This window comes from Heloderma suspectum, chromosome 5 (genome assembly GCF_057233095.1).
Source record: "Heloderma suspectum isolate Gila_16-S chromosome 5, 16-S_ref, whole genome shotgun sequence".
NCBI lineage: Eukaryota > Metazoa > Chordata > Lepidosauria > Squamata > Helodermatidae > Heloderma > Heloderma suspectum.
The window spans coordinates 9,910,299-10,054,477 of NC_139462.1; the positions used below are offsets into that span (position 1 = coordinate 9,910,299).

A 144,179-nucleotide genomic window follows, 5' to 3' on the forward strand; every position below is an offset into this window, starting at 1 on the left:
TTCTGTTCACACAGTGGCCAACCAGCTGTTGACCAGGAACCTACAAGCAGGACACGAGTGCAAAAGAACCCTCCTGCCCATGTTCCCCAGCTCCTGGTGTACATAAGCTTACTGCCTCTGGTGCTGGAGGGAGCACATGGTCATCAGGACTAGTGGCCATTGATGACCTTCTCCTCCAGGTATCTAACCCTCTTTTAAAGCCATCCAAAGTGGTGGCCATCACTACATCTTCAGGTAGCGAATTCCATAATTTAACTATGCACTGTGTGAAGAAGTCCTTCCGTTTATCTGTCCTGAATCTCCCACCATCAGCTTCATGGGATGACCCCTTTGGCTTCTAGTATTTTCAGCGATCCACATTCTCCACACCATGCATAATTTTGAATATCTCTATCATGTCTCCCTTTACCCTCCTTTTTCCCCAAGCTAAACAAGTCAAGCTGTTGTAACATTCCCTCATAGGGGAGATGTTCCAGCACCTTGATCATTTTAGTTGCCCTTTTCTGCACTTTTTTTTTCAGGTGCCAAGGCCCTGGGAAACTTAGTTTTCCCAGGGAACCCAAGTCCTTAGAATGGCAGTCAGGTGCCCTGGAAACTACATGTCCCAGGGCTCCTTGGGTTGGGATGCTAGCATGAGCATGCTCAGGAGTATCCTAGGCATAAGGAGCCATGTGTTAACACATGTACTGGCTAGCCTACTTGAAAGTGGACTCCCAGGTATTAGAGTAATTAGGAAAGGCTTCAAAAAGAAGATGCCATGTATTAAGAATTCAGACACAGGGAGGCATTCAAATAAGAGCCAGTACTTATAGGCTGAACAATAGCTCAAGACTACTATAGATGTTAGCAGTCCTAGAAAACCGTACAGGCAAACTGTTAACTAGCAAAAGAAGTATGTGTGCTGTGTGTTTTACCTAGTGTGAGAGAGATTGAAAGAGAGTCCAAATATGGGAAAGAGGAGGGGGAGAAAGGAAGATAGAGAAGGTTATGATCCAGCCAAGGGGTTTTACAATGGCAGTTTTGACAGTGAGGTAGTTCAAAGGCAGCCTTCCCCAACCTGTTGCCCTCCAGATGTGTTGGACTACAGCTCTCATTATGCTGGCTGGCAATGATGGGAGTTGTAGTCCAACACATCTGGAGGACAACAGGTTTGGGAAGGCTGTTCCAAGGCAATCTATGTAGTGGAGTGAACCATGGGGTTTGGAGTGTAAAAATGGGACAGATTGAAGGGAGAAGTGGAGAGTTTCTAGGGCAAAGAGAAGGATTGACCTAATTTGCAAGATCACCATGAGTTAAACAAGCCGAGCACCATTTGCCTACTCACCTGCCTGGGTGTTGTGTTGCCTGAACCCAGTCCGCGTGGCTTGTTAGAGGGGGAAACAACCCTCAACCCAACAACAGCCCATGGGTTATTTGAGGGTTGTTTTCCCCCTCCAACAAGCCATACCACATGCCCAGGATCAGAAGACGTGACAAGCCACACCTGGGCGGATGATTAGGCAAAGGGCGCCTGGCATGCACCGCGGCTTGTTTAACCCATGGTGACCCTGTGAACCAGCCCACTTTGTAGGTATGGGAGAGAAGATGTCACACAATAAGGTGGGAAATCAGGGAGAAAAGACCCATCAGTGGGTTTCCTAGGCAGATAAGTACGCGTGTGCTTATGTTTTGGCGAGTGCATTCTCGAGATACTGAGAAGAGGGATGTTGCCTCGCAAACTGTTTTCAAACATCCAAAAGTCAGGTTGTCATTCCCCTTTGTCACAATGTTTTTAAAGAGCCAGACAAATCCTCTCTCGGACCTTGAGAATGTACGTGCTTTCCAAATGGCAAGGATTGTGGTGGGGGGAGGCAGTGTAGGCTCACAGTAGCCAAATCTCTCTGCAGCCAACAAAAACTTGGTAAACGAAAGAAAAACCTGGCAGGATCTTGGGAAAAAGCAGAGAAATGGAGTTCAGGCTGGTTAATTGGCCAGCTGGGGAGACAATTGGCAGAAGAGAGATACCTGCCCTAATAGCCTGTACAATTAGTGTTCAATGTGTGGGAGTCAGGGGGGCTCTTCAGGAATGAAAGAAGGGGGTGAGTACGAAGAGAGAGAGCCTACAAGGTTTCCTTTCCAGCATGCAATGACCCTTCTTTTTGGAGTAAAGGATTCCTGCTCACGCCCCACCTTTTATCCCTGAGTTCTGAGTTTAATAATTAAAATGAAGACAATGAAGAGGTCCCCACTCCAAGTGCTGGGATTAGAATGCTAAAAGGTTTTAAGATATACTGGGCAGGAATAACACTGTCTCTCTGTCACTCTGATAAATTGAGTTTTGGTGGGAAAGAAGAATGGACTTCATTAACACCGGCCTGAATGTCTCCCTGCTTAAACTCTTCCTAGGTGGGCACATGAAGCAATTGCAATTTTTAACAGGTGATATGGAGGGAGGAAGATGGGATTAATCAAACGATGGAGCCAGAGGTGATGCAAAGATTATCCTGCCACAGACCATGGAGAGAGCTGGTTGCTTCTTAGCCCTCTTTCTTGGTGGCTAAAATGAAGCCTTTTCTTCCTAGTCCAGTTCTTCTGATACTATATTAGGGTTTGAGAACTTGGCAATACGTGGGATGTGTAGTATGTACTCGGGCACCCTGGATAATTATGTTTCCCAGGGTCTCTGGTCCCTGGGATACTGCCATTGCAGTGTCCAAGGTGCTGGGGTGGGAGGAAAGAGAGAGGCTTCGAGAGAGGTTTTCTTGCTGCTGTCAGGTCAGTTAAGTGGGAAAAGTGTGGTTCATGGAGGGGTATGATGGGAGGGGGGCACCGGAGGCATACAGACCTCGTTGTGCTCCTAAGGATATCATGGGGAGCAGCACTTGCTCAGAATTTTAGAATTGGGCTTGGAATAAGCCAAGCTACTTTCAGATTTATTTCTTTTTTTAAGCATGCAAAGGCTTCTGAGTTCTTTTTCTGAGGAAATGGAGAGAGTATTCTCGATTATAATTAGTGATGGGCAAACTCCCCTAAGCCTGATTCAGAACTGGGCTCGGCAAACTGAGTGTTTTTAGTCCTGGGAAAACCCCTTTAGCATCCAGTGACACCACTTCCCCTACGTGCTGTTGACTTGCTTTATTCCTCTTCCATCTTGGAGACAAACGGACACTGTTTATGCCTGTGCCAGCACCCTGTGCCCTTGAAATGGATGCCTGAGGCCTGTATTTGGGTATAATGTATTTAATATATTTGCGCCTGGAGGATACCTCTTAACAAGGCTTAATCGTTGTAGCCAGACTCGGAAGGGCGGGGGGTGAATGGCAGCTTCTCGAGAAGCTGGATAGCCCCTTTTGGGACGTAGTCCTGTTTTGACTAGCTCAGATCCTGCAGCCAAAACACTGTTCCTTGGGACTCTGCTGTATGATCTCCCTTTCTTGGACTACCCTGCTCCATTTTCTGCAAGGAGACTAAACAGTCCAAGTAGACCTTGGCCAAGGTTGATGGCAATGCTCTTCCTTTTGTTTTCTTTGTTTAGGAAGCAGTAGCTTGAGAACTGCCCACGTGGCTTTCATCAGGGATGTTGGTCACTGGGAAATCCAATTCTTTTTTGGCTCGACGGAGTTCCGTGGCATGTGCAACTCGCTTTGTGAATGCGAGCTGAGCTGTGGCGGTTCCCTGAACTCTGGGAACCCTTTAGCACATTTTTTTTAAAGGTTTCACAATTTGCACAACTTTGGCCATAATTTGCCTGATTTGCACAAATTCGAATGTAATTTGTAGGGCTCTGCAGGACCTCCCAATTTGCCTCAGAGAGGCCACTGCAGGGGTGCCGAGGTGGCCCGGATTCGCTTCAGGCTGCTTCGGGGGGCTCCCAACCCACTTGGGCCTCCGGAGCCGAAGTGGGATTTGGATGGTGGAATCCTGCTTCAGCGCTGCCCCTGCAGCACTGCACAAACCCCCCAGCTCCTTACCCAGGCCTTCAGGATGCGCACTGGCAGTTGTCCTCCTGTTCCAGGTAGCTGCTGCTGCTGCCAGCAGTTCCTGGGACCTCGGGACATGTGCCAGCAGCCTTCTTCTGGTTCCAGGGAGTCGCCATTTTAAAAATGGTGACCCCCTGGAACAGGAAGAAGACTGCTGGCGTGTGTCCTGAGGACCCAGGTAAGGAGCTGGGAGCTGGACGGAGGCGTCGGCGTGGCTGGGATTCTGGATCACTCTGAAGCGCTGCCAAAGCCCTTTGGAGCAACCTGACCCACTTCATGCCCCCTCTGCCTCACCTTGGAAGTGCCCCAAAGTGCCGTGCTTCGACTCAGAACTCAGGCTTCGGGCTGAAGGGGTGCATACCCTAGTAATTTGCACAAATTTGGCCATAATTTGTGCAAATTTGGCCATAATTTGTGCCAATTGCTTGGAAATTTGTGCAAGCTGCAGAACCTCCCCCCCACCCCAAATGCACAAATTTCCCAGAAAATCCATGAACTTGCCCGACCCGGGCACCGCAGCAGGAACCAAAATCCTGTTGAACTTCATCCCCTTCCTCCAAACAGATTTCTCCAACATCCTTAGCCTGGTCAGAGGCAGCCCTGCTTCAGGGCAAGCTGAGGTAATCTCTTCAAGAATAGAGCAGTGCATGCCATACAGCCTGTCCTGCAGCCTCTAAACTAACCTGCTGCCCTCAGCCGTGGTGGAGGGCCCATAGCTCAGTGGTAGAGCACCTGCTTGCATGCAGAAGATCCCAGGTTTGACCCCCAACATCTCCAGGCAGGGCTAGGAAGGAATCCTGCTGGAAACCCTGGCGAGCCATTGCTGCCAGTCAGTGTCGACAATGCCAGGATAGATAGACCACGGGGCTGACTCCCAATAAGGTGGTTTTCTATGTTCCTAATCCCATTGCATTGCATCCCATTGCCAGCATTAAAGTAAGATTCAACTGCCAGCCTGGTTGGCTTCTGTACATGGAATGGAGAGTGGCACCATCTTGTCCTTTTTCTCAGGCGCTGTCAGGGTTGGATTGGGGCCCACAGAGCGCCAAAGCAGTTCTGATTCTGAGGAAGAGACAGAAACCGTGGGAGAGGAACCTGTGCGCTGTTCAGAGGTGCCGCCGGAGGCAGGTGAGCGCCCTGCTCACATTCATGACAGTGGTAGCGACCCTGGCAGGCAGGGGGAGGGACAATTGGAGCTTCGGGACACTAGGCGCTGGCAAAGGGACAAGCGGGAGATGGAGGGCACCAAGAGTAGGCCCTCAGCCTGCTTGGCGCGACATCAACAGCTGTGCCCCGATGCCCCACGGGAAAGGGGCGGACTTTTGCATCCTAGCCCTTAAGTCCAGAGGTTTCCCGCCTCTGCCTTCCAAACGGAGATCAACTGATTCCCTAAGGCTAGAAACCCCAGGTAGGCAGCTCTCTTAAGTTTCCCTCATTAGGCTCATGCAATGAGCATCTGAAAGTGTCATTAGGTTGAATGAAAATAAAGCCTTGGAAAAGAGCCCTATCGTCTGTGTGTTGATTCTGGCTACTTGAGGATTTCAGAAGGCAGCAAGGGCACACCTGGCAGGGACCAAATGTCTTGGGATGGCCTGCTGAACTCTTTGGATAGAGGATAGGGTTCAACTGCAATACATCAGGTACACAATCCATGACCCCGGGGGTGGGTGGGGTGCAAGTGGCCCACCACGACGCTCTGGCCGTATGCCCCCGCTCTCAGTGAGTCTTGCTCCTCGCCACCATTGTCACCAGCTGCTATTGCTCCACATCCTCTCTCCCATCATTGCCACCACTTGCTTGCTTGACCGGCGGGCAGCAAGTCGGCCGTGGCATGTACTCCTCCTCCTCCTCACCACCACCGTTGTCTGGGCCAGAGGGAGAGGCAGGGGAACACACAGATTGCAACGGTGAACAGGAAGTGCAACTCCAGGGCGGATGCCCAACCATGCCTATTATTATTATTATTATTATTATTATTATTATTATTATTAAATTTATTAATCGCCCATCTGGCTGGTCACCCAGCCATTCTGGGCGATGTACAACATACAATAAAAACAGTTTAAAACAATAAAATTCTACAATAAAAACATTTCCTAAAATACCCTAACCCACCCCAAATGCCTGCCTGAACAACAACGTTTTTAATGCACGACGGAAGCTCATTAAAGAGGGGGCATGACGGAGTTCCCTAGGGAGGGAGTTTCACAGAGTGGGGGCCACCACAGAAAAGGCCCTCTCCCTCGTCCCCACCAGTCTAGCTGTCCTGGCTGATGGGACAGAGAGAAGGCCATCCGAGGCTGATCTTGTTAAGCGGCCTGTCTGGTGCTGCTGGAGGCGCTCCTTAAGATAGGCTGGGCCGGAACCATATAGGGTTTTAAAGGTCAAAACCAACACCTTGAATTTGGCCTGAAAACAACTGGTAACCAGTGCAACTCCTTCAGCACTGGAGTGATGTGATCTCACCGGCGGCTGCCTTTAATCAGGCGAGCCGCCGCGTTCTGTACCAGCTGCAGTTTCCGAACCGTCTTCAAGGGTAACCCCACATAGAGCGCATTACAGTAGTCTAAACGAGAGGAGACCAGGGCATGTACTACCGATGGGAGCAGATGGCCGGGAAGGAAGGGGCGCAGCCGCCGTATCAGATGGAGTTGATACAGCGCTGTCCGGCTCACAGCTGACACCTGAGCCTCCATGGACAGCTGGGAGTCCAAAATGACCCCCAGGCTGCGGACCTGGTCTTTCAAGGGTAGCCGTACCCCATTCAACACCAGGTCAACATCCCCCAGCCTCCTCTTGTCTCCCACCAAAAGTACCTCGGTCTTGTCAGGGTTCAGCTTCAGCCTATTCCTCCCCATCCAGCCACTCACCGTCTCCAGACATTTGGACAGGGATTCTACGGCCAACCTTGGTGAAGATTTAAACGAGAGGTAGAGCTGCGTGTCATCCGCATATTGATGACACTGCACCCCAAACCTCCTGATGATAGCCCCCAGCGGCTTCACATAGATGTTAAATAGCATCGGGGAGAGGATGGAACCCTGTGGCACCCCACAAGTAAGTGGCCATGGGTCCGAAACCTCCTCTCCCAGTGCTACCCTCTGGTACCTGCCGGAGAGGAAGGACCGGAACCACCGCAATACGGTGTCCCCAGTGCCCAACCCCTCCAGGCGGTCCAGGAGGATACCGTGGTCAACGGTATCAAAGGTCGCTGAGAGGTCGAGGAGAACAAGGAAGGAGCATTCACCCCTATCCAGAGCCCTCCTCATATCATCTACCAAGGCGACCAAGGCCGTTTCTGTCCCATGCCCAGGCCTGAAGCCCGACTGAAATGGGTCTAGATAATCAGTTTCTTCCAAGTGTGCCTTCAACTGCACCACCACCACCCGCTCAATCACCTTGCCCCAAAATGGCAGATTTGAGACTGGGCGAAAGTTGTTCAAAACTTGAGGATCCAAGGAGGGCTTCTTTAAGAGCGGTCTTATCACTGCCTCCTTGAGGGCTGATGGCATCACTCCCTCCTCAAGGGAGGTGTTCACCACCGCCTTGATCCCCTCACCCAGTCTCTCTCTGCAGCTCATAATGAGCCAAGATGGGCAAGGATCAAGTAAGCAGGTGGCCGGCCGTACAGATGAAAGCACCTTGTCCACTTCATCAGGAGGAAGAAGCTGGAACCGATCCCACAAAACCGGTTTGCCACAGGCCGCCTCTTGCTCACTAACTGTATCCACAACGTGCAGAGTAACACACCTAATCTGATCAATTTTATCTGCAAAGTGCCTTGCCAAGGCCTCACAGGAGGCCTTAGAATGCTCCAGTGGTTCCGGAGCCACAGGACCGACCAGGCTCCGGACCACTTGGAACAGCCTCCTGGGACAGCACTCTGCAGACGCGATGGAGGCAGCATAATATTCCTTTTTTGCTGCCTTCACCGCCACGTGATAGGCTGAAGATACAGCTCTAGCCCGTGTCTGATAGTCTTTGGAGCGAGACTTCAGCCACCGGCGCTCTAGCTGTCTCACCTCCTGTTTCAGAGCTCGTAACTGCGGATTGAACCATGGTGCAGTCCGAGCCCTGTTCAGGGGGAGAGGGCATTTCGGAGCCACCTGATCTAATGCCCCAGTGATTGTGGCATTCCAGCCACCCACCAGGGTCTCGACCGAGTGGCTGTTGGCATGCCCCAGAGAATCCCCAGGCGCGTTCAGGAATCCATTCGGATCCATAAGACGCCTGGGGCGGACCATTTTAATGGGTCCTCCACCCCTGCGGAGGGGTTGTGGAACCGAGAAGTCCAACGTCACCAGATAGTGATCTGACCATGACAAGGGGGTGGTGGATATACCCCCGACTTCCAGATCACTCCCCGCTTCTCCAGAAACAAACACAAGGTCTAGTGCATGACCGGCTACATGGGTGGGCCCAGTTAGAATATGGTGCAGCTCCCAGGAGGCCATGGTCTCCATGAAGTCCCGAGGTGCTCCTGTGAGGATGGCCTCCGAATGTACGTTGAAGTCCCCCAACACCAGTAAGTTAGGGGACTGTACACGCACATCAGAGACCACCTCAAGCATCTTGGCCAGGGAGTCAGTCGTGCAGCGGGGTGGACGGTACACAAGCAGAATCCCCAGACTGCCCCTCGGGCCAAACCTCCAGTACATGCACTCAGCAACCTTGGTCTCCCGGAGAGGGGGTCTGGTGAAGACCAAGGACTCTCGGTAGATAACAGCCACTCCCCCTCCCCGATCCCCAGCCCTCGGCTGCTGTGCATACGAAAATCCAGCTGGACACATGGCTGCAAGGGTTGGAGCAGCAGCCTCGGCCAGCCAGGTCTCCGTAATACATGCCAGGTCTGCACCCTCATCCAGGATCATGTCATGGATGAGGGAGGTTTTCTGGGTAACAGACCTGGCATTGCAGAGCAGCAAACGAAGGCCAGAAGATGGGGTCACGCCTCCCCCAGCCATCCTTTGGCTCTGGACAGGCCCGGAGCAGGGGACAGATACTACACATCTCTCCCTTGTTCCCCTTACCTGGCATGGCCTGCCCCTAGCGCTCCGCCAGCGCCTGCTGCCCAGCCTCGGTCAATACTCAATGCTGGCGCTGTGAGTATGTATGTGTGTCATTGGCCCCTGACTCCAAGCCAGCATCACATGTGGACCTCTGGGCCAAAAGAATTGTGCACCTCTGCGATAGATAGAACATATCAATAGTCAGCCCCCCCCATCTTAAGCTTGTCCTGCAAACCACTGGGCCATGCTGCCCTCCCCCAAGTAGTTGAGTTTGTTTATAGCATCCCTGTCCACAGTGCAGTTAACTGCACCGTCGCATTCCGAAAGCAGAGCCGTCTGCCCTTCGGCTCCGGGTTTGTATTTCTTCCACTGCACTAAATTTAGCAATTGTTTACAGGCAAGTGTGTGAAATTAGATGTGTTTACAGTCTGAGGAGGAGGGTGTGTGTGCCTGAAATACATAGATGACCTCAGGAGGCAGCCTCTCAGCCTCACTTCTTTTACTCCATCTGTCTGGGAGGTTATGATGATAATACTTAGTATTTATAGACCGCTTCTTGAAATGCTGTGAGCACTCTGCACGATCTCAGTCATCCTCACAACAATCCACAGAGGTAGGTCAGTATTATTACACTGCTCTGGAAGATGTGGCTAGTCAAGATGAGGCTGTGAGAGAACTCCTGGCCTTAAGGCCACCTGGTGAGTTCATGGTCGCAATGGCATTTCAGCCTGAAACTTACTGGATCACAGTTCACACTCTTAGCAATTACAATACACAGGCTTGCTTGCTTTATTTATTTACAACTTTTATATCCTCTCCTATATCATTAAGATCTCAAGGCAGTGTACAGATAAAATCAGTTTAAACAGTATAAAACAATACATTGTATAAACAGCTAAAAACATATTACACATTAAACAAGCTAATGCCAATTAAAATCTAAAACAATAGAACAGTTAAAACAGTGTGCTACTTTAGGGAATGCATTTAGCCCTCAGAGGCTTTGGTAAAATACTAAAAAGCCATGTTTTTACTTGGTGTCAAAATGAAACCAACCTCTGTGCCAATCGGGCTTCCAAGGGGAGGGCATTCCACAACTGGGGTGCCACAGCAGAGAAGGCCCTCTCCCACGTCCCACCATAGTGTATATCTCCTGCTGGTAGGAGGCAGAGAAGGGCCCCGCCAACAGACAATGTTCTCATCTTAAGGAAAAGCTCTATATAATTACTCTTAGCATTACTCAACAAAATTCCTTAATAATAACAATGGATTTTTATTTTTATTATATCAGTTTTACTGAAATCTTAGGGAGGGACTGTGGCTCAGTGGTAGAACTTTGCAGGTAGAAAGTTCCAGGTTCAAGTTCTGGTATTGCTAGTAAACAAGGAAGGGATTTCAGGGTTAGGCAACCTGGCACTCTCTGTATGTTTTGGACTCCAGCCCATAAACTCTAGCCAGCAGGGCCAATGGTCAGGGATGATGTAGTCTTCCCTGGAGGGCGTCAGGTTACCTACCCCTGGATCCTTCTTTAAGCAAGGCAGATGCTCTACCACTGAGCAACGGCCCCTCCTGACAACTCCCAATTGCCAGTTATACACACACATGTATAGAGAAATTCCAAAATCCATATAGCATCATACCTTTATTAGGCAAAGTCAAGGATCACCAAAAGCTTTTGAGATCTCCAGTTCTCTGCATCAGGCAAGATGTTACAAAAAGCAGGATGCTGTGGTGAGGGAGATGGGCAGTGGGGGAAACAGTTGACTGGGTCTTGTGGTCAGGATATCTGCATAGTAAGAATCTTAAGGGGATACCGGGGAGGAGGGTTTGCAGACATTCAAACTGGGCTCAGCTAGGTGATGTGATGGTTTTAGTTTCAGTCCCCCTAGGACCACTAGGAGAAGAAAGTCTCAGACAATTGTTGATCCTCCATTTTTGAAAATATAAAATCCAGCTGTTAACTCAGAAGTGTCTCCGTCTTCAGTGCACCAGACAGGTTCCTTGGCTGGTGGAAAACAGCAGTAGAGATCACCTAGGCAGTCTTTAGATTAACAAAGCTGGAGGTCAAATCAGATGCTGTGCAAGGCACGAAAGAGTCAACAGAAACCAAATGGGGTAGTTTTACCTAGTAGTTGGACGGGATGAACCTGCAGAGAATAAAGTCCCAGCTTCAGGTGGTGTAAAATCCTCTTCCTCCAGTGTTGGGTCCCACAGCTGAATGGGTAAATCTGGCATTCTTCTACTCATGCAAAAAACAAAGGCAGCTGTCTTGGCCAAAAGAAAAATTCCAAAATCCGCATAGTGTAATGCCTTTATTAGGCCAACTCAAAGATTGCCCCCAAATGTGCAATTTGAGATCTTCAGACAGGAGGTTTTGGCCCCACAAAGAAAACCGTGGGGGCCAAAATGGACCTAAAATGCAAGCGGTACAAGCCCCATTCAGGCATTTCTCCAAACTGGGTAGAAATAATGCAAGAAGGGCCCCCTGGTTACGTTTCTGCATTCAGTGCAAAGGCCTTGAGGTGTTCAGTGGAATGTGCTCAGATGCTTCCCTGCAATTGGGGAAACCTTAAAACAGGGCCAGCATCAAGGGCAGGGACACTCGGGATCCTGCCCAGGGCCCACACCCAGCAGCGGCCCACCGGCAAGAGCCCCTTGGACTTGCTCCTCTCTTCACCACGGCAACCTGCCTGTTCACCTGCCTCTCGCTCTGGCCCAGGCAACGGCAGCGGCGAGAAGGGGGAGCAGGAGATGCTCCAACAGACTTGCTCTCTGCCGGTCAAGCAAGCAGGTGGTTCAGTGCCAAGAAAGAGGCGGAGCAGCACGAGCAGCTGGTGACCATGGCGGTGAGAAGGTGGACTCGGGGAGGGACGGAGAGGGCCCGTGGGGGGTGTCTTCCCAAGGGCCCTCAAAAACTTGGAGCTGCCTGGCACTGCCTTAAAATGCAAAGGCCGGAGGTGCTGATGGCAGGTCTTGTGTTGGAGGCGCCACATGTGATTTCCACATGGATTGGACCCATGCCTCAGTACCTTCCTGTCTCTGACACTTCTGTGCCTGCCACACACTGCACTTCTTGTCCCTTACAGTTTCCCTCCTTCTGCACACATGCATCTATTTATCTATCTGCCAATTCAGGGTAAACATTTCAGGCATCCGAAGTAGCGTGCTCTTGTTCATGACCGTTTCTGCCCTAATACATCCACGAGTCTTTACAGTTTTCAGCAAGACCCTTTGCAAAGAGCTGTTTCTATGCTCTCCTTTCAGCAGCTGCTGGAGGAGGCTGAGCTTCAAAAGTGGTTCGAGCCTGCCCTCTTGTGTGTGTGCGTGTAAGAATGAAACGACGGCGCATCGGAGCTCATGTCACTGATATACGGACTTGTGAATGGCTTTTTGTGATTATCAGTCCATCCTAAAGGAAATCAACCCTGAGTGCTCATTGGAAGGACAGATACTGAAGCTGAAGCTCAAATATTTTGGCCACCTAATGCGAAGAGAAAACTCACTGGAAAAGACCCTGATGCTGGGAAAGACTGAAGGCAAAAGGAGAAGGGGACGGCAGAGGATGCGATGGCTAGATAGCATCACCGATGCAATGAATATGGACTTGAGCACGCTCCGGGAGAGAGCGCAGGACAGGAAGGCCTGGCGTGCTATGGTCCATGGGGTCACGAAGAGTCGGACACGACTGAACGACTGAACAACAACCTCATCCCAAGGTTACAGAGCCTATTAACAATCACTTCATGTCAAATAAGACAGTCCCAAAATAAGGTTGCCACTTTTATAACTCCAGCCTCATGGCCGAGCAAAGGATGGTTTAACTTGATGGTTTGGCCTTCAGTGTGGGTTGTAACACAATATCTCCCTTGAACACTGAGCTACTGGATTTATTCTCAGTGTGCATGGTCAATCAGGACTCAATTCTATACATCATGTTTCAGCACCAGCTTAATACACACATTCAAGAGGAGGAAGAGGAATAGCAAAATATATTGTAATGCAATCGATCTGCCTTAGCTTGAGCTTCTGGAGTAATCAAATACCGCCTCAGTCCCTGCGCCTATTTCCAAGGGACCCAGGAAAGATATGAAAACACTGTGATTGATCAATCAATCGATCGATCCATCTATCCATTGCTTTTCCCCTCCTGCAGAAATTATTTTTAGAGCCGGTCTAACTGCTATTTAACTATTATTTAATTGATCATTATAGGGTGGGGTTTTTTTTTTGCTTTTTAAAATGATTTGTTATAAACCTCCCTGGACATTTTAAATTGAAGAGAAGTATTAAACAATGTTTGAAATAAATAAATACTGTGGAATTTCCCTTGAGCATGCACTGAGATACCATGATGAAACTTGGCTCACAGGTTTGCAACAAGTCTTTGAGCTTCTCCACATGAGACTGTTAATCGGCTGTACCTAATTTCGGTTTTGTTGCAGACCTGAGATCCGAGCACATGAACAGTGTTTCCTTTCCTGCTTTTCTGCTATATAACCTCTAGGTGGCACTGTGGCTTAGCAGAATAATGCAAATACACACCACGAAAGTGGGTTCTTTTGCCTTAACAATTAAATGCCACATATTCCCTGTTCTAAAAAACTCACTGAAAGTGCTCTTTAGATATAGAAACAAAACTGGAGAGTCTTGATGTCATCTAAAGAACCTGCAAAACAACCATGAGTAGGGAACAATAAATGCACGATAAATCCCTTGTGTAAAAAAGCTCTTTGCTTTAAGCTAGAACAACTGCCTGACCCACACTGCCATTTTCAAGGGGTGGAGAAGAGGAAAAATACATTGTAATGAGGTATCATAAAGCAAGACCTTGACTTCTGTGATTTACTAGTTTTTATTAAAGGAACATTTCCTCCCATATGTACCTGCTTGGATGCTTAGGTCATCTTTGGAGGCCCTCCTCTGGGAGCCCCACTGAAGGAAGCTAGGCAGGTGGCTGCAAGAGAGACGGCCTTCTCAGTTGTGGCACCCTGCTTATGGAATGCCCTCCACAAAGAGGTTCACCTGATGTCTCCATTGTTATCTTTTCACACCGTGAAAAGAGCTTTCCTTTCTCCCAGGTATTTTAGAGACCTGGTTCTAGATTTTCATGGCTGTTCTATCTATTCCTGTGCTGTTTGTTGTCTTTGAATTGTGTTTTATTCTTTAAAATATTTGTACTATATTTTATATTTTTTAACAGTTTGCATGGTATTTGAGTCTTTTAGCTGTCCATTATCTCCCCAGAGGATGTTGGTTACTGGGTGGCTTAAAGATACAACAAATAAACTGGTGTGTGTCTGCTCAATCTGCTGCCAGGTGCTATCTGCTGATGGGCAACTTCAAGGCACCTAGTCTCGCCCTTCTTATGGTTCTTTATCTTTGAACCTGGACTGGACAGCCATTCGAATAGAGGATGGTCCTCTGTAGAATAGGACACATTGCCACCTTGTTGCTGCATCAGGTGCCTTCAGGGTTACCTGAAAAGGGCCACTTGCTCGGATTAGAAAGTTGACGTGGCAGAGCAGATGGGGTGCCCTAGGGGAAAGGCTGTAGCTTCATGGTAGAGCACATCCCCTGTAAGCAGAAGGTCCCAGACTCATTCTCTGGTATCTCCAGGTACGATTGGGGAAAGGCTCCTGCCTGAAACGCTGGAGACCTGCAACCAGTCAATGTAGGCTGAGGGTGCACAACCATTTTGGCTCTGAAGGCCACATCTGTCATACCCCCACTGGAGGAAAAGCTTGCAAAAACTGAGGGCACCCCAGACTAGTCACTGTCACCAGACCAGGAGGACCCTGGGCCCTCAGGGGAGATGACTGCAGGTCCACCACTGTCAGGGGGAGGGGACTCTGCCTCCGAGGCAGAGACTGAGCAACCCCCTGGCCCCCAGGGGCATTGTCACCTCAAGCACCAGGCCAGTAGGGCACCTGTGAGAAGGAGTGCTCGCTTGTAAGGAAGGATTCCTCAGGAGAAAGCAATGCCTCATGAGCAGGGCTCTGACCAGAGAGCTCTAATGTACTGCAGCTGAGCCCTGGGTGGGGCTCAGCAGGCTTTAGTATTAAAAGCCTTCAGTGTCTACCTAGGCAGTACTGGAAGTAATGTCTTTATGGACTTCTACTGCCTTGTATGATTTTTTTGTGATGCTGCCTTATGACTGAACCTTAGAACCTTGGACTCATGTTTGGCTCTGGCTTTTTGACTGTGTACTGTCTCTGACTGTTTATGTGTGTTTCGATCTTGGCTGCTCTTCAGCCCTCTCTTTTAGATGGCTCCCTCTTGCCTGATAAAACTGTGCTTTTGACCATTGCCTGCGGATTGGCTTGCTTTTGGGGTGCCCCTTAGTTTAACCTGCGCCTGATCCAAACATAGCAGGACAGTATCAAGGGCCGTGGGGGTGCGTATGCATGCAGGAACACACAGACACTGGGGTGGGGGAAAGCTCAAGAGTGCTGGGGCGATGGGGAGGATGCTTAGGGGTTAGTGAGGGAGGAGGCGAAAGCCTGCATCATGCCCCAGCAACTTCAACTGGGATCTCTGCTTCCTCGCTGCTGTTAGTGGTGCAGAAGCAGCAAATCTGAGTGGGGGTGGGCTTTGGATCTGGCAGCAGTGAGGCGGAATTATGGGGGCTGCACAGAAGGCCTCAGGGAGCTGCATGTGGCTATGCCTGGTGCAGACAATACTGAGCGAGATGGCTTCATGGTCTCACTTGGTATAAGACAGCTTTCTTCTTTATATCTGTTCTCAGTATGAGACAGCTTTCTTACTATTTGGTAAGAAATATTGGTTATTTGGTTAGGCGTGGCTAGGGAAATCAGCAGATTTGGTGGTGGAAGTAAATATGGGCTTAGATTGAGTGCTTAACTCCTTGTGCAGATGTGGTGAGGGGAGCCCGTTTAAAAGCAGGATGAAAGGGGTAAAAATACTTCACAGGTGTTGCTGTACCGTAGGGCAGGGGAAGGAGTTGGGGAGGGGGTGCTATTGGCAGCAGGTGTGTGTTTCCTATAACAGGCAGTTTTGCTCTTAATTGGAGAGAAGCCCCAGCATATTTGCTTCTAAGCGTGAGAGCTGGTGCGGTGTAGTGGTTAGAGTGTTGGACTGGGGCTTGGAAGATCTGGGTTCTAGTCCCCAGTTGGCCAAGAAACCCACTGGATGACTTTGGGCCAGTCACTGACTCTCAGCCTAACCGACCTCACAAGGTTGTTGTGAGGATAAAATGGAGAGGAGGAGGAGGACCACGTGAGCCATCTTGGGTTCCTTGGGAGAGGAAAAAAGGCGGGATATAAGTGTAACAATAAAAAATAAGTGGGTGTTTCTGATTCATTCTTAAAAAGCGCATCAGAAGCGCTGCCCTAGGTCAGATCAAAGGCCTACCTAGTCCAGCATCCTGTTCCCACAGTGGCCCAACCAGATGCCCCCAATGGAAAGCCCCAGAGCAGGACAGAAGTGCAAAAGCGCCCTGCTGCTCAGCTTCCCAGCAACTGGCATACAAAGACATGCTGCTTCTGATGCTGGAAGTAATATATAGCCATCGATAGCCTACTCCTCCATGAATTTGTCCAATCCCCCTTTAAAGCCATCCGAGCTGGTGACCATCTTGTGGTAACAAATTCCATAGTTTATGCAAACTATGTGGACTGAAAGGCTCTGCTCATGGAAGGTCCCCCTGCCTGGTTTTGGGGGATCTCACCCCATTCAGCAAAGTCTCTTGTCCATCTGTGTAGCATTTTGGGCGGCGTTGCGGGGAGGCTTCCATGGGAAGGAGGGGTGGGCGAATTCGTGTCTGCCAGCCCAGTTTTACCCACCTAAAGTGGGATCTGACCCCATATGTCCCTCAGCAACTAATATTCTCTAGTATCTGCCTCTAATTCCATATAGCCATCATGACCTTGGAGATCTGGGCTTCCATCGTAAAGGTCAACTGTTTTAGAATCTGTGGAATGTTCTTTTGAGGCTATAGAACAGGCTGGGGTTGGGGGGGGGGGACAAAAATGATGCAAGCCGCCATCCATGAAGAAAATTCCTCACGTAATGCTCTGTTTCAAACAACACCCCCAAATTAATTTGCTGCCTTAAAGACAATGACATTGACGAAATACCAGTGTTGGAGGGGAAACAAGCCCGACTTTCCCTGGCATCCCGCTGTCACGGTTCCAGTAGCAGCAAAGCAGAAACGGGGCTTTTGGCATTCCACTCAGGAGGTGCTCTCACTTAATTTAACACTGTCCAAACGATTTTGTTAGGTTCATCTCATTTCGCGCTAACAATCTTTTGCTCACTGTTACTATTGGCCATGGCAGCTATGGATCTATGACTCTTGGCCTGGCAGTGGTGAAGGCAAAGGACAGGCGGTGATTTTCATGCCATAATGAATAGCCTCATCTCAGGCAGACTGTAGTTCCCTCTTGACTTCAGTGAGCCTGGCAGGTCAGCATCTCCGCTCAGTTTTTTTCTACAAAGAGTGTGGGATCGGTAGGGCCACTGGAGACAGCGAGGCCACCAGAGAAGGACTTTGGGGTTAGGGTTACGTAGCAGGGCTAGCTGACCCCATTTTGAAGTAAGTGAAGTAATACACATTGGGTTGGATCCAGGTTCTGCTTTCTGCTCGTGGAAGGTCCTCCCTCTACCTGATTTTTGGGGATCCCCCTGACACACCACAGCTCACCCGTTCAGCGGGTTCTCTCTGTGTAGCATTTTCAAGGTCCTGGAAAGCCTGACATGGGAAGGAGAGGAAAGGGGAAGTCAACTTCTTTCAGCACAGATGCATGGGTAAATGTTTTGCTGAAGAACCACCACACTGAAATCTGGCTCAAATGACATAAAATGAGGTGTTAGACTGAGGTGCTTGACTGTAGTACTAGATTACTTGTGTGCATAGTGGGTGGAAGTTCTCATTTTCAGTGTTCACCCATGTAAAATAGAACCTCCTTGCATGTAATGAATTAGCACATCAGGGGTAAAGATTGAGCACAGTCCTCTTCCTGATGTGCTAGTTTTCTAGATGCAAAGAGATTTTTTAATGCGGGGGAGCATTCCAAAATGACCCCACCCCACTTGAATATGGTGGGACTGTCCAGAGCTATGCAGAACATCCCCCCTCATGACATTTCACTAGTATTATCAAAATGCTTTTGGTTTTCTTTGATAGTCCTTTAGGATGCAACCCTATGCATGTTTAGACAGAAAAAAGGCCTACAACTCCCAGCATGCCCCAGCCATGCTGGGAGATGTAGGCCTTTTTTCCTGTCTAAACATGCATAGGATTGTGCCCTTAATGTCTTGCCTGAGGAGGAAGTTTGCTTTGGATCTCACAGGCAACTCTAAGTGAAGGAGCCACTAGAGATGTTAGGCCCTTCTGAAGGTTGAATGAATAAAGGAAAGGCACCACACGTCTTAAACAATGCACTTTCTTAGGCAGATTTGTGCGTGTATTTGGTACAAATAAACAAAAGATAGTGTGCATTCTGGTTTTGCAAAGGTATACATAAATCAATCCAGCAGAACCATGTGACAGGAAATAGAACCCCACTCCAGCTAATAAATACACTTGCAGATTTTAAAAAGGAAGTGGACAAAAAAGAAACTAGACATGAAATCTCCAAAGATTTGTTAAAGGAAATGTACACCTATGTACACATCTGTAAACAATACAATAGAAAGTTTATAAAACGTCAGTCTGGTATAACTGCAGATGAAGTCTTCTTTCTTCTTTTGTGTCAGCAGTGAGATTTGGCTGATTCGTGGAATTCAATCAACGAATTGATTGAATTGAGCATAGAGGTTCATGTAACAGAGAAGGTCCAAAGTGGGCCCTTCACTTGGTCTTTTTTGTAATTCCCACTGTCAAAGAGGCAAGTCTTTTGAATGATGGAACAGTGACTTGTCTCAGCAGCAGTGGAAATGGCTGCAGCAAAAGGACCGAGAGAAGCTCTTACTATGTGCAATGTTCTCTCCTACATGTGCATGCCCCTCCCTTGGATCAGGGCCATAGTCACACATCCTTATGCATACCCACCATACATGATTCTGTATGAATCTAGATTCAGTTCTAGAATCTAGATTCAGAATCATGTATGAATCTATGACTCTAGATTCAGAGCTGATTGACACCACTCTTTCTTGTAAACCTGCTGTGGTTGTTGACTAGAGTGGATTTTCTCAGTAGGTTTGGGCGGTCTTATGTGGAGTGGACCCTTTGATGGTCCACCCAGATTGCAGTTCAATACAGCCTGGTACCACCAACCACTTTGCAATGATTTCTCTGTATGTTGGCCACTGGAACCATTTTGGGGGCATTTACAAGGCTGGCTAAACACACTGGCATTTCAGCAGAAGCTGACCCTTCTCATTTTTAACTATTAAAAACAAACCACAATTCTATTTATTAGTTCTAATCTTGGAGGCCCTTGTGATCTCCCAGTCATGGGTTCTCCAGGTAATCCTTTGGGGGCTGTGATAACTGCACCTGAGTTTGGCCACCCAAGGCAATGGAGGCATCTGGTTACCAAAGCTTCTTGACAAAATCCAAAGGATGCGCTTGTGAGGGATCATTGAGAAAACCTGATCCAGAATTTGCAGCCTGTCCATCTGAATGCATGAAGATACTTTGCTCCTGCTTTTCATGGGAATGCAAGCTGTCATTTCAACTGCTCCATAGGCACAGGACATGGATAGGCCATGGGGCATTTGGAATGGATGAATCTCCTAGTAGGGATCCACAGAGAAACCAGTGGGGGTGCAATTTGACCTCTCTGGATACTCTCTCTTTTCCTTTTCTCTCAATAAAAGGAGAACAGCAATGGGAGACAGCAGAACAGGATTTCATTAACACAGGGCTGGGGAACCTCTTTCAGCCAAAAGGCAAAAGGGGTGGGCCAAAACACCAATTCGATTTCTTCTGCCAATAATCCTTACAAGAGAAATGTCAACCTTTTAGATGGAGGAAAAACCTGTGCAAAAACTGGGAAACTACCAAATAATCAGCAGCCAGGTGAATGGGGTAGAGCCAGGGAAAAGGGGTGTGGCCACCTGGGGAACCTCAGAGGAGGCTGGATTTGGCCCGCAGACCCAGGGTTCCCCACCCCTCATGAACAAATTAAAAAGTGTTTCTTGGAGGCTGGACAAAGCTACAGATGGTTCTTCATTACCACAAAATGGTAATGAAGTGTACATTTGTGTACGTCTTGGAATCACAGTACACTCAGTGCTCCAGGATCATGGGTATGTTTTGACAGCTTCCCACGATGCTCTGGTAGTGGAGGAACCATGGGAGCAATCCAGGACGCACGGCCCTTGGGAACGTAATCACATAGCCGAATCTGATTGGCTGCATAGCGTTATGACATCATCCTGCCTGCAGCACGATCCCTTTGGCTGCATTTGATTAAATGACTGGAGATTTGTGCAGTGTTTTAAAAGAAATATTTCCAACCCACCCAAATGGGTCGTTTTAGCCTGCAAATCAAAATGAGAGAATATTCATTGCATTCCTAGCTCCTACTATGATGTCAGTGCCTACGAAGCACCAGGCCAGTGCATTGCATGGGCTCCATCCACTTTGCCCCTCAGTTTACAGAATTCCACTGATTTTAGTAGTCCCTTAAATTAACCATGAAAGAAAAAGGTATTCTCCACATTCAGACCTTCGCAATGGCTTCAAGTGGAATTTTGACCGTGCGCCAGTTGGATTTCGATGGCCAGTCAAAAATTTGCCTATGAAAACATCTACAGGCGATGTTCAGTGACTATGTTGCTATTTTCAGCTCTTGGGTTCGATTCACAGTTGTTGGAGAACTTGATTTGCTGGCTTCTGCCCATGTCCAAATAAACAAGTGGAGGGGAAAAATACATTTCCCACCAAGATGTCCCATTGGGAATGTTGCCATTGACTTAACAAATTTGGGGTTCAGAGGGTTTACTCACCCACTGGTTGTTTCCAAGTATTATTTGGCAAACCTGCCTGTTATCTCTAAAACACATGCAGGAACAGCAGACCAGATGGGGTTGTGTCAGTTCAATCAGGGCCAGTTTTGCTTGATACTATTGGCTGCCTGTGGCGGGGGAAATATTTTGACAAACACCAGAATGGCTGCCTGTAATTCATCCCATGCTTTGACAGCAAAGAGAAAACGGAACAGAAAATAGACTTGCAACCCTTCCTAAATGTCCCATCTTGTTAGTCCCTTTCTTCCCTCCTTCCCACCTATGTCTGTTTGCCTTTCTAAAAGATCACATTTATGCCTGGCACCAGCACTTGGCATGGTAGGGCAAATGCCAGGGCCCACCAGTCCCAGAGGGCTCACAGAAGTGGTCACCAGCATCCCCCTCCCTCCCTCCCTCCCTCCCTCCCTCCCTTCTTCTCTCTTTCACTTTCTTTCTCTTTTTTTTTTTACTAGGGTCGCTGGTATGTTGCAAAACAAAGAAGCAGCCGAGTCTGCAGCTACTTGCCATTGTCATTTTCCAATAATGCTTCTGGGCCTGACTATGTCATGGCAGCCCAGAAGCATTCTGGGAAAAAGAAGTTGGCAGGAAGCTGCACCCTTGGCCAGTGCATCACTCTGCAGTGTGCAGCCAGCCTAGACAGAAAGTCAGAGAGCGAGAGAGACTGAGAGAGAAAGAGGATGGGAGAAAGAAAAAGAGACCACCTGGACCGCCTGGTAACCTCACTGGAAGGGCCACCCAGGAGGTGCAAGGTGGTGGTGCTGGAGCCCACCTTATCCAGGACCCCCTCCAAGCTGGCCCTGGCCCTGATCACTTTAATTAGATCTGAAATGCATTTTTCAAATGTGTGAACCCAGTTTAGAGGCTGATTCAAACTGGAAAACTTTGAAATTTCCCCCAGTGTTTTTTCTTGGTTCAGCGTGAAGGGCTGTGTGTATTCTGCTGTTTTGGGCAAACACAGAATTTGAAAATGGGGTAATCTCCTGAGAGAGTCTTCAAACCTCAGGAAGCTCTGCTGGTATTCTAGGCAGATGTGCCTTCTTTTCTGGTTGTTTCCTCAAAACAATAATTGAAATCAAATAGCTGTCTTGTACTAGACCATCTTTCCCCAATCTAGTGCCCTCTACTTGCCATTTTCATTTTCCAATTTCCAGTAATGCTTCTGGGCCTGACTATGTAATGGTAGCCATGTTTTGGACATGTTTTGGACTTCAACTCCCATCAGCCCCAGACAGCATGGCAAATCATCAGGAATGCTGGGAGTTGTAGTCCAAGACATCTGAAGGGCACCAGACTGGGGAAGGCTATGTTTGACTCTATTTCTCCTCACAAGCACAACAACTTGATCAAGGGAGTGGAGCCCCTGTATTCTGATTGGCTACCTGCTCCTACCCCATACTCAAACTCTCCTACTCAAACTCTCCCAATCTGCTACCACCTGGCCCATAATATCCAGAATTCTGCAAAGAACTGAGCTCAGAATAAAGATTGCTGTTGGGCGAGTTTATGCAACACCCCCCTCTATTTACTTGCATAATTTATTTCTGAACCTCTTGGCCCGTCGTTGGAGTTTCTTTGGTGCCAAATATTTTTTGGCACAGCCTATACGAAGAGTTTGGCCAGTAATAGCATGACACCGCCCCTTCCTATTGGAGAAACAGATATTTCTCAGTGCCTCTTGGAAAACACTGGCCAACATCTCTTCTAGAATTCATGGTCCATTTAGCTCAGTATGGCCTACAGTGACTGGCAATGGCTCTCCAAGGCCACAGGCCAAGAAAGGTTCATATCCAGGCTTGCTACTAGAGATCCTTCTATGACTGGAGATGTTGTAGATTGAACGTGGGGCCGTCTGCATGCCAAGCGTGAGCTCTACCACTGAGCAATGGCTTCTCAATGGACTTCCATCAGTTTACCCATCTCACACAGGGATTGCATCCACCGTTGACAGCCAACTGCACACAAGACAGAAACAAAACAAAATGGAAACCCCTCCCCCAAAGGGTTGTTGTTGTTGTTATCCCTATTAGCATCAAATATCTGTTTCTTTAAGCCCACAGGATTCAGAATCTGTTAGATCCTCATACATGTGATAGTCGATACACTCCATGAATTCATTGGGGATCCCTATGGAGACCGATTCCACCTCTGTCTTGTACGAGGCCGCCATGGCGCCTTTGACGGACCCTGCCCGTATCTTGTTTGAGAGGCTGTTCATTTTCTCTTTGAACTGCATCGTCGGTTTTTGGAAAGGGGAGAACATTCTCCACCTCTTGAAGTTCACAGTTCTCCTCTTGCTGGGTCTTTCCAAGCTGCCAGAGTTCAATATGAAGGAGCCGTTGAGGGTAGACATCTGGGGCCTTGGCTCCTTCTCGGAATCCTGGCCAGAACCATTTATGGAGGCTCCCCGCCAATGGTTGTCATACACCCTCCAGATGGGCCTTCTCCTCCGGCGACACTGACACTTCAGGAGCCGGATGAAGGCTCTTTTGAACTCTTTGCTCGAGCAAGGGTAGATGATTGGGTTCACGCAACTGTTGAAGTATCCCAGCCAGAAGATGATCTTGAAGGGCATTCCCTCGGGCTTCACAGAAGGAAAGAAGGAACCTGAAAGGAAGATGCAAAAAGACACGTGAATATATGAACAGCCTTGCTGGTCTATCATTCCATTAGTGATGTATGGGCGTGAGTGCCGATCCTTCAGTTGCCAGACCAGCACCATTTAGTTGCAAGAGGGAGGCTCGGGGAACCCCAAGGTTTGTAGAAGTACAAAAACATCTTTAGGAGAAAAAAAACTAAGTGGGGGGGCAACCCCCAGAAACAGCCCAACGTGGACTGAGCATGTTCGCAGCCCCAGAATGCTAACGGACTGTTGCTGGGGAGAGGCTGAAAACCAGGTGGGTGGGAGAATGGAATGGAGTTTCCTGGGAGGGCATGGCTGACTGGCTGGCATCCTGAACATGAGCACTCCATGCTGGAACATTTTGTTGCAGCTCCCTCTTAATATTGTGTGAGAGCCTCTTCGTCTAGTCTTCTGGGTGCCCAAGGCCACCCAGTGAGATTCATGGTGAAACAGACATGAGCCCAAGGTTCTCCCAGCCCATGGCAAATGCAGAATCCACCTATATCTATAGAGGTGCTGCTACCAGTTTCTTCTACTAGTCAAATGTTGCTGGAATGAAAGGTGGTGGCAAATACCAGATTTTAAACCTGGAATTGGGGAGCTCTGTTTTATATTGAAGCTCAGACCATCAGGGTCCAGTCCAAAATGGATCTGGACTGGACCCCTTGAGGTCTCCCGATCCTAGCACAGCAGGGGTGTGGAACCTCAGCCACCATTAATGTATCACATTTGTTTTAGGAAACTGAGAGCCGCCCCGTGGAGGTATGTAAGTGCAGCTGGTCTGCTGTGGACTCCAAAGGTCAGATTCTTTGGAATCTGGCCTCATTCGAGTCCGCCGCAGATTTCCCGAGCATCCCTAGTCCGGTCCAAGCCCAGTTTAAAGATAAAGAACCATAAGAACCATTGCCCGTCCACAGTGGGCACCTGAACAAGCAGACGGAACAGGCAGGCACACAGGTCACCTGGTCACAGTCTTCCACAGCACGTTGAGATGCACGGTATTTCTGTTTACATTGCAGTAATTATTTCTAAACTTGCATCTACACATATCAATCAGCATATGCAAATTTTATGCAAAGCGACACCCTCTTTTATCCTCTTTTTGGTGATGCATTTCCTCTTTGGGGGCGATTCAGAAATGGCCAGCCTACCCAGACATCTGGCGAGCATCAGCCTGGGGAAGGGTGCGCTGGATTATTTCCAGAGTGGACTCTCTATGGGTGCTGAAGTGTGCCAGCCCATCCTTAACTGAGAGCCCATGGAGAGATTTGTCGGTGAAATCATTCTGAACCTGAAGGCTCAACCCTAATTCCGTTATCCTTCTGGATCATCAGAGATAGGAAAGGGAAAGTCTGAAAACAACCCGGGACAAATCTGTTGATTGTGGCATGGTGTTCACGCATCACTGGAAATGCCTTTCTTTGCAAAGATTAATCCCCCATTAATCCCGGATTTCTTTCCCTCTCCAGGTCTACCGCATAACAGTTCCTCGCTCTTGTCAGCAGATGGCCTCATCGTCCTCTCCTGGGCTGGATGGGCCATTGCCCAGGGAACTCTAAGAATAACTTTCTGACTCAGCCTCGGTGTCTTTTAATTTCAGATGAATCACGGCACGGCGTGACTGCGGTGTTAATTTGTATTATGGGTAAATAACATGGGCTTCCAAGCTATTGGCGCTAAAGGCCGGTGTCAAAACAGCTCGGAGGGGAGCATTAGGCATTGTGGGCATGAAAACCTTAACGTCCTGAAAGTGAGAATGAAAACGCACAGACACACGCCTATTGTTTGCCCGCCGATCAAGTTGCTTCCGAAACCTGTTAATAGAAAATGGCATCATGGTTTCCGGCACCCCACGTCAGCAGGGCCTGTAATTTACGAGCCGCACTTTCAAAGAGATTCCAGGGCAAGTGTGTCAGAGCCGTCAGGAATGGCGGATCCTCGGGGAAGCAGCCGGCCGCTAAGATCCATTTCCCCTCCCATTGCAGCCCATGTGGCTGAAGCTGGGAGTATAATGAAGTCCCAAGTAGCTGGGAATCTAAACTAGAGCAGTCTTCCCCAACGTTGTGCTCCCTGGATGGGTTGGACTGCAACACCCATCATTCCCAGCAGTGCCAGTTGCAGATTTTGAAGGGCCTTTGGGCAAGACACCTCGATGGGCCTGTCACTCTGTGAATCCACCTTCTCACCGCCATGGTCACCGGCTGCTCTTCCTCCTTCTCCTCTTTCTCATCATTGCTGCCACTCCTTCGCTTGACAGGCACAGGGCCAGGCAGCAAGCAGGCCATGGCATCTCCTGCTCCTACTCACTACATTGCCTGGGCAGGAGCAAGAGGCAGGTGATCGAGCAGACTGCAGTGGTGAAGAGGAGGGGCCAGTCCGGGGGGCTCTTGTCAGAGAATCCCTGGTTGGGTGTGGGCCTTTGGCAGATGCCCAACCATGCCTACCTTTGATGCTGGCCTTGAGTCCCAGCCATGCTGTCTTGGAAGGATGGGAGATGCAGCCAAATACATCAGGGGGCACCAGGTTGGGGAAGGCTGAACTAGCTATAGGACCAGCTATAGGACTGGGTGGTGAGGGCTAGGCAGGAAGCAAGACCAGTTCAAGTCCCAATGGACCCTCATGGGGTGGGTGTCCTTTCTCCCCCACCCCATTTGTTCAACTTTTGAATATCTTCCTTTCTGTATTTCATTCAGCCCATTTCACAACTTTGATGCATGATTAGCAGGTGTGATTTTATCCCTGTTCTGTAAGAGGAAGAATCCGCATGCACCTATATTCATTCTTGCTATATGCACTGTTTGTGCTCTGTGTTTCAGCTCTGGAGTGAGTCGGAACCTATGAAGCTTGTCTGAAGCTGATCTAGATCTCTGGTCCATCGACTGCAGTATCATTTCTGCTTTGATTGGCAGCAGCTCTCTGGGATTTCAGATGGGAGAATTTCCCAGCCCTACAGGGCATGGCTGGTAGCAAGAATCTCCTGCTGCTGAGGCCAGCTGTCTATCAAGGGAATAGACTATTTTGGAAAGTGGTGGGCTCTCCTTCATTAAAGGTATTGAAACAGGGGCTGGATGACCGCCTCTCAGGGAGGCTGTGGCAGTAGATTTCCTGGATCAGCCGCGGGTTGGACTAGATGATCTCTGGGCTTCCTTGCAGCTCTATGATTCTATGAAGCTGGGACCTTCTGCATGCAGAGCATGGGTTTCACCAGAAAGCTGCAGTCCTTCCCTACTCTAGGCTGGTGCCCCAGCCCTTGCTTGGGCAGCCTACCCCTGCATCCAGCCCTGATCAAGAGCCACTGTTCACCAGCAAAAGGTACAGCATGCAGAGTGCCCAGAGTTCTTTGCAGGTGCCTCATGCTGGCAAGCCATGGCACTGGGCCATCTCCAAAGGGTGGCGAGTTTGCATACTGGCTGAGGTTGCCAGTTTGGTGGAAGACCTCCCCAATGAGGCTTGCATGGGAGAAGTTCCTGACGGTTTGTGCTTGCAGGCTGCAAGCTTTGTTCAGTTTAATTGGCAAATCATTCAATCAACTAAAACTCTCATTGATTAATTGGGGTATGTGTGTGTGCACATAGGCACGCATGCGTATGGGAAAAAACTGGACAGCAAAGTCAAATTTAACTGGTAAGGATGTGAGCGAAGGGCACCCTTGTGTAAATTTTGAAGCTATTTTGCTCCTGGTACGTTACTGTAGTAGGGAATGAAAAAAGAAAACATTAAAGAGGGCTTTTCCTGCTAACAAAAGAGTGCTCTTTTTTGCTTATTAAATTTTTTTGTTCTAGAGGAGAGGGCATCAGCCCCGGCACCTTGTTGGGTTCTGGGTTCAGCTCCATGTGTCCTTCAGCCATCCATGGCAGCCAGCGCTTGGCCACACTTGCGATGGTCCAAGGTTTATTTAGGGGGAAGAAACCATGACAGCGGAACTGGTTCAAGCTGGTAGGGATGGCCACCAATGTGGATGGATTTAAAAGGGGGTTAGACAAATTCCTGGTGGAGAAGGCTATCAATGGCTGCTAGTCCTGATGGCTATATGCTACCTCCAGTACCAGAGCAGGATACCTATGTACGTCAGTTGCTGGGGAACATGGTGCTGTTGCACTCATGTCCTGCTTGTGGGCTTCCTGTGGGCAGCTGGTTGGCCACTGCGTGAACAGAATGCTGGACTAGATGGGCCCTTGGTCTGATCCAGCAGGGCTCTTCTTATGTTCTGGTTTATGCTGGCAAGTGTAGGTGTGGCTTCAGTTAATTGTAAGGGAAGGGATACCTCTTGGATGGGCAGTGAAACTGATAATTCCCCAACTGCAGGAGATTCATTCATTTAGCCATCAAAGCCTTGTGTGATCCCAAAGCACCCATCATCAGAGGAATCCCCCTGTTGCACCTCTGCATGAGTTACTGATCCAGCCTCATCTTTTTCCAATCAAACTCCACTGGAGAGGGTGAATCTGCCACATTCTATCTCAGCCATGCTTGGATCATTCTAGCTTTCCAAAGGCCAAGAGGCAGCAGAACTTCCTATCCGCTGATGAGGCTGCCCATCGCATTTTGGTACGACTCCCTGCTCTGATCTTCATAGATGGCCTTCTCTGAAGAAGGATCAGTCATTCCTCTTATATACTCTACAGCTAAACCTGTTGGACATAAGAATGATGTGTGCCTACAATTTTAATTCAGGAGAAAAGAAAAGGAAATAAAAGTGTGAGTCAGCAATCAGAACTTTGGAAAACACTGCATGAGGTGGCTTGGGGAGATGTCAGATGCACATTAATAATAATAATGAAAGAAAAATGCTTTCTCTCTCTCTCCCTCCCTCCCTCCCTCCCCCACCCCTCTCTCTCGCACACACAATAGCCTGACTTTAATTTTGGAAACTGATGCAAAGATGCGGCCAGAATCTTTATGATACTTTTGCTGAAATTGGCAAGAGGCAAATCCTTTTGGAAGGGTATTTGTTTCTCACTGAACTTGAATTCTGCAGTGGCCTAGAACTCAGCCCCAGAACACCTTTGTGACACTGCCTGCCTGCCTTCTCTCTCTCTCCTTCAAATATCACTTTTTCTCTGAAATTAGTCCATGAGCTGCCCTTTAAAACTTCTCATGATGCCTCCGAAGCAGTGTAATTCTAGACCATTATGGGAGATTTAAAATGGTGGCTCCCAGCTGCCCAGCTAAACTCGCCAGATACTCATTCCGGCTGAAGGGCTTGATTGAGTCTGCTCTTGAGTTAGGGATTTTTGCACCCCTGATTCTTCTGGCTGTTCCTCTCTGCTTTGCAGAGGGGCTGTGGCTCAGTGGTTGAGCACCTGCTTTGCATGCAAAAGGTCCCAAGTTCAATCCCCGGCATGGCTAGGTAAGGCTGGGACGGACCCCCTGTCTGAAACCCTGGAGAGCTGCTGCCAGTCAGCGTAGAGACAGCTAAATGGACCAATGATCTGACTCAGTCTAAAACAGTTTCCTACGCTCCAATGTCTCACGGTCAACATGCGGGTAGGAGGGCAGAAAAAAAGAAGAATTTGCATCTGGCTCCTCTGCGCGGAAGACAGGAGGGATGTCCGAGAAATCTGCAACGGAATCAAATGAGTTTGGACTTCCATGAATCTGACCCATGGATTCTGCAGCGGACAGTCTTTTCCCCGGTCAGGAAGATCCCGTGGACTTTTCTAATTTGCCCGGATTTTGTGCAAATTTCGTTGTAGAAAAATACGCAAAATTAAAAAACCCTGGCCAAAAATGCACATTTCCCCATAAGCTTAAGTGTGAAAATGCACATTTTGGGTGGAATTCGAGCATCTTCACACGTGCACATTTGCGCACATTTGGAAACAAAAACATTCCGATTCCGTCCATAAACAGATGACGAAAGGAAAGGCGCCTGACAATCCATGAAACACAGACGTAACAGGTTTTATACAGTCCATACATCCCTAGATTCCCAAAGCCTGGACACTGAGGCAGTTATTTCTTACCTTGACACAGTGCTGGCTCCAGGCTTTTGAGGGCCCTTTGGCAAGTCACCTCCATGGGCCCCCTCCGTCCCTCCCTGAGTCCTCCTTCTCACCGCCATTGTCACCAGCTGCTCGTGCTCTTCATCCGCTTTCTCATCATGTCTGCCCCTTGCTTGCTTGACAGGCAGAGAGCCAGCAAGGCAAGTTGGCAGGGGCATCTACTATTCCTCATTCTCACCGCCACTGTTGTCTGGGCCAGAGCCAGGGGAACAAGCAGGCTGTAAGGGTGAAGAGGAGGCACATCTCTGAGGGAATCTTGTTGTTGGGCCCCTCCTGAGGTGTGGGCCCTTGGCAGCTGCCCAACCATGCCAACTTCTTACACCAGGCCTGCCTTGAGATGCCTGCAGTGGAGTAAGTTTGGTAGCAGATAATGGGCTTCCCAGCCTGGCTGGTGCTGTCAACATACAAAGCAGTGGCAGGGTTGCATTTTCAGGAGAAAAGAGGATGGCAGGGGTGGCTGGAGGGGTGGGAAGTGCTTAACCCCTCCCCTATCCACCACTTTTTCTCTGCAGCCAGTCCTATCAGCTACTCCTCCTCCCACCCGCCCAGCTAGGGAGGAAGGAGCCGCAGAGGAAAAGCAGTAGGCCCAGGAAAGGGTTGACCTCCCCTCTCTAACCCTCTGCTTCTCTCCGGCAAAATGCTCCCTGGCCACTCCGGGAGCTGAGAATCCCATGTTTGATCTTGAATGCGTCATTCAGCTGACAACAGCAGCACATTTGGAGGCAAGTTCTAAGCAGCCCAGGTGCGATGCTGAATGCAGGAACTTAGCCCGGAAGATAGAGCCCCTGCTGCTGCCAAGACAAGGCCCAAACTGGACGTGCTGTGGGACATCCGTGAACAGAATCTCCCCCACTTTTGAGCCAGTGTTGATGGCAGTCGCACCTTCTCCTCGCCACTTGCCCATTCTCTTGTCCCCCTCTCTCGCTTTCTGGGCCCAATCCACACCACTGCCCAGAGACAGGGAGGACAAGGTGTGAGAAAGGTAGTGCTTTGTCTTCTCTCCCTGCTTGCTTGCTCGCCCGGAGCAGTGATTGCAAAGATGCTGAGCAGCTGAGCCAGGAGGCTCTGGGGACTAGCTGAGGGTCCCTTACAGAGATGTGGGCCTTTTCAGATTCCTGGTGAAGAAGGACGTACAGACCTTCCTAGTTAGTAGCGCAGTTGGGTGATTTTAGGGTCTGGACTTCATGATTTTGCACCCTCCCTCTACTGCTTTAGATGGTCACGAATGTTACTTCATTTACACCAAAATGTGGTTAGCCAGCCCTGTTGTGTTTGGGGCCCTTCTACTCATTTTTTTTTTTCTGACTGAGGACCTAGACATCTTCCCCAAAGTCCTACCCCGAATGCGCCACCGTTCCCAGACGGTGCTAATATGCAAATATGGAGAGCAAAGTTTACAAACAACGAACCGGGCTGTGCGTCAGGCCGGGATGTCCTTCTCCCTCTGCGCCATTGCCGCTGAACATATTTATGATGATGCGACTTCTCAGTGACCTGCTAAATGTCCTGTTACACAACCAAATGGAGATTTATTCCTTCTCCACCTCCCAATTCTGCCAGAGAACGGAGCTGTGCCGGTGTCTCTGTGTTCCTGCCTCGTGGCTTGCGAATCAGAGCGCTCGTTGATGAATTACTTGCGCGCTACAGAGCACAATGACGGCCCGGCTGTGTGAGCTGCTATTCTCGGCTCCATTCATCTTCGGGGCCGCATCCATCCTGAAAGCAACCCCTCTGCGGTAAATGAATTTGCACCTGGGGAGGAATTGGCCCCTGCCCTCCGTGGGCCTGAGAGAGCCATTAAGCGCTTCCGTAGATTAAAATGTCTTAACGGCGGGACGTGGCCAGAGATATTTATTATCTGCTAAAGTGGGATCAACTTAGCTGCCTGATCGTATAAATACAGTTGCACTGTGGGCCATCAGGTGCTTGCAGGAAGGATGAGAAGCGGCTCCTTGGGGCTTCCTTTTGTCCCCCATGCCCCAGGACACAAGGGATGCTTCCTCCCCTCCGAGCCCAAACAAGAGCCCAGAGCCAAGCAAATGGCAGGTTTATTACCGCTCTCACATACTGTTACCCAGTGGAGGCTGGTGGATCCAATGTCAGCGGGGCAGTGCATCCGATCCGGGTTTCCATCAGAACCAGTCTTTGCACCTGGGGTAGCTCCTTCAGAGTTCTGACTGGTTTGGACTTAAACCCGGAGCGGATTCACCGCCCACTGACATCGGAGCCACCAGCTTCCACTGCTGTAACCGGCTTTCGTCTTACAACCTTCCCCGAGTTTTCCACAGCATCTTTATTATAAATGGTATTAAAAGAGGCAAGAATGGAAGACAATCCAAGGCTTACCTCAAGGACTTTGTTGCCCTGCTCACCTAGGGTCTTTCCTAGATACCTTTCCTGGCTGGCTAGAGATTTACCAAAGTCTGGGCTTGATTTTTTTCTCAGAAGTGCTGTAAGATCGGGGGCGGGGGGGAGGGCAGGGGGGCAGTGTGCTCTATAATGGTCACGCATAAGTTGGTTGATGGTTACTAGAGCTGAAACAGGTATCTACAAGTATGTGAAGCTGACCAAAATTTCCAGTTAAAGCCAACACATGATATGTGTTTAGACAGAAAAATGTCCTACAACTCCCAGCATTCCCCAGCCAGCCACTCTGGTTGGCATCTCTTCCTTGTTTTGGAAGACTGTCAGTTTCAGCTGTCAGCCATCCATTTCAAAGCCTGTCAGAGGTCAAAATCACATTGTATTTCAACAAGGGATGCTCTGATCTCCTAACTCCCATTGCATGTCTCCTATCGGATGTAATAAAATACCAAATACCATCCTGTCAGATATTCAAGTACTGCCAAATAGCAACTGGCTGGTATCAAATATGATGGCATATTGAGGATGGATATCAAATATGAGGCTGACGTTCGGCAAATATTTCAACAGACTAGAGAGTCTCTGGAGAATATTCAACACTAAATCCATCAAGGGGAATTTTGGGGTGCAAATCAATTTCAATCTCTAGTGACTGATTTTGTATCACTCTGCACCCTATTCTACTATGGGAACATAGTACTGCTGGATCAGAGCAAGGTCACTCTAGTTCAGTATTCTGTTTCTGATGCTGGATAGCCAGGTGCTACAGAATAGTCTGCAAGCAGGATAATCTATGCAGGAAAAGTAGAAATAGACTTCAGTCTGAGCATGAATCACCTTCTGGACTGGACGAGGTAATCGAGGGTAAGATTTCACCTACAAAAGCTATACGGAGTAAAAAAACAACAGTCCTGTGCTCAGTGCTTAGATGAAGTAATGTATGCTGGATTAGGTCTGCTCTCACATCCCCTAACACAGTGGTTTTCAAACTTTCTGTCCTCAGGGATTCTTTCCCACATTGATTTGTGTGCCAAGGAACTCTATCCTCTCTGTCACGGTACTCTGCACCTTAGAGGGGATTCTGGGGAATATTTTAAGCCTGTTGGGGACTTTGTTCTGCATGGACCACTTGGCACCATCAACTGCCCACCTCAGCGAGTGATTGGTGCTCTCTCTCAGTGCACTAAACATTTGTAAGGGTGGTGGGTTTCAAAGCTGAATGGATTATTTTCCTCTGCCTTTACTGCAAAAGACATAGGACAGATATCAGTGCCTGAACTGATGTTTTCAGGAAGGGAATCTGAGGAACTGAGGCAAACAGTGGTGACAAAAGATGAAGTTCTCAACCTTAATGAGAAAATGAAAGTTAATAAATCACTGGACCCAGATGGTATCCATCCTAGAGTCCTTAAAAAACCCAAATGTGAAATTGCTGATTTTCTAACAAAAGTATGCAAGATGTCCTTAAGATCAGCTTCTGTACAGGAGGACTGGAAGATGGCCAATGTAGCATCCATTTTTAAAAAGGGATTCCGGGGGATATGGGAAATCACAGGCCAGTTAGCACAACGTCTGTTCTGGGTAAATTGGTTGAAAGCATTATTCAAGATAAAATTAGCAAGCATCTAGAAAGAGCCCTTACTATGAGAAGGGAGGGAAGAGCTGACTGCCCTGTTGCTAAACTGCACGGGTGCTCAACTCGCTTGTGTGCTGATGCTTTGTCACTGGAGCTGAGATGCTTCGTCACTAGGGCTCCTTGCGCTCAGAGAGCCGGCTCCCTCACAAGCCTGCCTCCTTATATAACTCTAGCTATATGTGCACGCACCTCTCTTGATGGCTATGGCATCAAGTGGCAGCTTCTGTGCAAAATTATCCAGTACAGCTCAGAACATCACTGGCATGAACTTTCATGGTGCACATGCCTCACGGTGCACATGCATGCACGGGCCTCGACAATGCATATAGGGGTATTCCCATCGGGATCCCCCAACCTCTGACCCTCCCTTTCCCCTCAAAGCTGGCTGAAGTCTGAACTTTGGCCCCATCTTGGAGGTCACAAAACTTGGGCTTGTTTTGTTTAGGCTGCCTTTAAGCAGCCTGTGATGGATGTCTCTCCTTTTAGTTAATTGCATTGCTGCTCTTTTTTATTGTGACTTTTTATGGCTGGCTTTTAAAAACATGACGACATTCCACTTGTTTTGCCCATTGCCTTGAGTCTTCAGAATGGCAAGATAAAAACACACACGCACACAAGTAAAATATATATTTTTTAAAATTATGAGTAGGTTTTTAATCAAGTCCTGGATTTTCTTTGGTTGACTGTTTAAAATTGCTTAGATGTGTGTATGTGTGTGTATGCGCAGTGTCTGTCTACATATACATGGTTTTTATACTACTTACAATATTGTATTTTTAAGGTTTTTAATCTTTGTAAAGTGCCCAGAGAGCTTCAGCTATTGGGCAGTAAATAAATTTAATAAATGAAATGAACAGATGTCTTGCCTCCCTCCCTTTCTTGAAGTGTGTGTGTGTGTGTGTGTGTGTGCTGCCTATTTCTAGCAGGGAGAGAAGACAGAACTTCAGCTGGTAACTGCTGAACCAGGTGGCATTTGTCAAAGGCCTGGGGACTGCCAGCTGTTACCCCCTAGCAGGGAGCATGTCCAGACTTGATCTTGATGCCCTGCCTTGTTGTGAAGTGATCCATATGTCTTGCATTTTCAGTCAGGAAGGTTGGGCAGGCGAGGAAAGATGTTGTTGTGGAGCAACTAAGAGACCGGGTCCTGGGTTTGCATTTCACCTCTGCCACGAACTCTTCAAGTGGTCTTAGGCAAGGCATTCTTTCTGGACCTCATTTTCCTCTCCCCAACAAATCTGATTTACCTTACAGGGTTGTTGTAAGGATGGTGTACATTAAGGGATTTGAAAATTCAAAAGTGCTATGGCAATGCTAAATGTTATCATATTGGAAAGGGGATTGTATTTTGTCAGCCTTCCCCAACCTGGTGCCCAGCCAGCATGATGGGAGTTGCCATCCACACATCTGGAGGAAACCAGGTTGCGGAAGGCTGTTTTGCACAGCAGCAGCAGCACTTTGGAAAGCCCCTTCCTCCCTCAGCATTCCATCCGGACCTTGTTTTCTTGCTGTGCATCCTCCTGGTTAAACCAAACCATCACGTTGACTCAGAGTGTTTGTCTTCACCCTTCTCCGGGGAAGCGCTTCCTGCTAAAGAGTTAAGATGCGACCCTGGGAAATGGCAGAGATGGGGTGAGGCAGGGTCAAGAGGTCCACGCAGATGAAGAAAAAGGCAAAAACAGCAGATGCTGAAGCTCTTTGCTTGGAGACTTGGAGAAAACGAGAGGAAGGCTGCATCTCTCCCAAGCCTATTTTTTGTTTGTTTTTCCAGCTTCCAAGTTCTCTCTCCCTTGTTTTTCTAAGAATGTGAACTTGGAAGCTAAACCAAACCCTGCTTCAAGTCTTATGCGTATGCAGATAGGACCTGACCACGGACGTCTCTCCCCCCACCCCCGCTGCCAAATGACAGGAATACTTGGAATACTCAGCTGAAGTCCCATGTTATTCATTGTTATTTATACCACACCATCAGAGTCTTAGAATTACATAGGCAACAGAGAAAGCTCTCCGTTCCCAAGGAGCTTACAATCTAAACCTAAATGTAAATCTAGTTGAGATAAGGTTTGTTAAATCTGAGCTGCTACATAGTGCAGAACTACAGCCTTCCAGTAATGCACCCTTAAATATTTTTTGTAGCTTAGCATTCATTGTGCATCAGGCAAAAGGAAAGGTTTTGCAAGTCAGAGGGCAGACATTTAAATCTTCCTGTTTTGAATTTCTGAATGTTGGCAGGTATGGAGGGGCATCTCTGCTCTACAAACCTAAATAGATTAAACTGTCATGGCACATACGTGTGTGTGTGCGTGTGTGTGTGTAGCAGAAACTTTTCCATAACTTTACAAACCTCGAGTTCCTAGGACTACTTTAGGGAAGTTATGCTAAGTTGAATTAATTTCAATTTCCAGTATAAAGGAATCTTGTGACCTCTGATCCAGCAGGCTCTCTCCTGTGGACTCTGCTGGGAATATTTCAGTGGATTATTTTTTAAATCTCATTATTACATTTATATCCCACCTTTTTTCCTCTTGCAAGGAGCCAAGGCAGCTTACATGGTCCTCCTCTCCATTTTATCCCCACAACAACCCTGTGAGGTAGGTTAGGCTGAGAGTCAGTGACTGGCCCAAAGTCACGCAGTGACCTTCATGGCCTGAGTGGGGACTCGAACCCAGATCTCCTAAGCCCCAGACCAATACTCTAATCACAACACCACACTGTTGAAAAAACCTCTCTGGGTCCCAGTCCATTTCCAAACACAATTCAAAAAGTCCTGGGTTCAAACCTTTTAAATCTTCAGTGGCCTGTTTGCACATGAACTGGTCCATCTGCACAGATCTCCTTTTCTGGCCCTTCTACCATTTCCTCCGCTTTTGCCCCATGCTGACTCTTACGTCTTTTTGGCAGCAGGTGGAGACCTTTTTTATTTGCCTGGGCTTTTTAGATCTTTTTAAGCTGATATTTCTGACTGCTCAGCCAGCTTAATAGATGGCGTTGCGTTATGGTTTTATCATAGTTTTGAGCTGGCAAATGCTGCTCTGGAGGCAGAGTATGGAGTGACTGCAATCCATCGATCAATCAAGCTAGAGAGTGGAATTTAGATAGCTTTATCCTTCCAGATCCAGCAGGAAGAGAGAACAGAAGCCCCCCAAAGGAAAGGCAAGCGGGGAAAGCAAAGTCCCCTGGGCATTTAACAGCTGCTGGCTGAGTAGGATCCCAAGTTGTTCCTTTTCAGGCTCAGCTGTGGTCACTTGCCAAAAGGAACAGGGGTGACTAGCCAAGTCCCGGCCTTTCCCCAACCGATTCCATGCGAAAAAATGCACATAATTTCCCATAAATGTTTGACAGCAACGAGGGACAGCTCCTTATCCTGTGCTTCCCACCCCCCAATGTCCTTGCTGGATCTCCCTTCCCACTTTGACTACCTTGAGTGACCCAGAGACCAGCTAGATTCCCTGGATGCTTTCAGACGAGGAGACTGGTGTTCCCCACTTCTGGCAGTTACAGCTTGAGAAGAGTCACCCCATTTTTGTTTCAGAAGAGGGAATGGGAGGGGGGTAAAACCAAGATGCTGGGAATGGGATCTGGCTTGCTACATATTGCCCATTTGCTTCCTCCCCCAAACGTCTATGCAATGGATCTACACTTTCATATACAATGACTGATTTCCTCTGGGATTCTTCAGCTTTGTCCATACCAGATCGCCCTTTGTCTCTTTTTTCCAGCTGCCGCCTCCTTTTTGGGGGCTATCTGTGTGCTGCTCTTGATGCATTTTTATCTCACTCAGCACAGCTGACCTGCAAGATGGCCAATTAACCGAGTGGGGTGGGGTAGGGTGGGGCAGTGGAGGCTGGCGGCTCCGATGTCCGTGGGGCAGTGAATCCGCTCCAGGTTTCAGACAGAACCAGCCAGGACTCTGGTGCACACCTTGGATAGCTCCTTTAGAGTTCTGACTGGTTCTGACTGAAACCTGAGGCAGATTCACTGCCCCATTGACATAGGAGCCACCAACCTCCACTGGACAGGACCTCAAATACAAAAATATTGTATACTGAATATTGTAGCTTCTTCCTGCCAAGAACTCAGCCTTAGGAGAGGCATTTCAGTCCTTTAGAATTGAGAAAAGCTGGGAAACCACCAAACGATTAGTAGTTGGGGGAGGGAGGAGAGGGGGTGGCATAGGAAGTGGGTGTTGTCATCTGGGGAGCCCCGGAGGGCCAAACGGAGACTCCAGGAGGGCTGCATTTGGCCCATGTGCCTGAGGTTCCCCACCCCTGGCATATCTACACTACAGACTTCAGCTGTGTAAACACTTATTCCCGTTCCCCAAGGACCTCGAGGAACTTTGTAAAGGCAGCCAGGGGTCTCTCACAGAGCGGAACAGTACTGTCATCAGCCAGTACTGGAAAAAGTGCAGAAAAGGGCAACTAACATGATCAAGGGGCTGGAGCATTTCCCCTATGAGAGAAGGTTAGAACGGCTGGGATTGTTTAGCTTGGAAAAAAGGAGGGTAAGGGGAGACATGATACAGGTCTACAAAATTGTGCATGGTGTGGAAAATGTGGATAAGGAGACATTTTTCTCCCTCTGTCAAAATACTAGAACCCAGGGCCATCCTATGAAGCTGATTGGTGGGAGATTCAGGACAAATAAAAGGAAGGACTTCTTCATACAGCACAGAGTTAAACTTTTGCTACGACAAGATGTAATGATGGCTGCCAATTTGGATGGCTTTAAAAGGGGGTTGGACAAATTCCTGGAGGAAAAGGCTATCAATGGTTACTAGTCTGGATGGCTATGTGCTACCTCCAGTACCAGAGCCAGTGAGCCTATGTACACCAGTTGCTGGGGAACATGGGTAGGAGGGTGATGTTGCATTCATGCCCTGCTTGTGGGTTCCTGGTCGACAGCTGGCTGGCCACTGTGTGAACAGAATGCTGGACTAGATGGGGCCTTGGTCTGATCCAGCATGGCTCATCTTATGTTCTTATCAAACTACAATTCCCAGGATCCTTTCGGAGGAAAGAGATGAGAGTTAAACTGAGAGAGGTTTGTAGCACACATCTGCCATAAAGGCAATGACAACCACCACACAACCCTGTTGTTCATCTGTCTCCATCCTTTAGTTCAGGCTTTAGGAGGGAGGAGCAGCAGATGGTAAATGTCTGGCTTAGAAAAAACACCCTTGAATTGTGTCTCCACTTAAGTACCCTGGACACACACACTGGTCCCGATCACCCTGACTTGACTTTAAAGATCAATGCCATGACACAGCCACAAAACATCATCTAAAAGCACTGTCCTGTTGGCCTTGGGGACTCTTAACGGCCTTTTTGGAAGGATCTGTTGCTGAAAGAGCTGCGATTGCTCAGGCCGATGGAATCCGGGCCGAAGCCCTGTGCAGGAAGGGACACTGCGTTCCTTGCGGGGCTGAGGAAGCTGTGCATCTGCCCTGAGGTACCTCTTTGAATGACCCCATTTGCCGCCCCTGTCGCCGCCACTATCAGCTCGTTCCTGGCTGGCTCCCCATTATGTGCTGCAGTGCATGAATATGGGAAAAGACCCAAAAGACACATGTTGTGCCTGAGACGGTGCCCAGATGAGAGAGAGCGATCCTGGGGCAGACTGCGGCTGCCATTGGCTGTTGACTGTTCCTTAGCAGGAGAGACGACAAAGAGCCTTGTGCCACCTTAAAGCGGGGTCGGGAACTTCAGCCCCCCAATTTACCCCCCTGGAGCTCCACACATGGACACCCCCCTTCTCCTAGCCTCATTCCCTTTCCCCCAACCACCAATCCAGCCAATTTGATGGCTTCCCCAGCTTTGGCACAGTTCTATATACAGCTGTGTGCAAAAAGCCTCTCAAAATTCTCCAGCCTATTTGTGGGCAGAGGAATTGGGGGGATAATTTCACCGAATTTCTCCTAGGACAGGAGAAATTCTCCAACAGTTTTTCATCGATACGGCTCACTATCGGCAGGGGTTGTAGCACAGCTTCTTTCTTTTTTCCTCGGGGTTTTTGGTTTATTGCACTGCTCCTGCAGCTAGCAATGGCATCAGCTGTGTTGAGGCTTCCACTTTTCTGAGGCAGAATTTTCAATTTCTTTCGGTGGTATTTTTGAGCTTGCCTCATCCTTGCGAGGTGGCCGAGGTGCTGTGTGTGTTTTCTCTCTCTGTTCCCCATCTTCTCATTGCTCTGCAGCCTCCCAGGCCGCCTGCATTTCCTGACCTGAAAAAGCCCCTTGGGAGGAATGACCTCACGATGTCTTCCTCAGGATGGCTTCAACTGAAGTGCAGGAAGCCGAGGAGACTACAGGCTGCCACAGGGATTATTCACTGTACAATGACAGGCAGGGCACTCACGTGCACGCCTCAGCCACCTCACGAGTAAGGTAAGCCCAAGAACCCCACATCCAGCCCATGAGAATTTCTCCCAGATTTCTCCTCCTTTGAATTTCTGTTCAAAAGCAATTTCTTTTCTATCACATTGAATAAGAATGGTCGAAAAACATGTGGGAGAAATTGTTGGCACAGCACTGCTTCTCTTTCCACCCCGGCCGCCTAATTCTAGAAAGGTGAAATGCTCCTTCTGAAGCTTTAACCACAATATGCTGGCGTTGTTGTTGTTGTTGTTGCTGTTTTTGCATTTTTGGCCCACCCCTTCTGCCCCACCCACCACTGGAATGCAGCCCCTGAGAGCATCTCCCTCAGGCGGAAAGAAGTTCCCCACTCCTGCCTTAAAGACGAACAAACTTGTTCCAGCACAAGCTTTCATGTACTAGAGCCATGCTTCATCAGATCCACAGAGTGGTTGCAAGTACAGGGACCAGCTGTGGTGTGTATGCGTGTGGAGAGGCGGCATGTCCCCAAATTGGGTGGAGGTGTCCTTCTGCAAGTGCAGCCCTCCCTCTCATGGAAAGTTCTGTCCTCTCATGGGAGGCAGGTCCTGGATCCAAATCCAGGTGGATATATATACCTGCAGCTGAGGATAAGGACTTCATGCATCTGATGAAGTGGGCTGCAGTCCATGAAAGCTTATGCCAGAATAAATGAGCTAGTCCTTAGGCTGCCACAAGACCCTTAGTTGTTTTTGCCGCTGCAGCTACCCCTCTGTTAGCAGGACAGAGTCAAGTGAACTGGCCTTCTTTCCCATGTTGGGTGATAGACGTTAAATGGAGCCACCTTCTGCCACTTTGCAGCAGCTTCATCACTAGGGCTACCTGGACAAACGTATGGACCGTTAAGGCAACCTTGGAAAGAGTTCAGCTTGTTAGAACATAGAAAAAACTTATCACAAGGCCTCCACCCTTCTGCAAGCCCATTCCAAAAAATCTTGTGATGGTACGTGAGGTGCTGGGTAAAAATGGAGCAAGACTTTCTGCTCCTCGGCAATCAAGTTACAACCAGTGTTGCCGAACTTGAACTGCTGACTTGGGAGAAAAAAAGACCTTCTGGAAGAGTGTAGCTCCTTTGCTAAGAAACTAACCAAGATATGCCTTGAAGATGGTCAACTGCAAATCCAGGACTATTAGACTTTACTTACAAAGCCACATAGACAGGCTTCAATCTGCTGTTCAGCCATAACATGGGAGGTCTTAACATTTTACTTTTGTGCTCATTTGGGAATATTTGTTCTGAATGTACAGATAATACTTGTAACAGGGGCCCAAACAGGGCGTTTGTTTGCCTCCTTCCCCTCACTTTGGGGAGCAAAGAGATAGCTGCTACTATACTCCCACCAGGACAGCCATCTATGAGCTTTTCTACATGAGGCTCTTAATCTGCTGTATCTACTTTTGGTTTTGTCACAGAATTGAGATCCGAGGACTACAGAGGAGCATTTCCTCTCCTGCTTTTTTGCTACATAACCTCTACATGGCACTGTGGCATTGTGGAATAGCACACGTACATACACAAGAGGAAATTATGCTTTCTTTCACTTTCATAATTAAATGCTGAATTTTCCCTGCTCTAAAAAAACTCAAGTGCTGGTTAGACACAGAAGCGAAACTGGAGGGTTACAACATTATCTAAAAAACCCCTAACGCCGGGTTGGATGAATCACAGGTCGGAATTAAGATTGCCGGGAGAATTATCAACAACCTCAGATACGCAGACGATACCACCCTAATGGCAGAAAGCGAAGAGGATCTCAAGAGACTCTTGTTGTGGGTGAAAGAGGAGAGTGCAAAAGCTGGTTTGAAACTCAACATTAAAAAAATGAAGATCATGGCATCTGGCCCCATCACTTCCTGGCATATGGAAGGGGAAGAAATGGAAGCAGTGACAGATTTTACTTTCTTGGGCTCCAAGATCACCGCAGATGGTGACTGTAGCCATGAAATTAAAAGACACTTGCTCTTTGGGAGGAAAGCTATGGCAAACCTAGACAGCATAGTAAGAAGCAGAGACATCACCTTGCAGACAAAGGTCTGCATAATCAAAGCTATGGTTTTCCCAGTAGTAACGTATGGCTGTGAGAGCTGGACTATAAGGAAGGCTGAGCACCGAAGAATTGATGCTTTCGAACTATGGTGCTGGAGAAGACTCTTACGAGTCCCCTGGACTGCAAGGAGGTCAAATCAGTCCATCCTAAAGGAAATCAACCCTGAGTGCTCATTGGAAGGACAGACACTGAAGCTGAAGCTGAAATATTTTGGCCACCTAATGCGAAGAGAAAACTCTCTGGAAAAGACCCTGATGCTGGGAAAGACTGAAGGCAAAAGGAGAAGGGGACGGCAGAGGATGAGATGCAATGAATATGGACTTGAGCACGCTCCGGGAGAGAGCGCAGGACAGGAAGGCCTGGCGTGCTATGGTCCATGGGGTCACGAAGAGTCGGACATGACTGAACGACTGAACAACAAATGGAATGATCAGTGCATCCTAAATGCCTCATGTAGAAAACCCCTATATGGTGGATTGAGGGGATGTTGCCTATTAAATACTAGATGAGGCCCTATGAATGGGCTAATTAGTCAGTACTATGTTGCTGAGGCTAATCAAGTTCAGATCTGGTTAGTATTTTTGGATGGGTGGCCACTGGAACCCATATGTATCACGCATGCACACACGCACTCAAGGTACAGGGCTTCTCAATCACTAATGGATATCAGGAGCAAACCCTTTTCCCACCATGGAATGGAAGGGGCGTCTCCACCTTTTGGAGTAGTGGTATCTTGGACACTGTGCCACCTGTTTAATGCACAGATCAGCCAATAATGTTACTGATTAAGACTTCCTGACTTTGCAACAGGTTTTTTTGTTTTTTTGTTCAGCAGGACATTTCTTCAAAATGAGGTAGCAAGCTTCTCCCCAATCCAAGAAGTGATAACCTGGTGTGGAGGGAAATGGATTCTGCACATTCTCAGAGAAATAATAGTAATATTACTAATACGAATACTAATAATATAAGCATCTATGTAGTGCTTTCAAGTGTTCCAGACACTTTGCAGGCATTATCTAGTTGTCATCCTTACAACAGCCCTGTAAGGTAAGTCAGTATTATTATCTTCCATACTGCAGATGTGGAGATGGAGGCTGAGAAAGAGAGGCTCACCTGCGGCCACTTAGTATGTAGCAGATGCAAGATCTGAATAAGGCACTTTCTGATTCATAGTTCAGTTTCTTAGTCACTACGCTACACCAGCTCAGGGCCAAAGTAGACATTATTTTAAATCTGTATCTAGCAGCAACGGCTTTTAGTTATTATTATTTAACTTTAGAATAGGTGCAGAAGCCCCGAATCAGATCTTAAAAGCCCTGATTGAGATCTTAAAAGTCTCCTACCCCCTGATGCTAGGGTCCCAATCCAGATTGGGTCTCCTGTGCTTATTCTAGTGTTAAACTGGAAAAAAGGCATTGCTGTTAGGGATTTAAAGTAAAGTCTGTTTTGGCACTTTGTACCACCGGGCATGATAAAGGACAAAGAAGGCAGGGACCTAACAGAAGCAGATGAGATTAAGAAGAGGTGGCAAGAATACACAGAAGAACTATACAGGAAAGATCTGAATGTCCCTGATAGCCATGATAGTGCGGTCACTGAACTTGAGCCGGACATCCTCGAGAGTGAAGTCAAGTGGGCCTTAGGAAGCATTAGTAACAACAAAGCTAGCGGAGATGACAGTATTCCAGCCGAGCTATTTAAAATCCTAAAAGATGATGCTGTTAAAGTGCTGCATTCAATATGCCAACAAATCTGGAACACTCAACAGTGGCCACAAGACTGGAAAAGGTCAGTTTACATTCCAATTCCAAAGAAGGGCAACGCCAAAGAGTGTTCAAACTACCGCACAATTGCGCTCATTTCACATGCCAGCAAGGTGATGCTCAAAATCCTACAAGCTAGGCTTCAGCAGTATGCGAACCGAGAACTACCAGAAGTACAAGCTGGGTTTAGAAGAGGCAGAGGAACTAGAGATCAAATCGCCAACATTCGCTGCATCATGGAGAAAGCAAGAGAATTCCAGAAAAACGTCTATTTCTGCTTCATTGACTACGCTAAAGCCTTTGATTGTGTGGATCACAACAAACTGTGGCAAATTCTGAAAGAGGTGGGAGTACCAGACCACCTTACCTGTCTCCTGAGAAACCTGTACGAGGGTCAAGAAGCAACAGTAAGAACCAGACATGGAACAACCGATTGGTTCCAAATTGGGAAAGGAGTACGACAAGGCTGCATATTGTCACCCTGCTTATTTAACTTATATGCAGAGTACATCATGAGAAATGCCGGGTTGGATGAATCAGAGGTCGGAATTAAGATTGCTGGGAGAATTATCAACAACCTCCGATATGCAGACGATACCACCCTAATGGCAGAAAGCGAAGAGGATCTCAAGAGCCTCTTGTTGAGGGTGAAAGAGGAGAGTGCAAAAGCTGGTTTGAAACTCAACATTAAAAAAACTAAGATCATGGCATCTGGCCCCATCACTTCCTGGCATATAGAAGGGGAAGAAATGGAAGCAGTGACAGATTTTACTTTCTTGGGCTCCAAGATCACCGCAGACGGTGACTGTAGCCATGAAATTAAAAGACGCTTGCTCCTTGGGAGGAAAGCTATGGCCAACCTAGACAGCATAGTAAGAAGCAGAGACATCACCTTGCCGACAAAGGTCCGTCTAATCAAAGCTATGGTTTTCCCAGTAGTAATGTATGGCTGTGAGAGCTGGACTATAAGGAAGGCTGAGCGCCGAAGAATTGATGCTTTCGAACTGTGGTGTTGGAGAAGACTCTTACGAGTCCCCTGGACTGCAAGGAGGTCAAATCAGTCCATCCTAAAGGAAATCAACCCTGAGTGCTCATTGGAAGGACAGATAATGAAGCTGAAGCTCCAATATTTTGGCCACCTAATGCGAAGAGAAAACTCCCTGGAAAAGACCCTGATGCTGGGAAAGACTGAAGGCAAAAGGAGAAGGGGACGGCAGAGGATGAGATGGCTAGATAGCATCACCAATGCAATGAATATGAACTTGAGCATGCTCCGGGAGAGAGCGCAGGACAGGAAGGCCTGGCGTGCTATGGTCCATGGGGTCACGAAGAGTCGGACACGACTGAACGACTGAACAACAACAACAACCACCTATTATTTATGCCAAAGTTCCAAGTGTCAGGTGTGGCATTAAGAAAAAATTCCATGGCTCAAATTAAGCGAAGTGTTTGCCCTTTTCCTGGACAAGGTGGCTGCCATGTTTGGGCTCAGGAAGGTATGATTAGCTTGCAGTGCTAAGCATGCCTTGATCATTTATAAATGGCTCTCTCTCTCTCCCCCCTGCCGTTTATACAGAAATAGTTTTTCAGCAGCCGGCCTGTTCTCTGCTCTCATCATGCAGGAGCTAGATCGGGGTTGCTGAACTAAATTGTTGGGAAGGTCAGACCATCTGCCAGGCTACTGTCCTGGAGAGATCACCTGGCTGATGCAGCTGCTGCTTATGGGGGCTTTGGACGATCACCTTCAACGGTCCGTTGTGCTTCCTTCCGTGGCTGCAAAAAACTATGTTTTCCTCTGCAGAGTCATCCTAATGGGGTCAATGGGGCCGGCTCATAAGATTCACTGCCAGTGGCAAAGAAAGAGAGGTGCTGGAGCAAAGACAATGGGATGGAAAGAGCCAGAGGGCTTATTTGAGAGGTTTGGGGGCTTGAGATGGCCTGCAGGTGTCTGCTGAGGGAATGTGGGTCTCAGCTAGGGCTGAGACCCCCAAAAGGGGTGCTTCGTGCAAACATTTCAAGCAGTATCAAAAATCCCCCCCAAATTTAAAAATTTTCCTTGCTGCAAAAGCTTCAGCACCAATGGAGGCTGGTGGCTCCTATGTCAGTGGGGCAGTGAATCCACTCTGGGTTTCAGACAGAACTCTAAAGGAGCTCTCCACCTTGGACAGCTTCTTTAAAGTTCTGACTGCTTCTGGCTGAAACCCAAGGTGGATTCACTGCCCCACTGACATCGGAGCCATGAGCCTCCACTGGCTGGCACTCAACCACTGAGAGGGAGGAAAAGGCAAATAAAGAAGAAAAAAAGTATGTGTGAGGAATGTGCCACTTTCCCCCTGGGTGAAGGCTTCAAAATGTCTATTCTCCCTAGAAACTGCAGGAATGCCCCTTTTTGTGTGTGTGACACGATGCCTTTGTGACACCATCAGCCATTGCATCTGTCTCCACATTTTTCTCAGATCTTTTTGCATGCCCAGCAACTGAGAGATGAAAATGTCCATGCTTCAGAAGCCTGGAAGCAAAAGGTCATGAAGTAACAACCACTCATCTACTGGCAATCTGGATGGTCCTGTTTCCATACAAATTCTGCTCATTTAGTGAGGATTTCGTTAGTCCTACATCTAAGAAGAAGTTGCTGCTTTTAACCTTTAATGTCCTAAATGGCCTGGGGTCAGGGGTTCTGGAAGGAACTCTCATCCCATCCACGCACCCGGTTCTGTGAGCATCAGAGAAGGCTCTGCTTTGAGACACCCCCCCTGCCCCTGCTGGCAAAACGTTAAATGGGTGGCTCCAAGGAGCAGGGCTTTAAAAAAACACTGTAGCTCCCTTTTCATAGAATTCACTGCCTAAACAGGCCTATCAGGCAATCTCACTTGCACATTTTTGGGAGCTGTTTAAGACCTTTCTGAATAGTCAGGCCGTTGTGATACATCAAGAACATAAGAAGAGCCATGCTGGATCAGACCAAGGCCCCATCTAGTCCAGCATTCTGTCCATACAGTGGCCAACCAGCTGTCGACCAGGAACCCACAAGCAGGGCATGAATGCAACAGCACCCTCCTACCCATGTTCCCCAGCAACTGGTGTACATAGGCTCACTGGCTCTAGCACTGGAGGTAGCACATAGCCATCCAGACTAGTAACCATTGATAGCCTTTTCCTCCAGGAATTTATCCAACCCCCTTTTAAAGCCATCCAAAGGGGTGGCCATCACTACAGTTTGTGGCATCAAATTCCATAGTTTAACTATGCTCTGTGTGAAGAAGCCCTTCCTTTTACCTGTCCTGAATCTCCCACCAATCAGCTTCATGGGATGACCCCACTGTGTTCTAGTATTTTGAGAGAGGGAGAAAAATGTCTCCCTATCCACATTCTTCACACCATGCATCATTTTGTAGACCTCTCTCATGTCTCCCCTTATCCTCCTTTTCCCCAAGCAATAACAACAACAACAACAACAACAATAGTGATGGTAATAATAATAATAGCTGGACTGCTGCTGCTTTAGATGGATGCATTTTGATGACCACTTTGATTTTTAGTTTTATTTTCTTAATGCCAATTGTATTGTGTATCTTGAGTCAGCTGCTTTCACAGGTTAAAAGGCAGGGTGCCAGTTAAAAAGCATCCATACGTCTGAATGGCATTTACATCCCATCCCACAGAAAAATAGAAAGACTTGCCAATTCTCCAAACATAACTATGATGACGCATTTGCTCAAAGGTCTGTCTCCCGATGGCAAAGAGAAACGGTTGCAGTGGGAGATAGCTGTGCTCTTTCAATATTTGCAATTCTCTTACAGAGTTCGCGACCTGAGTAAGTAGCAATCTTTGCTAGTTATGTACTATGCTGTGTATAGATGAATGGCCTTCTTTGAAGCACCCATATTACCTGGAAGCAATTCTTATTTCATCTCAGAGAGGTTTTTCTACCTGAACCAAATCATTCCCCTTTTGACTTCCCTCGCCAGGCCTCTGTGCCGATATGTGAGTTTCTTCAATTATCTGCCTTTTAACTAATCAATTTTGAAATACATTTGCCTATTACCAATATAACCTCAATATTCCCGATATTGTTCGAGATACTGAATGAAATGAAAGAGAACTTAAGGGCACAACTGAGCCAAAATTAAGCATCATCAAGTCTAAATTGACTTCACTTGGAGATAATTAAGCACATGTTCTCCCATAGAACTCAGCTGGATTGGGTTGTGTCTGTTCAATTTAAGAAGCAAAAGCAAACTACACAGTGGAAGAAGGAATATTCTCTTTTTCATTTCCTATTACAGTAACACACCAGAGCCAAAGCAGTGTGTTTTGCAATCCCTTTGATTAAAATTTGCATGCATCAATTAATCCACCAAAGGTTTATTAACAGTTTATTCCTCCCCCTCTATTTTTCCTTCTGCTCTTCCTAAACACCAAGCCAAAGCTTAGGGGTGCAGGGAGAAGGTTCAGCCAAATCCCAGGGTTTACACTTTGCATCTGCTGACCAGACAGGAGTTTGCACCTGTGTTGTCTGTGAATTCTGATCACTGATTCAGGTTTTGCACAGGGCTTGATAACTAAATAAGTTTAATAACATGGGTTATATACAGTCCCTGGGAGGCTCTAAAATACAGGCCTGCAGCATGGTTTCTCCTAGTCCAAGGGACGGGGATGGGAGTCGGGGGTAGAGGTGGGGGTACTTAAGGGGCTCTCTAACCTGTGCCTGAACAACACAGCACCTTGAGAGCCAAAAACACACCTTATATACTTAGCAAATGTGGCACAGGCATCTTGCTGTGTTCCTTTGAAAGATCCCTCAAGACTATGGGGTTAAGGTTGCATCCCTCTTTTTGGCAGCAAATCCAGTTTCCCAGGGGGCATAGAGTAAAATGGCCATAAATAGGTCTAGTGTCTTCTTTTTTTAAAAAAGAAAATCCTCTGTCAAGATAATCCCCAAATCCTGTGACATAACATTCCACTAGCTGCATTAATCATTGCAGAGTACATACATTTGCACGGCAACTCTTATTTTGCTTAGTCGCCAAGGCAGAGTTGATTATTATTTGGCATAGTTTGTTCCCTGTTTGCTTCTGTTAGTCATAGGGAGGGGCTAGGGCGTGAAGCCTCCCCCACTGTCCAACGGAAATAGTATTCAGCAATTTTGCCCGGCCCTGCTTGCACCCTTTCAAGCCTAACTTTGGAAGCATAAGGGCTAGAAACTTATTTAAAAAGAAAAGAAAAAGGAAGTAAAATTCTACGGCTAATACCACATTCCGCTTTTCTGCACTTCCTTGGCTGCAAGGAAGGGATTCCTATGTTGGCTTCCTTCGCCTTGTAGTTCAGTACAGCACCCTTCAAGTCCCCGTTACTTCTCCTCCAAAAAACCTTAGCATCTTATTAGCACAGCACCCACAAGCAGCTGCTTTGGCTTAAGTGCATTCATGTTAATTGAATGACACTGAAGTGCATTGTGCAGCTGTTTTATTTTCAACAGGTGGCACTATTGCATCACTGAACCACTGCATGAATAATTGGAATAATGCTCTGGAACAGCTCTGAGGCCTGGTTCAGACGTTACTGGAGACTTGGAGGGGGTGGAGGACTGCAAGTCACTTTAATAATGGTTGAACAATGGAACTATGTGGGGATCGGCTGCACTAATGTTGAAATTTCCCACATGGTCTGTGCATCCTAAGTAGTGTTATCTGAGCCACAGATGACCCAGTCATGGGGAAGCACTTTCCATGCCATACTGGTAACATATGACTTGGGTCCAAATTAGGGGTGTTGAACCGCAGGCCAAATCTGGCCTGTTTGGGGGCCAAATCTGGCCTTCTGCAGTTACTCAGATGGCCCCTTTCCCCAAGCACTGATTGTTTGGTGGTTTCCCAGCTGTTGTGCAGTTTTCCCCAACCCCATTCTCAAAGATTGAAATGCCTCTTCTAGGGCTTAGCTACTGGCAGGAGGAGCTTTTAGCTAAAATATGCTGGTATTTTTGGTACTTTGCCAATGGCCCTTTTGGCTTGCCTTGCCCATTACTAGAATACAGGCCCCAAGAACCTCTCCAGAAACTGAATTTGGCTCTCAGGCTAAAAGAGGCTCGATACCTAAAGGCGCAATTCTGTGCATGTTTAGCCAGAAAAAAGGCCCACAACTCCCAGCATGCCCCAGCCAGCCACAGCTGGCTGAGGCATGCTGGGAGTTGTAGGCCTTCTTTCTGGCTAAACATGGAAAGGCTTGTGCTTTAAATCTAGGTCTTTACCACCATCACCACTCTGCTCTCCTGAACGAACATCCCGTCTGAGATGTGGTAATGCTTTGCATGTTTCTGTTACAAAATACAGCGTGTAGGCTGAGGGAGAGAACTGCACATTGCAACATGGGATATGCCAAGCTTAACAATAATAGAATCATAGAATAGTAGGGTTGGAAGGGGCCTACAAGACCATTGAGTCCAACCCCCTGCTCAATGCAGGAATCCAAGTCAAAGCATCGCTGACAGATGGCTGTCCAGCTTCATCTTGAAGGCCTCCACTGTGGGAGAGCCCACCACCTCCCTAGGGAATGGGTTCCATGGTTGTATTGCTCTAACAGCCAGGACGTTTTCCCTGATGTTCAGCCACAATCTGGCTTCCTGTCACTTGAGCCCATTATTCTGTGTCCTGCACTCTAGGATGATCGAGAAGAGATCCTGGCCTTCCTCTCTGTGACGACCTTTCAAGTCCTTGAAGAGCGCTATCCTATCTCCCCTCAGCCTTCTGTTCTCAAGGCTAAACATGCCCAGTTCTTTCAGTCTCTCTTCATAGGGCTTTGTTTCCAGCCCCTTGATCATCTTTGTTGCCTTCCTCTGAACCCTCTCCAGTTTGTCTGCATCCTTCTTAAAGTGTGACGCCCAGAACTGGACACAGTACTCAGGATGAGGCTTTTGTCATCGAGAGAACAGGACAGCAGCAAATGTCCACGAGCTAACGCTAAAAGCTGGGGTCTACTGACACAAAATTTGGCTGCAGCCAAGGGCTGATACGTCACTTACTCAAAACAAAGTTCAACGCCTGAATCTCATACTCTGTGGATGCGGTTGCCACCTTTTAACCTGGATGCTCTTGTTCAACCTTCCCCAGCCTGGTGCTCTTCAGGTGGGTTGGACCACAACATGCATCATCTCCAGCCAGCACAACCCATGGCTAGGCTGTCTGGGGATGATGGGAGTTGTACTCCAACATGAATGGAGGACACCTCGTTGGGAAAGGCTGGGGCTGGCATCAAGGGTAGGCATGGTTGGGCACTTGCTGAGGGCCCACACCCCAGCAGGGGCCCACTGACCAGAGCTCCCTGGCGTTCTTCCTCCTCTTCCCCCTTGCAAGCTGCTTGTTCACCTGCCTCTTGATCTGGCCGAGACAATGATGGTGGTGAGAAGGAGCAGCAGCAGATGCTACTCTGCCTGTCAAGCAAGCAAGTGGCAGCAGTGATGAGAAAGAGGAGAAGCAGCAGCAAGAGGAGCTGGTGACAATGGTGGTGAGAAGGCCGACTCACTGAGGGAGGTGGGCCACGGAGGGTGTCTTGCCCAGGGGCCCTTCAAAGCCTGGAGCTGACACTGGAGAAAGAGGACAAGAAAGAGGACACTGAGGGCTTATTGGGACAAGAATATCTTTAGTTGTATGGTGTGTGTGTGTGTGTGTGTGTGTGTGTATGAACTACAGAGATGGACAAATGGTCTGTTATGGCCAATGTTCATTAGAGAGCCTTAATTTGGAACAGGACTATTTCCATTTTCAGCATCAGTACAACAAGGAAAAAAATACTAAACATTATGTTCCACAGAATAACTTAACACTTATTAGACTGGGATTTTAAACTGCTTATTTGATGCTGCTCCTTGGTGTCTCCAAAATACCTCCCCTCTCCCATCCCAGGCACACAATTCTGCCCTCACAACAAATATGGGAAAACTCTGTCTGCTATGCATTTTCCTTTTATTATAGACACAGCTCCAGAAATATGAATGAGTAATAACTGCAGCCATGAATGCCTCCATCTTGAATTAGTTGAACATGCTGTGCTCATGAGTGGACAAAACCCAAAATGGTGGCCAAATTCTGTGCCAAGAGAAGCAAAATGCTCAGACCTGTATCTGTTGTGCACAATGAGCACATCTGCATGATTTCTCATCTTTTGCCTAACAGATCCTGTATTTTGTGCAGTGCTGCTGACTGTATAGGGCTGCAATCTTTACAAGGTAATCCTCTATGTGTCTACTGAAAAGTAAGTCCTATTCAGTTCAATGGGACTTACGCCCAGTAAGTGTGTATATGATTGCGGCTGTAACCAATTAAGCAATTAGAACAAGTGACTAAAAAGCCTTTAAAAGCACAGTCAAATGCATGTTTAGACAGTAAAGAAAAGTCCTACATCTCCCAGCATTCCCCAGCCAGCAAGGGAAAGCTGGGAATTGTAGGACTTTTTTCTGTCTAAACATTCATAGGATTGCACTCTTAATTGACTAAAAAGGCATCCCCGATGAACTGCAAAAGACATTAAAAAACAAACAAACATATAAAACATTTCTTACACACACACACACACACACACACGTGTGTATGTGTGTGTATACATACATAAGTTATATATATTCATTGGCCTTCCTTTATTTTATTACACCAGTAATTAACTACGCTAGAAATATTGCTGCTGGTTTGTGGATGTGTGTATCAGGGGAAGGGGGGGGGGCTTTGGATCCACATCTTTCGTGGCATGCCCCCTTTTTGCTATCTCTGAGGTTGGAGTATCAGTGTCAGAAAGGCAACGGCTGTGGAGATAACCGAGTTCACAACAGTGAGGCTTGCAAGGGAGGATTCCTTCTCCAAGGGCAGATTTCTGGTCACACAGAGTACTGTAACTGCATTCAGCAAAACACAGCTACCCTCCAGGTTGGGGGAGGTTGGGGGTGGAGGGGGCAGGGGTGGAACGTGCATCCCTCTTCTCCGTGCTTGGATACCCCATGCCTAAATAGGAGCTTGTCTACACGAGGCTGTTAATCGCTGTATCTACTTTTGGTTTTGTCACACGATTGAGATCTGGGCTCTACTCGTAGAGCTTTTCCATTCCTGCTTTTCTACTACATATCTATCTATCTATCTATCTATCTATCTATCTATCTATCTATCTATCTATCTATTTCATTTCTATACCGCCCAATAGCCGAAGCTCTCTGGGCGGTTCACAAAAATTAAAACCAAACAACACACAATAAAACAATTTAAAATATATAGAACATTAAAACCACAATATAACAATACAACCACAATAAAACCTAGCAGCAGTGCAGGAGTTTAAAATACAGATTTAAAACAGCAAAGATAAAAATTTAGAAAGCTAAAATGCTAAAATGCCTGGGAAAATAAAAAGGTCTTCACCTGGCGCCGAAAGGAATACAATGTAGGCGCCAGGCGAACCTCACTAGGGAGCTCATTCCAGAGCCGGGGTGCCACAACAGAAAAAGCCCTCCTCCTAGTAGCCACCCGCCTCACTTCCTTTGGCAGGGGCTCACGGAGAAGGGCCACTGACGATGATCTTAAGGTCCAGGCAGGCACATATGGGCGGAGGCGATCCTTCAGGTAACCTGGCCCCAAGCCGTTAAGGGCTTTGAATGTTAACACCAGCACTTTGAATCGGGCCCGGAAATGGACTGGCAGCCAGTGCAGCTGGAAAAGTACTGGCGTATTATGAGCTCGCAGGCCAGTCCCTGTTAACAATCTTGCTGCCCTATTTTGGACCAGCTGAAGTTTCCGGACCGTTTTCAAAGGCAGCCCCACGTATAACGCATTGCAGTAATCCAGACGAGAAGTTATCAGAGCATGGATAACTGTAGCTAGGCTATCTGTGTCCAGATAAGGGCGTAGTTGGTATACCAGCCGAAGCTGATAAAAAGTGCTCCGTGCCACTGAGTTCACCTGTGCCTCAAGTGACAGTTCTGGATCCAAGAGCACCCCCAAACTATGAACCTGATCCTTTAGGGGGAGTGCAACCCCCTCCAGAACAGGTTGAATATCACCTCTACTAGGTGAAGCTGTGCTATAGTGGAATGGTGCAAATACACAAGTCGTTCTTTCACTTTCAGAAATAATACCCTATTTTCCCTGCTCTACCCCCCCCTCCCCAGAAAGTGGTCTTAAAAAACAGAAGTTAAACAGGAGGATCATGACGTTCTCAAAAGAAATTGTAAACAACCGTGAGTAAGGAATCACAAGTACACAATAAATGCCTTGTGTAAAAAAGCTCTAGGGATTCAGGTAGCAGGTATCTTTGGCACCGGCTCTGAAAAGGAGTCAGAGAGCTGACTTTGCTGTCTGCGGGAAATGCCACAGCAGCACTATGGGTTCCACCGCTGGAGCGTTAATGCTGTATGCTCAGCCTGCATATATAGAAAAATAAACCTGCTGTCATAGAAACAGTATAAGCCTCCTGTGACATCCTTTCCACAGAAACTGAACCCAGGTGAGTGCTGGAACCCTTGCATCTTCTCACACTCAGGGTGCATGCGCTATACAGGATGAAGGGCGCCTTGTCCTGCCCTTCCATGCAATGGAAGCTAAGGAAATCGGATACTCTTTGACATAGCGTCCGCTGCTTGAGTAAGTCTTGAGTGTCTAATTATGTGTCTGCTGTGGTGTCTGTAATTAAGATGGAGCACAACTTTGCAAATGCAGACTTGTTTCCGATGCCCCGTAGCCTCGGTGAACTGCCACGCAGGTTGCCCATGCGACGTTAAATATTTCCCCCTTAAAATGGAGAACCTGCAATTATTTCTCTCTCTCAATCACTCTTTATTTTTTTGAATGGAAACAAATTCAAGGATTGGATGAATAACCTTCATGCGAACAGAAGCAGCTGAGGGGGTAGAACAATGGCTGTACTTTAAAAAAGAAAAGAAAAAAAATCATTTAAAAGACAGGGAAGATAAAGCTTCCTCATCGGGCATTTTCAGGTTAACATGAAGGGGAATCAGAGCCTGGAATATCTGGAGGAACTTCAAAGAACAATGAGGCAAACTGATGCAGAGGTTTAAGTTGGACTGCCTGTCAAGATTATTTCCTGAAAACAGTGTAGTTTTCTTGAAGCTGCCTTTACGTTTCTTGCAAACTCTGATCATTCACCGATGCATTGGAATTAACTGCCACATTCAATGTAAGCGGGTGTGGTTCTGCAGGGGTTCTAGTGGCTGTCTCCTGGTTGTCTGAAGCTGAAGCATTTGCAGCCGGCCCGGTTGCCAAGCCAGTTCTGCTTTGAGTTGGTCTCACTCATGCTGGATCAAAACATGCGGCAAAATGAAGTGGAAACAAAGTAGTACAGTCTTGACATGGCACAGTGGGTGTACCAGTTCAAAATGCAGGTGAAGTACCATTGTTGAATGTTCCTCAAAACAAGTAAAAAACAATAAGGGCACAATCCCATGCATGTTTAGTCAGAAAAAAGTCCTACAACAACTGCCAGCATTCCCTAGCTAGCATGGCTGGCTGGGGAAAGCTGGGAGTCATAGGACTTTTTTAGACAAACTTTTTTTTCTGTCTAAACATACATAAGATTGCCCCTCTAGCCCCCCTTGTAAGTAGGAAATTAGCACACCAGGAAGAAGGCTGGGCTAGAACCTTTCCCCTTGAGATGCTCATTCTTAACTTGTAGGTTTCAAAAACACACACAACAAAACAAAAGCAACCCCCGCCATGGGTTTGTTAAAAATAGCACCTGCCACTTGCAATCCAAAGTTGAACTGTCCACTCTGCTATTCAGAATCCTACCATCCCATTCTGTTCCATGTCTAGAGCTGACTTATGAGTTGCGAAGTCACCTGCATGCTCGTAATAGGCTGAGTTTCTGTGAGGTCACAGAGGGTTCCCAAACATTCTAACTGCTGAGGGAGAGGCAAGAAAACGAAGATGTGCCTGCTTGGGAGGGCCCAAGACACTCTGCAGCCACTGTGCACCACATCTCTACCTAATACCATGTCAGCATGCAACGCAAGATAAATAAGAACAACAAAAAAATCTTGTGGTAGCTTAAAGACTAACAAATGAATTATGGTAGAATCTTTCACTGTTTTTTTGATCAATACTAATTCAGAAGTTTTGTTGGCCTCTGCTCCCACATAATGAGCCTGCCTCCCTCCTCAGATTGCATCAGCAGCCCTTCTATTTTCCCTGTCATTACAGTGGATGAGAGGCAGGGCCCTTTTGGTGCTGGCATAATATACTGGAATACCCTTCCTGTGGAGAACTGCTGGACTCCTTCTCTTGCTGCTTGGAAATGTTTTTATTCCAACTTGCCTTAAATAAGTAATCTGACTTTTTAAAAACCCTTTGTTAGGTTGTTCTGCTCTACATTGTATTATTTTTAAAAACTTGTTATTCCAGTGCTGCTTTTAAATATTTTATTGTTTTGTACCATTTCATTTTTTTTAGGACACAAGCCTATGCATGTTTAGACAGAAAAAAGTCCTACAACTCCCAGCATTCCTCAGCCAGTGATGCTGCCTGAAGAATGCTGGGAGTTGTGGAAGTTTCTCCTGTCTAAACATGCATAGGATTGCACCTTTAGGATGCAATCCTATTGGGATAAGCAGCCGCCTCCGAACTCGGAGGCGACCACCTATCCAATGCAGGCCAGGAAAAGCGAGGAGGGGATTGTCCCCTTCGCACTTCAGTCACCCTGCATTCGTGTCTAGCCGCGAGAAGTCGGAGCAGGGGGGCAGACGCTGGACGATGCATAGGAAGCGTTGGAACGGCACTTCTGCCCTCCGCGCCCTGGCACACCCCTAGGAACGCCCTGTTTTCACCGCTTATGAGGCAGCGTGGGAGAGGGTGGAGGTCAGGTTCTCAGGGAACCAACCTTGGAGTGCAGGCTCCGAGGTTAGTTCCCAGGAACCTATCCTACCGCCGTCTAGCTGCTGACTAGCGGCCATAGAATTGCGCCCTTAATTGATGTATTTTATCTTAGATTGTTGTTTTGTTTTGTAAGCTCCTTTGGTTATTTATTTATTTATTTAAATAGAAAAGTGGGGTAAAAATCATAAATAATTATAACAGTATAAGATAGTAGACTTTGTGCTTGGATCTGGCCAACCCATACTCTCTCAGGAAAATGTTTCCCCAGAACAAATATTCTTGAGCTACCTGGGCCCTGTGTGAAAATTTCTCCCCACAACTTGTTCCTCATTGACTTCTTTCTTCAGCTTCCTGTACCCCACAGTTGCCTATGCTTTCTGCCTCAGCTTTTCCAGCTGTCTTTTCCCTGATTCCTGCCTCTCAGCCCATCACCGATCTCTGCTTCCTGCTTCCTTTAGCCAGCCACCTTGGCGCTGGGTCTTTCTTCTCACTCAGCTTCCTACTCCTCCTGCTTTCTGCCTCCCTTGAATCCCTGCAGCTGTCTTCTTTTTCGGCCAGCAGAATGCAGGCAAAACATTTAGTTTTTCTCCAATCACAGAAACTGCAGCGTTGACATTCTGTTGCTCCCATCGTTACTCTCGGCAGTTGGAATGTTTGTGAATATTCAGTGATAACACAGCGAGTCAGCCAATAGCTGCAGGATCCAATAGTAAGAACAACCAATTTTGAACTATATGCACTTGAAGGGTGGAGGTAAAACAACAGGTCTCCACTAAGCAAGATGTTTATACTACAACACTTCATGGGAACAGCTTGGAATTCAGCACATCCTGGAGAAAGCAATTAGCAAGGATCACTTTGCTGTTGAGGTTTCTATTCTTGGTGCAATCTCCTGTTATTGTAGCCAAAGCCGCTGATAATCTCCAGCTAAGAATGTAAAATTGTATATCAAAATGGCTAAAGGACACCCAAGAGGCTGGACTCCAAACTCTCAACCACATCACAACTCTCCACTAAGTGGAATCAACTGAATTATGGTGCAGCTATGTTATTTTAGACCCTGAACTCAGGGGTCCCCTTTAGATGGCCAGGTGTGAAGCACTCCAGCTGTGAACACACAATGACATCCCTCCTCTTTACCATGGCTGCCATTCCATGCCTTATTACTACTTCTACATTCCTGATATATTAGAGCAGAAAAGAAAAGAAATCCTGTTGGCCAACCCTGATAAAAAGAAGAAATACCCTGAGCATGTGTAGTTTCACTTTTTAAACTCACTTATTTCATAGCACCATCATAACTATGAGAATAAAATGGAGTTTGCTTCTGCTGCCCTGATGCTCAACACATTTACTTGGAAATAAGGGCCATTTTGTTGTAGAAAAAAAAGATAATATTAGGGATGTCAGAGAAATCTGCAACGGAATCAAATGAGTTCGGATTTTTATGAATCTGACCTCAGGATTCTTCAGTGGACCAGCTTTTCCCCTGTTGGGCAGATTCTGCAGACTTGTAGACTGTTTTTCTAACTTTCTGGAATTTTGTGAAAAGTTTGTTGTTGTTGTTGTTCAGTCGTTCAGTCGTGTCCGACTCTTCGTGACCCCATGGACCATAGCATGCCAGGCCTTCCTGTCCTCCGCTCTCTCCCGGAGCGTGCTCAAGTCCATATTCATTGCATCGGTGATGCTATCTAGCCATCTCATCCTCTGCTGTCCCCTTCTCCTTTTGCCTTCAGTCTTTCCCAGCATCAGGGTCTTTTCCAGGGAGTTTTCTCTTCGCATTAGGTGGCCAAAATATTGGAGCTTCAGCTTCATTATCTGTCCTTCCAATGAGCACTCAGGGTTGATTTCCTTTAGGATGGACTGATTTGACCTCCTTGCAGTCCAGGGGACTCGTGAGAGTCTTCTCCAGCACCACAGTTCGAAAGCATCAATTCTTCGGCGCTCAGCCTTCCTTATAGTCCAGCTCTCACAGCCATATGTTGCTACTGGGAAAACCATAGCTTTGATTAGACGGACCTTTGTCGGCAAGGTGATGTCTCTGCTTCTTACTATGCTGTCTAGGTTTGCCATAGCTTTCCTCCCAAGGAGCAAGCATCTTTTAATTTCATGGCTACAGTCACCGTCTGCGGTGATCTTGGAGCCCAAGAAAGTAAAATCTGTCACTGCTTCCATTTCTTCCCCTTCTATATGCCAGGAAGTGATGGGGCCAGAGGCCATGATCTTGGTTTTTTAATGTTGAGTTTCAAACCAGCTTTTGCACTCTCCTCTTTCACCCGCAACAAGAGGCTCTTTAGATCCTCTTCGCTTTCTGCCATTAGGGTGGTATCGTCTGCATATCGGAGGTTGTTGATAATTCTCCCGGCAATCTTAATTCCGACCTGTGATTCATCCAACCCGGCGTTTCTCATGATGTACTCTGCATATAAATTAAATAAGCAGGGCGACAATATGCAGCCTTGTCATACTCCTTTCCCAATTTTGAACCAATCGGTTGTTCCATGTCCGGTTCTTACTGTTGCTTCTTGTCCCTCATACAGGTTTCTCAGGAGACAGGTAAGGTGGTCTGGTACTCCCACCTCTTTCAGAATTTGCCAGAGTTTGTTGTGATCCACACAATCAAAGGCTTTAGCGTAGTCAATGAAGCAGAAATAGACGTTTTTCTGGAATTCTCTTGCTTTCTCCATGATCCAGCGAATGTTGGCGATTTGATCTCTAGTTCCTCTGCCTGTTCGAAACCCAGCTTGTGCTTCTGGTAGTTCTCGGTTTGCATGCTGCTGAAGCCTAGCTTGTAGGATTTTGAGCATCACCTTGCTGGCATGTGAAATGAGCGCAATTGTACGGTAGTTTGAACACTCTTTGGCGTTGCCCTTCTTTGGAATTGGAATGTAAACTGACCTTTTCCAGTCTTGCGGCCATTGCTGAGTGTTCCAAATTTGTTGGCATATTGAGTGCAGCACTTTAACAGCATCATCTTTTAGGATTTTAAATAGCTCAGCTGGAATACTGTCATCTCCGCTAGCTTTGTTGTTAGTAATGCTTCCTAAGGCCCACTTGACTTCACTCTCGAGGATGTCCAGCTCAAGTTCAGTGACCACACTATCATGGCTATCAGGGACATTCAGATCTTTCCTGTATAGTTGTTCTGTGTATTCTTTCCACCTCTTCTTAATCTCATCTGCTTCTGTTAGGTCCCTGCCTTCTTTGTCCTTTATCATGTCCGTCTTTGCACAAAACCTTCCCTTGAGATCTCCAATTTTCTTGAAGAGATCTCTAGTCTTTCCCATTCTGTTGTTTTCCTCGATTTCTTTGCATTGTTCATTTAAGAAGGCCTTCTTGCCTCTCCTTGCTATTCTTTGGAAATCTGCATTCAGTTGGATATATCTTCCCCTTTCTCCCTTGCTTTTCACTTCCCTTCTTTCCTCAGCTAATAGAAAATATGCAAAGTAAAAACAAAACAAAAACACAGTCCCAAAATTCCTCCATAGGCTAAAGCATGAAAATGCACGTTTTGGGGATCGGCGCAATTTGGGGGGGATTTGTGCATTTTCGCAAGCACAAACTTGTGCAAGTGTGACTTTGCGCAAATTTGGAAAGTCAAAATGAATCTGAGTGGGCGACGGAATGAAAGGCACCTGACAATCCATGAAACACAGATGGAATGAATTTCATACAATCCTTACAACTCTAGATAATATATTGTTAGTAAAAATAATAAAATGAGGCTTGGGAACCATATACATGCCTGGCTGGCCGGTGGATTACAAAGTGGTATAAAAAACAAGAAGAAAGAAATGATGCTGTGGTGAGCAGCAGCAGACCCCGGCATGCCCATGCCAGCCCAGGTGCTGAAATAGGTCCTGTCTGCTGCTGCTCACGATAGCAGCATTGCTATTGAATAGGACTGGAGCGTATCCCTCCATGGCTTTCTTAGATTTCAAGGGCACAAAAAACAAAATATGGGCCCAATAGACCTCTGCTTCTCCACGTTGCATCTGATTAGGGGCTCTAGATGGGGATTTGCAGCAGCATCAAGAGTTGCATCCTTCAAGTTCAATGGGGCCCAGATGTGTGTGGATCTGTATTATTTGAATGGCTGGGTCTCCCTTCAAGTGCAGCTGATACAGATGTGCGGCAGGGCTAGGAATATGTGGACCAGAAGCCAACTATAATGCCACAGTCAGCCAAACTACAAGAAAGCCATGGATAGCCAGAAGGGGCAGGATAATATCTTAGAGTCTGTGGCCCACCCTCTATAATTCCCAATATAAGAGCATGCCACAAAATACCTTCTGCTTCTGCCATTTGTATGCTCAAGTGCACATAATTTGAGTATTTTATTTGCACTTTGTAAGTAATGGCCTAACATTTTGCTGTTCGCATTGTCATTTTATATTGTGGCGATACAGTCTGGACCAGAAATATTGGAACAAGGATAACTGTTTTGGCAGTTGGCCTCTGTACACTACCAACATTGAAGTTGAAAGGAAACACACCAAGATGGGAGTGAAGTCAGGACTTTCAGCTGTAATTCAAGGGGTTTGACAAAAGTGGGGCACTAACCATTCAGGGAGTACAGCCAGTGGCACCCCCCTCCCATCGTTGGTGGCTCATAAGTAATGGAACGAATGGCTGACAAGCAGCTGCATGGCCAGCTGTGGCCTGTTTCCTGGGTACCCCATGACCAATCAAGCAGATAAAAGGCCTGGAGGTGGTTCTGAGTGTTACATTTGCATCTGGTAGCTGTTCACTGGAGCTCCCAACATGAGGTCTAATGAGGTGTCCCTATGAGTTAAGGAGGCCATCATTAGGCTGAGGAAACAAAATAAACCCATCAGAGAGATAGCAAAAAAATTGGAAGTGGCCAATACAACAGTCTGGAACATCCTGAAAAAGAAGGAATTAACTGGCAAGCTCAGCAACAGCAAAAGGCCTGGCAGACCACGGAAGACAACTACAGTGGATGACCGCAGAATTCTGCTCATGGTGAAGAGGAACCCTTTCACAACATCTAGCCAGGTCAAGAACGCTCTTGAGGAGGTAGGCATGTCATGTCAACATAGACATGTCAACATCGACAATCAAGAGACGGCTTCATAAATGTAAATACAGAGGCTTCACAACAAGGTGCAAACCACTGGTAACGCTCAAGAACCAAAAGGCCAGATTAGCCTTTGCCAGCAAACACCTTAAAAAGCCTGCCCAGTTCTGGAATAAGATTCTTTGGACTGATGAAACCAAGATTAACTTGTACCAGAATGATGGGAAGAGAAAAGTATGGAGAAGGAAAGGAACAGCTCATGATCCAAAGCATACCACATCATCTGTCAAACATGGTGGAGGCAGTGTTATGGCATGGGCATGTATGGCTGCCAATGGAGCCGGGTCACTGGTGTTTACTGATGACCTGACTGCTGATAAAAGCAGCAGGATGCATTCTGACGTGTATAGGGCTATACTTTCTGCTCAGATTCAGCCGAATGCTGCCAAACTGATAGGACGCTGCTTCATATTGCAGATGGATAATGACCCAAAACATACAGCAAAAGCTACCCCAGAGTTTCTCCAGGCAAAGAAGTGGGATGTTCTCCAATGGCCAAGTCAGTCGCCTGATCTCAACCCAATAGAGTATGCTTCTCACTTACTGAAGACAAGACTGAAGGCAGAAAGACCCACAAACAAGCAGCAGCTGAAGGCAGCTGCAGTAAAGGCCTGGCAAAGCATCTCGAGGGAGGACACTCAGCATTTGGTCATGTCCATGAGTTCCAGACTTCAGGCAGTCATTGACTGCAAAGGATTTTCATCCAGGTATTAAAGGCAATCCTTAAGTTTGAGATTATGTTGGTTTGTTCCATTACTTATGAGCCACCAATGATGGGTGTGTGTGTATGCCACTGGCTGTACTTCCTGAATGGTTTGTGGCCCACTTTTGTCAAATCCCTTGAATTACAGCTGAAAGTCCTGACTTCGGTCCCATCTGAGTGTGTTTCCTTTCAACTTCAATGTGGTGGTGTACAGAGGCCAACTGCCAAAACAGTTATCCTTGTTCCAGTATTTCTGGCCCTGACTGTATAGTTATGAACAATAAACTCGACTTGACTTGAATTATTAAGAGCCATCCTACGTATTACATAAAAAGAAGTGGGCAGAATTCTGGACTGTAGCACTTCAGGAGGGATATTTGTGTATGTTTTGCTTTCAGGTGCTCCCCTAGGTTAAAAGAACAAGAAAAAAGAAATTTCCCACGAGTAGAAAATGAACACATCAGGGAGAACAGCTGTAGCTCAGACCTATCCTTGCTGTGCTAGTTTTCTACTTGCAAGGAGATTTTACGCAAATGTGATCATCTCCATATGAAGTGGTATAGTCCATTCTACCATGTTAGGCCTCTGCCACTCCATTCTCCATAATGTGTAGATCCAGCTTAAGCCAGATCAGGCTCAGGGTGTTGCAACAGAAGCAGAACTACTACACAATACCAGAGACCTGGATCCAGGATTTAGGACAGGGGTGGGCAATACACGGCCAGTATGCACCCCCTTGGCCTCTGATGTGGCCTCTGTCACCTCCAAAATCTGAAAAATGTTGCATTTAAGCACTCATCCCTGTAAAGGTTACAACATTTTCCAAACAAACTGAATGTGTCCCTTTCAAGCCTTCATTGCACTTTGCCACTGAAATTCAGTGGCAACCCATCGTGGTTCTTTTTTTTGTTGGTGGTGCAGCAGCGGCAGGAGTGTGGCCTGCGGGGGGGGGGGGGTTCCGGAGTGGAAAGTGCCCCCCCCAAGTTGCCCCCCCCTAATTTAGGCCTTCACCCACATCCCTCTATTAGGGACACCAAAATGAAGTACCTTTCCATTCTTTACCCTCCCCTTCTAGAGAATGTGGTTCCTTCCACCCCCTCTCCACAGGGGCAGTTAGCAAGACACAAAAGAAAGAAAGAAAGAAAGAAAGAAAGAAAGAAAGAAAGAAAGAAAAGGCTTTTTCTCCCAGCTGATGTTTCCATGTGCCATTTGACCTAGTCGCCATGGCGACAGCGCCCATTGGGACTAGGCAATGCAATGACTCACCAGTAAATGGGTTCTTGGAGCCACACCACCGAAATGGAGCAATCTTAGAACCTCCCATCCATCCCAGCAAACAGGGACTCGGAGATGTTATGATGCAGATGCAGGCAACTTTAAGTGGCCTCTCTAGCCTGTGTTTTAATATTTCTTGTCTTGATTGGCAGGGCTATTTTAATAAGGCTGAATGAACTCAGAGAAAGCAGCTCATCAGAGAAGCATTACGCCCTATTAAGGAGCTACACTCACAGGCATGAGGCACCCACACAAAGCAAACTTTTTGGGGTCTTGTAAGCAGCTGGGGAGTGAAGGTGCGTTGTGCAAGGCTGCGGTGATTTCCTTTTCAAATCACTTCTTGGGTATGGGATGGGATTTGTTTCTTTTTAATTGGGGTTGTGTCAACCCATCAATTGGACCTGAGGCCATATCTACCAGTCCTATTTATATAAAGCAGTGATAATATGGCAAACTTGTTTTGGGTTGAGGTTTCCCCCCCCAAGCGGACAAGGTTCGGCTATTGGGCAATACTGAAATGAAATGAATGAATGAATGAATAAGTAAATAAATAAAGGTGGACTTGTTTTAAGAGTCCTGCAACATGTGTTGAGATCATTGAAAGGTCGTTTAGACACCCCCCTCCAATTCATGAAAATATGTTGATCCTGTTAGCAGAGGTTGCTGAATAAAACTTGGTGCGGGGGGGGGGGGAGGGACTTCACTTTGCCATCTTCCCAGTTAATCTTTTTAATTAAATAAATCTTAACACGAACATCATGGTTAAAGAATCTGAGCGAGTGGTTCAGCTGTACTTCTATACAACTGTTCAGAGTAGCAGCATCAAAAATAAAAAAAGCTGTAATGATAGCTAACCTGCGATAGGAGATGGCACCTTAAGAAGAAGAAATCTTAAGAAATCAGGAGGGGCAAGGAACCTGGCGGACACCAAGAGAGGTGTCGTGTGGGTACATTGGTTGCCATAGGCACCACACTGGAGACCCCAAATTTAGCAGAGTGTCTTGCCCCTTATCCTATACTAACCCCCCCATGCTTTACCCCAGCATTTCCCAACATAGTGCCCTTCAGATGTGTTGGACTATAGATCCCATAATTGCCAGTCAGCTCTCTTAATCCCCAGCCAGCTACTTTAGCCTTTCCTTAGAAGGAGTGCATTCCAAATCCTTGGTACTTTTTGTTGTCCTTTTCTGAATCTTTTCTAGCGCCAGCGTTTCCTTTTTAAGATGGTGCATGTGACCAGAACCACACACAGTATTCTAATGTGGGCGTGTCATGAATGTATATAATGACATTCAATTTGCTTTGTCCCTTTCCTAGTAAGTTTGCCTGGTTCATTGCTCTTGCAGACGGCTTTGATGTTTTCTGTGTTCTCTCCACTGCAGCCCGTTTGGCTCTTTCCTTGGCAGCTCTACAGCACAGGGCATTTTAAAAGGGGAGACCAATTATTTCAGGGGCATCGCTCTCCGAGACCAACGGAAGGCCTAAACTCAGCACTCAGGGTTGAATTGCTCCTGGCCCAAGCCAATTTTCACGTAAGAATTCCTTCCTGAGATATACATCTGTTATCCAGCCCTAGCCCTTGGGCACACCCCAAGCTAAGCACACGATGCCTCCACTGTCAGTGACCAAGTGGTCATAAGAACTTAAGAAGAGCCCTGCTGGATCAGACCAAGGGTCCATCTAGTCCAACATTCTGTTCACACAGTGGCCAACCAGCTGCCCAGGGGAACCCCACAAGCAGAACATGAATGCAAAAGCACCCTCCCACCCATGTTCCCCAGCAACTAGTGTACCTAGGCATACTGCCTCTGACACTGGGGGTAGCATATAGCCATCAGGACTGGTATTCATTGATAGCCTTCTCCTCCACAAATTTGTCGAATCCCTTTGTAAAGCTATCCAAATTGGTGGCCATCACTACATTTTGTGGAGGAGAATTCTATAGTTGACTATACGCTGTGTGAAGAAGTCCTTCCTTTCATGTAAGGCCCACATGGCCGAGTCCCATGATGCTTCTGTAGGTCAGCTGCCCACACGGCGGCATGACTCTTAGACAAGAGGCTTAAATGACTTTAAGCTTTAGGTTTCAATCACTAATTCTCTGTTAGGGCCAAAGTTGATGGGACTGCAACATTTCCTGGATCTACCCCAATCATGTAAGAAGAATATGGGCGCCCTATTTTGGCAGCAAAAAGGGTATGTCAACAGCCAGTCAAATCCTCTCCCCACCTATGGTTTACCTCCCTGCACTCTATTACCCCGGGAGCTTTTCATCTCAGCCAAGCTCCAATAGTGGAAGTTGGCTTCGCTGCGAGAAAATTAAAAACGATGAGGTGGCCAAGTCTGTTGACATCACCAAATTATTTAGGGTGGTTAAAACAAAAAGGGAGAGCAAAAAGCTCCCAAAGGATCTCTCCAAACTTGGGGGAATGGGCATTAAAATAGCAAATCACTACACCAGGCTGAGGACCAAATTAAATTATCTCAGCTCCACAAGCCACACTGGGCTTCCGCGCAGCCCAGTGCAAAAATGTGCAAGCTTTTGAGATCTCCAGAAGTCCTCACTACAACATCTAGTCAGTCTTCCTTCCTCTTCTATTTTCCCCCTCCCTACCACCACCCTGATGAAGAGATCTGGAGATTTTGGAAGCTTGCATATTTTTTTGGGGGAAGGGGGTGATAGTGGAGTTGGCCTACTAAAGTATTACACTCTAAGGATTTTGGAATTTTGCCCATCACTTCTGTTCCTGAGATAAGAACCCCTTATCATTAAACTCTTCCTCTCCTCAGTTCCTGTGTAAAAAGAAAAAAAAAAGCAGGTCTCCAGAAGCTGGAGCAATTTCAAAACCCCAAACTTGGATTTTTTTACCTTGATCTTTAATTTTGACATTGGAAGTGTTGGAAAACATGAAATCTGTTTGGATTGGAGGCAGTCTCACCTGGATGATTGCTATTACAAGTTTTGAGGGCTTTTCTCCACTGATTAATTGCATGCGTTTGGTCTGCAAATGTCAGCAGCTGCCTCAATCCTTTCCACAGGAGAATCAAAGCTGGAATATCAATCATCGATCTATATCCCACTTCTGAGCTCAGTCTGTCTGCATGTGGAATTGCATTTGTGCATGTAGGTTCATGTGATGGAATACTGCCCCATGGGAAAAAAATCCCTGCAAATAGAAAACCAGCATGTCAAGAAGATGGCTGGGTTAGAGCTCTTCTCTCTGGCATGCTAGTCTTCTGTGTGGAGATAATATTTTTTATATGGAGGAACATCCAATCAGCCCCCACCTGCAGACTGAAGTGACACAGCCCAGAATCAAGCATTATCATCTCAGCGAGAATGAGGCAAGACATATTCAAATGGACAGCCAGCTTGACCTAAGACTTCCTATGTTCCTAGGCCTCATTGATGTCAATGGGACAGAAGAGAGTTTCACATGATATATAGCAAGCAGCTATGTATATGCTTCCTGTTAGTTAATTAATTAATTACAGGCATTGGGGGATATTTTTTTGGAATGCAGTAGCAGGGAAGGGAGGCTTATATCTTGTCACCCCAGCATAATTTAACCTCCCCTGCCCACCTCCCAGATAGAACACAATGAGCTTTTCTACATGGGCGGTTAATCTCCTGTACCTACTTTTGCTTTTTTTGCAGAACTGAAATCCTAGCTCTACACGAAGAGCATTTCCTTTCCTCCTTTTCTGCTGCATAACATCTAGGTGGCACTGTAGTATAGCTGAATAGCGCAAGTACACAAGTGGAAAAAGTGCTTCCTTTTGCTTTCAAAAATATTACCACATTTTCCCTGCTTTAAAAAAACCTCATCAAACATGCTCTTTAAAAACAGAAGCAGAACTGGAGAGTCATGTTATCATCTAACAAACCCATAAACAACCATGAGTAGGAAATGACAAGCACACAAGAAATGCCTCGTTTAGAAACACTTAATACCCCATTTCCCCCGCTCTAACCCCCCCTGAGAAAGTGCTCTTAAAAAACAAAAGTGAAACTGGGGGGTCACAACATTGTCTGACAAACCCATAAACAACCATGAGTAAGGAATGAGGAGTGCATGATAAATGCCTTGTGTAGAAAAGCTGTTAGATAAAAAGTTCCCATTGCATTCCTGGAGGCTTCCCAGGAGTGTGCTTTTGCTTTCAAAATCACCACTCCTTTTGCTAACCCCCACAAGTACTAGATATTGGCCAGCACTACCTATCTTAGGCATATAGACAGCATTTATGCAGCATATTTTCCATGGGCCCCAGCAATATAAATTGCTGGGGTTTACTGCCAGGCAGTGTCCAGGTGCCATAATTGTTAAATCGCAAGCATGTGTAACTCTGTACTCACCTGTACCCATTCAACTGTCTAATCCCATCTTTTAATGCACATGTGGATATGATCCTCACTAGCTGCTGTGCATCATGACTTCACACTGGATTGGGACCCAGTTCTATCACCTCTAGTTACTTGCTCTTTAGAGCATTTTGGGTTGACCAACCCTTTTTTGAGAACAGCCCTTCAAAAAATTAAAAACTGCTCCGTTCTTATTCCTGACTCACTGACAGCTCTTGTGTGACGAGTTACGACCTCTGCAGCCAAATTGACCCTCATTCTTCCCGGTATTAGGGATGGCAGAGAATTCCACCACGGATTTTCCCCGAAATCCGTGGCGGAACGGCCTGCCCCCCCCACGTATCCCCCCCAGGACAAGACTTACCTGGGGCGGATGTTCTGGACGGCAGCGGCTGCAGTGGCGGCGGCAGTGGCAGCTGGTCTTCCAACCGGCTGCCGCCGCTGCCACCATTTGCAGTCTGGTCTTTTTTTTTTTTTTACATAGACATGATAGACTACGTAAAGACTTACATAGCCTATCATGTCTGGGTTAAAAAAGAAAAAAAACACGTACGCAAATGGCGGCGGCTACGGCGGCTGCCATTTGTGTTCCTTATTTTTCACCGTCTTAGTCTACGTAAATATTTACATAGACTATTAAGGCGAAAATAAAGGGGAACGCAAATAGCATAGTGGGCGCTATTTGCATTCCTTTTTGATTTGCTGTTTTAGCCTACGTAAATATTTACGTAGACTAAGACGGCGAAAAATAAGGAACGCAAATGGTGGCCGCCGTAGCCGCCGCCATTTGCGTATGCGTTTTTTTTTTTAACCCAGACGTGATAGGCTATGTAAGTCTTTACCTAGTCTATCACTTCTATGTAAAAAAAAAAAATTTACGTAGGCTAAAACGGTGAATAAAAAAGGAACGCAAATAGCGCCCACTACGCTATTTGTGTTCCCCTTTATTTTCACCGTAATAGTCTATGTAAATATTTACGTAGACTAAGACAGCGAAAAATAAGGAACGCAAATGGTGGCCGCCGTAGCCGCCACCATTTGCGTACGCGTTTTTTTTTTTTAACCCAGATGTGATAGGCTACGTAAGTCTTTACATAGCCTATCATGGTTGAATACAGGGACGCAAACGGCGGCAGCTATGGCAGCCGCCGTTTGCATCCCTGCTACCCAGCAGCTGGATGTCCGGCTGCTGGCGGAGCCGGCTGGTGGCTCCGTGGAATCCCCGCGGAGCGGAGCCAGCCGGGCAGGACTCCGGGGGGAGGGATGGAGCGCCTCCCCCCGTCGAGGATTCCAGGGGGAGGGACGGAGCGCCTCCCCCCCCACCGCGAAGCAGATCCGCGAAACGGTAAGTAACTTTCATACATTTTTGTATACTGACAAAAAGTCTTCCCCCCACCCCAACTCCCGCATATTGTCAAGGAGAATTAGATCAAAGGCTTTAAACGGGCATGCAAAGAAGATACTTTCCAAAACATCCAGTCCAGTCTGGCTACAGAGGCAGGCTGAGGCACTGGGCCAGCTCAACGAGCCAGCTAGCCAGGCACTGAAGCATCGAGTGAATTCTCTTGGAAAAGACCCAGAGAGCAGAAATGGCACAGAGTTTGGGGCAACTTGCAAAGGCTGGTGGTGTAGTGATAAATTATGAGGTGTAGGCACTCAACATGATAGTCCCTCACGAAAAGGCCACAAATGCAGGCAACTGTGTTGATCCATTCGTCCTTCTCTCCCTCTCCTTCTCTCCCCCCTCTCTCTGTATTATGTATGTCTTGTGTAAAACTAATGGTCTTAATTACCCATTCAAGATCAAACCACCCCAAAATACTTTGCATTACAACAGGGATAGCTCACAACATTATATTGGTCTGGGAAAATCAATTTCCCCACCAGTTACTGACCCAGTTCACACCATCACCACAGCCCACTGTGGCTTATTTGAGCTATGGTGGGTTGTGGCATGCGCCGGTGTGTGCCAGGCGACTTTTGAATATTTAAGCCGCTTGTCATGATGTCCGAACCCATTAAGGGTGGGTTGTTAGCATGGGTAACAAACCACCCAGAACTCATGGGCTGGGTTCACATGATCAGCAGGTGAAACTATGCAGTATGGGTTGTTTCCCCTGTCCCCACGTGCGCTTGCCTTTTGCTTAATTATCCGCGCTGAGTTGCGGGTTGCCGTGTCGTCTGAACCCGGAGTGTGGCGTGGCGGGGGTGGCTTCTAACCCAACCCACAACCTGTGGCTTGCAGTAGAGGTTGTGGGGTGGGTTAGGAGTCACCTCTCTGGTGCCATGCACCAGATTTGGACGACATGGGTAATGCGATGTGGGTAATTAAGGAAATGGCAGGGATGTGAGTGGCACACGTGGGGGCATGAAGGGACGGATTGCGTAGCTTCCCCCACTGATCATGCAAACCTGGCCATGGGCTGTTTTAGGGCTGTGGGTAGTTTGTTAATCTCCCCAACCCACCCACATTGGGTTCGGACGTCACAACAAGCCGCGTTGTGGCTTGAATATTCAAAATGGCCATCTGCACCTGGTTTAAATAAGCCATGATGGGCCGCTTGATTGTGCAAACCAGCCCACTGTGAGGGATGCAGCTAAGCTCGGAGGGAGCAGAGAAGTCTGAGGGCGGTGGCAGATGACATCATCATCCCTCCTAATCCCAAACCCCTGGCACTTTGACCCTCCGAGCCCGAGCTCCACTACACCAGTCCATGCGGCCTTAGAACTGGATGAACTGAAGCTGTAGCTAGCATGGCTTCCCTCTGAGAGAATCCTCTGGGTGACCTCTTCTTCACCACCTCTGGCTCTCCCATGCTGCCTCCCAGCCAGTGACCACTTCCTGCTTCCTCTCTGGCTGATTCCCATTCCTGGTCCCCCATGCACCCTGGCTCCCTCATGCCTGCCATTTCCCACAATGCCAGGGGACATGTTGCCCCTAAGCTGGCACTGGCCAGGGGGTTGCCTGCCCCTCCCAGCACCCCACAGCCCGTAAGGAAGGAAATGTGCACTAAATGCAGGGCAGGCGGCACAGATTTTTTCTTTGAGGCAAATAAAATAGTCCATGGGCATTTTCTTTCTCAAGAAAGGTTTCGTAACCACGGTGACTGTTAGTGCAGCAATAAAGACTATGTAAGGCGGTGGTGGGGAGGTGTAAAACTATACAGAGGTGTAAAAATTATGAATGCAAAGGGGCGTGTGGGCATATGTCTTACTTTACAGAGAACGGTCCTATATTTGAAGGCGTCCTCTGTGTGAAAGGCTGTCCAGTCCAAGTCTGGTTTAAAGATCAAGAACCCTCAGGAGGAAGAGCTGACGGGCCTTGAAGTTGCCCCCAAACAGCGCCTGGACAGCAGCCTGAGCAAGGCACACCGGTCACCTCAACTGCAGGCCCAAACAGAAGTAACGCCTGTTTTGGCCTACCACCACCTTCCCTGCTATGGCAAGATGGATTATATTCCTATTTAGATTATAGTAATGATTTCTAAATTTGCATCTCTATAGATAAATTAGCACGTGCACATTTCATGCAGATCAAGTCCTATGTTTTTGGCAATGCATTTCTTCATTCTTGGCAATATGTAAGTGGCTTTTAGAAGTATATCCACACACTCTCACTATACAGAACATCATGGAAAGGCAGAAGGTTGGAGAGAAGAGTACTTCTTCATGCCCCGTATAAGTAGCCTACGGAACTCATTGCCACAGGGTGTTGCGCTGGCAACTGACAAAAAAGCGTTTTAAACATCTTTCAGTGAATATATGGCGAGAACTTTGATTAGTATCTATTATCTCTAAGAGCTGAAAGGGTGATCTTGGTTTTCAGAAATGTCTCTGGAGCTATAAAGTCCTGGGGCCAGATATCACCATCACAGCCTGGGTATTTGTCTGGCCACTTTAGGTAGCCAGAATGCGGAGCTAAGGGACCCTCTGTCTGACTTCAGCATTTATATGTACTCATTTCTCATACCTATATCATCCAAAGACATCAGAGCTGCCTACATGGGGTTATCACCCTTTTATAATCACAACAACCCTGTGAGGTAGGTTAGGATGGGAGAAAATGACTTGAAGTGATCCATTGAATTTTATGAAGGAGTGGAGATTTGAATCCTGGTTTCCTTTGCCCAAGTCCAAAACTCTGGGCATGACACAACAGCACATCGGTTCATCCAGTGCACTTCTCAAGCAAATGAACTGGGACTGGGAGAGGGCATAGTGCTGATGTGGCAGTTCGATGCCTTTGAATGACTCCTTACCGATGTCTCAAAAGGACTCACCAAAAAGCATGTGACATTCTTGCCATTTTACAGATGGAGAAAACTGAGGTCCAGAGAGGCGGGTCAACTTTCTCTGCTCACAGTGCAGAAAAAAGATGGGATGTTTAGCCATTTGGACTTCTTGAGTTCTGTTCTAACACCCTTTGGTCTTCACAATTTCCTCATCCTATTAGCATGCTGTGCAAGATGCTGTCTAAGAAGATGCTATCTCTCAGCTGCAAAGCCGCTTTCTTGGAGGGCATGGCAGGCAAAAGAAATGGCTTCTCTTTTGCTACCTGTCAGTGGGACTCGGTACGCGCGCATATGCGTGTGTTACTCTCGGAGACTGCAGCTTTCTGGCTTTTGACCAAGCGCATTAGTGAAAGACCATATCAACAGACAGCTATCCATAAGGATTAGCATTAAAGAGCTGTTCCCTCCAGTAGAGTCATGCCTGCCCTTTGCCGTGCCAATACATTATGGGGCATTATGAAATGCAGCTTTTTGTGTTTCACCGCAGCTGCTTTTGTCTTGCGGGGACGACGACAGCAAACCGGGGAACGGGAGGCAAAGGACAGGGTGTGCTCCTTCTCTAGACCTTGTGAGCAAGTGGGGTAGTGTAGTGTTTAGTGCAGGGGAAGGCAACCCGGTGCCTTCCAGATGTTTTGAACCACAACTCCCATAATCCCTTACCATTGGCCACACTGACTGGGGCTGATGGGAGTTGTAGTCTGTAATATCTGGAGAGTGCCAGGTTGGATTAGGAGAGGGGATACCCAGATTGAAATCTGCACTCAACTCTGAAGCTCGGGTGGGTGAACACTATCTCTCCCTCAACCTAAGCTACCTCACAGGGTTATTGTGAGCAATAAGAGCATCCTGTGTGTACCCTTGAGCTCCTTGGAGGAAGAGTGGGATATAAAGGTAAAAGGTAAAGGTGTCCCCAACCAGTCGTGTCTGACTCTAGGGTGCGGCGCTCATCCCCATTTCTAAGCCGAAGAGCCAGCGCTGTCCGAAGACGCTTCCGTGGTCATGTGGCCGGCGTGACTGAACACCGAGGCGCACGGAACGCTGTTACCTTTCCCGCCGAGGCGGTGCCTATTTATCTACTTGCAATTTCTTGCTTTCGAACGGCTAGGTTGGCAGGAGCTGGGACTGAAGACGGGAGCTCACTCCGTCACGCAGCACTCGGGTCTCGAACTGCTGACCTGCCGACCTTCCAGTCTCCAGTTCAGCGTCTTAACCACTAAGCCACCGCGGCCCGGGATATAAAGAGGGAGAGGCAATATCTCTTGCAAGAGAGACAAGGCAGCATAGCAGTTAAGAGCATGAGATGTCGCTTGTAAGCAACTGATCAGCCATGTATTGGGGTCCCTAGGGGCTTGGCGGGTTGGTGCTTGGTTTTCTAGACCCAGTTGGTGTATGTGGGCTGCACCCAGCTTGGTGGGTCACAGGCTGAGCAGGCCCAAGTCGGCCCTAGTTCTTGTGCTGTATTCAGACACACAGTGGATTAACTGCATGCTGTCCCCTTCAGTACAACAAAGCCTCAGGACCCTCTCTTGGCCTAGGAGGAACCCTGCTGCAGGCCTGTGTTACGAGCCCTGCCAGGGACTTGTAAAGAATCCTGTTAATAAAACCAAGACATCAGAGCCAGTGTGATGAAGTGATTAGTCTTGGCCTGGGACTCTGGAGATCCGGGTTCTATTCCCCACTTGGCCATGAAGCTCACTGGGTGACTTTGGGCCAGTCGCTGCCTCTCAGCCTAACCTACCTCGCAAGGTTGTTGTGTGGATAAAACGGAGAGGAGGAAGAGGACCACGTAAGCTTCCTTGGGTTCTTTGCAAGAGGAAAACAGGTGGGTTATAATAATAAATAATAAATATAAATTTCATAATCCGGATTCAACAGACAGAACAGTCTGATTCTCAGCTCTGCCATGAACGTGCAGAGTGGCTTACACAATCCAAACAAAATGAAGACAACAGTTGCAAATACAAACAACCAGGAATTGCTGAAGAGGACGCAACTGCTATAATTAAGCCACTGAGCTCTAATATGCACGCAGAAGTCTTGTATACCTTTTGTTACAAAGTGTCTGCATGTGTAGATGGAATAAGACCTTCTGGTGGGGTTTATTGTTCATTACCCTTTAGGTACTGTATATTTGGATCTTATTCCATGTATATTGGAACTTATCCCATGTACGCTGCTTGTATATCCACTTCATAATAAGATATATATATAAGACTTTTGCATGCATATTAGACTTCAGTGGTTTAATTATAGCAGCTGTGTGCTCTTTACACACTCCACTAAGACTCATCCCCCCACCCCACCTCACCATCTGTTATGGAGATACGATATTGGCCTACAGTACACAACAGGGCTGTTGTGACACTTAAGAAAAGTAGTATATAAATAGCAAGCATTATTAGATGTGCCTCAGAAAGCTAGACATGAAAGCTGCCTCCCAACCCAAGGCTTTCCAACCATATTTCTCCATTTCTTGGCTTGCTGGGGTATAATCAGGTATTAATATACCGTGCAATGTCCCCATATTTAATTTAATTACTCCCTGCCAGAGTGAGTGGCTCAGTGTTAAAACATTTTAAAGGGGACATTCTGTTTCTAAAGTGCAGGACAATAAATGGCTTTGACGACAAGCTATATTTCCTTGGGCACAATACTTTGATCAAATGAAAGTCCCTATTTTGCTGGCAGGTTGTAAATTCAGGTTTCTTTGGCCATCGTGAGTCCATCTATTTCTGTTACAACGCTGGGCATAAAAGAGACAGAATATATTCACGGCAGAGAACAGCCAACAATTAAAACTCTGCAGGCACCATCGCTTCACAAGCTCAGATGCGTTATTGTTTGCTGTCCTGATTTTTGGGTGGTGGGGGGAAGGGGAGAATAAATGAGCACTTTGGGTCATTCTATTTGTTCCTGCAGAGTCAATTAAAACTGCATGCCGTCGCATTAATTATGTTGCTTGAGCAATCCAATTATGAACAGAGCAATCTGCCAGCTGGAGGGGGTTTAGACAGGGCAGAAAGTTGCTGGAGGAGAGGGACTCCACCAGTGGGGTGTGGGGACCTCTGCCAGGGAGGCATGATCAAAGGGGCTGGAGCAACTCCCCTGGGAGGACATGTTACGACGTCTGGGACTATTTAACTTAGAAGAAAGGAGAATAAGGTGAGATATGACAGAGGTGTACAAAATGATGCATGGTGTGGAGGAAGTGGAGAGAGAGATGTTTTCCTCCCTCTCGCATAATACTAGAACCCAGTAGCGTCATCCCATGAAGTGGGGAGATTCAGGAGAGTTAAAAGGAAGGACTTCACACAGCACATAGTTAATCTATGGAATTCACTTCCACAGGATGTAGTGATGGCCACCAACCTGGACAGTTTCCAAAGGGGATTAGACACATTCATGGGGGTTAATGGCTACAATGTTATGTTATCATTTTATGAAGTCCAAAACATCTGGAGGACACCAGGTGGGGAGAGGCTATCATTGATCTTGCATCGTGGCAGAGACCTCTGGGTCATGCTCAAGGCATGCAAGGCCTGATCTCAGCCTGTGGTTTGGGAGCACTGTAACCCCCAATGGGACCCTGGATTTGGTCCAGGTTCCAGGACTGGCAGAATGTGGTACCATCCCTATCCCTTCCTTCACCGAGGAATGACTTTACTGTAACCCCTCCCCCACTGCTTCCCAGCATGCTTTTCATCCTCTTGCGATCAAGGCCACCTTTCCTTCATTCTTGGCCACCCATTTAGATGGCTTTAAAAGGGGATTAGACAAATTCACGGAGGAGAAGGCTATCAATGGCTACAAGTCCTGGTGGCTCTGCTTCCTCCAATATCAGAAGCAGTACGCTGATGCACACCAGTTGCTGGGGAACATGGGCTAAAGGATGCTATTGCATTCATGTCCTACTTGTGGCTTTTCCATAGGAAGTTGTTTGGTCACCGTATGAACTGAATGCTGAACGAGATGGACCTACCTTCCCCAATCTGGTGCCCTCCAGATGTGTTGGACTACTACTCCCATAACACCCTTGGCCATGCTGGCTGGGAATGATGGAAGTTGTGGTCCAGCACATGTGGAGAGCATCAGGCTGGGGAAGGCTGAAATAGACGCTCGGTCCGATCCAGCATGGCTCTCCTTGTGTTGTTCTGAGGCCGCTAGTGCGCCTGTGGGCATAAATGTAGCACTGGTGGTGTTTCTGTTGGCAGTCAGCCCTGAAATGGGGCATCCCAGGGGACTGTCAGGGGCCGCCTTGGATCTGCGGTGTCCAAAGCCCCTGGATCAGCCTCCTCAGCTGGAGCGGGAAACCAATTCTGGGAGGGGATTAAAAACAATCAGGAAAGACCTGCCGGTGAAACTGCAAATAAAAGCCGCCCCCTTCTTCCTGTTCTGGCTGGCATGAGCTGGGGTAGGATTTTGGAGCGGTGGATTGACTGCCACTTCATGCCCCTCCCACACTTAGGATTGCTTTCTTAATCAACAGAGATCCATCCAGGCTGAGCTGAATGAAAATGGGACTTTTAAAAAACGGATCCCTCTAGCTCAGGTGTGGGGAACCTTCGGCCCCCGGGGCTGAATATTCAGCCCGTGGAGTTTCCCTATTTGTTCCCGCCAAGCTTCTTTCCTAAGCCCCCCGCTCTGCCCTGCTGCAGCACCAGAGAGAGAGAGGAAAGGGCTTACCTCGAATCTGCTGCAGGTCAGAGATAAGCCCTTCCCCCTGCTCAGTGCTGAGCCAGGCTCCTTCGTCACCGTTGTTCTAAGTCCTTCCGGGCATACCGTTCAAGCATTGCAGATAAAAACAAGCCCAGTCCACAAACCAAACTGCCTTAGGCAGGTGTTCTGATCACAGAGTCCGAAGCCCATGAAAAAGCAGACAGCTTTTGGGGCAGGGTGCTGGACGATGGTAGAAAGGGTCATCGGCAGGCTTCTGTGGCTGCTCTTAAAGTCTGTGGAGCCCACTCAGCTCTTTCCGATGCCCCAGGGGTTGCTGGCTTTCAGGGTCTGGCCCAAAGTGACCGGGGGTTTCACATCCTTCTCAGGGTCTCCAGCTAAAGCTCTCTGGGCCAGGAGCACTAAACCAGGGTGGAAGGCTGTGTTCTGCCTGGCTCAAATCCTTTTGCTATTAGCTCCACCCCATTTCCATCAAATTCCACTCCTGATTCACTAGGCCAGGGGTGCAGAAACGGAGACCAAATCCAGCTGTCCGGGGTGCCAATTCAGCCCTGCAGGGTTCCTGAGAAGGCCCCACCCTCTTCCCCTGGCCACACCCCTCCCTACCTGAACACCAACTCTTGGGTGGTATCCTGCATTTGTGCAGTTTTCCCCCCATTCTGAAAGGTTGAAATGGCTCTCCTACTTTAAGCTACAATACTCTGGTGTTTTCTGGGTGGTGGTGCCCATTTTGGCTTCAGCCCTGCCCACCACAGAATGTGGCCCCCCAGAGCTTCTTTGCAATTCGGCCCCCAGGGTGAAAGAGGTTCTGCACATCTGTACTAGGCAAAGCCAGGCTTTGTCCTTTGACCCATGAGGCATCACCTTCTACTCCTGCCAGTCACAGCTAGGCTCCTCCCTACCCCCTAGGCCCTGCCCCCTTATGCCCATGAGCTCTGTTAACTCTACTTCAAAGCTCTCTGGTTGAGTCGCCTTTTTTGTACTTTAAGGGAGCCTGATGGTTTGTGAGATGTCAGTAAGATGCATCACTCCCTTTGCGACTCAATGTGGTGAGGCCAGGGCCCCGTCTACATGGCACCGCTTTCACCCCCGACCCTGTCACAACTGCACAGCATTGCAGCTTCGAATTAGCTTCTGGTGGTATACATTCGCGATTTACTGCGTGCTTCCCTAACAGATTCTGCCGTGCTCTTTTTTTGCCTTTATACATTAATGCGCAGCTGTGCAGCCCTGTGAGCATGGGGGTGTGACACTGCAGTGGCTGTTTTGTATGTTAGGGGCTCTGCTGTGTCTTTCTGTCCCTCGTTGGGTAAAAAGTGGGTGTTCTGTGCTCCTTCATTTCCACGCCATCTGTTTGTCGGTTCCCCAGCCTGAGACTCTCGTGATGGTTCGCGTGAGCGGTCCGTGCCTACCCATCACTCCGAAATGGTGGCCGGAGCAAAGTTGGTCCTCCCCCAAGAGCCCCCAGGCCCTTGGGCACTGAGTCCCCAAGCAGCCGTTGTGAAGATGCAAAGCTGCAAAATTGTGGGAAAGTGTGATTAAATAAATGAAAGTGCCTCTCTGTGCCTCTGTAACTGCGCAGCTGCGAAGGGATGGGGGGAGTAAAGGGGTGTCACGGAGCGATGCAAGCACTACGCACGCCTACAATATGCCCACCGCAAAATGCGAAGTCGGTTTGAGGAAGGGACAGCCGGCTCACAACTGCGGGGAAACCCACAACAAACGAAAAACATCGCAGCAAAACGCCTCCTCGGAAATCCGCATTTTCCGGGAGCAAACCACAGATGGCTGTAAAGTGGCGACTGCGTCATCTGTCCTGAGGGACCTCGACTCGCAGCCACCCCGGAGTAAAAGGCTTGCATAGATGGGGCCCTAAATTGACCTCTGCCCCACCGCCTATAGGCAAGGCAGCATCGACTCCTGGCTGAAGGCGCATCCAGCTCACATGCTCGAACTGAAAAGATATTTTGTGCAGGTCTGAAAGTCTGCAACATTTCAAAAATCCAAATGTAAGTTAAAAAAGGAAGAACAAACTATGAACCTCTTCAAATTCTGCTTCTTTCAGGGATGCTTTAAACAACAACAACAACAACACTTAAGTCTCAGCACTTCCAGTATGAACCCACCAATACACTACAGTCCGGATCTGAGGCCCTCTTCTGAGTGCATCCTCTGAGGAAGTTTTGAAGAATGACCACAAGGGAGAGGGGCTTTTTGGCAGTGGTCCCCCAGTTGTGGAATGCTTTCCCTGGCAAGGCCTGCCTGGTGCCAACGGTGTCTGGGGGGGGGGGCATTTCTTAAGCCTTTCCTCTATTCCCAGGCATTTGATGGCATATGATGGGCTCTTTAATGCATCAGTTGCTCTTAGAATCATAGAATCATAGAATAGTAGGGTTGGACAGGGCCTACAAGACCATCGCATCCAACCCCCTGCTCAGTGCAGGAATCCAATTAAAAGCATCCCTGACAGATGGCTGTCCAGCTTCATCTTGAATACCCCCAGTGTGGGGGAGCAGACTACCTCCGTAGGTCATTGGTTCCATTGTCATATAGCTCTAACAGTCAGGACGTTTTTCCTGATGTTCAGCCGGAATCTGGCTTCCTGGAACTTGAGCCCATTATTCCGTGTCCTGCATTCTGGGATGATCGAGAAGAGATCCTGGCCTTCCTCTCTGTGACAACCTTTCAACTACTTGAAGAGTGCTATCCTATCTCCCCTCAGTCTTCTCAAGGCTAAACATGCCCAGTTCTTTCAGTCTCTCCTCAAAGGGATTTGTTTCCAGGCCCCTGATCATCTTTGTTGCCCTCCTCTGAACCTTCTCCAGCTTGTCTGTATCCTTCTTAAAGTGCGGTGCCCAGAACTAGACACAGTAATCCAGATGAGGCCTAACCAGTGCTGAGTAGAGGGGAACTAGTACTTCACAGGATTTGGAAGCTATACTTCTATGAATGCAGCCCAAAACAGCATTTGCCTTTTTTTGCAGCCACATCACATTGTTGGCTGATATTCAGCTTGTGATCTACAACAATTTCAAGAACCTTCTCGCTTGTAGTGTTGTTGAGCCACGTATCCCCCATCTTGTAACTGCACATTTGGTTTCTTTTTCCTAGGTGCAGAACTTGGCATTTATCCCTGTTAAATTTCATTCTGTTGTTTTCTGCCCAGCACTGTTTATGGCTATCACTGATGTTTTAGTTGTATTATTGGGGTAGGGATGTTTTAGTGGATAATTAATTTTAGCTCTTTTAACTTTGTATATTTTAATTTTGTTGCAAGTTGTCTTGAATATGTTTTGAGAAAGGCACCTAATAATAATAATAATAATTATAATTATTATTATTATTATTATTTTAACAGCAACTCTTGTTGATTAATTTTTAAGGCAATACCATTAAGTAACCCCTTTCTAAATGCAATACATGCTTTCTTACGCACCTCAAAACCCCCTAAAGGATGGGAAAACCCAGAATGACGGTCGGGAAAATAAACTTGATTTAGGAGAGCGGGAACTCAGATTGCCAGAAGCATATTTCAGCAGGCGGTATTTGCTTGAGAAACTCCCAAATCCATTCCAGCTGCCCTCACCCATGAAGGCTGCTCTGCCCCGGGCTCTGCTGCTGGCTGTTGGCCTTATGGACAGCAGGAGATCACTGCCAGCGCATACTGATGGGAAATCAGGCCTGTGGCGTGGCTGCAGCTGATGTCCCAAACGTGCCTATCAGGACTGGAGGCAAGTCGGTCACAAAGTCCAGGGCCCGAGCATGGGGGGTGGGTGGTGCACTTGACGGGATTCCAGGGGAGTCTGCCCCAGGCTGCAAACCCATTACCATGGAGGAAAAGAGGAAGCTTTATTCCATTGGTCTTTATAGACCAATGGCGTATCTAATGCAGCATTCCCTTTCCACAGTGGCCAACCGGATGCCTATGGGAAGCCCCCAACAGGAGATGAGTGCAGTAGCCCCTCCTGCTCATGTTCCCCAGCCCCTGGCATACAGAGGCGTGCTGCCCCTGATATTGGAGGTAATATGTAGCCATCGTGACTACTAGTAGCCATTTGTGGCCTTCTCCTCCATGAATTTGCACAATCCCCTTTTAAACCCATCTGGGTCGTTGGCCATCACTACATCAAGCGGAAGTGAATTCCATAGTTCGACTATGTGCAGTGTGGAGGCCTTCCTTTCATTTGTCCAGAATTTCCCAACATTCAGCTTCATTTGAATGATTCCTGGTCAAGCGCCTGGTTTCGGGAGTGCATGGAGAGTGCCCCAGGGAACAAGCTCTAAAGAGCGTTCGTTGGTACACCCATATAAAATTAATATGCAGCCAAGCTCTGTTGTGCCTAGAGGCCAAACCTGCCACATCTGGGGTCCCAGCCCGACCCACCAGAGTCCCCACATGGCCACACACCCTTCACCTGCCTCCCCTGCCTTTCCCTCAACCACCAAGGGTTTGGTGGTTTCCCAGGTTCTGTGCAGTCCCTCCCCCCTCTTCTGAAACACCTCTTCTGAAGCTTAGGGCTTCCCCACACCAGGCTTTTTTTATCCTACAAGTTACTGTGGCTTCTGCTTCCAGGTTTTTTGTGGGATTAAGATCAGCTCCTTGCATGGGCTGACACAGACTGTTTTTTGTGGGATTAAGATTGGCTCCTTACATGGGCTGACATGGACTGTTTTTTTCGGGGCTGTCTTTCTCAGCAAATTCTCTGCAGCCCCTTTGCCACCTCCTCAGAATTTGCTGACTCTCTTTGCTTGGTCTAGGAATTGGGGGGGGAGAGAAAATGCTGAGAGGGGGGATGCTTTATCAGAATTTGCTGTGCCTTTTTCTCCTCATCCAGCTGACTCCACTGAGGTAGCAGAGAGGGCACCCCAATTCACCCAGTCAGAGAAGATCACCCAGAATATGTAACATCAACTCCATATTACATGTTTATCCTGCCGTTCTTCCAAAGAGCTCAGAGCATACATGTCTCCTTCCATTATAGAAAAAACCTGCAAGGTACCTTAGGAAGAAGAGAGAGAGGAGGAGGTGGGAAACTAGCCCAGAGTATCTTCCCTTCTTCCATGATGGAGTAGCTTATCATACGGAGCCACCCTATATTACCTCATGAAGCTGTGGTTATAGTGGTACTGCGCAATTTCACACAGCCATCAAAGCGGATTTACATTGAAATACTGCATTATCTCCAATCTTTTAAAAAGTGGGATAAAGGTAAAAAACCATGGGAGACTCCCTGGAGGTTGATGATGTCATGTAAAGGATCCGCAAATGTCTGCAAGTGACCAATCACAAGCGTTCAATAAAAGCCTTGGGAAGAAATGCTCTTAGTTATTGGCAGTAAGTGCTTTAAGCTAAATTAGGCTGTTTTTTTAAAATCTTGGCTCCGCCCCGTTCCCTTTGGCCCCACCCACCCCTGGAATGTGGCCCCCGGGAGCTTCTCTGAAATTGAATTTGGCCCTCAGGCTGAAAGAGGTTCTGCACCCCTCCTCTATTGCCTTGTCTGGCTACCAATAACAAATCAGGAAGCCAAAGATGCACTCCAATGGCCATGCTTGCTGTGGATGACCAGGATTGTAGTCCAACACATCTGGAGGGCACCAGGTTGGGGAAGGCTGAGCTAAAGGATACCAACCATTTTTTCAACACAATTGGGGTGTGTTTGGGAGGGCGGGGAAAGGAGTGGCCGGTATTCTCAGTTTGTAGCAGGCTTGAAGCAGGAAGCAGGCAAGCAATCGAGGACAGTTTGAGAACTGTGGAAGCAGGCCTGAATCAGCAGTTTTATAGGAACTGAGTGGAAGCCAGTTGGGCTGCCCAACTGTCACCTGTTCCCTGCTGGCCTGGTGGCTGCAATATCACCATTTGACCACCCCCAGTGATGGCACTGCAGCACAGAGATGAGCAGGGGAGTCGCTTTTACCCCTTCTAAGGCATCAAGGCGATGCAGAGAGAGAAGTGCCCGAGACCCGGGTGCAACAGCAGCGAAGGCTATTTGGCCCCTTCCGATTCCCTTCCTGTTTGGCTCTTGGTCAGGCGCAGCAGCCTCATTTTTCCAGCTCAGATCCTTCAAGCCTTATTCAAGATGGGTAAACGCTGAGTCATGTCCGCGGAGCCGGACTGTATAAAAATAGCCGAGTCGTTTTTATCTCTTTTCAATCAGATAAAATGTCTATGTTAAATATATCTTGGGAAACGCCAAATGAAGCAATAAGATTCTGGACAATCTGGTTTCCCCAGTGTTTGGATTAAACTGTACACAGCCTGGGGGTAGCAGATGTTTGGCCTCCTGTATTTGCTCCTGTATCATACCCGGATAGGACACTCTGCCCCTTGTTTAGAGAAGGGAATGGTCACATTCCTTGGAGATTTACAAGGATATCTAGAAATTTAAGTGCACAATTCTGCATAATTAGTTCACATCACATTGACATCGTCATCTGCATAATATGTGGCTACCATAGCCATTTTGTCACCCGTCTCCTCCAACCTCTCCCCAGGTTTTCCACATTCAGAGACATCTTGCATCTAGAAAACTGGCACATCAAGGAAAGGGCTACGCAAAACCTTTCCTTCTGCTGTGCTAGTATTCTAGATGCAAGGGAGTCATCCCCCCACCCCTGTGTGTGAGCATGCAGAATTATGATCCACCTTATTTGCAGTCTGAAATAATGCAATGCAGAATTCCACTGTTAGCCACCTCCTTCTGCTTAATATGTGGATCGCATTCACCTCTAAATGTTAAGGCAGGCTCAAGCGCCTTAACCATGCATCCTCCCTGACCCCCGCAATGATATAAATCTGCTTTGTAAACACATTCGAATTGCCTATGAGCAAACAGATCTGGAAGCTTTTGTAGACTGGATGTAAATTTTAAATCCAGGAGAAAGGTTCACCATAATCCTGTCCCTGATGTGCTAGTGTGCTACATGCAAGGCAATCACACACATGCAATCTGAAGCTGAATGACCTGAAACTCTACCACCTCATTGCGAGCAAGGTGTAGGCTGTAGATGTGCCACAAACAGATGGATTAAAATGTCCTTTTTGTAGACCAGTGGACTGATTTGCAAGGCCGATATAGAAATAAGTAGCTTCAAAGCAGGCTGAATGCATTGACTCAGGTGCCACGTAGCATGGGCGATGAGCTCATTATGGGGTGCTGATCAGGGTCTGTCAGGACAGGATGATGATTTCAAACGAGGCATTTCACAGGTACCCCTAACTGAAAGAACCCCTTACTGCAAGTATTCAGCCCATAAGGCAGGGGAGGGGGGCTCTCCTCTAATCAGCATTTTCCTTCTTGTTGAGCAAACAGCTTTTCCAAATTGCCTCATTAGCCATGCAAACATGTCCCGATTAATTGCACAGGTATTTCTTGATGACTGCATCATTACATTCGCAGCCAAGAATCTGTGGAGCTGGAAAGGAAACGGTTGCTCAGCGCCACCCCCTGATCTGAAGCAGGATGCCTGACGCGCTCAGGCGTCCCACACAGGTGGTGTTTCTTCTAACCTTTCCTCGAAATGCACCAGGAAAGATTTGGCAAATGCTCCAGCCAGCTCAGTCCCTCCCTCCTCCACTTTCCTTACCTGGGTGATGCCGTAGCCCAGGTTCTTCCTGACCCTGTGGGGTAACATGAGAAGCCCTGGGTCAGGGATGTGGAACCCAGTAGAGGCTGGTGGCTCCGGTGTCAGTGGGGCAAGGAATCCGCTCCGGGTTTCAGCCAGAACCTGTCAGACCGCTAAAGGAGCTCTCCAAGGTGCAGAAGCACCTTGGAGAGCTCCTTTAGCGGTCTGACAGGTTCTGACTGAAACCCGGAGCGGATTCCCCACCCCACTGACATCAGCGCCACCAGCCTCCATCGGTGGAACCTCTTTCAGGGCTCAAAACAAAACAATACGAAAATGTTTTTCTTGAAGCTCTTGTGCCAGTAACGAAGCCTTAGGAGCAGCATTTCAACCTTCCCAAGTGGGGAGAAGACTCACAAGAGCTGGGGAAACCCGAACCATTGGTGTTTGGGGGCGAGGGGGTGGGAAGGGCATTTGGGGCACTTCAGAGGGCCAGAATGGGATGCCAGTTGGGCTGGATTTGGCCGCCTGGCGCTGAGGTCTTGCACCCCTGCCCTGCGGCTCATCCTTACCTCAGCATTGCTCCTCGCAGAAACTGGGGCGTGGCAGATGAGGGGAGGAGTTACAGCATGGACTCTGCCCCCCTGCCTTGCAGCTTCTTCTGTTACCCAGGGTGGCCGGGAGGGAGCTGCTCTGAAACGACTCCTGTGCTGCCCGTGTGATCTCAGAACGGGTCTCTTCAGGGCCTCTATCTGCTCACCACACAGAATGAGGCGGTAGACGGAGATGGGAGAATGTTTAAATATTTGGCCGTGGATCAAATGCCTGCTTTGCATGCAAAGGTCCCAGGGCCAAGCCCTGTTATCTCCAAGTAGGGCTGAGAAAGGCTCCTGTCTGAAACCATGCAGAGATGCTGCCTGTCAGTGTCGACAGCCTTGAGCTATATGGACCTATGGCCTCACTTGGTGTAAGGCAGCTTCCGATGACTGTACTTCTTCAGGACATATTGCTTCAGAATGAAAGGTTCAGCAGAGCTCAGTGCCTGAACAGCTAGTTTCCTACATGCAGGGACTGATAAAAAACGACCACTCACCTGGGCTAGGTCTACACTAGTGCTTTTTTTAATTGATATTGAAATGCCCTGATAACTGTTGGGGCACATTCCTCATTCTGCATACCGCTTTTCTAGCATTATGTCCTGCTTTTTATTCCACATTATCCAAAATACCACAACAGATGTCGTTGTGTGTGCTACAAGGTTTAAAAGCACAAGAGGGATATAGCATCACTGTGATGGGATCGTACTGATATGACAATGAGGTATAGATCTGGTCCTGGTGATCTGAAGTGGTATTGTGCAAAATTCTACCATCTCAATCTACCGGTTCATGGTAACATGTAGATGGGTTCTTATTTCTTCAGTAGGAACTTCTTTGATAGATTGTGCCCCCACCCCGTGTTTAACTCAAATCATACCTTTTTATTGTTTAAACCTATTGCTTCTTTTTCTATCTTCAATGGACGTGATGAACACTTCTTTCCCCTTTTCTATCAATACACCATCGGAATCTTGTATACAAAAAAGGAAAGAAAGGCTGAGCTAATCGAGTTTCTCCCATCCCGCTTCTGCAGCTATTACAGGATTCCTTGAAGAAGCACAACATTTGGTAATGGGCACACAATTCAGCATCCAGATAATCTCCACTTTCTTTCTTTTTAAAAATAAGTTTCTAGTCCCTATGGATGCAACAAAAGGCTTGAAAGCTTATAGGTAATGCCCAGTGAAATCTCAAAAGCTAGAAGAGGGGATGAGCAGGATTTCCAGGCACCATGAACTGGATGCCTTTTTGCCTCCCCCATAATAAAAGGAGTGGGGAAGGTGTGGCCCTCCAGATGTGAATGCTCTCAGCCCTAGCCAGCATGGTCAATGGTCATGGATGATGGGAGTTGTAGTCCAACATCTAGATGGCCACAGCTCCCTCACCTCTGCCATAACTAAATTGTACAAAAGGAAACAAACATTCGCAAGCTGCCTTGATTACATTTTATCTAAAAAGGTGTAGTAGAAATGCTGTAAATAATCTATAAATATGCAAATATGCATGATTTGCATATAGGTTAAGAATATAAGAGTGCACTAAGAGTCCTGCTGGATTCAGATCCATCTAGTCTAGCATTCCATTTCCTACATTGACCAACCCGATGCCTTCAGGAAGCCCAAGACATGAAGGCAAAACCCTTCCCTGGTTATTCTGCAACTTCTGCTATTCTCCTGTATGAGTTCCCCTGTCACTGAAGGTCTTCCACTTATGTCCAGCTCTGAATTCCATCCTATGAGGAGGGTAGGTTAGCCTCCAATAGGAGCAGGGCCTTCTCAGTAATGGCTCCAGTGTTGCAGAACTTGCTACCAAGACAAATCCACACAGACTCCTCCCTGCTAACTTTCTGAAAATGGGCAAAAGTTGTTTTGTTCGAAGTGGCTGTTTAGCTACTAACCTGGGCAATTGCCGACGATAGGCCTCTATCCTCCACTGATTTGTCTAAGCCCTTAAAAAAAGCTATTGAGGGCGGTGACCATCCCCGCACTTTGTGGCAGCAGTGTGGGGTCAATTGATGATCTGTTGAGTGAAGAAATTATGTGCGCGGCATTGCTTGGTCAGGCTGCCTAAATGTGTTTTTTTTGCCTCTGCAAGCATGGGGTGTCTGGGATGATGGGGAGAGGACTTTTCAGCCATCCGCATTTCAGGCCCGGAATGGCCATTTTGGAGAGGGATCTTTGTGGGGGGAGCGGGCTGGATGCAGCCCCTACCTCTGTCTAGTACTCAGTTGGTATCATTGGGCTGGTCCCTGTGCGTCTCCATCGGATCTGCAATAGTTCTTCCCCTGTCGTCGTCCCCAGACTAGGCTGAACAACAAAATTTACCCACTAAGTGGCTTCCATGGGTAAAGCTGGGCTGAAGCCAGGAGGAGGAGCTTTTGACAGGTGGATCTGAGAACGGCTGACTTGACAGGATGGTGGGGGTTGTGGCATCCGTGGTGTAGGGGGACACAGCACCAGCACTTTTTGATTAGCGGGGCGCTGATGATATCCCCCCCCCCGTCCCGCCCAGAATTCCCTGTTCCCTCTCACTTCACCACAGTCCTCATCTGTTGTCATGCAATGTATTTTTGGGTGGCTTGATCTTGAATGTGCGATTAAGCTTTACGTCAGTTTCACACCTGCTTCTGGTGGAGAGAAAAACTGCTACAACTGGATCAACACAGCTCCCGGAATTTTTGGACTCTCCTGTGGGGTGTGGTTTTGGGGCCTTTCATGATGAGCATCTGCACTGCAAAATTTACCACCATACCCCTGTGTGGCATTTCCCCCCCCCCACACCCTTTTTTTTTGGTGGGACCTTCCTGACAAGTTAAAATCAGCTCTGTAGTGTGTAGTGTGTGTAGTGTAGTGGCTTAGCTTTGTAGTGTGTTGTCATGCATGTATCAGCCCAAGAAAGCGACAGCTGCCTGTACCAAATTACTTTAAGAAGACTTCCCTTAGTCAGACAGTGAACGTTTGTCGCCATACTAAACAGGACGAGAGGAATGGCTTGTTGCCATTCCACAAGGGCCAGCTTTGCTGCACGAGTAACCCAAGCAGTCATTTGTGGGGTAGCAATATATGTTGGGGTGCCAAGAATCCGTTTGCAGCTTGAGAGGTGCCTCCCAGGATCCCTTGCAAAAGAGATGCCTGGGAGCATCTCTTGGATTGGTCGCTGCAAGGGATCCTGGGACAGACCTCTTGTACTATGCAGTGCAGTTGCTTGGGGCAGCAAAATGCTGTGCTCAGCGGCGCTGTTAGGGTAGGACTCTGGGGCAGATGGTCAAGGCCCCATTCAGTGGAATGAATGATCTTAAAATGACCTAACTGTGCTACTGGCTGTGTCCCAGTTTCTATTCCACCGTAGGCCTCAGGGCAGTAAGCATCAAGGGGTCCCAAACGACAGCACAGGTTGATTGACCCTTCACCTTTCCAACTGAATGTGGCCAATGGGATGCTGACCAATCCTAGGCAAGTGTAGCTTGCTCCATAAGGCTGCAGAGGTAGAGAATCACATCCATTCTGCATCATAATCCTACCACCCAAAGGGCAGGTTTCAAATGGGACCTGAAAGTGAGGACTGGATGCCACTCTAGTCTTTTCTTACTTTCACGATTAACATGCGTTTTATTGTGTTTTTATACATTGTACACCACCTTTGGAACTGTTGGCTAGCAGGCAGGATGCAAATATTTTAGAGGAGGAAATGTATCTATATCTATCTCCTCATCTCATTCAGCCTCAGAGCAATAGTATCACAACAACTCAGTAAGGGAGACCACTGCTGGTCCCATTTGACAGATTAGGTGGCAAGACTGAGAGGGAATGACTGACCAAAAGCGATCCACTATATCTATAGCTGAACTGGGATTCAAAGCCAGATCTCTCATGACCACAGGGTGGCCCCATATTGGTTGGCGATGTTCCCCACTGCTGAAAGATTCGACTTGGTGAGAATCCTATTTCTAAGGAAACCTAGAAAAGCAAGTCACCGCAAGGTCGTCACATTGACCTTTCTCAACCACCTTGATGAGAAATTGGAATCCCCCACTCCACGCATGAACATCACCCAGGGGAGCCAAGACATCCCACTTACCGAAAGACAGTACGAAAAAGAAAGGCAGCCAGCAGAGAATGAAAACTCCGACCACGATGGCGAGCGTCTTGGCGGCTTTCTTCTCCCTGGAGAACTTCAAGAGGCGCACAGAAAGGGAGCTCCGGAAAGTGTGCCCTTTGCCCTTGGTGCTGGCCAAGGAGTCCTCGAGGACGCTGCGGCAATGGATCCGGAGCACCACCTCCATGGACTTGCCCCGCTCCTTCTTGACTCCAGCCTCCAAGCTCTTGGTGGTCCTCCTGGCCACCACGTAGATGTTGAAGTACATCACCAGGATGACAAGGAGTGGCAAGTAGAAGGAGAAGAGGGAGGAGAAGAGGGCATAGCCCGGCTCCTGAGTGATGTTGCAGTGTTGCTCATTGTCCGGCGGAGGCTCCTTCCAGCCCAAGAGGGGCCCGATGGAGATGACCATGGAAGAGAGCCAGACCACCACCAAGATGATCACCGCCTTCTTCTCGGTCATAATGGTGGGGTATTTGAGTGAGTATTTGACCCCAATGTACCGATCCACGGAGATGATGCACAGGCTCATGATGGAGGCGGTGCAGCACAGGACGTCCACTGCTGCCCAGATGTCGCAGAAGATGCGGCCAAAGATCCAGAGGTCCAGCACCTCCAAGGTGGCTGAGAAGGGCAAGACGGTGGTGCTGAGGAGCAAGTCGGCGATGGCCAAGTTGATGATGAAGTAGTTGGTCACCGTCTGCAAGTGGCGGTTGCAGGCCACCGAGAGGATGACCAAGATGTTGCCCACGATGGCTGAGAGGATGAAGATGGCCAGGAAGACCCCCACCCCCACGGACTGCAGGGTCAGACTCAGGGCCAAGGAGGAGCTGCTGTTGGAAGTAGCATCCTCTCCTGCCCAGGACCCGTTAAACCCGCCAGACTCCTCTCCCGTGTGGTTCCCATTCAAGGTGGCATTGATCCGGTCAGAGAAAGTCATTCTTTTTTAAAAAGGTCTGGTCTCCATGAGGGGGGACGGGTTCAGTGTGACAGGGGTGCTGAGGGATGCTGACCAGCGCCACCTCAGCTCCTGTCAGGATGTTGACTTCTGCCCCTCCGATGTCCACACTCGCAAAACGAAAGTCTCTTTTGGGATACAGGGAGTGAATTCCCACCTCTCTCCCCTTCTCTGCAATCCGCTTTACGCAATTGATCCCTGAAAACGTGGAGCATCTCTCCTCACGCTTCTCTCAACGTCACCCCCCCCCACTACACCATCAGGGATGCTGTTCGGCACCTTCCACCTCCACACTTCTCCCCCCCCCCCATGCACGCACAGATTTCTTTCGCAAAGATGCTGGATCTCAGTGAACCCACACCTTCTTTGCCTCCCCGCTAGAGGCAATACAAAGCTTCAGGAGGTGTGTGTGTGTGCTGTCCCCTTCCATCTATTTTCCTTTCTCAGCCCCTCGCCCATCAGGTGTGTGTTCCACCTGGGCGGCTCAGCAAACTCCTCCTCCACCCTGTCCCCAACCCGCAATATAAAAGTATTTCACAGCCAAACAGTGCCTGTCTCTTCCTTCCTTGCACCACTCCAATGTTTGTGTTGGCGCGTTTTTTTTTTTTTTTAAAGTCCCTTATAAAAGGTGGAACAACAATAAAAGTACAATAAAAAAAATTGGGGGGCGGGAAGAAATAAATAAACAACCCGCTTTTCTTTCCCTCCCCCCCTGTCAAGCGCCCTTCATCCAGGCAGATGGGTCGGCTGCGGATGCTTTTGGAAAGACGCACCTCTCCGCGATCGTCGCCTGGTCAGTTTCAAACGCCGGCGTGTCAATTTCACGGACATCCTTCTAGCTTGTCAGTCCGGCGGTTGCAATGCAGGGGGAAACTCACGTTAGGGAAGGGAGCCGGTGCCTTTGCAGCGAGATCCGAGTCCTCCAATAGGGACGAGACAGGCGAGCGGGGGGAGCAGAAGGAGCAGCCGTTCCAGGTGTTCAAACTTTGCATTCGGTTGATGCGGGGCTCGCCAAAGCGACGCAGGCGGAGAGGACCCCCCCCCCCACCCTTGGGCGTCCCTCTGGCGCGTCTCTCCCTAGCGAGAGCTCCGGCAGCCGCGATCACCGGCAACGCGCCTTCCCAAACTCCTCCTCGAGAGGGCTGGTGACATTCTCCCGCCTGGCGGGGTCCGGAGGGGGCTTGGCGAATTTGGCAGAGCGAAGGGATGACTCCGCGGGCGGCTCAGCGATCGGGGTGCGCGGCGGAGAGGCGAGCGCTGAGGGATGCAAAGAGGAGAATCCGGCTCCCCCCCCCCCCCGTCTTTCTTTCTTTTGGAGGGAAGCGCATCGGGGAGAAAATACGTTCTAGGTCGTCGGGGGGGCGGCGGGGGGGGGGCGGCGCGTTCGAAAGCTACCCAAAATAGATTCATTGAAGGATTTCCAGTTTCTTAGCCAGGCGCCGGAGAGACGCCAGAGGGCAGCAAAGGGCTGGCTGCGTCCCTCAGCCGAGCTACTGCAAGGGCAAGACTCTGGCCAATTACTGTACTTTCCTGTATATTATGGGAACAATTATCCTGGGATGATACCCACCCCTTTAACCTGTTTGATTTGTTTACCCATTTGTGGTATGGTCTGGGCCGGTTTAAGCCTGACAGTGCCCACCTTTCCAAGGGAATGCTTGCAAAGCGATGTTAAAGTCAGGGCTGGCGTCAAGGTTAGGCATGGTCGGGCCCGCTGACAAGAGCCCCCTGGCGTTGCTTCTCCTCTTCCCCCTTGCAAGCTCAAGTTCACCTGCCTCTGGCTCTGGCCCAGACAATGGTGGAGGTGGGAATGAGGAGAAGGAATAAGAGCAGCTGGAGACAACAGGCATTTCTACACCATCCTAAAATCCTGCATTTAAAACGGGGCTTTCTGCTTCTGTTTTAAATGCAGGATCACCACTGACTCCCTTTACATGCGCTTCCTTCCCCCGCACCCGGCCCTCTTCTCCCCATATCTGAGTCTTCCATTATCTTTCATTGATCTCGCTCCTCTTCTCCCCGCTTTAACTCTTTTCATGCAGGAAACGGAAGCGGAACACAACGGGGTAATTTGACAGCTCATTATCTGCGATCTATTTAAAAACAGAACAAAGGGCATTTAGTGCAGGAGTGTCACGGCAGGGTCACGGCGTCATGTGAAGAGCCCGCAAACGTCCGTGAAGGAGCAATCTCAATCGCAGGATAAAAGCTCCGTGTGACGAAGCCCAGCGAAGCCCAGAGAAGGGAGACTCACTGGGGGAGGGGGCCCACTGAGGGTGCTTTGCCCGAAGGCCTTTGAAAGCCCAGAGCCAGAACAGGTTAAACCGCCCACCCAAATCCAGACCCTGTAAGTGAACCCTTCTTGTTTGTTGCCAGTCCAGTATGTCAAGCTGGACTCGGGAAAAGATGGACTCTGGAAAAATGTATTTAGTACATTTATATCTCACCCTTCCCCTACCTCCGTCATGGAATTCATGGCTTTCTGTACAGGCACTGACCAGACCAAGATCTGTTTCTGCAAGCTGCTGCATCACCTGTCCCCCGTTGCTCTGTTGGAACCAATGGAAGCAGATCTCAGCTAATCGTTAGGAGAACTGTCCTGATGGCAAGAGCTGTTTGACAATGGAACAGTGTCTTGGGAGAGGGAATGAACACAAGGAGACCCCTGCTGGATCAGACCAAGGGTCCATCTGGCCCACCTTTCTGTTCACAGAGTGGCCAACTAGATGCTTATGGGCATCCCACAAGGGGAACATGAGTGCAGCAGCACCTTCCTGCTCTCCTTCTCTGGAGATATTTACACAGAGCCTGGATGGCCACCTCTCAGGGATGCTGTTCTTGGATCTGATGTCGTGGATTCTGCATTGACCAGGGGGTTGGACTAGATGGCCTTCAAGATCCAGTCCAACTCTCAAAGTCTATGATCCTATGTGTCTTCAGATCATAGCCCTATGGATGATATTGTTCACCCCACCTGAACTCATTACTGAATGAATTAATTTAATTTAGTTAGAGGGACATCATGCATGGATATGTGAAGAGCCCTGCTGATACTGGAAGGAGCATAGAGCCATCAGGACAAGCAGCCATTGATAGCCTTATCCTCCATGAAGCAATTCAAGCACTTCATTCCTATGGGACAGGTAACTGCCTGTGAAATTTCACAGTGGTGGAAGGGATTTGGGGAGATGGAGGGCCTCTTTCCCCCTTGCAATGCCTGAGGCGAAGGGCAAAATGGTGCCCCCTCTCCATTCCACATACAGAAGCGGACTGGACTCCCAGTTGAATCTGCCAATGGGATGGCACCCTCCACCATACTTGAGGGAAACAGGACAGTTTAGGGGATAAGGCAAGCTATGTGACACACACAGCTGTGTGACTGTGTCCTCCAAAAGAGGGGAAAAGACCGGGGGCTCAGGAGGAACAGCCAGGGGCCTCCTGCTGCTGCATTACAGCATTTGCCATCTGAGGCAGTTGGCTCACTTTGCCTAATGGTAGGGCTGGCTCTGCCCTCCTGCACTGTGAACTCCATACCACTGCTGCTGCTTCCTCTTCTTTGCCTTCCCCTACCACCAATGCTCCTAGTAAAGATGGCTAAGGAGGGAGGAAGGCAATGCTCCAAGAGTTTGTTGGTGTCACTCCCAATTCAAACACTGCCTTCAGGAAAGTGGAAGGAAGCAATGTGTCTCTGAGATCAGACTCATTGCCTCCCTCCTCCCCTTCCTGAAACAAGATCTGATGGTCATGCTGATAAGAGTGTACCAAAGAGATGGGAAGAGGCGATATTATATATCAGTGTGGGGGGATTTGGAGCAGCTAGGCCTTGCTTAATAAGAAAGTTTCACACAAACGGGAACTCTAGTTTTTGCAGTGTGTCTTATAAACCATTTAGAAGGAGATTAATGATTTGTGTATTCTTTCATTTGAAAGAGGAGGAACGAAGCTGTAGAATTCCTTTGGGATGATTCCAGTCACATTAAGCCCTGACAAAGAATTCTCGTGACTCAGAATGTCAAGGCACTTTTGTAAACAAGGCTTTCTGATATTAAAGCCACGTTGGGTATTGTTTTGCTATCAGTTCCTCCCCCACCTGGCCCCGGTCTGCCAATACTTGCTCCTTTGGACACTGGCCATGCAGTGGTTTGGGCCTGTCATCTTACTACAACATTGTGGCTTGTATTGCAAACGCTCTGTGATATAACGCACATGCTGTGCATGCGGAAGGTCCTGGATTTCATGCAGCTGAAAGGATCATGGGTGTCAAGGCTGGGAAAAACTTCCTGGAGAGTCCCTGCTAATTGGAGTACATGGCCCTAGAGCAGATTTGTGTGGGAATGTGAATGTTTTGGAGCAGGGGTGCAGAAGCTCTTTCAACCCGAGGGCTGAGTTCCATTTAGGAGAATCTCTTGAGGGCTGCATTCCAGTGGTGAGCAGGGCCAAAGGCAAGAGGGGCAGGGCCAAATGTAAAAACATACCAGCCTACTGTAGCTCAAAGCTCTGACTGCCAGTAACTCAGCTTTTGGAGAGGCATTTCAACCTTCTTGAATGTGAGGGGGAGGGCACTGCATAAAAGCTGAGAAACCACCAGTCGGTCAGTGTCTGGGGGAAAGGGGCAGGGAGCTTGGCCATCTGGAGGAACTCCAGGAGGGCTGGATTTGGTCCTCAGGCCAGATATGTTGCACTCCTGTTTCAGAGCAATGCAGAATTCCTCTACAAGCCTGTACAGAGTTGCAGAGCATCTCTAAAGGTAAAGGTAAAAGTGTCCCCAACCAGTCATGTCCGATTCTAGGGGGTGGTGCTCATCTCCATTTCTAAGCCGAAGAGCCGTGGTCATGTGGCCGGCATGACTGAACACCGAGGTGCACGGAACGCTGTTACCTTTCCCGCCGAGGCGGTACCTATTTATCTACTTGCAATTTCTTGCTTTCGAGCTGCTAGGTTGGCAGGAGCTGGGACTGAAGACGGGAGCTCACTCCATCACGCTGCACTCGGGTCTCAAACTGCTGACCTGCCGACCTTCCGGTCTGCAGTTCAGCGACCAGCCTAAAATCCCACATTTAAAAGGGGGGCTTTCTGCTTCTGTTTTAAATGCAGGATCACAACGGACCCCCTTTACATGGGCTTCCTTTCCCCCTCTCTCCTTCCTGCCTTCTCCCCCTTATCGAAGTCTTCCATGTGTTTCATCGGTCCAGCTCCTCTTCTTGCGGCTTTTCCTTTTTCACAGAGGGAACTCAAGCGTGGTAATTTGATAGCTCATTATCTCCGATCTGTTAAAAAATGGAATAAAGGTCATTTACTGTGGGAGATGCCCTGGAGGATGACGAGGTCATCTAAAGGGCCGACAAATGTCTGTGGAATGAGCAATCTTAATAGCAGGATAAAAGCTATGTGTGAAGAAGCCCACAGAGAAAACTCCATGAGCATCTCTACACCTGCCTAAAATCCTGTATTTAAAACGTGGCTTTCTGCTTCCGTTTTAAATGCAGGATCACAACGGACTCCCTTTACACGCACTTCCTTTCCCACCTCCCCATTCTCCCTCCAGCTCCCCCTTATCTGAGTCTTCCATGTGTTTCATTGGACTAGCTCCTCTTCTTGCAGCTTTCCCTTTTTCATGGAGGGAACTCAAGTGGAACACAAGCAGGGTAATTTGATAGCTCATTATTTCCAATCTGTTAAAAAATGGAATAAAGGTCATTTAATGCAGAGATGCCCTGGAGGTTAATGGTGTCTTCTAAAGAGCCCGCAAACTTCCGCAAGTGACCAATCTCAATAGCAGGATAAAAACTCCATGTGAAGAAGCCCACAGAGGAAACTTCGTAATGTTGTCAGCTGCTTCCTCCTTCAGCTTCAGAATTTATTAAATAAAAAAGATGTTATTTTGCATCTTTTGTCTTTGAAATTAAAGGAGAGGAGGAGAAAAATGCACCTTTATGAACAATTCGTGCCTGAATTGACTTGTTTTCCTGTTCCTCTTCCTTAAACCAACAAAAACCATTGCAATCTGTTGACTGTTCAAAAGATTAAACCACTTTCATTGTTGCTCAAACTTCGCAGAAGCTTCCGCCGTGCATTAAAAACGTGGTTGTTCAGGCAGGCATTTGGGGTGGGTTAGGGTATTTTAGAAAACGTTTTTATTGTAGAATTGTATTGTTTTAAACTGTTTTATTATATGCTGTACATCGCCCAGAGTGGCTGGGTGACCAGACAGATGGGCGATTAATAAATTTAATAAATAATAATAATAGTCCTGATGGCTATATGCTACCTTCAGTAACAGAGGCAGTCTGCTTATGAACACCAGTTGCTGGGGAACATGGGCAGGAGGGTGCTGTTGCACTCGTGTCCTGCTTGTGGGTTCCTGGTCAACAGCTGGTTGGCCACTGTGTGAACAGAATGCTGGACTAGATGGACCCTTGGTCCGATCCAGCATGGCTCTTCTTATGTTCTTATGGAATTTACTACTGCAAGATGTAGTGATGGTTACCAACTTAGACAGTTTTTAAAGGGGATTAGACAGATCCATGGAGGACAATGTGTACTATTTTATTTTATTTAAGTCCAAAACATTCGGAGGACACCAGGTGGGAGAAGGCAGTCCTAGGTCTTGCATCACAGCTGAGGCCTCTGGGCCGTGCTCAAAGCATGCTAGGCCTGATCTCAGCATGTGGTTTGGAAGCGCTGTACCCCCAACTGGGACCCCGGAGTTTGTTCCAGATTCCAGAGGGGTAGAATTTGGTACCACCCCATCTCTTCCTCCACCAAGGAATGACTTTACTGCCCCCCCCCCTTCCTGCCATGCTCTTCCTCCTATGACACCCAGGGCCACTTTTCCTTCTCTCTTGCATCTATAGCCTTTGACAGTTTATAACCGGCTGTGAGACTTCATAACAACAGACTGGAATGAAAATGGTTAGGCATTAAATCTGAGCCTTGTTTACACAAACAGCTGCTTTCCCCACAGATAGAAGCTAAGCTTGCGAAGAGTGATTTCTTTCTAATGAGGTCTCTTTGCCGCTTGGGGCTGTGGGCCTGTCCCCTTGCGGGTGAATTCACCACTAGGGTTTCTAAGCCCATTTAAAGCACTTTCAGCCCTTACACTAATGCTTCTTGCCAGAGGGTTTTTTCTTCACCCGGTGAATCACTCCCCCTGCTAAATCTTGTCTGTGAACCAAGGAATCTCAACTCCCGTATTTAAAAGACATGATGCAAATGGAGAATAATTATGCACACTCATTTTGCATTCATTTCACTGGTGTTGTTCAGAATCCGAGATGTGGATTTTTTTTTCTTTTTCTTTCTTTTCAGCAGTGGGATATTTGGGGCAAGAAAGCAGAAGTGTGATGAGGACTGACGTATGCAAGGCCTGTCAGGAGCCACCGGGCGGAGGGGCCTCCAATGGCTTCACAGCATGACTTGGCCCAGCTGGATATAAATGGAGCCAGGCCAGAAGTAATGGAGGGCTGTTGGCGCTCAGACTTGGACAGCCCTGTGCAGTCCCAAGGGCCCTTTAAACCCCAGCTGGTCAGCAATGAGAGGAACCAATGATCTGGTCAGCACTGGAAGAGAAATGCTTCAAGGAATGCTTTGCTGGGAGTAAAAAGGCAGAGAGTAAAAATTAGCATGGGACATAGTCGTGTGGGTTGCTTAAAGGATGGGGGGGGCATCTTTCTCCATCTTTCTTCATCAGTTTGAACAGACCCAAGAGTGCACTTAAAACACTCCACAGAGGAAACTAACCAAAGCAAGTAGAGTTTCCAACGACCACTAATGAGGCAAGTCCAACAACATCTGGAGGACCACCCATTCCCCACTGCTGGTGTAGACCAGGCTGGGGAAAGTTAGGCCATGCACCAAATCTGGCCCTTTATGGTTCCCAAGATGGCCACTCCCCCTTCTCCTGCCCCCATCCCCTTCCTCCAACCACCAATCATTTGGTGGTTTCCCAGCATTTGTGTAGTTTCCCCCCTTTTCTAAAAGGTTGAAATGCCTCTCCTAAGGCTTAGTTACCGGCAGGAAGAACTTTAAGCTAAAATAGGGTGGTATTTGTTTTGCAATTTTTGGCTCCAACCTTTTTGTCTTCAGCCCTGCCCATCACTGGAATGCAGCCCCAGAGAGCTTTTCTGAAATTGAATTCAGCCCTCAAGCTGAAATAGGCCTGTGTCTACTGACGTAGACAGTACTGAGGGCTTCTTCACACAGAACTTTTATCCTCCTATTGAGATTGGTTAGTCATGGAAGTTTGTGGGCCCTTTAGATGACGTCGTCAGCCTCCAGAGCATCTCCCGCACTAAATGACCTTTATTTCATTTTTTAAAAGATCGGAGATAATGAGCTATCAAATTACAGCGCTTGAGTTCCCTTGTGAAAAGAGGAAAACTAGCAATAAGAGGAGCTAGACCACAGTGCCATCTAGTGGCTGAATAATAAAACATATGGAAGACCCAGATAAGGGGGAAAAGGAGGGGGGAAAGGGGTAGGGATGAAGTGCGTGTAAAGGGAGTCTGCTTTGATCCTGCATTTAAAACAGAAGCAGAAAGCCCCATTTGAAATGTGAGATTTTAGGCTGGTGTAGAAATGCTCTGAGTTAGATAGACCAATAGGATCAGGCAACTTCTTATGTAACTTTACAGCTACATTTTCAAACACCTTAAAATACGAGACCCAAAATAATTTTCCATAGTGATTTCCATAGTGAACTTTCCAAGGTGATTTTTTTTTTAAATTGCATCCTACTTTGCTTTCGGTAGAAAGGCTTCATCCCTTTTTCCTCTGAGGCTGAAGAAGAGTGAGTGCATAGAGACCAGGCTGCCTGGTTTAATTTTAAACTCGGTCTGCACCATCCTTTTCAGCCCATTGATTTGCGTACGTTTGCATCTAATATGCATTCAATCAAATAGCCACCATCTGAAGTCTCCATATGTTCTCATAAGTAATGGGACACAGAGCTGCAGGATGTTGACAAGAGTTGTTATTTTTATATAGTTACGATTTGTCATCAAATTTAATCAAACATGATGCCAGCTAAAGAAGTGGGTCCTCCCAACCCCAACTCACTGGTGAGATTCAAGTGGCTTGAGTCCAGGGTGTCCACTTCAGTTGCTTTGTGGGATTACAGTCTTTGCAGGCTGAGCCAATGAAGCAGCTGTGAGGGCATCCAGAATGGTTTCCCGCACCTGGGCAGTTTGGCTAAAACAATGGCTTCTTTCTGCTCGCTAGCTAAGTCCGTTAGTAGCCTTTTAAGGGACAAACCAGATAGGGCATTAATAGAAGGAAAGCATCCAACATGCACTTAAAAAATGAACGAGGTGGTGTGCTTTTCACTGGGACTGCAATGTGTGAGGAAGGAGGTGTTAACCCAGGGGTTAAAATCTGGTCCACCTGGGGTACCAACTCAGACCTCTGGGTTTCCCCAGCTGACTACGGCCCCTACCCCAGCTTCACTCCCTTCCCCTGACCACCAACCATCTGGTGGGTTTCTGGCTTTTGTGCAGTCTTTCCCCCATTTTAAAAGATTGACATCCCTCTCCTTCCTCGGGGTTCCTTATCTTTAAACTGGACTTGGAGTGGGCAGCTCTTCAAATAGAGGAGTCCTTCCAAGAGAGGCCTGTCCTGTGGTGGCCCTTGAAAGAAGGACAATCCTCTGTCAATTAGGACACATGGGCACCCCACTGGAAAGACACCAGGTAAAGGGGATGGTGTTGGGCTGGCCCAGAGTGTTTCTCTGTATGCCAGGGTTGGGCCATTGGCTGGCTGGCTAGGACTGACGGGAGTTGCGGCCAAAACAACTGGAGGGTCACCGGTCTCTCACCCCTGATTCAGACCTCAGGGTAGGGGTGCAGAACCTCAAGCCCAATCTGGGGACCCAATCCAGCCCTGTGGGGTTCCCCAGAGGACCATGCTGCCTTCCTTGGCCCACATCCCTTTTCTTCAGATCACCAATTGTTAGGTGTTTTCCGGGCTCTTGTGCAGTTTTTCCCAGATTCTAAAACGTTGAACTGCCTCTCCGGCTCCGTTGCTGACAGTAGGAAGAGCTTTAAGCTACAATATGCCAATATTTTGACCCTGCCCCTTTTGTCCTTGGCCCCGCCCACCACTGAAATGTGCTCCCCCCGAGAGCTTCTCCAAAATTTAAAGCTCTAAGCAGCTTGGGATCTCGATATTTGAGGGAGCACCGCCCCCTATATATGCCTGCCTGAGCACTGAGATCTGCTGGAGGATCCCTCCTCTGCGTCCCACCAGTGTGAGACATACACTATGGTGGGATGTGGGAGAGGGCCTTCTCTGCTGTGGCACCCCGGTTGTGGAATGCCCTCCCCTTGGAGGCCCGATTGACACGTACATTGGTTTCATTCTGGCACCAAGTAAAAACATGGCTTTTTACCAAAGCCTTTGTGGGCTAAATGCATTCCCTCAAGTAGCATGCTGTTTTAACTGTTTTATTGTTTTAACAATTTGAATTGGTATTAGCTTGTTTAATGGCTGAATGTGTTTTCAGTTGTTTAAACTATTTATTGTTTTACACTGTTTAAATTTATTTTATCTGTACGCTGCCCTGAGATCCTAATGATATAGGGTGGGGTACAAATATCTTAAACAAAGATTTTTAAAAAATTCTTTATTTTTATTTTTTTTTAAACACCTTGGGCTGAAAGACGTTCAAGAACTGCCTTAGGGCGTGGGCTCTATCGATGTCCAGAGAACTAACACGTCACTGGCCCAGTTCAGATAGTCAGTCTGCAGGAACACCTTTCTCATGGTGAGGAGTCAAAAGCAGGCTGAAGGCCACCCCCATCCAGAGCCATGAGAAGGCTGTCTTGTGTGATCCATAGGAGCTTCAGCTTGGCTCGCATGCTGGTTAGGAAAGCATGCCTGAGACATGATAGAGGTATACAAAATGGTGCATGGTGTGGAGAAAGTGGACAGCGATTCATGTTTCTCCCTCTCCCATAATACTAGAACCCAATGTGGTCGTCCCATGAAGCTGAATGACGGGAGATTCAGGACAGATAAGAGGAAGGACCGCTTCACACAGGGCATAGTCAAACTATGGAAGTTTTGACCCCACCCATTTTGCCTTTGGACGCACCAACCACTGAAAGGTGGTCCCCAAGAGTTTCTCCAACATGTAATTCCACCCTTGGGCTGAAAGTGGTTCAACAGCCCTACCTTAACATTCTCTGCCATGGTACAGGTGAAATCCCCCCCTCCAGTTCCAGACCCATCCTACTGGCACCAATGGATCCATCCGTCCCGGGGTTAATAGCTGCCTCAAGGAGCAGATGTTTGCTAGGAGTGTGATAGGGCAGAAAGGATTACAACTTCCTTCCCCATGTGCCATGCTCCTGAAACCCCCCCCACACTTAAAAGTTTAAAACCACACGCATGTTAACTGCTTTCACGAAATTAACCTCACATCCAGCTTGGCCCTAAAAACACTAAGCATGGGAGGCAATGCAAACATCCAGAGCAGCTGTTTGGTTCCACTTTTGCTGGAGTGTCCCATATCAGATCCCAGGTGGGGGTTTGAATGTTTTGAATGCAAACAAACAAATAAACAAACATCCCCAACAACACACCAAACTAGCATTTGAGGGGAAAGATTCCAACTAGCCGTTCTCCTCCCCAGATACTTGTTTTCTATCTGTGAGAGCCTCTTAGATGTGGCAACATTCAAAATTGCCTACTTGTTGCCTGAAGTGGGGCAATCCAGCAAACGCTCACCTGAGGCTGCTAATAGTGTTTTTTGTTTGCTCAGAACCAGCAATCTTGGTGGCAATCGGTGGGGGGTGGGAATGGGAAATGCTTTTACTTCTCTCTACCCCTCCAGAGATCCCTAGATCAGTGGCTATTGTTGGGGGGTGGGATCCCCAGGTAATTGGGAGTGATCCCTAGATCAGTGATGATGGTTGGGCGGTGGGAATGGGAGATGCTTTCCCCTCCAGAGATCTCTAGATCCATGGCGATCGTTGGGAGTGGGATCCCTAGAGCATTTGGGGGGATCCCTAGATCAATAGTGATCATTGAGAGGTGGGATCTCTAGATCCCTAGATCAGTGGTGATTATTGGGGGGTGGGATCCCTAGATTGTTGGGGGATATGATCTAGATCCTTAGATCAGTGGTGATCATTGGGGGTGGGGTAGGAATGGGAGATGCTTTTACCTCTGTCTACCCCTCCAGAGATCCTTAGATTTCAGTAGGCAGGGAGGGGAGGGATGTGCCTGCATGTGCCTGCGTGGCCTCCGGCTTCCCAGCGGACACCAGATGTGGCCCTCGGGGCCAAACAGATTATGCACCCCTGGATTAGAGACACTACGCCTCTGAATACTCATTGCTGGGGAGCAACAGAAAAATGGGGCGATTACCTTAATGGGGGCTTCCCAGAGATTTCTGGTTGCCCCCTCTGGGAAGCAGGATGCTGGCTGAGATGGTCTGATCCAACAGGCTCTTGTCAAGTGAATGAAAACAGGTGGCCTAGCCAGAGGGGCTGATGAAGGGAGTGTAGGGAAAAGTTGACCCAGTGAAGACAAGTTGATGTTTCAAAGCGTCTCCGTTGGCTTCCAGCAGGGTGGTATTGACAAAACCGTACAAGGGAAGCAGTGCATTGCTGATCAGAGCCATTAGCCGCCTGAAGGGAAATAATAGGCAACATGGTATGAAGGTAAATCCTAACAGAATTGCTAAGCAAAGTGCTTATCCACAGTCACCATCACCGGCTGCTCTCTGCTTTCAACTGCAGCCCTCTTTAGCTGCCCAGTGGTCAGATGCATCAGCCACAAAATCAGCCTCCCGCTGTTGCAGGCAGGTTCGCTTGTTTCCAAAGGGCTCTGAGGCTGCCCTCTCCTCCGGGGCGCATTGCAGCACCTCAGCTTGGCTGGGTCACTCCGATGTGCCTGTATGTGTGGGATGGACCATTAGCAAGGACCACTAGTCCTGATGGCTCTGTGTGACCTCCAGTAGCAGAGGCAGTGAGCCCATGTGCACCAGTTTCTGGGGAACTTGGGCGGGAAGGTGCTGTTGTGCTTGTGTCCTGGTTGTGGGTTTCCCATGGGCAGCTGGCTGGCCACTGTGGGAGCAGAATGCTGGACTAGATGGACCCTTGGCCTGATCCCACAGGGCTCTTCTTATGTTCTGATGTTCTAAAGTCATCTCCCGAATGCCACAATTTTAAAAACACCGAGCAGGGCCAAAACGTGGCGAAGGAGCTCCATTTTGCAGATCCAGCTGTTTCTTTGAAAGTTGGCAGGCTCCAATTCATTATGCCCAAGTTCATTATTTTAAGCCAAGTGTGGTGAAATGTTTATACCTGGAGGCCAGATGCGCAGGGGCTGGTTCACGCAGGGGTAGGCATCGGCTGGAAACAGCATGCCAATGGATAGGAAGCCTCTAGGATAAAGTGCCTGCAGCCAGATTGGAAACAGCAGCCTCTTTAGCACTGCTCTTGCCCCAAATGTGCTGCTCCCCACATAGCCTCGCTTAGGGAATGACACTGCCTGGGCCAAAGTCAGTGGGAGCAAGGCTCACCACAGCTTTTGGGGGCTAAGCCACACATGATGTGAAATGCATAGTGTGCAGATCACCCTATCTTTTTACTTTAGGGCAAGTGCACTGTCCCTGATCTGGATCAGGACCACTGTGTGCAAGTGTGTGTGTGTGGTCAAATGTTCCCATCCAGTCACTCCAGTTCCCTTCCAATTCTCCCTCCTTTCACACACACACACGGTGTGTGTGTGTGTGTGTGTGTGTGTGTAAAAAAAAGACCCTCCCAATTGGCTCCAATGGAGCTTGCTTGCTTGCTTCTTTCGTTCCTTTGGCCACCGGATCTGGAGGAGGGCAATTTTGTGGGGTGGGGGGGAAACATGGTTGTGTGGGAAGATTTAACCCCCCCCCCATGGATCAGGGCCCTGCATGCTTAAACTAAATTTTTAAAAGTTAGGCTCAGCTACACAGTACACTTTTAATGTAGCATGTGGTTTAGCCTTGACAATCCTGCACATGAAATTGCATGAACACCACAGAGGCTTTGAACAATGCAGAGGCCCCTGGGTCAGTCCTTGTGAAGACTGGGCAATAGATGTATCTTGGGAACACTTTCAAAAACTTCTACCCCCACCCCCATCCTTCTCTAACAGATAGAATATAAACTACAGCCTTCAGAACACTTTTGGAGTCACCAGTGAATTTTAGTATATACTTATAAGAATTTCTGCAGACTTTTTATAACTAAGTATGCACAGGCCTATCTGCAATGTGCAATGTTCTATATGTTTCTTAATGCTAAAAATTCTATGCTATTTTAATAATGTGTTGTCTTCTATTATTTTACAGCCCCTTGAGGAAGGCCTTAAAATACAAATAGCCCAAAACACATTAGGCTTTTAAAAAACAAATAAAATGGTTGTTTCATCATCCTGAGATGTTTCTCTTCTATTTCTGGGTCTATTTTGGATGCTCTCCCACTTTTGCACCAGACTGGGTAAGGGGCTCACAAAATGGGCCGATGCCCCCAGATGCTGCCTGCAGGTCACCAGCTGGTCACCTCTGCTGTAAGCTTTGATGTTTTATTGCAGGCGATTTCCCCCGTCAGAGTCATGCTGTGTCATGGCTTTTCTAGCTTCAAGGCTCAGCAGCTCAAACAGGTGTTCCTCTATCTTGCAGGCATGCTGTGCAAGCCAGTGTGAAGATCGTTTGGCACACAAGTGTTAAAAGACCGTGAGGATGCAGATGGCTTGGCTCCAGTGCATGTACATTTCCCGTGTCAGATTGAAGATGCTTTTGTGGGAAATCGTTGAAATATGAGAATCCAGATGGGTTGGCACAAAAAGGTGAAACTCTCACAGGAACACAGATATTGCGAGAGGGGAGTGTGTGTGTGTGTGTGTGTGTGAAAATGTTACCCATCCCTGCTGTATATCAGAGTGGTATGTTAGAAGGGTTGATCTAGTTTAAATCTAGATATTCTCTGTTCCAGGCACTCTGGGAGCATCTCTCAAAGGGAGCTAAATAACGAATATATGGCTGCTGCCTGAGCTCACAAAGCAGGAGTAAGGAATACAATACATCTAGAATGCAAATCTAGTGGCCAGACCTAGTAGGTCTGCTGCCCCTGGGTGCAGGACATTCTTTTTGTCCCAGGATGGCAAGGCAAGGTCAGACCAGGCAGCTCTGTCAGGACCCTGGACAGGTCTATGCTGGCTGGAGCTGACTCAGAACAAGCTGTTGTCTCAGCAACATGCAGAGGTCTTCTGAGGCTTTATGAAGGCTGGCTGATCTGGGCCTGCTGTTAACCCCACCCTCTCTGAGGAACTGTGTCTCTCAAAGGGCCACTGCTTGATTCTGCAGCCACTGGTTCCTCCAGCATGGGAGTGGTGAGGACTGCATGGGGGGGGGGGTCCCCTCAGAGTCTGAAGGGTCTGGTAAAGCTATGTTCTCTGGCATGAAATGCTTTAGGTAACAGATGGCTTACTGGATGATTTCTCCTCCACTTTGGAGTCCTCCTCTGAGCCAGAAGAGGGATCAGGGCCAGAGAACATGACAATTACCTTCTGGATCACTCTCTCTGCCCCATCTCCTGGGTCTCCTCTAGGTCCTTTCCACATCATCCTTCTTGTGATCTAGCCAGAACCAGGCATCATACATACTTGCTATGCTGGGGAAAAAAGAGTGATCACTTCCTTTGATGGCTGAACAGTCCCTGTTATACCTTGGAATTAGTTTTTAAAAACATAACTCCTTCTGATCGATAGAAGGATGCCATCAAGAACAGCAAAGAAGAAGGACCGTGCCAGTTGACACTCTGATGAGGCACTGATGATGTAAACAAATACATCAGTAGACCTGCTGTGCAGAAGTGTGTGGTGGGGATTCAATATGGCATTGCTCGCCTGTGTAGTTTACTATCTGTCAGCCAAGTTGGCATGTAAAGTCGTTAGCAAGACCCCCAAACCCACTCTTTGAATCAGTCTTTCCAGTCTCTGCCAATAAGGATCCCAAGAACTAATGAGTCAATTGGACACAGCCTGACTCTCTAGGGATGTCAGAGAATTCTGCCACGGATCTCGGGGAGGCCGAATGCCAGTGTATTCGGTCCCCCAAAATCTCTGGCGGAACGAAGCCCCCCAACCCCCACCCCGCAAAATGGGCCCGGAACGGAGCACCTACCTGCTGCCATCCATGCTGCATTGCGAATGGCGTCTGGGTCTGCGGCCGCCATTCGCTTCTTCCATATAGCCATGATAGGCTACGTAAATACTTATGTAGCCTATCACAGCTAATGCAGGGATGCCATTTGCGTCCCTGCAGAAGCCGTGATAGGCTACGTAAGTATTTACGTAGCCTATCACGGCAAAACTAAGGGAACGCAAATGGCGGTGGCTATGGAGGCCGCCATTTGCGTTCTTTTTTTTTTGCCGTGATAGGCTACATAAATATTTTTATTTAAATTATTTAAATACATAAATATTTATGTAGCCTATTACGACAAAAGAGAGGGGCGCAAATGTCGTAGTGGATGCCATTTGCGTTCCCCCCCTTTTTTTCCGTGATAGGCTACGTAAATATTTACGTAGCCTATCACGGCAAAATACAGGGACGCAAATGGCAGCCACCATTTGCGTTCCTGTGCAGTCTGCCCAGCGGTCGGATGTCTGGCTGCGGCTGGAGAGAATTTTGGGGGGAGGGACCGAGAGCCTCCCACCCACCGTGAATGTCGCCCTTCGAAAAGGTAAGTGACTTTCGTACATCCCTATGACTCTCCAAATGAGTCACGGAAACCATTGCTGAGAAGACAATTAATAACATGCAGTGTTGGCAAGATGGAAGGAGAGTGAGCAAGTGAGAGAGAGAGAGTGCACAGTTGTCTAGGTAAAATCTCTTAAGATTTCTAGTATCAGCTTGTGCAAGAAGCGCATTGGCATACTGATATTCCATTATCTTCTGAATAGATTCGTCCTGGCCTCTTGGTAAGCTGCAGAGTGGATCTAGCCCCAGAAGGAATTTTATCTGGCCCCTGGAAGCCTTACCAAATTTTAGTCAAGGCCTCATACCCAGGGAAGAAGAGGAAGAGACCACAGAGAACACCGCCCCAACTCTTGGCTATTACCAGCTGTCCTATCTAGCTTGGCTCAAGGTTCCCATGGGAGCTGATCTGAAGCAGTTGCGCTTACTACAAGAGCAGGGCAGAGTCAAGTTTGGCTATGCAAGATAGGAAGGGCAGGTCTGTCAGGACCTTGTACAGATCTATGCTGACAGGAACTCACTCAGGAAGAGCTGTTGTCTCAGCAACATGCAGAGGTCTTCTGAAGCTTTATGAAGGCTGGCTGATCTTGGCCTGCTTTTACCCCACTCCCTCGTAAAGGGACATTGCTCAATTCTGCAGCCACTGGCTCTCCTGGCATGGGGTGTGTGTGAGGACTGCACCGGGGGGTGCTCTCTGAGTCCAAAGAGTCCAGCAAGCCACTTCCTCTGGCCTGGAAGGCCCCAGGGTAATAGATGATGGCTCACTGGAAGATGTCTGCTCCACCTCAGTGTTCTCCTTTGAGCCAGGGGGTGGGATCAGGTGCAGATAACATGACAGCCAGGCAGGCACCGGAGTCTTTACTGATCCTTGCTTTCTTCCCTGGCAGCCCATTACCGGTTTCTCTTCCCCATGCTCTGCTCCACAAGAGCGATCTTTGCTGGTGGGTGCTGGGATGCCTATATGACAGTGCTGTGGAGCCACAGAAAGTCCCCCAGTGGTCTAGCTCCTAATAGAATGCTGTAAGATCTTAAGTGTGCCAAAGCCAGGATCTGAAACATACCACTGTGGAAGTCAGTTCCAGAAATCTACTGTAGAAATAATTCCCGTTTACTTTCAAGCAAACCTGCTTAAGATTGGGATATCCTATATATATATTTTTTGCCCTTGGAAAATGCAGGAGAGTTTGGGACTTATGTATTCTTTAAAGCAAATGAGTATATCCATCCTGGCAGCAGGAGCAGCATTTACGGCAGGGATGGGGAACACGTGGCCCTCAATATGTTAGTGGACACAACTCCCATCAACCCCAGCCAGCATAGCCAATGGTGAGGAGTGATGACAGTTGCAGTCCAACGCCATCTGGAGGGCAACATGCTCCCCATCCCTGATGCAGATCAGGGGTGGGCAACTTGTGGCCCTCCAGATATTTTGGCCTAGACCTCCCATCATCCCTTGCAAGTCCTCAGTCATTGCAACCTGGCAAGTCCTCAGTCATGGGCCAAATCCTTCAAGGCTCTGTGGCTTTCCTCTCTCCTGGAGGGGAGACATCAGCCAGAGCTTTACAGATAGGATGGCTACTTACACATCACATCACCCCAAAGGTGGGCAAAAGAGGGCACAGATCTGCATCAAATTTGCATATGCTAATGTCAGTGGAGGCTTGTGGCTCTGATTTTGGTGGAGCTGTGAATCCATTCCAGGGTTCAGTCAGAACCAGCCAGAATGCCAAAGGAGCTATCCAAGGTGCTGAACCATACCCCCCAAACAGAATAAGCCCCTTGGATAGCTCCTTTAGAGTTCTAGCTGGTTCTGGAATGGATTCATGGCTCCACCGAAATTGGAGCCACCAGCCTCATAGAATCATAGAATAGTAGGGTTGGAAGGGGCCTACAAGGCCATTGAGTCCAACCCCCTCCTCAATGCTGGAATCCAAGTCAGAGCATCCCTGACAGATGGCTGTCCAGCCTCGTCTTGAACACCTCCAGTGTGGGAGAGCCCACCACCTCCCTAGGGAATTGGTTCCATTGTCGTATTGCTTTAATGGTCAGGACGTTTTTCCTGATGTTCAGCCGGAATTTGGCTTCCTGTCACTTCAGCCCATGATTCTGTGTTCTGCACTCTGGGATGATCAAGAAGAGATCCTGGCCTTCCTCTCTGTGACAACCTTTCAAGTACTTGAAGAGCGCTATCCTCTGTCCCCTCAGTCTTCTCTTCTCAAGGCTAAACATGCCCAGTTCTTTCAGTCTCTCCTCACAGGGCTTTGTTTCCAGTCTCCTGATCATCTTTGTTGCCCTCCTCTGAACCCTCTCCAGCTTGTCTGCATCCTTCTTAAAGTGTGGTGCCCAGAACTGGACACAGTACTCCAGATGAGGCCTAAACAGTGCTGAGTAGAGGGGAACTAGTACTTCCCGGGATTTGGAAGCTATGCTTCTATTAATGCAGCCCAAAATAGCATTTGCCTGTTTTGTAACCACATCACATTGTTGGCTCCAATTCAACTTGTGATCTACCACAATTCCCAGATCCTTCTAGCTTGTAGTGTTGTTGAGCCAAGTATCTCCCATCTTGTAACTGTGCATATGGTTTCTTTTTCCTAGATGCAGAACTTGGCATTTGTCCCTATTAAAAGTCATTCTGTTGTTTTCTGCCCAGCGCTCCAGTCTATCCAGATCACTTTGAATTTTGTTTCTGTCTTCCAAAGTATTAGCTATCCTGCTCAATTTTGTGTCATCTGCAAATCTGATCAGCATTCCCTGCACCTCCTCCTCCAAGTCATTAATAAAAATGTTGAAGAGCACTGGGCCTAGGACTGAATCCTGCGGTACCCCACTCGTCACCTCTCCCCAGTTTGAGAAGGTCCCATTGATAAGCACTCTTTGAGTCCGATTCTGTAGCCAACTGTGGATCCACCGGATCGTTGTTTCATCTAGCCCACTTTGAGCTAGTTTGCTTATCAGGATATCATGGGGCACTTTGTCGAAAGCTTTGCTGAAGTCAAGGTATATTATGTCTACAGCATTCCCATGGTCCACAAGGGAGGTTACTTGATCCAAAAATGAGATCAGATTCGTCTGGTAGGATTTGTTCTTGACAAATCCATGTTGGCTTCGAGTAATCACTGCATTGTTTTCAAGGTGCTTCCAGATGCACCTTGAAAACTTTATTTGCTTTATTATCTGCTCCAGGATTTTCCCAGGGATTGATGTCAGACTGACTGGTCTGTAGTTCCCAGGTTCCTCCTTTTTACCCTTTTTGAAGGTAGGATTGAAGACAGGATCTTTTTGAAGATTGGCCTCCATTGGCCAATGTAGAGGAAATGCAGAAGACAATTGTTATTTTGAGGAGTTAGTGGAGCACAAATGGCTCCTTCTCATGTCTAGACTTCCAGTTGGGCTTGTTGCTTATAGCGGTTAGCTGTGATTCTTCTTCCCAGGGCCAATTATCTGCTTGAGACTGTAGTGGTTAGCAGAGTAGGTGGGATGGGAGTTATCAATGTTGGCTTACTGCCAAACATTCTCAAAGTCAGTCGAGTAGAGCTTCAGTATAGACAAGTGGTGACTATGAGCATAGGAGTGAATATGAATCCCTGAACACTCCCAGGGCAGGGATCTTGATGCAGGCTGATCTGGAGAGATGCTGCGAAAGAGAGTCCATTATGGGGGAGTTGCATCCATTGTTATATTTTGATGGGATCCCCCGACAACTGTAGGGACATAAGCTTATGATCTAGATTGTTGCAGTTATCATGGTCTGCTTTCTTAGTGGTTTTGTTAATTTGCTTCTGTTTAATAGCATCTTTAGCCTTCACCCATTAATGTTCATTGTATTCCGAATCCTAAAAAGGACTGTTGCTTTTGAGCAACACAGCTAATTTATATTTATGGACACAAATTTATATTTGTAGACACAGAGTCTGCTGCCCAGGTGTGAGGTACTGATGGGCAATTTCAAGGCTCCTGACGCTCTCCCACCTTAGGGTTCTTTGACTTTAAACCAGACCTGGACTGGACAGCCCATCAAATAGATGACTGTCCTCTGTAAAGTAGGGATGTCCATCATGGGGAAACTGGGCCCTTTTGGGTGACAGTCCTCCCCATGGTGGCCCCAACTCCACGGGTTAGTTCCTGAAACCTACGAACTTTATCGGATTTTTTTTTAATTTGTGGAAATCATGATTTGCACAAAATTGTGGCTGTAAATAGTGCAATTTGCACAAAATTGCAGGTGTAAATGGTCTAATTTGTCCAAATTAGACCATTTATGCCTGCAATTTTGAACAAATTGCACTATTTAAGGACATGGTTTTGCACTAATAATAAAAAACACCCGAAAATCCATGAGCTAGCCTGACTTGGTGAGTGCTGAGTTGGGCCAATGTACAGATGAGTGAGCCACAGTCTGGGGGGCTGAGTTGGCGAAAACCTGTTGAGCTCCATCCCTGAAATGGATGTCTCTGACACCCTTACTGTAAAGTAGGACACCTGGCCACCCTGTTCACAGAAGGCTCTCTTCTGTAAATGGAAGAAAAGTTTATCTATGGCAACAAGTCATGATGGCTATATCCTGCCTCCAGGTTCAGAGGCCTCTGAATTACCAGTTCCTGGGGAACAGGAACAGCAGAGGGCTATTTCCCACGTGTCCTCCAGGGACATCCGATTGGCCCTGGATGCTGGACTAGCTTGGTTTGATCCAGCAAGACTCCTCTTATGTTCTCTCAGAACACATATCTACACAGCCAGTAATAAGCTCCCAGCAAAAGAAGTAAATATACAGACGGACACATTTCCTTCCCATGATGCAAAGAAATTGGCTAGGACAATATCCAGGGGCAATTGGCTAGGACAATACCCACTAAATCAGTCTCCCCCAACCCAGCGCCCTCCAGGTGTGTTGGACTGCAAGTCCCAGCATCCCAGCTGGGGATGCTGGGAATTGCAGTCCAACCCATCTGTAGGGCCCCAACCTGTGGGGTGGGAGGCTGCACTAAATGGAGTAAATGTTGGGCCTTGAACTTGAGATTGTAATGGCCTTAGGGTATATAGAAATGTGCACACCCATTTATATATCTAGTACAAAATATATTAGTGATTGTTGTAGGGTTGATTTTTAGCTTTATTATTATACAACAATATAAAATGTATTAGTGCCTTGTTATTATTATTTATCTTTCCTAATTTCTTTCCTTTTTATTATTATTACTATCATTATTATGAGACTGGTTAGTAATATTTCAGGCTGGTTAAATTGTTACGCTCTACTATTATATGTTAACTGAAGGGCAATATATGGTTATTGGAAATGAATTCTAGGCCTGCTTCCTTGCTTCAAGACTGATGATATTGAAATGTAAGGTTGATTATCTATGCTGTACTGAATTGTAATATTGCCAATGTTATAGGTATAACTTTTAAGTAGAATGGTATTTGAACTTTGTTCAATGGAGTTTAAAGTTAATTCTTTTAAGTAAGTGTTTTATATTTTTTCATTTTCTTTCTTGCTTTCTTCTTTCTTCTTCCTTCTCCTTCTGTTTTCTGTTTTCTTTTTTCCCCCTCTCTTTTTCGTTATTGCTGTGTCCTCATAAGAATACTGTATTGTTGGGAAACTCTAGATACCAATTAGGTTGTTGGTACTGTTTATTTCATTTATAAAGATAAAAATAGAATAAAAAGTATTTAAAAAAGAAAAGAAAAAAGAGATTATAATGGCCTGCAGTAATAATGAGACTTTTGGAGTTGTTAAGGCTATGGCATTCATTGCAGCTGAGAAGGAGGGTTGGTTGAAGGAGAAAAAGTTATCTGTTGCTACACAGCTTGAAAGTCAACCATAACACCCAGCACTGATGATGCAAAGATGGTGGATTTGTCACATTGAATACTTCCCCCTCTGCTGTTTCGGCACGTAGCCATGAAATGAGATTTGGATGTTCAACGCAATACGGAACGAACACTTCCTTACTGCAGCTGCTCTTATTAACACAGCTCCTCAACATTTACGTAATGAAAGCTCTTGTGGAGAGAACATAGGGGGTGAGCACACTGAGTCTTTGGGACTGGCTGGGTTTAGAAGCATGGCCTTCTTTCTTTCTCTGGTCAGAGGATGCCCAGCACAGGGTTGGCATCAGGGGTCATCACTATTGGGCAGTTGCTGGTGCCAAAAGCCTTCAGGAAGGGCCCACTTCTTATACTGTGACTGGCTCCGAAGGTCATCTACAGCCACCGGGGCCTGTGCTCCTCTCTCAGTGCTGGAGCCCAGGTGGCTGTGGACCACCATTTTAATTCCCTCACAATGCCTCTGGGACCTCCATGTATCATTGGCTCCAGAGCGACATTGCGTCAGGGCCCCAGAGCCCTCATGGGGCATTAGAATTGTGGGCCCCAGCTAGGCAGGCTTTTTGTCCCCATTGCTGCTGTTGCTATGCCCACCCACCACCACCAAGGTAAAAGGGCGGCCTGACTTAGCCCCACCATCCCAGTTGGTCCCTCGTTCACCTCCACAGCCTTGGTCATAGTCTCTCTGTACACGCACGGGAATTCCAATATTTTAGTTGCGTTTTTTGTTTCTTTGGAATTTGTATTCCCCCCTCGAATTTGGTGCCCCACTTAACTTGGTGCCCTGTACAACTGCCTACTTTGTCTATTGGACGGGCTGCCCCTGCCCCAGCCGTTGTTTGGAAGCCTGCAGCAAATCACAGCAGGGGACCTATGCGGAGAACAGATATCTTGGTTCAGATATGGCCGCCCACATTATACATGACGTGAATTATGACTTGTCTAAGGTCACCTAGTGAGTTTATGACCAAGGTCTGAGGCAGGGAGTTCTCTGCCCACATGCTTAGCCACTAAGCCATGCCAGTGGGGTGCTAAGTCCCTGATCTGAGTGGTCAAGTACATCTGAGCCTTTAATCCTTTTTAAAAACAGAGAAAAGAATTCGAGTCAGTATTTTTTTTCGACCTGCTATCACTGCTGGATTTTAACAATTAAAGAGTTGTTTGGATAATAAGGCAATCACTTTTCTTTTAACTGGCACAGCCCAAACCAAACACACGCACACAAACATTGGAAGCAATCAGGCTTATGACAAGGGTGTCTAGATGGAGCCATGCAGGATTAAGAGAAATGCTCGAGGAAGCCAGAAGGTTGGATCCTGCCAATGTGCAAGTCACTTATTCATTTCAGTGTGGCTGCTTGCATGAGTAAGGAAAGCCAGTAAACGGGTGGTAGGAGGACTGGAGTTGACTGGTCTGAGGAAGCAGTGTGGTGTAGTGGTTAGTGTGTCAGACAAGGTCTAGGGAGGTCTGGGTTCAAACCCCCACTCAGCCATGCAGCTCACTGGGTGACCTTGGGCCAGGAACTATCTCAGCCTAACCTATTTCTCAGGTTTGTTGTGAAGATAAAGGCAGCAGCAGGGGAACACAATATATGCTGTCTTAAATCAATGTGATAAATGGATAGGTAATGAAGAACAGCACATGAACCACCTGCTGAGCATATTGTTACACTCACCCCATTTTTCCACGCAGTGAGAAGTTCCAGCACCCATTGCAGGGAGAGAACAGCGCTCCAGCCAGGACAGCGCATGTGTCAAGCATGCGCATTGTTCCAGTTGCAATCCCCACCCTCGCCACTTAAAAGACCCCAGCTAGCCTCCACTCAGGATTTTGGAGAGCCAGCCTCATATACTTCACACCAGGAGTAGGCAACTTGGTGCCCTCCAGATGTTTCATACTACAACTGCCATAAGCCTCAGCCAGCATGTGTGATGGTCAGGGCTTCTGGGAGTTGTAGTCCAAACATCTGGAGGGCACCAGATTGCCTGGCCCTGACATTTTACATAAAACAAAGACAATTTGAGGGGGCCTCAGCATTTCACGGCCCAAATCCTTGTTCAAAACCAGCTGTTTGCTTGGCAACCTCCCAGGAAAACAATCCCTGATTAATTCTATTTTCTCTCTCTGCACAGATGCAGATGTAGTGCTTGGGAGGGCATGTCCTAGGCAATGAAAAATGCATGTGTGAAGAGTAAATAGTCTCTAGGCTCATTGACAGATACTATAAAAACAGGGAACTTTCCCCCCTGAGGCTCTCAAGAGGAAAGCGCCATCTGACGAGAAATTAAATGAAAAGGAGACTGTGGAAAGGGGTGGTGCATTTTGAGGCAGGAGACCCCTTTTCTGGTGCCAGGTCTAAATTATGTCTCTGTCCCTTCCTCATAGGGGGTTTGGTTTGCAAATATGAACATTTTCTGATTCACTCCACAGGTTTAGTCCCCCCCTGCAATGGCTTTGTGAAGTGTTGTAGGTAGGGCTGTGCAGGGACCCCCAACCTGCTCTGGAGGCTGATTCGGAGCTTCCGAATTGGCTCCAACCCACCTTGGGCTGATTTGGAACCGGGCCAACCCATCTTTGGCCACTGGATCCAAAGCATGATCCGGGCAGCTCAAGCACCCGCCCCCCCGCCCAGCCCTGTGCCTGCACCCCCCCGCCCAGCCACACGAGCCCCTGATCCTCCTTACCAGGACATGTGGGGAGCATCTGCAGCTGCTGCCATCTTGGAGGGAGTCCCCATTTTCTTTTAAAATGGCGACTCTTCTTCCGGTAGAATTACTACACTTGTAATATTGTGTCGACGGCCCCTTTACGACTGCAATCTACACACCATGTACTTACCAGAAGGAAAAGACTTGCCATGGCGACTCCCTCCGAGACGGCGACGGCTGTGGGCGCTTCCCATGGGTCTAGGTAAAGAGCAGGGGGCTTGCGCGGCTGGCTGCCCGGATTGGGCTGAATTGGCCTGAAGCTCTGTGGGAGCAGTCCAACCTGCTTCAGGCCATTTGGGGCCACTTCCAACTCGCTCCAGAACCAAACCGCTTCAGTCTGAATTACCCCAATTCGATTCGGGGTTTGGGCCAAAGTGGTGCACAGTCCTAGTCGTAGGGTGTCGCTTCCTTTCACTGGGAACCTATCCATGTAAAGCGGGGTTGGGCTACATGCTGCCTGTGTGTTGATTTATGGAATCTTAATGTATTAGGATTGACTGGGACCTAAGAAATTACAATACCATAAGTCAACACATCCCACGTGCAGCATGTGTCCCCCTGTGGCCTTTTCTGGCAACGTAGCCCCTGGACCCCTGGATGTCGCCCATCCCTGAGAGAAAAAATAGAGAAGGGCAGAAGAGTTGTTCACTACCTCTTTCAAAAGCTCTGGTCCGGGGAGCCGAGTAAGTCTATTCAAGGGGACCTATACAGTATGTCTTCCTTTGAAAAAAGGACCTAAGGATAAAGTGTCTGAGCATGTGCAGAGTCTCTTTCCTCTTTGTGAAGGAGAACATTTACTGTTTTGGAAAATAGATCTAAGACACAGGTGGAGAACCTCTGGCCCGGGGACCAAATCTGGACTGGCTGAGGTCCCAATCTGCCTGTTTGGAGTTCCCCAGATGGCCCCACTGCCTTTCTCAGGCCCCACCCCCTTCAACCCTATGAAGCTTTGAGGCCTACAGAGGCAAGGAAAAGAAAAAGGTCAGGCCTAGAGATCTGCAGATTTTTGTTGGGAGGTGGTAGCCCTGAGAGGAGTAGTTTCATTTCCCTGATTAAGCTTCAGTTTCATTTCCTCAGTTAAGTTTCATTTCTTCAGGCTTGAAGCAGTACTTTTAGTTTTGAGGGAGGAGGGTATATAAAGACAGTGAAAGAGCCATCAAGAGCAGAGTCGGGGAGACCAGAGCCTGAAGAGGGAGCAGCCTGGAAAAGTCTAAGTGCAGCTAGAGTAAAGGAACTTGCATTTTGCAATCTTTATTTTCTTTTAATGCCCTTTGTATCACTCAGCTCTATGATGTAACTACCTTTGCTTGAGATTTGCTTGCTTTAATTTCCAGTAAACTGTTGTGCCCCTTCATGGATCACTGCCTTGTTGTGGCGAAGGGGCTTGCGTAACTCAGTGAAGCCATAAGCTATGCCGTGCAGGGCCACCCAAGACGGACAGGTCATGGCAGAGAGTTCTGACAAAATGTGGTCCACTGGAGAAGGAAATGGCAACCCACTCCAGTATTCTTGCCAAGAAAACCCCATGGAAAGTATCACAAGGCTAAAAGAGATGACGCCGGAAGATGAGCCCCTCAGGTCGGAAGGTGTCCAATATGCTACTGGGGAAGAGCAGAGGGTATTTCCAAGTAGCGCCAGAAAGAGTGAAGCGGCTGGGCCAAACCCGAAAGGACACTCAGCTGTGGATGTGTCTGGCGGTGAAAAGAAAATCTGATGCTGTAAAGAACAATATTGTTTAGGAACCTGGAATGTCAGATCAATGAATCAAGGTAAGCTGGAGGTGGTCAAACATGAGATGGCAAGATTGAACATCGACATCTTGGGAATCAGCGAACTAAAATGGACAGGCATGGGCGAATTTAATTCAGGTGACCATCATATCTACTATTGTGGGCAAGAATCCCTTAGAAGAAATGGAGTAGCGCTCATAGTCAACAAAAGGGTGGGAAAAGCAGTACTGGGGTACAATCTTAAAAATGATAGAATGATCTCAGTACGAATCCAAGGCAAACCATTCAACATCACAGTAATTCAAGTCTATGCCCCAACCACTGAGGCCGAAGAAGCTGAGGTTGATCGGTTCTATGAAGACCTACAACACCTTCTAGAACTAACACCAAAAAAAGATGTCCTCTTCATCATAGGGGATTGGAATGCTAAAGTAGGAAGTCAAGAAATCACTGGGATAACAGGCAAGCATGGCCTTGGTGCACCAAATGAAGCAGGACAAAAGCTAATAGAGTTTTGCCAAGAGAACACGCTGATCATAGCAAACACTCTTTTCCAACAGCACAAGAGGCGACTCTACACATGGATGTCACCAGATGGTCAATATTGAAATCAGATTGATTATGTCCTTTGCAGCCAAAGATGGAGAAGCTCCATACAGTCAGTAAAAACAAGACCTGGAGCTGACTGTGGCTCAGATCATGAGCTGCTTCTTGCAAAATTTCGGCTTAAATTGAAGAACGTCGGGAAAACCACTAAACCGTTCAGGTATGACCTAAATCATATCCCTGATGAATATACAGTGGAGGTGAGGAATAGATTTCAGGGATTAGACCTGATAGACAGAGTGCCTGAGGAACTATGGACGGAGGTCCGTAACATTGTTCAGGAGGCAGCAACGAAATCCGTCCCAAAGAAAAAGAAATGCAAGAAAGCCAAGTGGCTGTCTGATGAGGCTTTACAAGTAGCTCACGAAAGAAGGGAAGCGAAAAGCAAGGGAGAAAGGGGAAGATATACCCAACTGAATGCAGAGTTCCAGAGAATAGCAAGGAGAGACAAGAAGGCCTTCTTAAATGAACAATGCAAAGAAATCGAGGAAAACAACAGAATGGGAAAGACTAGAGATCTCTTCAAGAAAATTGGAGATCTCAAGGGAACGTTTTGTGCAAAGACGGGCATGATAAAGGACAAAGAAGGCAGGGACCTAACAGAAGCAGATGAGATTAAGGAGAGGTGGAAAGAATGCACAGAAGAACTATACAGGAAAGATCTGAATGTCCCTGATAGCCATGATAGTGCGGTCACTGAACTTGAGCCGGACATCCTAGAAAGTGAAGTCAAGTGGGCCTTAGGAAGCATTACTAACAACAAAGCTAGCGGAGATGACAGTCTTCCAGCTGAGCTATTTAAAATCCTAAAAGATGATGCTGTTCAAGTGCTGCACTCAATATGCCAACAAATTTGGAACACTCAACAATGGCCACAAGACTGGAAAAGGTCAGTTTGCATTCCAATTCTAAAGAAGGGCAACGCCAAAGAGTGTTCAAACTACCGCACAATTGTGCTCATTTCACATGCCAGCAAGGTGATGCTCAAATCCTACAAGCTAGGCTTCAGCAGTATGCGAACTGAGAACTACCGGAAGTACAAGCTGGGTTTAGAAGAGGCAGAGGAACTAGAGATCAAATCGCCAACATTCGCTGCATCATGGAGAAAGCAAGAGAATTCCAGAAAAACGTCTATTTCTGCTTCATTGACTACGCTAAAGCCTTTGATTGTGTGGATCACAACAAACTGTGGCAAATTCTTAAAGTGATGGGAGTACCAGACCACCTTACCTGTCGGCTGAGAAACCTGTATGAGGGTCAAGAAGCAACAGTAAGAACCAGACATGGAACAACCGATTGGTTCAAAATTGGGAAAGGAGTACGACAAGGCTGCATATTGTCACCCTGCTTATTTAACTTATATGCAGAGTACATCATGAGAAATGCCGGGTTGGATGAATCAGAGGTCGGAATTAAGATTGCTGGGAGAATTATCAACAACCTCCGATATGCAGACGATACCACCCTAATGGCAGAAAGCGAAGAGGATCTCAAGAGCCTCTTGTTGAGGGTGAAAGAGGAGAGTGCAAAAGCTGGTTTGAAACTCAACATTAAAAAAACTAAGATCATGTCATCTGGCCCTATCACTTCCTGGCATATAGAAGGGGAAGAAATGGAAGCAGTGACAGATTTTACTTTCTTGGGCTCCAAGATCACCACAGACGGTGACTGTAGCCATGAAATTAAAAGACGCTTGCTCCTTGGGAGGAAAGCTATGGCAAACCTAGACAGCATAGTAAGAAGCAGAGACATCACCTTGCCGACAAAGGTCCGTCTAATCAAAGCTATGGTTTTCCCAGTAGTAATGTATGGCTGTGAGAGCTGGACTATAAGGAAGGCTGAGTGCCGAAGAATTGATGCTTTCGAACTGTGGTGCTGGAGAAGACTCTTACGAGTCCCCTGGACTGCAAGGAGGTCAAATCAGTCCATCCTAAAGGAAATCAACCCTGAGTGCTCATTGGAGGGACAGATAATGAAGCTGAAGCTCCAATATTTTGGCCACCTAATGCGAAGAGAAAACTCCCTGGAAAAGACCCTGATGCTGGGAAAGACTGAAGGCAAAAGGAGAAGGGGACGGCAGAGGATGAGATGGCTAGATAGCATCACGGATGCAATGAATATGAACTTGAGCACGCTCCGGGAGAGAGCGCAGGACAGGAAGGCCTGGCGTGCTATGGTCCATGGGGTCACGAAGAGTCGGACACGACTGAACGACTGAACAACAACAACAAACTGTTGTGATTAAAACCCCAGGTGTCTGGAGTGTCAACCACCCCACGTCTACAGCCTAAAGCCCATGTTACTGGGAAGGGGAAGTTTAAAAGAAGGAAGGTGGGACTCTTAAGAAGGCAAGGTATCCTTTAGGGGTTGCTCAAGGGGTCCAGGTCATAAGGGGAACCTTGACACAGGTACCATAGAGCCCATTGCTAACCCTTACACACCTCATCACCAATAGTTTGGTGGCTTCCTGACTTTTGTGCAGCTTTCCCCTCATTCTAAAAGGTTGAAATGTCTCTCCTGAGGCTTAGTTATTGGCAGTAAACACTTTCAGTTAAAATATACTTTTTTACCCCATCGTTTTCCCATTGGAATGCAGCCCCCCAAAGCTTCTCTGAAATGGAATTTGCCCCCCAGGCTGAAAGAAGTTGAACACCCCTGATCTAAGGACATAGTGTCTCTGAGAATGTGCAAAGGGTCTTTCCCTGCTGTTGGGAATAAAACTGAAAAGAAATTAAAGGCTCTGTGTTCTTATATGTGCAGAATGCTCCTCTTTAAAAAAAGAAAAGAAGAAACACATCTTATTGATAGTGAGAACTAGATACCAGAGGCATTTGATTCTCCAGTTTATAAACTACATGACATAATAGTGGTGATGGATAATATGTGAGTGACTTATGGAACATAGGAAGCTACTTTTTATCAGGTCAGACTCTGTCATATGTGCCAGTATTGCTTACTGTCTCTGGCTCTACAGGGTCTCAGGTTTAAGGGTGCAATCTTATGCATGTTTACATAGAAAAAAGTCCTACAACTCTCAGCATTCCCTAGCCAACCATGCTGGTTGGGGAATACTGGGAGCTGTAGGACTTGTTTTCTGTCTGAACATGCATAGGATTGTGCCCTTAAGGGTCTTTCCCACCACTGCTACCTGGTTTTTTGGTGGGTTTTTGTTTTGCCTGAAGATGGCAGGAAGTGAACTTGGAACCTTCTTCATGCAAATCATGTGCTCCACCACTGAGCTATGAGACCCTTATGGTACCTATGGAAATGCAAGAAGATAGATTGTTTACCTTCTTTCCATGCTTCTGGTATCTTGAACAAAATGAAGCATGAATTGTCCAACCACTGGGAGCATGTGAGTCCTCCAGTTTGTACAAGTCCTTGGAAATGTGGATAGGCGAGTCAGTCACATATCTCTCATCATTGTTTTTGCATCATGACCAATGCCATCCCCATGGGTCTTGGGGTACATCTATGTGCGGGGTCCCATGACTTGAATGCTTTGTTTTTGTTCCTTCTTTCTCTATGGGTTTCAAGACTTGTTCTTGAGGCTGCAAGCTACATCTCAAGGGCCCAGTTTGGGTCTACTTGCAGACTAGAAACTGAAAATTAAACTAAACTAAATGTTGGTTGGCACTTTCGAGAGATAAATGCATCTGGAAAACAGAGCGAGTGTCTAAATATCCTCAGAATTGTATGGTTGTCTCTAATGAGCATGGAATCCTTCCAGATGATCACGCAAGTCTGAGGACACATTTAATAGACGTGACAAGGAACTTCTCAGATTCCATATTTTTATAAACCATTTGCTGCTGCAAATGTGGATTAAGATCTGAGCCTCCCCTGTTCATTTCAAATCTAGTTTCAAGAGGGTGCTTGCAGGGCTGGTGTCAAGGGTAGGCATGGTTGGGCACTTGCCAAGGGCCCACAGCCCAGCAGGGGCCCACTGACCAGAGCTCCCTGAACTTGCTCCTCCTCTTTGCCATGGCAACCTGCTTGTTCACCTGCCTCTCACTCTGGCCCAGAGAACGGTGGTGGTGAGGAGGAGAGGCAGGAGATGCTACAGCCAGCTTGCCCCCTGGCTCTCTGTCTGTCAAGCAAGCAAGCAAGCTTCAGCAATGATGAGAGAGAAGATGAGGAGTAAGAACAGCTGATGACAATGGGGGTGAGAAGGAGCCCACTGAGGGTGTCTTGCCCAAGAGCCCTCAAAACCTGGCACTGAGTGTTTGGCACAGCCACTGAAATGCCCTTTTAAGTGCAAGAACTTGGCAAAGCTGAATGACAGCCCACCAGCAGCCATTTCAAGTCCTTCAGTTGCTTGAGAATGCGTTGGGCTCCATCCAGTTTCAAAGCTTTGCTCCAATTGCCATGCCAGAAAAAGTAACTCCAAGAAAGATCATAGCAGGGTTGTAAGCCATGAGATCATATACACATCTGCTTATAAGTAAGTGCCACAGAGTTCAACAGAGCTTACTCCCAGGTAAGTGTATAGGACTGCAGCCTTAGGACTCTAGGGGAAATGTACATCTGTAACCAAATCTCTCTAGTAAAGCTGTAAATTTCTCAGAAGACATTCTTCAGAGAACATTTCTGAGATATTCTTTTTCTCACCCTCCAAGGAAGCCACTTTGCAGAATTTTCACCAAGTATTCTCCGCCATTTTTTTTTTTTTTGAGGTGGCTGCCATTCCCCCCATCTCTCAATGCACTGCCCCCAAATGATGCTAGATCTGGGGCATTTTGGAGAATGCAAAATGGCTGCCAGGCTGCCAACACAGTTGCTGCCACTGTTGTTGCCACTTGCAGCGGCAACAAAAAACAAAACTGAGGAAAAAAAGAAAGAAGGTATGCTACTGCCACTGCTAATGCGGAGTCCCACCCCTGAGACATTTGGTGAAATGGTGCCTCCAATATCTCTGCCCACAAACAGGGTGGATAATTTCTAGGCATTGCTTGTGTACAGCTCTAAACCAGTAGAAAATTAGAGCTGTTCCTGCCCCCCCCCCAGTACATTAGGATTAAATGAACCTGAAATACTTCAATTTAGTTAAGCATCCAAACGTTTTTGCTGCTTCTGTTTTTTTTAGCCCATAAATTAGCTGGCAAAAGCAGCTAGGATCATGTTTCCCTCTCCCCTTTCCCCCTCCCAGGATGGTTGGATAATCCCATTGCTTATTCTAAGATGAAACTAGAAAGCTCTGCAGCATAATTAAAAGAAAAACGAGACGAGAAAGAGGAAGCTGCAAGTAGTAATTAGAGAAGTCGCGTGTACTGATTTGAACGTTGAGAAATGAGAGAAAATGATGACAGAGCAGAAAATAACATGAACAGTGAGGAATGGAGGGTAGTTATTTGAGCTGCGTGCAAATGGCCCCTTGAAATTCTCCACCTGACTTGTGGGCAGAGAAATTTGGGAGACAATTTCACCAAAATTCTCTAGTGGGAGGAGAAATTCTCCACAGTTTCTCCTAGGTAGGGCTTCCCATTGGCAGGGCTAGCACAGCTTCTTTCTTTTTTGGTCAGGGTTCTGGGTTTTTTTGTGCTGCAACAGCATCAACTGTCTTGGCAGGCAGGCCCCGGCCCCCAGTTTGCAGCCCGCACAATGCAGGTGGGGGCAGTGTTGTGTTTAGCTCCAGGGATGCGGTGGAGTTAGTGCTCTGTCAAAATCTGTCCTCCAATTTCCTGAAAGTTTTCTCCCCCATGAAAGAGGCTTTGATTGTTTTGCCTCATTCAGGATGTTTTAGAATATATTTCTGTGGTGTTTTTGAGCTTACCTAATCACAGTTAGCCTCCCAGGCTGCCTCCACAACCTGATCTGAAAAGCCCTATGGGAGGAATTACTCCCATACTTTAATTACACTTTAATCGAAGTGTAGGAAGCTGAGGAGGTCACAGGCAGCCAGAGAGATGATTGTACAAAGAAAAACAGGACACTTGTACTCACTCCTCAGCCACCTGCTAAGAAAGGTAAGCCCAAGAAACCCAAACCCAGCCCAGGAGAATTTTTCTGAATTTTTTTCACCAGTGAATTTCTTTTCAAAAGGAATTTCTCTTCTGTCAAATTGAATGAGAATGGTCAGAAAAAATGTGGGAGAAATTTTTGGCACAGCAATAGTAGTTATGCCTTTCAGTGGTTTGGGCTTCCAAACAGAACCTGGCAACTGGGTCGATGCTCTTTGGCCCTGTGCAAGGCAGAATCCAAAAGTTTTTGCTGCCATGTTCTGCCTTCGACTGAGATTCTCGGAGCCCTTCTGCTTCGCTTGAGAAGGTCTCTGAGAGAGGACAGGGCCTTTCCCCAGCAAAACGATACATCTAACGTCATTTTCTTTCTGTTTCTCTATCGATGGATGATATGGATGAATGTTACTTCTTTCTTAATAAAAGTCGTCTTTAATATTCTAAGTTGTTATCAGGGTGACTCAGTGTGTCGTCAAGACAGCCATAACTCTTAGCTTGAGCCAATGACTTTATCTGACAAGGAGTGGGAAACTATCATTAATTGGGAAGGTGGTTACTGCTTAATCCTGTTGGGAATAGTGCAACCACGTCTGCAAGTTACAGGAAGAAGGCGCTGTTGCAGTTAGCTAGTTATGCATGGGAATTTTGGGCATACCTAGCCTTAAGATCTCTACAGCCTACAGTGTGGCTTCCTGAGTGCCACCCCTTCCTTCTCCCCGCCCCCGTGCCCCAATCTCCATTGCTTGGAGCACATGGCTTGTTGTCTCACTCCTGCCTGTGTAAAGGAACACAAAATGGACTGAACAAACTCTCTTGAAACCCTACGCTGTGCCTGCATTTGTATGTGCAAGAATACCTGTGAGTAAAGCTGTTTTCTTGCCTTCACTCAAGGAAGACTTTGGTCTTTTTTTAGCCTTTTGTGTGCATGTGGGACTGGTAAATGCTTATTCTCTTCTGTCTTTTGTCTTTTCTCTGTAACTGCCTTTTTAACAGGAGGAGGCAGCAATACCAAATAATATCAGCAAATCTGAGCGAATCTGAGCGAATCTGATTTTAGCCCAGGGAGTTTGCCTGTTCCTCAATGCAAAAGCAGGGGTTTCGAACCATTGTCAGCCCAAAGGTTGAATTCAATTTCTCAGAAATTCGTGGGGGTCACATTCCAGTGCTGGGTGAGGATGAAGGCAGAAAATCGGTGGGGTCAAAGGCAGTGCCCAAATTACCAAGAATACCTACACATTTTAGCTGGAGGGTGCAATCCTATGCTAGTTTAGATGGTAAAAAGGACTGCAACTCCCAGCATGTCCCAATCAGGCTTCGGAGAGGCATTTCAACCTTTTAGAATGGGGGAAAACTGCACAAAAGCCAGGAAACCACCAAACTATCAGTGGCGAGGGGAAAGAGGGCATGGCCGGGGGAGGGGGTGGCCCTCTGATCTAGGGCTGGTCCTATCATTCCTCTCTCAAAAGGGGTCATCCCTCCCAGTGGGGTCATCCTATGAAGCAGGAGGGGTGGGGGTGGGAAGTTTGCTGTTATTAATATCGAAAGGGGTGCTTGGGTTAGAGAAGCTGAATCTTCCCTCTCTCCTGCCCTACCTCCCATGGTTCATTGCCTGAGGCATAAGAACACAAGAAGCTCTGAGCTTAGGGTGGTCATGAGTCCTATATTACAGAGCACGGTCCTGTCTTTGGAGGGCTGACAGTGAACAGTCCTATATTTGAAGGTATCCTCTATTTGAAATTGCCCATCAGCTGGTCCAGTCTGAAGCTGCCCATAAATTTTTCTCATAATACTAGAACCCAGTGGGGTCATCCCATGAAGCTGATTGGTTGGAGATTCAGGACAGATCAAAGGAAGGACTTCTTCACATAGCACATAGTTAAACTATGGAATTTGCTACCACAGGATGTAGTGATGGCCACCAATTTGGATGGCTTTCAAAGGGGATTAGTCAAATTCCTGGAGGAGAAGGCTATCAAGGAGAAGGCTCTCTCCAGTACCAGAGGCAGTGACCAGTTGTACACCAGTTCCTGGGGAACATGGGTGGGAGGGTGCTGTTGCACTCCTGTCCAGCTTGTGGGTTTCCTGTGGGCAGCTGGTTGGGCACTGTGTGAACAGAATGCTGGACTAGATGGGCCCTTGGTCTGATTCGGCAGAGCTCTTATGTTCTCTGCGCCACTGCCTTTTCCGCTCTCCTTGCAAAGGATAAGACTGGGCTGTTGTTTTTGAACTTTCTATTCCGTATCATTTTTGTTTTAATTAGCTGGAGAGCGAGAAAGCGAGACATGCCACCAGTCTATTATTTCATCCACACATTTTGGCATCCTAGAAACAGTGTATTGGGCCAACAAAGTGACATTGAAATGAATTATTCCTGAACCAGAGGGAAAGAAAGTCCTGAGAGATGCTTAGCTGAAAAAAGAAAAGCACACTGTAACTGCACTTTTGATTTTAAGTTCAAGTTGTATTTGCTGCTTCACCCTGTTCCTGATTCTGATCCTGCAAGGGTGTAATCCTATGCATGTTTAGACAGAAAAAAGTCTTACACAACTCCCAGCATTCCCCAGCCAGCATGGCTGGCTGGGGAATGCTGGGAGTTGTAGGACTTTTTTTCTGTCTAAAGGTGCATAGGATTGCTCCCTAACTCAGGCTTCCCCAACCTGGCACCCTCCAGATGTGTTGAAGTCAGGGGAGGCTGGTGGCCCCAATTTTGGTGGGGCAGAGATTCGATTCTGGGTTTTAGCTAGAACCAGCCAGAAGTCCAAAGGAGCTATCCAAGGTGCTGGAACCAACTGGGGATTGGTTCAGCACCTTAGACAGCCCCTTTAGACTTCTGGCTGGTTCTAATGAAAACCCAGAATGGAATCTCTGCCCCACCGAAATCAGATCCCCTGGTTGGAATACAACCCCCATTGTCCCCATCAAGCATGGAAGCATCAATTGTGTTGGCATTCTGGTCCCCATTTTGCACCCTCTACAATACCCCATTCCTAGTAGCATTCCAGAGCAATTGTGGGGAGGGGGGAGGGAATGCAGTCACCACAAAAAATAACGGTGAAGAAAATTTGGAGAAAATTCTGCAACGTGGTCTTTTATTTCCATAGCAGCGGGTGGGTGGGTAAGAAAAGAAAAATCTCAGGCTTTTTCTGAGGAAAATGTCTTCTGACAAAGCTTGGCTTGGCTCTAGTTGCCTTTCTTCCAGATTCAGCACCTTCCCCAGGGTCTTCCAAATGTTAAATTCTGAGGGGTGAACATGGATACCTCTTGCCTCTAATGCAGGTGCTGATAATACCACTCCTTTTCTGCAATCCCTGTAGTGTGTGTGAGTTGGCAGTATTGTATCCAGCTCTGGGGAAGACATGGAGGCATGGAGCTAATACTGTGCCAAAATCTGACCTCCAATTTCCTGAAACTTTCATTCATCCATGAAAAAGTTTTCTGGTTTTTTTTTTTTTGCCTCATTTGCAGGGCATTTTATAATTCATTTCAAATTTCTTTTGGTGGTGTTTTTGACCTTGCCTCTTCAATGTGAGGCGGCTGAGGGTACTGTGTTTCCCCCTGCTTTCTATCACACATTTCTCCTTTGCTCTGCAGTCTCCCAGGCTGCCCGCACTTCTTGATCTGAAAAAGCCCCATGGGAGGAATTACCTTATGCTGTCTTCCCCTGGATGGGAAGTGTGGGAAGCCAAGGAGGCTACAGGCTGCTGGAGATATGACTGTACAATGAAAGGCAGGACAGTTATGCACAGAATCATAGAATAGTAGGGTTGGAAGGGGTCTACAAGACCATCGAGTCCAACCCCCTGCTCAGTGCAGGAAGCCTGATTCCCAGGTGGTCTCCCATCTAAGTACTAACCAGGGCTGACCCTGCTTAGCTTCCGAGATCAGGTCATCAGGCACATCCAGCCCATACTGATGCCTTGAACACCTCATAAGTAAGGTAAGCACAAGAACCCTGAACCAAACCCCAATGACAGTTTCTCCTAAACTTCTTCTCCTTTGAATTTCTTTTGAAAAGCAATTTCTTTCCTATCAAATTGAATGAGAATGGTTGAAAAATAGGAGAGAAATTTTCGGTATGGCATTAGCTTCTGCACCCCTGATCTGTAGAGAGCTTGTGCACAACTAGAAGGACAAAGTTGCCCAATCTCAAAGAGGGCTGAACTAGTCATCATGTTAAATGTGTCCTTGCATTTTCATGCACCGTTTCACAAATGCAAATAATATTCCCAAGGAGGAAGGCTATTATTGGGATTGCAGCAGTCACAGAGTGGGGGATGTAACCCTTTCCTTCCCTCCAGAGGGAAATCTCCAGAGGGAAATCCCTCTTCTGAAGCTGCTACTAGGAAGAGGAAAATCCCCCCCACACTTTTGGCAAGTGAAAATGGCCCCCGTTTTTCCCCATTTGAGGGAGGTAGCATTACAGCAACTCAATTAGGCTGCTAGGAAAACCTGGAGTGGGAGAGGGGTTTCCCCTATTAAGCCAGCAAACCTGGCTGCCAGACCCTTCTCCTCTCCTCCATCCTCAGTTTAGACCTGAGAAACTAGAAACTTTGCAGCAACTCACTCTAGTTGCCCTTTTGATCTTGCCCAAGGGGCTGATTTTAAAATTGTTTGTTTAAAACAAACAGACACAGGCTGCCCTTACACTAAAGAACACCCCCCCACACAGTCCTCCCATTCTAGAGCCTTTCTGCATTTATTGGGGCTCCCAGACAGGGACCATGTGACTGCTGAGAGGGGAAGCTTTTAATTTTCAACGTTCCATAGAACTCGGTGAAACAGCACCATCTAGTGGCTGTTTTAATAGCGTAACAATCCGACTTTAAAAGATGGTTCATTAGTTCTGGATCTTTTTGGAGCAAAATAACCAGGAAATACCTCTGGATGTGCTGTGGAGATTAATGACATCATGGAAAGGACCCACAAAGTTCAGTGAGTGAGCAACCTCAACAGCAGGATAAAAGCTCTGTGTGAAGCAGCCCACAGAGTGAGAATGGCTACAAGGAAAGAGGGGAGACCTAAGTGAACTCAGGTGGAGGGAAGGATTGTGTTCACTGGCCTTTTGACCTGGTATTGACAGTGGATTTCTGGTGGGCTGCACTCAGGCACAAAGGAAGACCTATGTAGGAGTGTGGGGCTGAAAACAGAGCTTGTCTAAATTGGAGAGTTGTGGGGACAAATATGTTTCTCGCAAGATGCTGTATGAGACTGGGGACAAACTAGGAGGGAGTATTTGGTAGGAATGTACGAAAGTCACTTACCTTTTCGAAGGGTGACATTCGCGGTGGGGGGGAGATGCTCCATTCTTCCCCCCGAAATTCTGCCCGGCTGGCTCTGCTCCATGGAGATTCCGCAGAGCTGCCGGCTGGGGCCGCCCGCAGTTGGACATCTGGCCGCTGGGCAGCCTGCAGGGATGCAAATGGTGGCTGCCATAGCCACCGCCATTTGCGTCCCTGTATTTTGCCGTGATAGGCTTCATAAATATTTACGTAGCCTATCATGGCAAAAAACCCACAAAAAACAGCGAACGTAAATGGCGGCGGCTATGGTGGCTGCCATTTGCGTTCCCTTTTTTTTTTTTGGCCGTGATAGGCTATGTAAATATTTACGTAGCCTATTATGGCAAAAGAGATGGGCGCAAATGGCGGCCACTATGCTATTTGCGCCCCTCTCTTTTGCCGTAATAGCCTACATAAATATTTATGTAGGCTATCACGGCCGGAAAAAAAAGGGAATGCAAATGGCGGCTGCCGTAGCCACCCACCATTTGCGCTCCCCTTTTTTTGCCGTGATAGGCTACGTAAATACTTAACGCAGCCTATCACGGCTTCCGCAGGGACGCAAATGGTGTCCCTGCATTAGCCGTGATAGGCTACGTTAGGGATGTCAGAGAATTTCGCCACGAATCTCAGGGAGGCCGAATGCCAGTGCATTCGGCCCCCCGAAATTGGTGGCGAAACGGTCTGCCCCCCCCGGGACGGGACTTACCTTGGGCAAATCCTCCTGGTGGCGGTGGCTCCGGCGGTAGTTCGGCGGTGGCGGCGGCTGCAGCGGCCGGTCTTCCGACCGGCTGCCGCCGCCGCCATTTCCAGTAAAAACAACAACAACAAAAAAAGTGATAGGCTACGTAAAGATTTATGTAGCCTGTCACGGCTAGATTTTTAAAAAATACCGTGATAGGCTATGTAAATGTTTATGTAGCCTATCACGGCTGAGTAAAACAAAAAACCAAAAACCGCGCGTACACAAATGTTCCTTATTTTGGCACGTCTAGTCTACATAAACATTTATTTAGACTACGGCGAAAATAAGGGGAACGCAAATAGTGTAGTGTCTACACTATTTGCGTTCCCCTTATTTTCGCCGTAGTCTACGTAAATGTTTATGTAGACTAGATGTGCCAAAATAAGGAACGCAAATGGCGGCGCCCATGGGTTTTGTTTTACTCAGTACAGTAAACCTGTACGCGCGGTTTTGTTTTGTTTTACTCAGCCATGATAGGCTACGTAAACATTTACATAGCCTATCACGGCTGACTGCAGGGACGCAAACGGCGGCGGCTACAGCTGCCGCCATTTGGGCCTGGCCGGCCAGGATTCGGGGGTGAAAGGACGGAGCGTCTTCCCCCCAGCCAGAATTTCGGGGGGGAGGGATGGAGCGTCTCCCCCCCCGGCCAGAATTTCGGGGGGAGGGACGGAGTGCCTCCCCCCCCCCCACGAATCAAATTTCGTTACAGGTAAGTGACTTTCGTACATCCCTAGGCTACGTAAGTATTTACGTAGCCTATCACGGCTATAGTGCTGAAGCGAATGGTGGCCGCAGACGCGACCACCATTCGCAAGTCAGCGTGAGCAGCAGCAGGTAGGTGTCCTGTTTCACGCGCCTTTCGCGGGGCGGGGGGGCGGGGGGGCTTCATTCCACCATGGATTTTGGGTCGGTCCTATGGCTCCTGAACCACTGGAGTATTCTAAGGCCTCCTGTGAGGCCTTGCAAGGCACTTTGCAGATAAAATTGATTGGATTAGGAGTGTTACTCCGCACGCTATGGATACAGTTAGTGAGCAAGAGGCAGCCTGTGGCAAACTAGTTTTGTGGGATCGGTTCCAGCTTCTTCCTCCTGATGAAGTGGACAAGGTGCTTTCATCTGTAAGGCCGACCACCTGCTTACTTGATCCTTGCCCATCTTGGCTCATTATGGGCTGCAGAGAGAGACTGGGTGAGGGGATCAGGGTGGTGGTGAACCCCTCCCTTGAGGAGGGAGTGATGCCAACAGCCCTCAAGGAGGCAGTGATAAGACCGCTCTTAAAGAAGCCCTCCTTGGATCCTCAAGTTCTGAACAACTTTCGCCCAGTCTCAAATCTGCCATTTTTGGGCAAGGTGATTGAGTGGGTGGTGGCGATGCAGTTGAAGGCACACTTGGAAGAAACTGATTATCTAGACCCATTTCAGTCGGGATTCAGGCCTGGGCATGGGACAGAAACGGCCTTGGTCGCCTTGGTGGATGATATGAGGAGGGCTCTGGATAGGGGTGAATGCTCCTTCCTTGTTCTCCTCGACCTCTCAGCGGCTTTTGATACCGTTGACCACGGTATCCTCCTGGACCCTCGAGGGGTTGGGCATTGGGGACACCGTATTGCGGTGATTCCGGTCCTTCCTCTCTGGCAGGTACCAGAGGGTAGCACTGGGAGAGGAGGTTTTGGACCCGAGGCCACTCACTTGTGGGGTGCCACATGGTTCCATCCTCTCCCTATGCTATTTAACATCTATGTGAAGCTGCTGGGGGCTATCATCAGGAGGTTTGGGGTGTGGTGTCATCATTATGTGGATGACATGCAGCTCTACCTCTCGTTCAAATCTTCACCAAGGTTGGCCGTAGAATCCTTGTCCAAATGTCTGGAGACGGTGAGTGGCTGGATGGGGAGGAATAGGCTGAAGCTGAACCCTGACAAGACCGAGGTACTTTTGGTGGGAGACAAGAGGAGGCTGGGGGATGTTGACCTGGTGTTGAATGGGGTACGGCTACCCTTGAAAGACCAGGTCCGCAGCCTGAGGGTCATTTTGGACTCCCAGCTGTCCATGGAGGCTCAGGTGTCAGCTGTGAGCTGGACAGTGCTGTATCAACTCCATCTGATACGGCAGCTGCGCCACTTTCTTCCCGACCATCTGCTCCCATCAGTAGTACATGCCCTGGTCTCCTCTCGTTTAGACTACTGTAAAGCGTGCTACGTGGGGTTACCCTTGAAGATGGTTTGGAAGCTGCAGCTGGTACAGAACGCGGTGGCTCGCCTGATTAAAGGCAGCCGCCGGCGAGATCACATCACTCCAGTGCTGAAGGAGTTGCACTAGTTACCAGTTGTTTTCCGGGCCAAATTCAAGATGTTGGTTTTGCCCTTTAAAACCCTATATGGTTCCGGCCCAGCCTATCTCAAGGAGTGCCTCCAGCAACACCAGACAGGTCACTTAACAAGATCAGCCTCAGATGGCCTTCTCCCTGTCCCATCAGCCAGGACAGCTAGACTGGTGGGGACGAGGGAGAGGGCCTTTTCTGTGGTGGCCCCCACTCTGTGGAACTCCCTCCCTAGGGAACTCTGCCATGCCCCCTTTTTAATGAGCTTCTGTCATGCATTAAAAACGTGGTTGTTCAGGGAGGCATTTGGGGGGGGGTCAGGGTATTTTAGAAAACTTTTTTATTGTAGAATTTTATTGTTTTAAACTGTTTTATTATACGCTGTACATCGCCCAGAGTGGCTGGGTGACCAGCCAGATGGGTGATTAATAAATTTAATAATAATAATAATAACAACAACAACAACAACAACAAAATACACTGTTATTTTTGGCCCTACCATATTGTCCTTGGCCACACCCTTTCATCCTTCAGCTCCACCCACCACAGAAATGCGCTCCCTGAAAGTTTTTCTCAAAAATGGCATTCTGCCCTTGGCCTGAAGGAGATTCTGCACCTCTGGCCTACATAGTTCACCATTCTGTTCCCAGACTGGCCAACCAGATCCTTGTGGGAAGCCCACAAACAGTGTGATAGCATCCTCCACTCACTGGCATGCAGTGTTTTCTCCCTCCTTGCCAGTCTCTGGTTTGGAACAAGGCATTCTTTTCAAAATGGTGGGCAGATAAACTATAGGTAGGCTGTGAATTTACTTTTAACTCTTCAGTTGATGACATGACTGTTAAATATCTGTCAGGACCTGAGATGAATTTTCTGCTGCCCAGGGCAATGCCTTCTCTGATTTTCCCCCAATATATTATGCAGTCTGACTGAGAGGACAGCTTAACCTTCAGCTTCTTGGGTCAAGATATTTCCATGTGGCTAACTTTTATGGATAGGCATTTGTCTCTTCAGAAGGGTGCTGAGAATCCTACTACTTTTCTACAAATGTGTCTTCCCAGATTGCTGAGAAAATCCTTCTGTGCCCTTGCTTTTCTCGTCAAGAGTTCCTTCCTATCCAATGTATCAATGGATGGTTCCAATATGAAATGTCGTAATAATAGAATAGGTCACCATGGTAATATTTCTTCTTTAACTTGACCCTGTGGCCTAATCTTGTTCCAAAACCTAACAGGAACTGAGAAGCTGACTTACACCAGGTCAGTCAAATCAAATCAAATAATTAGTCCCTGTAGGCCAAAGGAAGTGAGATGGGCGGCTACCAGGAAGAGGGTCTTTTCTGCTGTGGCACCCCGGCTATGGAATGATCTCTCTAGAGAGGTTTGCCTGGTGCCTATGTTGTACTCCTTCCAGTGCCAGGTGAAGACCTCTGTATTATCCCAGTATTTTAGCTTCCCAGTCTGTTAGCTTTGATGTTTTAAATTTGTATTTTAAACCTCTGCATTGCTGCTAGGTTTTATTCTTGTTGGACTGTTACATTGTGGTTTTAAGTGTTCATATTTTACATTGTTTTATGCGGTGCTTTGTGGTTTGAATTTTTGTGACCCACCCAGAGAGCTTCGGCTATTGGGCAGTATAGAAATAAATAAATAAAATAAATACTAATGTCTATTCCACAGGTGGAAAACTTCCCAGCCTGAGTTCTGAAGTCAAGTGAGGAGAACCTCTCGGGGGCCGCATTCCAGTGATGGATGGAGCCAAAAGGGAAAAGATGTAGGGGCAAATACCCCAAACACCAGCATATTCTCACTTGAAGCACTTACTGCCAGTCACTAAGCCTTAGGAGAGGCATTTCAGCCTTTTAGAATGGGAAAGAAAACATATGGAAGTTGGAAGACCACCACGAGGAAAGGTCATGTGGCCATCTGGGGAGAGCTGGACTGGGATCCCAGGGGAACAGACTGGACCTGCAAACCAGAGGTGCCCCAGCCCTGAATTCAACAAAATGGGAAGCTCCCAAGTAGGTTACCCGGAAGTAGAAGGCAATGGGGTAGATAAAAGAAGCGTTTTATTTCAGAGAGGTTAACTGCTCCAATGCACTGAGGTCTGAACTGCATTGGAACAATTAACCTCTTTGAAATAAAATATTTTATTTTTGTCTACGCTGTTGCTTTCTGGTTTTGAGTTCCCTGGCCCTGGCCTACTCAGGTTAGCAGAGGCCCTCTGGGTTTCAGGTAGAGAAAGGTCATTCCAATCACCTGCTATGTGATCTTTTTACCTGGGTATACCAGGCATTATGAACTTGAGCACACTCCGGGAGAGAGCGGAGGACAGGAAGGCCTGGCGTGCTATGGTCCATGGGGTCACGAAGAGTCGGACACGACTGAACGACTGAACAACAACAACAACACCAGGCATTGAACCTGGGGATTTCTTTTCATGCAAAGAATGTGCTCTACCACTGAACTAGGGAGTCTCAGACACATTTCCAGAGTCTGAGCCTAGTAACTGCAAGTTCAAGGGTCCAAGCATTCCATGGTGGTCAGCACAAACAGGGATCAGGTAAAAGGCAAGGACTCAGCAGTCGAGGTCACAGGCGACAAGGTTCCAAGGCAACACAGAAGATAAGGGGCAGGCAGCAGGAGAAGCAGAGTTCAGACCAGAAATACTCATGCCAGGAATTCATAAAGGAGGCACTCTAGAGTGAAGGCAAGGGAAGCTGGGGTCAATGTTATTTCTAATAACTCTCTCAGCCTTACACTGCTGTTTTTATGTAGAGGCTGTCAGAGCCACACCCAAGCCTCAGCTGGGGACTGTTAGTGACTGCAGCTGAAAAGGTTCTCCTTGTGAGCAAGCCTCCAATGTGCAAGTAGACCTTTCCTCACAAGGAGGCCTTTGGCTCTGTCTAGCACTCTTCCCAAGTTCCTGTCTTTTCAGGTGATGTCTCTCCCGAGGGCTTGGGGGCTTCTCTGCCTCCACTCCTGAGGCAGAGTCCTTGTCCTCCACAGGTGATGCTATCATGGTAGTCACCCCTGAGAGTCCAGGCTCCTTGTCTCCTGGCAAATCCCGGGCATTGCTGGTGACAGGTGGTTCTTGGTCCTCCAACTCATCCTCTGAGGAGAAGTCTTCCAGTGGGGGGTGACACCCTTGCCAATAAAAGGTTGCCACCAGTTGTATCTGATCTCCCCCCCCCTCCCCAGCTTTGGAAGCAGTTTTGTTTAGTTATGCTTTGTTTAGGAGGATAATTTATGATATCTACTTGTCTTTTTCTTTTGTATAAATATATTTATTTGTTAATATATCCTTTTTATGTGCTGTGTTTTTCATATTAGGAATTATTTAAAATGTACGTTACTGAAGGATATATAGCTGGTTGTAAACAAAGGAGGAAGGAAGGACTCAGATCCTGGAATACGGAAAGCTGATTTAAGAGCTTTGTTGTTGGTGGAGGAATTTTCATTGATGCCAGAATGCAATTATGCCATTATTTTTCACCAGTTTTCATACACTAATTTATATGTATTGATGCAAATTTAGAAATAATTATTATAGTTTAGGTTGAAATACAGTAAATCTCACCATGGTGTGGAAGACTGTGGCCAGGTGACCTGTATGCCTTGCTCAGTCTGCTGTGCAGGTGCTGTCGATGGGCAACTTCAAGGCCCAGCTCTTTCTCTGAGGGTTCTTTCTCTTTAAACTGGGCCTGAACCAGACAGTCCTTCAAACAGAGGATGCTTTGAAATAGAGGACAGTCCTCTGGCTGCCTTTCAAATTAGAGGACTATCCTCGATAAAATAGGACATATGGCCTCCTAGGCCCAATTCAGAGTGCTGATTTTGACCTTTAAAGGCCTTAAGCGCTTAGGAGGACCAGTATACTTGAAAGACTGCCTGTCATAAGAACACTGGAAGTTGCCTCATGCTGAGTCAGACCCTTGGTCCACTTAGCCCAGTACTGTCAACACTGACTGGCAGTAGCAGCTCTCCAAGGTTTCATGCAGGAGATTTTTCCACCCCTACCTGGAGATGCTGGGAATCAAACCTGAGAACTTTTAGGTGCAAAGCAGGTTCTCTACCACTGAGCTACGGGCCTTCCTCTTTCATAGGGTCAAAATTATGGGTAGGGTACATTTGCTTCCATATGTATACTATCTATACTCAGGTCTTCAGAAAAGAGGCTCCTGTGGGTCTGAGGCAATGCAGATGGCTACCAGGGAGACGGTCTTCTCAGGGGCGGTGTCTCATTATGTAAATGTCTATCTAGAGAGGTCCACTGAGTACCTACTTTGTTGTCCTTTCAGCATCAGGCAACAAACATCCCTTCCCGAAGGGGCTTTTAGTTCACCTGTTTTGTTTTTATCTGACTTCTGCGCTCTTGCTGCCTTTTAGTTCTTGTGTTTTAGGATCATTTAGGTGTGTTTCCTTTGGATTTTAATTGCATTTGTATTTTCTTTGTATGCAAACCAAGTACGTAAAACAAACATGCAAACACATTTGCCATTGGAGGAAGACCGCATGGCTTCCGTACTGTATTTGGAGTGGTTGAAAATGGCCTCCAACTACATGAAACCCTCCAAGAGTGTGTTGAGTGGCTGGAGAGAAACAGCCATTGCTGACTTGGCCAACTAGCTGTTAGCATTCAGAGGTGACAATTTATGAGCCTTTCCTCCCCCCTAACGGCATCTCCCAGCAGGAGAGTTTTCATCTTGTTGCACTTTCAAAGTTCCTTGGGTTGGCAAGGGGAAGAAGACAGAGAGAGAGAGAGGGAGAGAGAGAGAGAGGGAGAGAGAGAGAGAGAGAGAGACTGTGCCAGGCACCACACAAAAAGATCACAAGGCAACAGCCCTCTAAAACATGAGCTGGGAGATAAACAGTGCTTGGGGAGGAAGCAAAAGAAAAATGCAAGCTTAGCTCTTTCACTGAAGAAGTGCTTTGAACAGTCCCGGATGTTTATTCTGGCCCTCAAAACAGTGGCTTCATTCTGTCCCTTCTCTGGTTGCCTCTGCCAAGACTGTCCCTCCAGTGATGGGATGGGAAAAACCAGTTCCCCTCTAATTAGGGAGGATGCATGCTATTCCATAATATAGGTGCCTTGATTTCTACGAGGGATGGATGAATCTGTCAGTTTTTCTCTGTTTCTCATTTTCTCCAGTCTTAAGTCTCAAATGTTAAGAACGTCTCCCGTCTTCTTCTCAAACACGGAGAATTTGTTTTTTAAAAAGTTCACCTGAAAATTCATAAGTGGTTTTGCACACATTTTTCCTAATACATGCATTCTTGTATTCATTTTTGCCTAACATACATGTTTTTGCCAGCAATTTTCCTAACATAAATGCTATGTTTGAGTCCTATTTCCCCTAATATACACATTTTTGCACGCATTTGTTTATTGGAGAAGTCCATTGCTAAATTCAGAGAAGTGTGAATTTTGAAGGATAATTGAGCTTCGGTTTGCATAAAGGTTTGAAAGTACAAAATTATGCAAGTTTGCATTAAAATGTGAACTCAACGAATTTCTCCCCTATCCCTTTATTTTTACTGGTTAGGGAAGACAAGCAGCTAAGAACAAGCCACCTTCCCTTATACATAACCAAGTGACCTCTAAGATCATCTGAGGAGGCCTTGCTGGTCATTGCAAAACTAATGGAATGTCGCCATGCAATACTCAGATGGCCGGCCTTCTCAGTAGCGGCACCCACCCTTTGGAAAACTCTCCCTCATGCAATTTGGAAGGCAGAAAATGTTGCATCTTTGAAACTCCTCCTGAAAACACACTTGTTCATCCAGGCATTCCCTGGGCTGGAATTAAATTAATCATGCTGCTCCATCTTACTGCTCCTGTATTGCTTTTGTAAAGTCATGAAATTTTATTTTATTTTGAAACAAGGTTACACACAGTGCATACTTCTTCACACAGCGCATAGTTAAACTATGAAATTCACTACCACAAGAAGTGATGATGGCCACCAGTTTGGATAGCTTTAACAGGGGGCTGGACAAATTCCTGAAGGCTATCAATGGCTACTAGTCTTGATGGCTATGTGCTACCTCCAGTACCAGAGGCAGTGAGCCTATGTACACCAGTTGCTGGAGAACATGGGTTGGAGGGTGCTGTTGTGCTCATGTCCTGCTTGTGCGTTACCCGTGGGCAGCTGGTTGGCCACTGTGTGAACAGAATGCTAGACTAGATGGACCCTTGGTCTGATCCAGCAGGGCTCTTCTTAATTATTTCATTTCATTTTTTCAAGTACTTGAAAGGTTGTCACAGAGAAGAAGGCCAGGATCTCTTCTTGATCATCCCAGAGTGCAGGACACGGAATAATGGGCTCAAGTTACAGGAAGCCAGATTCCGGCTGAACATCAGGAAAATCTTCCTGACTGTAAGAGCAATACAACAATGGAACCAATTTCCTGGGGAGGTGGTGGGCTCTTCCACACTGGAGGCCTTCAAGATGAGGCTGGACAGCCATTTGTCAGGGATGCTCTGACTTGGATTCCTGCATTGAACAGGGGGTTGGACTCGATGGCCTTGTAGGCCCCTTCCAACCCTACTATTCTATGATTCTATGATTCTATACAGCCCAATAGCCGATGCTCTTTGGGTGGTTCACAAAAATTAAAACCAAAGAGCACACAATAAAACAATATAAAATATATAAAACATTAAAACTACAATATAACAGTAAAACCAGAATAAAACCAGAATAAAACCTAGCAGCAATGCAGGGATTTAAAGTACAGATTTAAAACAGCAAAGCTAAAAGTCTAGGAAGCTAAAATGCTGGGAAAATAAAAAGGTCTCCACCTGGCGCCGGAAGGAATACAATGTAGGTGCCAGGCGAACCTCACTAGGGAGCTCATTCCACAGCTGGGGTGTCACAGCAGAAAAAGCCCTCCTCCTAGTAGAGGAGGGAGGAGGCCAACCTTCAGATAACCTGGCCCCAAGCCGTTGGATGTTAATACCAGCACTTTGAATTGGGCCTGGAAAAGTACTGGCATAATGTGATCTCATTGGCCAGTCCCTCTTAACAATCTTGCTGCCCTATTTTGGACCAGCTGAAGTTTCCAGACCATTTTCAAAGGCAGGCGCACGTATAACGCATTGCAGTAATCCAGACGAGAAGTTATCAGAGCATGGATAACTGTAGCTAGGCTATCTCTGTCCAGATAAGGGCGTAGTTGGTATACCAGCCTAAGCTGATAAAAAGTGCTCCATGCCACTGAGTTCACCTGTGCCTCAAGTGACAGTTCTGGATCCAAGAGCACCCCCAAACTACGAACCTGATCCTTTAGGGGGAGTGCAACCCCCTCCAGAACAGGTTGAATATCACCTAGCTGGGCAGACGAACCACCCGCTAACAGTACCTCCGTCTTGTCTGGATTGAGTTTCAGTTTATTGGCCCTCATCCAGTCCATTACCGTGCCCAGGCACTGATTCAGAATAGCCAGTGCCTCTCCTGGGTTTGATGAGAAAGAGAGGTAGAGCTGGGTGTCATCCGCATATTGATGGCACCTCAGCCCACACCTCCGGATAACCTCCCCCAGTGGTTTCATGTAGATGTTAAACAGCATGGGGGATAAAATAGAGCCCTGTGGAACCCCATGGCATAATTCCCATGGCACAGAACAATAATCCCACAGCACCACCTTCTGGAGTTGGCTATCCAAGGAGGAGCAGAACCATTGCAGTGCAGTGCCTCCAACTCCCAACCCAGACAACCTATCCAGAAGGATACCGTGGTCGATGGTATCGAAAGCCGCTGAGAGGTCCAGGAGAATCAACAGAGTCACACTCCCCCTGTGCCTCTCCCGGCGGAGGTCATCCCACAGGGCAACTAAGGCAGTTTCCGTTCCAAAACCAGACCTGAAGCCCGATTGAAATGGATCTAGATAATCCGTTTCATTCAACAGTGTCTGGAGCTGTCCTACAACCACCAGCTCAAGCACCTTGCCCAGGAAGGGGATGTTGGCCACTGGCCTATAATTGTTAACATCCTCTGGGTCCAGGTTAGGCTTTTTCAGGAGTGGTCCAATTACCGCCTCTTTTAAAGCAGCAGGCACCATTCCCTCTCCCAAGGAGGAATTGACAACCTCCTGGACCCAAATGGACATCCCCTCCTTGTTTGATTTAATAAGCCATGAAGGGCAAGGGTCAAGCACACAAGCTGTCAATCGGACTTGGCCAAGCACCTTGTCCGCATCCTCAGGCCTCAGTAACTGAAACTCATCCAATAAAACTGGACCAGACGGTGCTCTGAATGCCTCTACCAATGGAACTGCATTAATCGTGGTGTCCAATTCATGACGAATCTGAGTGATTTTATCTTCAAAATGCCATGCAAACTCATCACAACGTGCAACTGAGGGTTCCACAGTCTCTCTCCCTGGCCCAGAATGTAACAGGCCATGAACCACTTGGAAAAGCTCTGCTGGACGACACTGAGAAGATGCAATGCTTGTGGAAAAGAACTGTCTCTTTGCCACCTTCCTCGCCACATAGTAGGCTCAATAGTGAGCTCTAACCTGTGTTTGGTCAGACTCAGCTGGAGTTTTCCTCCACCTGCGTTCCAGCCATCTCCCCTCTTGCTTCATTGCCCTCAGCTCAGGTGTATACCAAGGAGCTGGCTGGGCTCTGCTCAGAGGGCAAGGATGCTTGGGTGCGATCGTGTCAACCGCCTGAGTCATCTCTGCATTCCACAGAGCGACCTGGGCTTCGACAGGAGCACCAGCCATACCAGCAGGAAAATCCCCCAGAGCCCTCTGGAATCCATCGGGATCCATTAGCCTCCAGGGGCGGACCATTTTAATAGGTTCCCCACCCTGGCAGAGGTGGAAGGCTGCCAAGAGTCTAGACCTCAACAGGAAATGATCTGACCATGACAAAGGGACAGATGTTAATCCCTCCAGCCTCCTGCCCAGTTGAGAAAACCAGATCAAGTGTGTGTCCTTTTACATGTGGGCTGATGACATGTTGGGACAGCCCCATGGTTGTCATGGCGGCCATGAAGTCCTGAGCCACCCTGGATACAGCAGCCTTGGCATGGAAGCTGAGATCCCCCAGGACCATCACCCTAGGGGTCCTCAACACCAAGTCCGAGACCACCTCCGTCAGCTCAGGCAGGGAGTCTGATGGTCAGCAGGGTGGGTGGTACACCAGCAGAATCCCTAATCTGTCCTGGGTACCCAACTCAAGGTACAAGCACTCAAGATCTGCACTTGAATGAGCAGGAAGCCTAGAGAGGGGGATCGAATTCCTATAGACCATAGCAACCCCCCCGACCCTCTAGTCAGTGCTGGTGCTGCACTGAGTACCCAGGAGGGCTCAGCTGGGAGAGAGTGACCCCTCCCAGTTTCCCCACCCAGGTCTCAGTAATACATACCAGGTCAGCCCCCTCATCCACAATCAAATCATAGATGAGGGAGATTTTATTTTGGGCCGACCTGGCATTCAGCAGCAGCAGCACCAGACCCGAGGGCAGGCTGGAAAGGCCGCCAGGAACCATCAGGTTGGGGGAAGAACCAGAAGAGGGGACAGCTGTAAGGTGTCCAGCCCCTCTTCTCCTCAGCTGGCCTGTTAATCCCCCAACGCCATACCTCCCCCTGCCCGTGACCACAGTTATGGTGGCACCTCCCTGACCCCCTGAGTTGCTCAATGGACTTCCCAGGCACATATTAAAATGTGAAGATGTAAAATAGAAAACCGTATAAAAGAATATAAGGGAGAGCAGCAGCTAAGAAGGAGCAGATAAGATCTGTGTTGCCCCTTTCTTCCTGGTCTTTGAAGCTGCTGTCCTCTGCTGCTGCTATTTGCTGGCTGCTGGTGTCTCTGGAGAGGCGGCGGGTGGGTCTTCATATGCTCCTCCATGCGTCACCAAGTGCAATGCTAACTGCGCACTTAGCGTCGCACTTGGCGCAACACCGAGGCGCTTCCTCTGGCAGCCCCGCCTTAAGTACCTGTTTGGCGGGGCAGAAACAGGCTCAGGGTCCACCTGACGCAGCTGGTCCTCTTCCCTTCAGGCTCCTTCCCGAGCTCCTTCTTATGTTTTGAAGGTTAACAAAATGAATGCAACAAAAGTGAGAACTTGCTTTGTATTGCTTTTATTGTAATTGGAAGTGTTTTTAACGTTGTGTTTTCAATATTGTATTTTAAATGTGATTTTAATATTTATTGTGAACCGCCCAGGGATTTTTATTATATTTAGCAGTATAGAAGTGTCACAAATAAAATAAATGAAACATGAGCTGTGAACCATGAAGTCCCCAGATTAGTCTCAAACTCACTAGGCACTTGTAGTCAAGTCCTACTTTTCAGGACCTGCCCCCCTCCATCTGCAAGTATAGGAATAATAATACTGGCCCACCTTACAGGGCTGTTGTGAAGAGAACTAGTGTTGCAGGTAAGGGCCAAATTGCATGTGATTCTGGAGATCCACGAGTGAATTTCCTGATTTTTAAAAAATAAAAAAATGCTTTAAAGCAGTATGATATGGTGTACATATACATGACTATTGTCTCTGTCATCAGGTTGTTTTAAGGACATTTTATGTGATCTCTTCTATAACCTTAGTTTTTAATGGTCTTTATTTGGGAGGGGGTCGGCTTCAAAAACCTGTTTGACCAGAGACAGCAATGGGACAAAAGGAACAAGTTTGTAGTCCATAGGAAATAATGCACCTTTGAACTCTCTTAAAAACCATTGCCTGTTTCTGAAGTTTCTCTATCTATGGCATAGCCTCCAATACTCAATAATGTAATTTTCACATTCCTGTTTTATTTATTGAATATTATGTATTGGATTCTCTCTCTCTCTCTCTCTCTCTCTCTCTCTGTGATACTGCCCAATACAGTAATGCATAATAGTAGGAATCCAACTTGGTTGACCATCTAATACAGTCCAGAGAGTCCAGCTCTGTTTAGCAGGAGGTCACTCAGGTCAGGAGGGAGCCATAATCCCACTGTTGCTTTTGACATTCCACATCTGTTTTGTGGTTCTTGGGTCCTGAAGCTGTGGAGGATACTGATTACTGGGAGAACCAGTAATTTTCCAGCTTGCCTAAATTCTCCAAGCATCACTTTTGGTGGGGAATGTTCCCCACCAAGAACCTCTCCCACTTTTCCCCAAGTGAAATCCTTCTGGAAGCTGCAGAATCACTTCTGGCAGGATGCATATCTCCTTCATGCACTGAGCCATAGCCAGCCTGAGTGCAGGGAGGAGACATGTGCCAGAGAGGGATGTGGCATCCTGCTCTCACTCTCTGGCGGTATGGGTGTACATTGAACCAGTTAATGGAGAAACATTGGGTTCAACATTTTGAGGTCAAATCCTAGCTAAGGGCTAACCAGGCAGCCATGGACAAGACATGAACTCTCTGCCTCAGTTCTTCATCTGTAAAATGGGAATAAAGGTGACCAACATCATAGGAGTGGTGTGAAATAAGAAATTTATTCAGAGCCTGATGCTTCAAGCTGGCAAAGTAGAACTTACAAGTAAACTGGGGAACACTTGATCGAAGGCTCCCATCAATGCCTCATCTTTGTTTTTGAGGGCAATAATCAGAATCATGACCATCCTTGACCTATGCCCAGGATGATTTGGTTTACACATGCATGTTCAGCTCCCAGCTTGCAATGGATGAATACAGGAATCAGCCCTCAACTTATGCTTCTCCTGTTCCTGTTACAAGTCAAGTAGACACTTGAAACTTACTTTACCATGGGGTTGGCTAGATGCGCCGCAGCTTCCCTAAACTTGTCCTTGAGCAACCTTGCTCTGCTTATTTGGTCTTTTTGCTTGCCTCCCTTTCATTTCAGCCTCGGCTGGAGCAGCACTCACAGCAAGCCTTACAAGGCGGCTTTCAAATGCACTTTGAAACGAGCACAGCCCATTCGATGGCTCGCATTCATTCCTGATTTAGTTACACAACATGGGGTCACATCCTGGCTGCAACACAAAGCCCTCCTGGTTCAGGCCTCTTGGTTTTGTAAGTTCCTGTATGCTCCCAGACCCTGTAAGAGACAACAGTGATTTGCACAAAATTGCTACCTGAG

The 144,179-nt window shown here is 47.6% G+C and overlaps 1 protein-coding gene across 1 annotated transcript; it reads right to left on the minus strand.

The window, feature by feature from the left end:
* Nucleotides 1-21,362: 21,362 nt before the first annotated feature.
* On the minus strand, nt 21,363-90,200 carry ADRA1D (adrenoceptor alpha 1D). Its single transcript, XM_084860192.1, has 2 exons — nt 89,243-90,200; nt 21,363-23,512 (listed from the first exon to the last, which is right to left on the minus strand). Exons 1-2 carry the CDS (start codon nt 90,198-90,200, stop codon nt 22,938-22,940), a joined length of 1,533 nt encoding a protein of 510 aa, XP_084716318.1. The 3' UTR covers nt 21,363-22,937.
* Nucleotides 90,201-144,179: the final 53,979 nt, after the last annotated feature.

Excerpts from the sequence above, each read along its gene's own strand:
- ADRA1D (XM_084860192.1), bottom strand. The coding sequence starts at position 90,200 with ATGACTTTCTCTGACCGGATCAATGCCACCTTGAATGGGAACCACACG. Across the intron at positions 23,513-89,242 it reads CTTTTTCGTACTGTCTTTCG|GTTCCTTCTTTCCTTCTGTG; the intron begins GTAAGTGGGATG and ends TCTTCCTTTCAG.